Source organism: Anabrus simplex, chromosome 8, assembly GCF_040414725.1.
Source record: "Anabrus simplex isolate iqAnaSimp1 chromosome 8, ASM4041472v1, whole genome shotgun sequence".
Lineage (NCBI taxonomy): Eukaryota > Metazoa > Arthropoda > Insecta > Orthoptera > Tettigoniidae > Anabrus > Anabrus simplex.
In genome coordinates this window covers 199,249,997-199,394,175 of record NC_090272.1, presented here as the reverse complement: position 1 = coordinate 199,394,175, position 144,179 = coordinate 199,249,997, and the positions used below count along the sequence as shown (strand labels likewise).

The following is a 144,179-nucleotide window of genomic DNA, read 5'->3' as shown; positions in this document are numbered from 1 at the left end:
GGCAAAAATCTCACTCTGCCGTACTCATCAATGTAAATCGGGAACTTTTAAAACTGTGTGGATATAGATACGGTTTAAATTTCTTACATGTAAACATTCTCAGATACCACAGTATACTTGCGATGCTTCTCTCCAGTAAAAAAGAAAGCCCTAAAAGCATAAATACAGGAGAAATGCGTGATAAAAGAGGACGGTGTTCAGTTGCAGTTAAGTAACACAAAATCAATTTGCTGTTCTTATTAAGTCTTCTAACAACATACGTTTAGAAGGAGGGCACGCATATTTCGCTATCTTTTGTGTAAATGGCTAGGACTTTGCTATAATTCTGCCTAATGACCGAAAATGTCCTCTCTCGTACGAAGCGGATGAGAGAGTTTTTAGGACTAAAAGCGTTGGCGAGATTTTGTGGTAAAGTAGACAAAAAAATTGTCATTGCCGGTTTAGACGCTGGCTTTCTGAGCCCAAGTTGGCAGGTTCGAGCCTGACTCAGTACGGTTATACTTGAAGATGCTCAAATATGTGAGCCTCTTGTAGATACATTTACCGGCACATGAAAAATTCCCGTAGGAAAAAATTCCGACTCCTCAGCGTCTCTGAAAACCGCGTAAATAGTTAGTGGGACGTAAATCCATTATTATTATTATTATTATTATTATTATTATTATTATTATTATTATTATTATTATTATTATTATTATTATTATTATCGATGTTTTCTAAATGCGATTACAAATGTATGATTTGCTTTAAGATTTTAACTTGTAAAATGAGTTTTGTTAATGGAAAGGGAAAGTGGTAAATTATATGATTGAAAAGAACTGAAAAAAATACAATAATTTTTACTATTTGCTTTACATCGCACCGACACAGGTGGACCTTATGGCGACGGTGGGATAGGAAAGGAATAGGAGTGGGAAGGAAGCGCACATGGGCTTAAATAAGGTACATCCCCAGCATTTGCCTGGTGTGAAAATGGGAAACCACAGAAAACCATCTTCAGTGCTGCCGACAGCGGGGTTTTAACCCACTATTTCTCGAAAGCAAGCTTGCAGCTGCGTGGCCCTAGCCGCATTGCCAACTTGCTCGGTCAATCATTTACATATTATGGTTGTATATAGTCCTATATGCCATTTAAGGGAATAATATTCACGAAAGTAAAGGACTCAGATGTTAACACAGTGTTGCACATTTAGGCTCTAAATTTTAAAGTCTGGTAAGGTATGAATGGGGACTGCTACACGTACTATTCTAAGGGAAAGCAACAAACTGTATATACAGAAAATATATTCATTAGCTTTTAATACTATAAATACACACAGAACTAAAAAACGGAGCACACCTCCAGACTATCATGCACAAAGTTTCTTATTTTCTTTTTTGTACCAATTTGCTTTACGTCGCACCGACACATATAGGTCTTACGGCGACTATGGGACAGGAAAGGGCTAGCAGTGGGAAGGAAACGACTGTGGCCTTAATTAAGGTGTGAAAATTGGAAACCATCTTCAGGGCTGCCGACAGTAGGGTTCAAGCTGACAGCTACGTGACCTAAAGCCTACAGCCACTCGCTCGGTATCGTGTACATAATTTTTCTGCATATTCGCTTTCAAAGGCATGGCCATTCAGTGAAAGGAAAATGTCATCCCTCGTATTTCCTAAAACTTTAATTACAGTCTTCAAGGAAAGATCCAAAGAATCTCATTAACACCGACAGGGGAATCAGTCGCGAAGTCAGGCCAAGTAGGCCAATTCACATGACAATGAGTGTCAGGCAAAGTACTATTTTATACGCACGGAAATGAATTTCAATGAAACATACCTGTGAAATGATACGCCACTGCCCTTTATGAACCTCTCTATGCACCCATAAGCTGCACAGGAGACTGGCATTTTCCTTCAGAGAAGTATATACTTCAATTCATCGGGAAGCTCCAGTAGTGACAGTGCCAAACAATCTAGCTTTTGCCAAACAGCGCGCTCGTTCAACTTCGCACGCGACTGCAGCGCCCATGCTACCTCTAGTGTATAATATACTAACTCTATCAGGAAAACAACAGTGGGAAATCTGCCACCTGGGCGACTGCCCTAAATGCAGATCAGGATTGATTGATTGATTGATTGATTGATTGATTGATTGGTTGATTGATTGATTGATTGATTGATTGATTGATTGATTGATTGATTGATTGATTGATTGATTGATTGATTGATTGATTGATTGATTGATTGATTGATTGATTGATTGATTGATTGATACTGTAGGTACGTGGAATTTTACTCGAGAATGGTGCACGCAACCTGCCTACAAGTGTAGCTCATGCATTCCGCAGAGTAGCCGAAGAACTCAGATGAAATTTTCTTGAAGCTGACATGCTTGTATCGCAAACCAAGGAGATATTTCTTATAGCTCTATCACTCAGGGAACATTTTAAATCCCAACACCCGACAGTCCATTATCAACATAGCCTTCCACCACTCGGTGGTGAACATGGATCGGTGCCTGTATTTACTGCTGTGACAACTTTCAGCCATAGCACTGCCTTCGTAATGTCCAGGCCGTACTGTACCTCTGATGATGTCACGCTTTGGGAGGGACTTGAAGGCGATACGCATACGTTCCGCTTGAATTACACATTCGTTTAAATTACTTAAAGAACTGTTAACACCTTATAAAACCAAAACTTATCCTCAAATATTTGTTAATTCTGACATACGGTGCATATCCTTCTCCGTAACGTTCTATTTCTCGCGTATATACGTTCGTTTGCGTGAGTACAGCCTAACACTTTGAGACATATTCTTGCGATTTTATCCATTTTCCGATCAACTGGAACATTCACATCTTACGCACTGACAGAAAACATGCAGCGAATTACCATTACTATTTATTACAAATATAAATTATTTCCGCACCTCACTGCTTCCACTCCATGAACACTGCAGCTTTTCTGGACCTCTTACAGGAAGTTACACCAGTATGGAGTAGGTCTGCTCTCTTTGAAGCACTTTGTTGAATACACAAGTCGGTGTGAATTTTGGAAAAGTTATTTAAAAATATATTCACCCAAATATACTGTATATACACTGTCCGGCCAGGTCTTCCAATTTCTTCCCGCAGTCACAAATAACTAGGGAATCTGCCAACTGCATTGACTCCAAAGCCAAGGATTTTGTGACACACTTAGGATAGTCTGAATTTAGAAATACCATCTTATATGTATCTGACACTAACACACAAAATACTTTGTACACCTCAATTCCAAGTTCTATTGACATGTCTGATGGATACTTTAGGACCCTCGATTTAGGAAATTCAGATATCTTACTTCTGGAGGTAATTCATAAATAAGATCTGAATCTGTCAGAAGATAAGATTTACATACATCACACTGCTGTTTGATACTCATACTTTTTTTTTTTTTTTTTTGCTATTGGCTTTTCGTCTCACCGACACAGATAGGTCTTACGGCGACGATGGGACAGGAAAGATCTAGAATTGGGAAGGAAGCGGCCGTGGCCTTAATTAAGGTACATCCCCAGCATTTGCCTGACGTGAAAATGGGAAACCACGGAAAACCATCTTCAGGGCTGCCGACAGTGAGGTTCGAACCCACTGTCTCCCGAATACTGGATACTGGCCGCACTTAAGCGACTGCAGCTATCGAGCTCGGTGATACTCATAAATAAGACTTGCATTTTCAAATGCACCGAATTCAAATAAGCTGTAGGTCTGATAACATAAAAAATATAGGGCCTACCTAATGTGATCCATGTTTATGACATAATAAAAAATGTTAACTCACCATCTGGACGAAACACTCTTATTTCTCTCAGGATGTGATTTTCAGGAAAGTGCTTGATGCACACAACTGTGTTGTGATTAACTATTAAATTCCCCCTGGGAATAGCCTTCTTCCATAACTTAACTCGTTCTTCATCAGAAGGAAACACAAATACCGGAGTGTACTCTCCTTGTTTACAATTGGCTTTGCAGCCAGGCACCCAGCAACTCTTAGGCATGGTGATTTCCCTCAATGATCATCTTAATTCAAGTATATACAATTCGTGGTTAATAATAAAACACACAATGCACTAACTCAATTAATTTTACACTATAAATATAACTTTACACAAATAAACTACAAAATTAAAACACTGAAGAATGATCTTCTTAACCTATAGCTTCACATAAATACACGCTCACACTAAGTTTTCTTCACTAATTAACGACTTTCCACTTAATAATGCAGTCGATGACGACTCATTCTCACATATATCTGAGTGAACATGCGGCCATCGTTAAAAATTTCAATAAAACTGCGAAAATCTATGTTTATCTCTACTAACTCATGTGCTAAACTTCCCCCCTAACGATCAGCTGATTGTTTTCCCGCGCTCGTTACAGTACGGCCTGGACATCACGAAGGCAGTGGCCATAGTAACAGAATTCTCTCGACGAGTAAGACGCCGAAGTCATTGAGACTGCCCAAGAATTGCTTTCAGATATGCAAATGGAGGAAACACTAGCATACTTTAAGGAGAATTTCGGTTCCTTGTTATCAATTATTATATGTCCTCAGGTGTGAGGTGTGGCACTTGAAATAATGATCAATTTAGTCAGAACAGCAGCAGATAAGCAGAGCCTCAGTGGCTCAGACGGCAGCGCGTCGGCATCTCACCGCTGGATACCGTGGTTCAAATCCCAGTCACTCCATGTGAAATTTGGCTGGACAAAGCGGAGGCGGGACAGGTTTTTCTCCGGGTACTCCGGTTTTCCCTGTCATCTTTCATTCCAGCAACACTCTCCATTCTCATTTCATAGCATCTATCAGTCATTAATAAATCACTTTGGGATTGGTGACCCCATCGTACTAACAGCCTATATATGGTTCATTCGTTACATCCCTGACCCGGTCAATGACTGGAAAACAGGTTGTAGGTTTTCATTTTCAGCAGCAGACAAATTAAAATGCGTTCATGGCGATTCTTGTTTGTCAGTGCCAGACACTCTGACAAGAATTTGGGCTTTAATGTTTTGTGCACCATCTCTCGGGTGTTGGCGGGTGAAGAGGAACTTACATCCAGTGACTTAGTGCACTTCAAGTATGCTCCCATTGCATCTGTAAACGTTGTAATAAGCTTCTCAAAGTAAAAGAGCGTGCTGACCGACAACCGTCTTTCTTTTTCCTGGGAGAATCTGCGAATGGTCACCGTCACCTGCTGTTGTGCGGAATGAGGTAAGACTGTACATCACATTTTAAGCGCACATTTTTCACCTATGCTCTAATCCAATAATGCATACGATTATTGAATTGCAAAATAATCGTTGTTGTTGTGTTATTCAGATATTCCCGACTTAACGAACCACATAACAGAAAATAAATTCTTAAAAAGAGAAACTGAATTTGCAGTATTAATCAATGGGCTGAAATATTATTATAATTTTCTTTTTTTTTTTTTTTTGCTAGCGGCTTTACGTCGCACCGACACAGATAGGTCTTATGGCGACGATGGGTTAGGAAAGGCCTAGGAGTTGGAAGGAAGCGGCCGTGGCCTTAATTAAGGTACAGCCCCAGCATTTGCCTGGTGTGAAAATGGGAAACCACGGAAAACCATCTTCAGGGCTGCCGATAGTGGGATTCGAACCTACTATCTCCCGGATGCAAGCTCACAGCCACGCGCCTCTACGCGCACGGCAACTCGCCCGGTGGTGAAATATTAACCAGTATTAATGTTCACTTTCATCAGGTTATGAAATTGGATTAAAACCCCATGCCGCAACAGCCCCGATGTGCCTTGGCCTACCAAGCGACCGCTGCTCAGCCCGAAGACCTACAGATTGCGAGGTGCAGTGTGGTCAGCACGATAAATCCTCTCGGCCGTTATTCTTGGCTTTCTAGACCCGGGGCCGCCATCTCACCATTAGATAGCTCCTCAATTGTAATCACACAGGCTGAGTGGACCTCGAACCAGCCCTCAGATACAGGTAAAAATCCCTTACCTGACAGGGAATCGGACCCGGGGCCTCTGGGTAAGGGAAAGTCGCGCTACGCCTACACTGCGGGACCGGCATATGAAATTGGATTAGGTAGGCCATCCATTAAATTTATATTAGCATAAAATGAAGCAGTCTATTTGTATTTGTTTGTGCGTTAAAATTATGTCAACAACATAAATCACCATCGTCTCAATCCTATATAGAGATTGAGACGGTGGTGACATAAATATAGGCTATACCAACCCGATTAGTAAATTGATTTAATTTTTCATTAAAATATTAGTTTTGGATCATTTTACTGGATTTTTGTCGTCATTTTATAGATTCATTGTTGAACATTATTAGGTCATCAAAATTCTGGTCCTGATAATAACTTTGTGTGGCTATTGCTATCCTGACGTAGCCCTTGTAAGGCAGACCCTCCGACGAGGTTGCACGCCATCTTCCGTGCTACTGTGGTGTATGAAATGCAGGGATGTTGGGGAAAGCACAAATACCCACACTTCAAGCCAAAGGAATTAACCGCTGTATGATTAAAATCGCTGGAGTCGGCGGGAATCGAACACGTATTCCGGAGGACCGAAGGAAAGGCATTGACCACTTAGAGCCTGTACTACGAGTGTCAGATAAACAGCCAGTTACGTAGGTAGCAATTTTGCGAACCAGAAGTATTTTCTTGCGTACTACCAAAAGATTTTAACTACGGTATTGTTGTTATGCGGAAGATGATGTAATATTTTTATTGCGTTACTGGAAAAGTAGGGTGGATTGTGGGAGACGACTGGCAAAAATGAGTGCAATTGGACTAGACAAAAGAGTGACTGAATGGGTTCCTATATTTCTAGAAAATAGATCTCAGAGAAGTAGAGTAGGTGAAGCTTTATCTGACCCTGTAATAATTAAGAGGGGAATTCCTCAAGGCAGGATCAGGGACACATTTAATTTCTATCAAGATAATGATCCTAAGCATAAAGCGTGGAATGTCCGAATGTGGCTATTGTTCAACTGCCCAAAGGTGCTTGAAACTCCACCCCAGAGCCCGGATCTTAATCCCATTGAGAATTTATGGAGTGAACTTGACAAGAGAGCGAGGAAGTCAAAAATAACGTCAAAGAAGGAACTGCAAGGAAGACTGATACGAGAATGGGCTAATATTAACCCTAAGGACACGGAAAAGTTAGTTTGTTCTATGCCACAACGACTGAAAGCCGTCATAAAACAACGTGGCAATGCCACCAAGTACTAGATTGGTTTGAGTTCCATGTTATGCTACAGTTTCGGTCATTATGATCCTTGTGTCCGAATATTAAAGTGGTTTGGTTATGTGATAAGGTGACGACTGATTTTTTATCTACAAGTCATTTTTGTTCTGATACACTTGTATTATTATGTAATCATATTGGAAACATTGGTGTTTTGTATTGTCAAACTTTCCTTTCTGTATGCTCAAGAAAATACAAATATAATGTTCAGATTGTCACATGCCATCCGGTGTCCGAATATTAAGGTGATTCACTGTAGTAGTAAGTTGTTATGAATTCAAACAAATATAACATTAACGTCCTCATTTGACGGACGAATTACCATGAACAACATCGTATATCCTTACTCCATATGAGTGCCGTAGACAGTTTTGGAATAGAACCCAAGCATTTGGGACGCACTCTAGTGATTAGGAAATGTGTACTATCACCCAGCCGACTAACATGTAGAAGGTAAAATTTGTTTGGTTTAATGGGACTCGGACTGATAAATAACGGTATGGCAGCATCAAGAAATGACGTCGTAACGACTATGGCTATTGAGGAAAGTTGCCGTTGTGAAGCTTGCGTGCAATTCATATAGTTAGCGGCAACAACTTGCTAGCTAAGGAAGTTTTTAAAATTTGTGTGATAGTTGGACAAGAAGCGAGATATATTTCATAAATATATACATAGGTTACATTATAATAATTTATTTTTCGTATAGAATCATGCAGATGTAGATTCATCACAATGTGGGGAGCCATCTTGATTCTTACAGTAGCGTTCCCGACAGGAGCAAAGTTCCAGGTATGAGCATTATCTGCCACTCCAACTTCGGCATAGGTAAACTAGAGAATATTCTCCCAGACTGCACATAAAAAAAAGTCGTAGCACGCGTTTTCAACCGAACTTCCAGATAAATGTGAAAACTACGGCATAAATTTAAACCGCACTGTCATCTGGCTGTCGTAGTACAGGATCTTAGTCATAGAGAATTAAAATTTCACACGATATCCCGGCATGCCGGAGTAGTTCCTTGTTGCTTACAAGGTCTATCAGTGAGATCTTCACTCTGCCACACATCAACATTTCAAAGGCCTACACTTGGTTCACTGAAGAAGACTTTAGTGTCCATCCTTTGAGACTGTAAAGCAGCCCAAGTAACACACAACCTTTCACGACATACCGAGTTTGGAATCAGAATTCACGGTTGCACACACTTCTTCCATTGCTGAATCTGGTTTTGATATATACAACAGATCAGCTAGAGTCCTAGGTAGGGGAAGGATTAGAGGGTTGAGGACAAATTTACATTTTATTTTTTTAATTAGTCTCCTGCACTTTTTACGACCATTTCTTGCAGTCGGTTTCCTGTGGATAGACTGATAGACATTTTTAACAAAAGCTAACAATTAAATAAATAGACACACTGCATTATGTCTAAAACCACCCTTAATAAGGAAGGTGTGAGATACATATGTAAAATTAACAGAATTGCAGTAAGTAATAATAGAGAATTCATTAAAGAATTGAAATTGAAACTGCAAACATTAAAAAAATTGTGTGCACCAAATAATTTTTAAAAATTGTAACTAGGGGAACATCCGCCTCTGTGGTGTAGTGGTTAGTGTGATTAGCTGCCACCCCCGGAGGCCCGGATTCGATTCCCGGCTCAGCCACGAAATTTGAAAAGTGGTACGAGGGCCGGAACGGGATCCACTCAGCCTCGGGAGGTCAACTGAGTAGAGGTGGGTTCGATTCCAACCTCAGCCATCGTGGAAGTGGTTTTCCGTGGTTTCCCACTTCTCCTCCAGGCAAATGCCGGGATGGTACCTAACTTAAGGCCACGGCCGCTTCCTTCCCTCTTCCTTGTCTATCCCTTCCAATCTTCCCATCCCCACCAAGGTCCCTGTTCAGCATAGCAGGTGAGGCCGCGTGGGCGAGGTACTGGTCATCCTCCCCAGTTGTATCCACGACCCAATGTCTCACGCTCCAGGACACCGCCCTTGAGGCGGTAGAGGTTTGGATCCCTCGCTGAGTCCGAGGGAAAAACAAACCCTGGAGGCTAAACAGATTAAGAAAGAAAGAAAGAACTAGGAGAACGAGAAATACACTGACTGACAGTGACAATGCAACACCAAGGCGGAGTGGTTCGAAAGGGATGAAAGTTGGGGAAAAAACAGAGACGGCACGGACGAATAATTGATGTTTATTTCAAACCGATATGCAGGTTACACAATGCGCGCGGCATCGACTCAGTAGGATGTAGGACCACCGCGAGCGGCGATGCACGCAGAAACACGTCGAGGTACAGAGTCAATAAGAGTGCGGATGGTGTCCTGAGGGATGGTTCTCCATTCTCTGTCAACCATTTGCCACAGTTGGTCGTCCGTACGAGGCTGGGGCAGAGTTTGCAAACGGCGTCCAATGAGATCCCACACGTGTTCGATTGGTGAGAGATCCGGAGAGTACGCTGGCCACGGAAGCATCTGTACACCTCGTAGAGCCTGTTGGGAGATGCGAGCAGTGTGTGGGCAGGCATTATCCTGCTGAAACAGAGCATTGGGCAGCCTCTGAAGGTACGGGAGTGCCACCGGCCGCAGCACATGCTGCACGTAGCGGTGGGCATTTAACGTGCCTTGAATACGCATTAGAGGTGACGTGGAATCATACGCAATAGCGCCCCAAACCATGATGCCGCGTTGTCTAGCGGTAGGGCGCTCCACAGTTACTGCCGGATTTGACCTTTCTCCACGCCGACGCCACACTCGTCTGCGGTGACTATCACTGACAGAACAGAAGCGTGACTCATCGGAGAACACGACGTTCCGCCATTCCCTCATCCAAGTCGCTCTAGCCCGGCACCATGCCAGGCGTGCACGTCTATGCTGTGGAGTCAATGGTAGTCTTTTGAGCGGTCGCCGGGAGTGCAGGCCTCCTTCAACCAATCGACGGGAAATTGTTCTGGTCGATATTGGAACAGCCAGGGTGTCTTGCACATGCTGAAGAATGGCGGTTGACGTGGCGTGCGGGGCTGCCACCGCTTGGCGGCGGATGCGCCGATCCTCGCGTGCTGACGTCACTCGGGCTGCGCCTGGACCCCTCGCACGTGCCACATGTCCCTGCGCCAACCATCTTCGCCACAGGCGCTGCACCGTGGACACATCCCTATGGGTATCGGCTGCGATTTGACGAAGCGACCAACCTGCCCTTCTCAGCCCGATCACCATACTCTCGTAAAGTCGTCTGTCTGCTGGAAATGCCTCCGTTGACGGCGGCCTGGCATTCTTAGCTATACACGTGTCCTGTGGCACACGACAACACGTTCTACAATGACTGTCGGCTGAGAAATCACGGTACGAAGTGGGCCATTCGCCAACGCCGTGTCCCATTTATCGTTCGCTACGTGCGCAGCACAGCGGCGCATTTCACATCATGAGCATACCTCAGTGACGTCAGTCTACCCTGCAATTGGCATAAAGTTCTGACCACTCCTTCTTGGTGTTGCATTTGCTCTGTCAGTCATTGTACTTCTTCTAATAGGCACCTGAAATAGAAATCTACCACACAATATGTTGAAAATTCAACACTGAATATGAATTTCTTAAGAACAGTTACTCCAACAGTTATTGGCTTTTACAATTTCAGAAAATTTTCCTGTAATATAACTCATGTCTTCAATTTCAGAATACATGAATGTCCTCTAACCTGTGCAACGTATCAGAAATTTAAATTTGTACTAGTCATCGCTGTGGTTCACAACTACTTCTTATCCATAATAGTAAAAAAATGCTCTTCTTGCTTCAAAAGTCATGAGCACAAAGTCCGCAGTTACAGTGGTTTCAGGTGTGGGATCAAAGTCGCCAATACCTCTTCCCTGAAAGTAGTAGAATGTAATGAGTCTTCTGATGCCATATTAAAATCCTCACCGGAGCTGGATTTTTAATTTCCTGTTTAAAATATAACCGTATATTTTATCACCTTTTTTATTATTAAGATGTTTGAAATCCAGATTACTTTTCTTTGAATTATGAATTCTAAACTTCTGATGTAACTTTCATTTTGTACAGGAGTGTCCATCAAAATTCTAGAAGCTGTCTTTGTCGTAGTTAAAAAAGTAACTGTGATAGAAAGGAAAGTTGTAAAAATAGGTCTATTAGTCAGTACCATATGGTTGATAAGAGAGGCATGGGGAATTTTTAAAAAGCAATTATCATTAATAGAAAATGGTAAAAACATTTAAACAGCCTATGGGGTTCATTCAAAACATTTGTTGAGGAGTGTGAAAACAGGTATGTACCTTTAAAAGTGGTAAGGAATGGTAAGGACCCATTATATTATAACAAAGAAATAAAGAGATTAAGAAGGAGGTGCAGATTAGAAAAATAGAGTTAGGAATGGTTGCAGGAGTAAGGAGAGGTTGAAGGAGCTTACTAGGAAATTGAATTTAGCAAAACCGAGCTCGATAGCTGTAGTCGCTTAAGTGCGGCCAGTATCCAAAATTCGGGAGATAGTAGGTTCGAACCCCACTGTCGGCAGCCCTGAAAACGGTTTTCCGTGGTTTCCCATTTTCACACAGGCAAATGCTGTACATTAATTAAGGCCACGGCCGCTTCCTTCCCACTCCTAGCCCTTTCCTGTCCCATCGTCGCCATAATACGTATCTATGTCGGTGCGACGTAAAGCAACTAGCAAAAAAATATATATATATTTAGCAAAAAAGTCAGCTAAAGGTAACATGGTGGGAAACATAATTGGCAACATTATGAATTTTAGGGAGCAATGGAAGGATATGTAGGTACTTTAAGCTGAAACGGGTTCCAGGAAGGACATTGCAGGGATCATTATTGAACAAGGGGAGTGTATATGTGAGCACATACTGAAGGCAGAAGTATTCAGTTACTGTAGCAGTATGTAAAGGTACTTGGGTTTAAGGGTAATGTCCTTATAGAGGAGGTGACTAATAATGGCGAAATCGTGAAACTTACCTATGATAATAAAGGCATTTATAAATAGATACAAGAGTTTAAAGCTAGAAAAGCAGCTGGGATTGTTAAGATTTCTGGTAAAATTTAATTTCGTGTGGCTATTTCTAGCCGAATGCAGCCCTTGTAAGGCAGACCCTCCGATGAGGGTGGGCGGCATCTGCCATGTGTAGGTAACTGCGTGTTATTGTGGTGGAGGATAGTGTTATGTGTGGTGTGTGAGTTGCAGGGATGTTGGGGACAGCACAAACACCCAGCCCCCGGGCCATTGGAATTAACCAATGAAGGTTAAAATCCCCGACCCGGCCGGGAATCGAACCCGGGACCCTCTGAACCGAAGGCCAGTACGCTGACCATTCAGCCAACGAGTCGGACAAGATTTCTGGTGATATACCGATATTAAACGCTATGGGCTTGGATATAGTGCCATATCTGGAATACTTATTTCATTAGTTTTTGCATGAAGAAGCGATACCAGATGAATGGAAAGAAACCACAGTGTACAAATGAAAGTGTGATAGACATAAAGCTGATAATTACAGGCCAGTCAGCTTGTAAGCTCCGGGAAAGCACTCTTTATGATTATATTAGACATGTTTGCAAAATTACTAACTGGTTTGATACAAGGCAATAGATAGTTTATTCCAGTGAGGATCAACTTGTATGACTCCAGCAAGATATGGCAGATATTTTAGATTCAGGAGGTCAAATCGACTGCGTCGCTCTTGACCTTTCCAGGGCTTTTGACAGGATAGATCATGGGAGATTATTGGTGAAAATGAGGGCTAGTGGACTAGACAATAGAGTGGTTGAACGGGTGGCTAAATTTGTAAGAAACAGAACTCAGAGAATTAGAGTTGAAGTGTTATCCGATCCTGCAATGATTAAGAGGGGTCCCACAGGGCATTATTAAACGTCTATGTTTTCTTACATATATACATTCTATGAGTAAAGAACTGGAATCACAGATAAGGCTGGATGCAGATGATATTATAGAGTATAGACAATTTAATGAGTTGTCCGACTCGTTAGCTGAATGGTCAGCGTACTGGCCTTCGGTTCAGAGGGTCCCGGACTCGATTCCCAACTGGGTCGGGGATTTTAATCGCTTGTGATTCATTCTTCTGGGTCAGGGATTGGGTGATTTTGTCCGTCCCAACACTCTCCTCTTCATATTCACACAGCATACTACACTACCAACAACAGAAACACGCGATAGTGATTACATCCTCCATATAGGATTGGCGTCAGGAAGAGGATCTGGCCGTAAAACAGGGTCAAATCCACATGTGCAACACAGTTCGCACCCGCGACCCCACAGGTGTGGGAAAAGCGGTAGGAAAAGAATTAGTAGTAGAAGAAGGAGAAGAAGGAGAAGAAGAAGTTTAAATGAGTTGCAAGAGTGTGAATTCCTGAAGGAGGACCTAGACATCGTTGTGAGATGGTAAACGGGATGAATCAGGTTGTAAGTTTCACGAAGAGGAAAAGTCCTCTCAGTTTTAATTACTGTTTTTATGGGTTGATAGTACCTAGGTGTTAATATAATGAATGATCTTCATTGAGGTAATCATATTAACGATTTTGTTAAGAAAAGTTACAGATCTCTTCACAAAGTTATGAGGGTGTTTAGGGATTGTAGTAAGGATGTAAAAGAGAGGTCATGTAAGTCTCTGGTAAGACCCCAATTAAAGTCTAGTTCCAGTGCATGGGACCGACACCAGGACTACTTGATACGAGAACTGGGAAAGATCCAAAGGGAAGCAGCACGATTTTTTCTGGGCGAGTTCGAACAAAGGAGTAGTGTTACGAAAATGTTGCAAACATTGGGCTGAAAAGACTTGGGAGTATTAAAGGAGATGCAGTACTAAGTTTTGTCTTCTGAGCCGTCAGTGGAGTGATGGCATGGAATGACTTTTCTTACTTACTTACTTACTTATCCGGCGCTACAGTCCTTGAAGGACCTCGGCCTTGTCGATCACTTGTCTCCTCCAGTCGTCTCTCCATGCAGCCAGCCTTCTTCAGTTCCGTATTCCTAGTCTTCTCGAGTCCGCCTCTACATCGCCCAGCCATCGTAATCTTGGTCGTCTCACTGAGCGGCTTCCCTCAGGCTTGGTGACTAACACCTTCCTTGGCACTCGCTATTCCTCCATTCGCTGCACATGTCCCAACCACCGTAATCTGCTAATCTTCATATCTGCAGTTATTGACGGATTCTTATAGAGTTCATATAGCTCTTTGTTGGTCCAAATTCTCCAGCCACCTTTCTCGTATACTGCACCATATAATTACAGTATCTTCCTGAACACTTTTCGTTCCCACGCGGGAAAGTATTTCTGACTTGCTGTGTAATTGTCCATGTTTCCGATCCATACATAACTACAGGTTTTATAATTGTTCTATACACTGTCAGCTTCAGCTGCCTTGAGATGTTTGACGATCGCAACAAGTTATGGAAACTATAATAGCATCTGTTGCCTGCCGCTATTCTTGCCTTAATCTCTACTGGTACTACGTTGTCTTCTGTGACTATTCCTCCCAAATACTTGAACTGATTTACTCTTTCAAAACCTTCAAACTGCTCTGTCCCTCTCCACCTGGTTTTATTTCTGGTGTTGATCATATACTATTTTGTTTACTCCTTACTTATGACCAAGCCAAGTGTAGCTGCTTCTCTTTCCAAAACTGTGTAGTTCTTTAGCAGGTACTTTCTATTCCTCCCAAGCATGGCTATATCGTCTGCAAATGCCATACTCTAGAACGTTCTATTGAATATAGTGCCATATAATTTGCCTGGCAGTTTGCGCATGATATGGAATGACTTTAGTAGACGAATAAGCTTGAGTGGAGCTTTAAAAAGGAGGAATGGTAGTAATATGAAGATAAAGTTGGAATTCAAGACGACACGTTGAGACAAATATTCATTCATAGGGTGAAGAGTAAGAGATTGGAATAATTTATCAAAGGAAATGTTCGGTAAATTTCCAAGTTCTTTGAAAACCTTAAAATTATATGCATAAATTAAGAAATCCATAAAATAAAAACTTAAAACATTTACAGTGTTTCAAAACTGTAGAAGTGATTTTCTCGAAACAGTACTGTATTTTCAAACTTAATTTGTTAATGCACCCATAGCCTCAATCGTAATATAAATATGGAGAGGAAATAATAAAGGAACCACATTTTCGGATATTGATATTTAAACAACTAATTAAGTTTTAACACACATTTACAATACTTTGTAATAGCCTACGCTATTCTCACTGTCATATAGTGTAGTACAACAATTAATATTAAGGCACATGCAGGTTACAAATGTAGAATAGAGTAGTGGTTTATTGTCACCATACATTTACAGTATTTGCAGTGCTGAAAACATAACACACACTAAAAAATGAAAAACATACCCTTTTAACCCCGTATGCCTCTATTAGTTAATTAAATAATTATGACAAAAATCTCCCACTTTAACTTAACAGCCTCTACACATATCATTGCTGTCCTTTAACAGCATGCACTGTTAATCATTTTCTCAACAAGATGCATTGTTAACAAAATAAAACTACATAGTTGGCAACAAATATATTTTTCTACATATGGAACACACTATAATAACATATATTTGTCTTTCATCAAGTGGCATCCACCATTCAAGAGGTTTCCCAAGGTAGTTGATAGATTAATAAGAAGCAAGTTACTAGCCTATATTGTAAACAAAGTATTTTATTTCAGGATGATGCTCTTCCTGCTACAACCATCCCAGAGTTCTACGCTGGACAGGATGTGTTCGTGACAGGAGCCACTGGTTTTGTGGGTAAAATACTGGTGGAGAAGCTGCTATGGTCCTGTCCAGGGATAGGAAACATCTACATGTTAATGCGGCCTCGAAGGGGACTGAAGCCTCAGGAGCGTCTCAGAGAGTTCACACAGCATGTGGTAAGTCCTGTACTGGTCTTGGTTACCCTTTCACGCCGGGGAGATGTGTACCAGGAGATTCAAATACATACTCCGAAGTACAGAGGATGGTCTGTCTGGTCCTCTGTAGAAGCTTTCATTCTGAAGAACAAAATGGTTATCTGCAACAAGGTATGGTGCTCAGGGCACAAGGAGTGCAAAATCTGAAGAGCACTTACTCAGTCACTCTCACTCATTCACTGGAACAGGGAATCAGCTATTTTTGATAATTTGTTGTGATACAACATATAACAATATACAAGTGTACTGTGATTTACCATTCACTTTATTTTCCATACGATGGCACCTGTCAGCTGCAGGAACCAAATGTACCATGGACTATGATCCGTAGCACCCAATTACGAATTTGGCATTGCTTTCTCACTTATGAAGGACTCTACCAGATCATTTTCATTTCCAATCCTACTTGGTAAACTTGTTGTTTTCCATTCCCCTGACAAAAGGACTCTTGAGCTGAAGAATCAGCGTCCATCATCAAGTACCGCATCGCATAATTATAAGCTATACATTTCATTTTTGTTCCATATCGAAGTCCGAATAATAAATAAATTGACTTTTTCAATACAATATATCAAGTATATAATATTACATCAGTTCTGGGACTAGTTTCAGCAACTTAGTGGCCATCTTCAGCCAAAATAAAATTATCAGATTATGTTATAACTAAAACATATATATACAAGACAAAGACAAGGTTGTAGGAATAATTATTACATTAAAATACATATAAAACAAAAATTACGGTTGTGATCTTCTTGTCGTAATATGATCTCTTTAAGTTGAGTTAGGACCTCAGGCAATGAAGTAAACCTGGAAATGATAGCCAGAATTAGGAATTAATAAACAAACAAAAAATAAATTTAAAAGGAGAAAAATATTATTAATGAGACTCACCTCTATAGTGAAATGTACAGTACAGCTAATGGGTGATGTGGAACACACACACTGACATCCTGGATGAAGCAGGCAGGTCATGGAAACACGCACTGACCTGTTGTAGGAAGCAGGCACTTTTAAAAGGACTATCAGTTCAAACGAAGCTTTCACAATTTTTCTGACATGCTCTACTTTCATGAAAGATACACAACTATCGGCTTCTCAGTTCGGATCATTATTTAACCAGGATCTAAATCAAATTTGCACCCCAAAGAAAATTCAACAGGAAAACACCGGTGATCCCAAAATTTGATCTACACAAAATCAAAGACTCCAAAATAACAGAAGAATGGGAAGAACAACCTGCAGAGAATTAGGAGAAATTTCAAACTAAGATCATCAAAACGGCGAAATATTTCATCCCTCCCCACAAGAAACCAAAACATCCTTGGTGGAATCAAGAATGTGAGAGCACACTGGAAGAAAGGAAAACGGCATTTCAAAACTACAAATGCAACAAATCATAAGAAACACAGAATATATTTTTGAAATTCGCAAACAAACATCTAAACCCTAAGAAAAATAAATAGAAAAAGTCAACGATCAAATGAAGTCAATTGGAGACGATTTCAAAAATTACAACATACACGATTTTTACAAGACCTTCGCGAACCAATTAAAGGGTTTTCTCCACAGAAACTTTTCTTTGAGAAACAAGATGATAAAGTGGCCTTAACAAACAAATAAAATTGCCAGGAACTAGCCACATAGAGAGATTCCTGAAAATACAGCCAGAAATCACACTAGAAAAATCGTCAGCACCAACACAAGAAGAAATTTATTCACACGTCAAGAAACTTAAAACAAAGCTTCAGGGGAGGATGAAATTGTAGCAAAATTTCTGAAAAATTTAGATACAAATTCATTCAAAGAAATTACAATAATTCAACACATTTGGCAAACTGAAAAGCTCCCGCATGACTGGAAGAATGCTGTAATCCATCCACTACATAAAAAGTGACAAATCAGATGTAAATAATTATAGAGGTGTCTCTCAACTATCTGTCACCTACAAAATTTTATCAGCATGTCTCTTTCATAGAAAACAAAAGCAATTAGAACCCAAATGAGCTGTATATCAAGCAGGATTCAGACCAAATAGGTCAAGCCCATAACAAATTTTTAACCTCAAAACCATACTCAAAATGCGAGCTCTCACACAAGACCCCTCGTATGCACATTTTTAGATTTCAAAAAGGCCCTCACTGTTCCAATTCTAGTAGAGAGGGGATTAGATCCAAAAACTCAAGAACTCATAAAACAAACCCTGACTGGTACAAAATCTAAATTAAATTTATGGGGGATATCTGGGAATCCTTCGACATTGAAACATGGGGGGGACAAGGTGATGGATTCTCTCCTATTCTGTTCAGTGTCGTCTTAGAGAAGGTTATGAGAAGAGTGGGAGAAAGAACTCAAGACATGTGAGTTAAGGAAGCCAATCTGACTGGGCTTTCCCCATAGATAACTTCTACATACCATACCTCGCTTTTTCAGATGACCTGGCGATACTAACAGAGGATGAGGAGATGCTGCTGAGATGCTGTTAAGCAGCTCGAGATACTTAAAGAAAGTGCAGAAAAGGTGGGACTACATATATCGTTCGAGAAAACTAAATTCTTATGTCCAAAGACAGATCTCAAGAGCCTGAGAACGAAATATGATACAATTGACAGGGTTCCTTACTTTAAATACCTCAGATAATTTATCGAATCGACAGGCCTTGAAGAGATCTTACAACAAACTCGTCTCCCAAAAATTAAAAATGCGTTAGGGTTTGTTCAAAACATCTACAACAAAAAATCAATTTCAAGACATACAACAATTCGGCATTACAACACAGTCATAAAATCAAGAGTCCTTTACGCGAGTGAAACACTGGCACTCAACAGAAAAAAAGAACTTGAAGAAATCAAAAAAGAGGAGAGGAATACCATTAGGAAAACCTTAGGAGCAAGATACACCCAAGACAGTTACAAACAATCAAAACAGCAGAAAAGTTCTCAAACATCGAAATTGACATTAGGAAAAGACCAATGAAATTCTTTGGTCATCTCACTACATTATCGGAAAATCAATTGACAAAAAGGATAATAGATTATGTAACCTCACTTAAGAACTCAACACCCTGGCTTAACGAACTTCAAAGGGACCTCAAAAACGCAAACATAAGTTCAACAGACATTCTAGAAAGAGATATCTGTAGACACAAAGTAAACAATTGGGACGCTACATCAGTGCAACCACAACGAAAACAGTACAGATAAAAATGGTCAGAAGAACGTAAACAAGCCTTCTTGGAAAGAATGAAAGCCTATTGGAACAACAAGAAGAACCCACAGAAGAACTGACTGAGTTATTTGCTTAACGTCTTCCAATATTGGGAGAATTTGCTGCTACTACTACTACTACTACTAATAATAATAATTGAATAAGGAATAAAAAGCGAATGGGCTTCAGGTATGGTTGAGGAAGCTGCAAATGATAACTAAGTGCTCTGTTTTTCCTTTCTGTTGCTGATTAAATCCAGGTGTAAGTAAATGAATAGATAATGTAAGTTCATACAAATATACAATACAGTATGAGATAAATGCTTGACATGCCTCATTGTAGTTGTCAACTCTTTTGCCTATTCTCTTGTAACGTCTTGTTATCTTGTGTAGGGATAATTTGTTCACCTGTATCTATTGTTGTTATTCAGGTACTCTTTGTCCTTGGGCAACCTGCAGCTGTTGCGGGAAGAATGTACAATAAATAATAAATATTAATAAAGAGACTAATATAAAACCCTCCCCTGGAAGCCATCTGAACTTGCCGCAGTGGGGAGACTTGTGTGTCCCAATGAAGCAGATAGCTGAGCCATAGGTGCAATCATAATAGATGGGTATCTGTCAAGGGACCATACTAATGAGTGGTTCATCGATAGTTGGGTAGCAGCCTTCCGGAAGTTGCAAGGGCGGCAGTCTGGACGATTGACTGATATGACCTTGTAATAATACTCAACATGGCTTAGCTGCGCTGATACTGCTACACGGATGAAGGTAATGGGAAACTACAGCCGTAACTAATTCCTGACGACATGCAGCTCTCTCTGTATGAATGATGTACTGTTGATGGCCCTCTCCCAGGTAAAATAGTCCCCTGTTCAGATCTCTGTGAGGAGACTATACAAGATAGGACAATCATCAGGAAGATGGATACCGACATTCTGCAAGTTGGGGCATGGAATGTTAAAAATTTTAATCAGTGTGGTAGGTTAGAGAATCTGAAAATAGAGGTGGATAGACTAAAGTTAAATGCAGTTGGTATAAGTGAAGTACAATGGAAAGAAGAATAGGATTTTTGGTCAAGCGACTAAGAATTATCAACACAAAATCAAACTGGAAATGCAGGAGTTGGTTTAATAATGAATAAGAAAATAAGGCATCGGGTAAGCTACTACAACTAACATACTAAAAGGATTATTGTTGTCAAGACAGACACCAAACCAATGTCCACTACAATAGTGCAGGCCTATATGACTACTAGTTCAGCAGATGGTGAAGAAATCAAAATAATATATGAAGAGATAGAAGATTCAATACTAAATGTAAAAGGTGACGAGAATCTAATTGTGGTGGCAGGCTGGAATGCAGTAGTAGGCCAAGGAAGAGAAGGTAATACAGTAGGAGAATTTGGATTGGGACAAAGGAATGAAAGAGGAAGTAGTTGGCTGGTTGAATTCTGCACCGATCATAATTTAGTTTTTGCTAATACTTGGTTCAAACACCGCAAACGACAACTGTACACGGGGACGCGACCTGGAGATACTGGAAGGTATCAAATAGACTTCATTATGATTAGGCAGAGATTCAGAAACCAGGTGTTGGATTGCAGAACTTTCCCAGGAGCAGACGTGGACTCCGACTTCAACTTGTTGGTCATTAAATGCCATCTGAAGTTGAAGAAATTGAAAAAAGTAAGGGATGCAAGGAGATGGGATCTAGACGAGTTGAAAGAAAAGAGTGTGAAGGATTGTTTCAAGGAACATGTTGCTCAAAGAATTTGAAGAGGCTGAAGGAAACACAATACAGCAAGAATGGACAGTCATGAAGAATAAGGTCACCAGGGCTGCTGAAGAAGTCTTAGGAAGGAAGGAAAGATCAACTAAGAATCAATGGATAACTCAAGTGATACTAGATCTGACTGATGAAAATGACGAAAAGACAAAAATGCAAGAAATGAAAAGGGAAAAACAGATTACAGGGTGTTAAAAATAAATTGGAGAGAAAGTGCAGGTCAGCTAAGGAAGAATGGCTGAAGGAGAAGTGCAAGGATGTTGAAGGTTGTATGGTCCCAGGAAAGGTAGATGCTGCATACAATCAAATCAAGGAAACCTTTGGAGAAAGGAAAACTAGGTGTATGAATATTAAGTGCTCACATGGAAACCCACTTCTAGGGAAAAAGACAAAGCAGAAAGATGGCAGCAACGTATCCAACAGTTGTATCAAGGTGAAGTCGTAGATGATATGGTTCTGGAACAAGAAGAGGCTTTGATGCTGATGAAATGGGAGACCAAATTTTGAAGTCAGAATTCGACAGAGCTGTGAGACCTAAATAGGAAGAAGGCACCTGGAATGGATGACATCCCCTCTGAATTACTGATTGCTCCTCCTTCGGGAATAAATTAAATGTGCATTTTGGGCATCCCTTTAGCTTACTAACATAATGTTAGGAGTGGGATGGACACAGTAATAATGTGCAGCATGGTCTTCAGTTGGAGATGCGATACCATTGTTACTACAGCAGCATGCTAGCAACCCCCATGCTCACCTGTTGACTGGCAGCATGACTTGAAGTTTCCATTCACACTGGTATTTTATTTCATGATTTGTTTTATATCTTGATGTGAAAAGTAAATGTCAACAATTGATAGAGATGATATTACCAGGGAGTTGTTGGTAGAGAGCGACAACGAAGTGAACTATAAGTCATCTGTAGAATTAGAGGCATATGAATATTCTGGTACTGATAAGCCATATAGTAGTGACCAGGACAATAGTGAGACTTTGAGAGAATATCTTCTTCCTATAGAATCCGATCCCGATGCTTCCATTATTGTAAATATTCCTGGTCCTCGGTACAAAGCGATAGATAACATTACCTCATGGAATAAGGTGGATAAGATGAATTTGTTATACACTGTTGCCAGGATGAGCTACAGTTTGGTATTCCATATGTTTTCACTATGTTTGACATTGGTGGCATTAAAGCCCAAGTTAGGTGCAACGCTGTAGAACAAATGACCTGAAGGGAATTTCTGAAAAGTTTGGCAACGGAGTTTATGAACCCCCATATGATTTCAAGATTGATGCTGATTTATGGATCAGCATACAGAAGTGCCTTGGACTGGAAGAAGAATGAACAACTCTGCAGCCAGTTCAAACCAGAGACGGGGTGATTGGGTAAAAATGTTCTTTCTGACCTAAAAGATACAACTGCAAAACTACCTTTTAGTGTGAAAAATGTGAGGTGCCAAACTGCGATGAACACTATAATGCGTTCTCATTCCTGCCAAGAAAAATACTGAGAGTCAGGCTCCACGATGGTTACAGTCTTATTTCAGCCCTGTTTTGTAGAGGCAGGATAGAAAATGTGTGAAAACACATTCACTACCGTAGACCACGTAAGGTATTTAGCAAAACTTCTATGGGCCGTCGGTCCGTAAAGTGTTGGCGCGAACAAACTGCATTTATATTTAGTCCGTATATTTTGTAGAGCCTTCGCAAAGGTAGAAGACTAAAGACACGTGGTAAAGGGACATTTCTTGCGGGACAAAATTCTTGCATGCAGTGGCGGCTCGTGAAAAAATCAGCCTACGTGCTACAAGAAAGCGACTGAATAAGCTTTCTTTAAGTCTGCATATTGCCATGATGACCAACATACTTCAAACCTGTTAATAATAATAATAATAATAATAATAATAATAATAATAATAATAATAATAATAATAATAATAATAATAAAGCTTTTCTCACAATTTATAACTCAGAACAAACAAGAACAAAATTACATTGTAATGCAGGAAAACATTTAGGGCCAGTCAAATATTCTTTGACTCACCAACGAATTCCTTATTTTTGATTCCAAAAGGAATCTTAATAATAAGCATTGGTTGGTTTCCTTAATAACAACATTATCATTGCGATAGATTGCCTCCACTTACGCTTTACTTTCGAGACTGACGTTGCTTTCAATCCCAGGCGATACTAATCTCTAGTGGCAGAATCGCTAACCACTTACCACGTTCAACATCAGGGTAGCAGGAAACATCGTGCAGTTCTACCCCCCTTGCGGGAGAAAAAGTAACTATTGACGGGATCAGTGAAAGTTGAGCCCGGTTTATGGTATAGTCCACCGGCTACGGGGTGTGTTGCAAGCTTGGCTGCGCCTGCGTATTGCTTCCTTCAGGCTACAGGCCAGAGCTCATTTCAGATGAGCACGGACTAAGTTTCTCGGGAGAAGAGAGCTAGGTGTTCAACAGATCTTGTCCTGATTTTCACCAAACACAAATTCATACCATACTCAAAACAAAGAAAAGGCACAAGGATAATTGTACTGTACATAAATAATTCCGTACAGTTCCAAGCTACGTGCTGGAGCCCGGTAGCACGTATTGACCGGCCGCCACTGCTTGCATGTCGATTTGTTTAGGAAATCTTCTCCAGTACCACACCAGGAATACTATTGAACGCAACATAGTTTCTGTTAGGCACGTAAATGAGCGAATGATGTGGGTAGATTTGGCAGTTGAAGGAATTAGGACGAGAATTGTCTCAGTGTATTCACCGTTTGAGGGTGCAGATGAGGATGAAATTGACAAGTTTTATGAAGCATTAAGTGACATCATAGTCAGGGTCAACAGCAAGGAGAGGATAGTGTTAAAGGGCGATTTCGATGCGAGAATTGGAAATAGAACTGAAGGACATGAAAGGGTGATTGGTAAATGTGGGGAAGATATGGAAACTAATACGAGTTGGAAGTGTCTGCTGGACTTCTAAGCTAGTGTTGGTTTAGCAGTTACGAATACATTCTTCAAGCATAATGCTATTCACCGCTACAAATGAAAGATGCATAACAGACTATATCTTAACCGACTTCAAAATCAGGAAATCTGTTAGGAATGTACAGGTTTTTCGGGGGTTTTCGATGAAACAGAACACTGCCAGATTTGTAGTGAACTAAGTATCTCTAGGCCTAGGAAAGAGAAAGTGAAATCTGCCTGCAAAGGAATAAGGGTAGAAAATCTCCTGGACAAGAAAATTAGACAGAAGTGCATGGATATAATTAGTGAGAAGTTCCTAAGAGTCGGCAGTAAGCAGATTCAAGATATAGAAAGAGAATGGGTGGCATACAGGGATGCTCTAGTAGCAACAGCAAGGGAATGCCTAGGAACAACTGTGTGTAAAGATAGGAAAAAAGCGAAAATCGTGGTGGAACGATGAAGTGAGAACAACTTGTAAACGTAAAAAGAAGGTTTATCAGAAATGGTTCCAAACATGGGCTGATGCAGACAGGGAATTGTACGTAGATGAATGAAACAGAGCGAAGCAAATAGTTGTGGAATAAAAAAAAAATCATCGCAAGATTTTGGAAATAACCTGCAAAGGCTATTCAAGCAGCAGGGAAACCTTTCTGAAAACTAATAAAGAATATTAGGAAGGGAGGGAGAAAGGAAATGAACAGTGTTTTGGGTAATTCGGGTGAACACATAATAGATCCCAGGGAATCACTGGACAGGTGGAGGTAATATTTTGAAAATCTTCTCAACGTAAAAGGAAATCTTCGTGGTGGTGTCGCAAACAACGGAACTCATGCGGAAAATTATGTTGGTGAAATTACACTTGAGGATTTGGGAAGGATGGTGTGTAGATCGCAAGTTATACCTTTTGCGAGTAATCGATTTCCAGCAGAAGAAAGTGTTTTGTTCCATGTTGTTATGTAGTTTTCCTTGGTTGTAGTTTTGAAGATGGTGTTGAATTGTATTAATAAAATTGTGATTGTGTTAAAGTAAATGATTTGTTATTGTACAGAACATTTGTCGACCGTGACAGGACTACAGGCAATTTCAACATCAAGACAAATTGAACGACGAGTATTACGCGGCGTGTTGCCTACTCGTGAAGTACATAAGCTTGAAGAACTACTGAATCTTGCCGACTTTGACCACGTGGAAATTCGTGGCAGCTATGCTTCCCTTGTGGAAAGATACGAGAAGTTAAAACGTATTGATGATGAAGTCTACAATGAACTGCTGCAAGGAGAAAACCTAGAAGACATCGTGCTTGAAACGGACAGGTAACGTGTATCGAAGGAAACGTCTACCAAGGAACCTGACTGTTGGCTAACAGAACTGTTAGCCTTCTTAAAGACTGAGGTTGAAGGGGAGAAACGACTTAAGCTAAGTCAAGGTTCTTTTGAAGCTAATGAGAGGGTAGATCGTGTTAAGCAAGATGATAAAATAAAGATTAAGAAGAGGGAAGTGCCTTCAGCAGCTGCTTTACTTTCAGTAGAGGATGTTTCTGTTAGTAAGGGAAACAAGAACATTAGAGAACTAGCATGCGTGTTTTGTAGCAGAACCACAAATCCTTCTCAAGACTGTGCTGTAGCTATTGATTGTTCTCTAGGACAACGCCTAGGGACGTTAAAGGAAAAGGGAGGTTGTTTTAGGTGTCTACGAGAGGCACATATCAGTGCTAAGTGTAAGATGTTTGTGAAGTGTCCGTTTTGCAGAGGGAAACATTACGCTTTCATGCGTGTGAAGACAGCCTCAGAAGAATCTAAAGATGATTCAGTTCCAAATACGGTTAGCATGATACAGGTAGAAACGAAGGATCAGTGACCTATCTGCAGACTTCAGTTGCTAAGATAGTTGTTGTGGGATCCACACACAGAGTAAGAGTTTTTTGTGACAGTGGATCGCAGAAAAGCTACATTAAGAAATCTTGTGCCAAAAACTAGACTTGGAACGAACAGGAAACGTAACCCTAAGTCAAGAATTATTTGGAGGTAGGAAAACAGCATCTGTTTGCTTCGAGTTCTATCAAATAACACTGTTGGGTATGAACGAGGAAAGCAAATGTGAGGTTACTGTGTTAGTCTATGATTGTATTTGTGGTAATGCTCCCCTAGTTGATGCTGACTTATTTAATTTACTGAACGATAAAGAAGTTGAACTTACTGTTGTTGGACAGTATGATGATAACAGTGCTAGTGACATACAGGTATTGTTGTGAGCTGATGCCTGGGCCCAGATAATCGCGCCAGACTTTGTGCATGTATACAAAAATTTGGTGGCTGTGAGAACTTGTTTGGGGTCTTTCTGAGGCACAACCGAGAAATCCTAACTGCAAGGAGCGCACCCATCAGTTCGAGACGAGGTAGTGTTAGCTCTTTGAATGGTGCCACTCTAGATTTAGCCATCAGAAGGCTCAGTTTGATTTCGTTTTCATCTTCTGTCCTCAGAAATATACAACAACCAAGCGCCCTTTTGCTGGCGTCGACTAATACATGCAACGGGCTGTTGTCATTCAGGAAAATTCTTTTAGGTATCCAGCAGTCATGTAGGTATTGTAGCTGCTGGTTTCATCGATGGAATTCTTCACAAATATCTTCTGGTAAAACCTCATCCCATCCTATCTTCCACGCCCATAAGTCTGTGAAGATAGCTTTTGCTATTTGCTTTTCGTCACACCGACGTCTTCTGTAGAATGAGTTTGGGAGTATGGATTACTGGAGCCGAAAATCCAACCGGATAAAATATTTTCTGCACACAGGAGAGTACCACCCTTAGGGTTACAAACCTGTAGGTCAGCTGAAGTTGCATCCAAGTTCATCTACGTCAAAATATCATCGAAGTCCTAAGACATATTCAGTTGTGCCAACATTACAGTCTGAAGAATTCACTCGTCCCCTCAAATTGAAACCTGCAGAGGACATCACATCTTGTGCCTTTAAAATAAATGACCCAATCCCTTCTTTTGAAACAACTCCAGTAATACAGTTGTCCACATACAATGCATGTTTCAATTTACTAGCTACTTCCTTCAAATGAGTTGAGGCACCATCCAGAAGATGGTTCAGTACTGAAACCAATAAGAAGGGACTAGAACAGACACCAAAAATCACCCTGCAATGTCTAAAAGGGGCTACCTTCAACTTATCCCACCAAAAAGAAGCAAATCTCTAGGATCAATTATAATCTGCAGGAAGGTATTCTCTATATCAGCAATTAGACCTATAGGGTAGGATCGGAAATTGGTGAGTACGGGTGGAACAAGGTCAATGACGTTTGGTCCTGGTTCGAGGCGCTTATTTAAGGAATTGCCATTTCTGTCCTTGTTGGAAGCATAAAGCACTGGCCTAATCTTTGTAGTGCCACTGTCTTTCAGCACAGCTCGGTGAGGCAAATAATGCGTAGGTCCATCCGAAACCTCGTTTGCAACTCCTTCAGTGATCCCCTTATTTTCCTATTCTTGAAACACTTCATCATAATCCTGAAATTCCTGCATTCCTCATAATTTTCTTGAACGTGCTCAATAATCGTTTCTCAGTAACTTCACGATTTGATTCCAGAGAAGTATAACCGTCAGTTCAAGGTAGTTTAACCATGTAGTGTCCAGATGATTCTTCTCTCTTCACAGTCTAAGGTGGTTTTCCGTGGTTTCCCATTTTCACACCAGGCAAATGCTGGGGCTGTACCTTAATTAAGGCCAAGGCCGCTTCCTTCCCACTCCTAGGCCTTCCCTATCCCATCGTCGCCATAAGATTTTAAAGGATTTGCTACGCCGTAATTTGGACAAGACTTGTCTAAATTATGATGAAATGCGCACTCTTTTGTACGATGGTGAGAATCTGATGAACAAACGACCTTTAACTTATGTTTCTGAAGAAGATGAACTCAAGCCACTACACTAGAGGTTAATGATGTAACCGACTTGGATCAAGTTCAATCTTCCAGTTTGAACTGTTACCGAGGTAACGTTTTTTGCCTTCTCTATTTATGTTTTAGGACTGGCTATCACTGTGGAAATTAGTGTCACATCATGCTATCTTTCAAACTAGTTTTCTACTACTATTTCTAAGTTATTGGAGGCCATACTCCTAACTTATTATTTCTAATTGCCTAAAACACTCTGTTTTATTTTAATTCGGGAACTGTCTGTTTGTGTTTCCCATTATTCTGTGCCAAACAGCGCTGGACTGGTATCTGCCTTCTGCGCAGGTGAGCGCGACTGTTAGCCGTGCATTTGTCGCTGGCCAATCAGCGCTAGCGAGGATTGTTACGTAACGGACCTCTCTGTCTAACTTGTAGTAGCCGTTGTCTCTTGTAAGCTATCATGGCGAGCAGGAGCATGTTTCATTGTGTTTCTAGGCTAGCAATCAGTGTAACCATGGTTTACGGTTAATAAGAAGAATTGTGCAAGGATGTTGTTCATCCTCAAGAACTCCATTTCTATTTAATACTAGTTCCTTACTTCAAGTGGATAAAGTAGGATTGCGGTGGATAAAATTTTCTGAGTATATAACACGCGTGACTCCAACATGGGATCTACATCGGAACTGTAAGTTACCTACCTTCTCCTGCATCAATGTTTTCGATAATCAAAGTCTCTGTGACTTCATATAACCCTACTTCTCCGAAAGTTTTCTGAACTTTAAGTGGTCTTTTGAAAATCGTCTGATTCTTGAAATTAATGTAATTTTTTTTTAAAAGAAAAGAACATCCCGGTCTGTTGGTAATTCTCCTACTGAAACATGGGTTTCTCACTTGTAAATTTCAAAACACTGACTCCGAAATTTCGGTTTTTATGTTATTCTTCAATGTTTAAAGTAATGTTCTCGGGAGTAATATGGTGATACTGTTATGTGAGTGATGAAAAACATAAGAGTTTTGTGTAATGCCTGAATGAGTTCCGACAAGCGTTATTTTTTTTTTCGCTCCCTTATGGATTCTATTTTCTTGGAGGGGGTTATCCTTTCACTTAATTTTATCTTATTTATTGGTGATTCGTTATTCTTGATTCTCTTTTGTTTTTTCTCGTTTTCCATTATTTTAGGACTTCTGAGATTGGTGGCTTGTCAATTTTGCCTGCACCGTAAGCATGGCCATGTTTACTAATTTAATCATTGTTGATGATTGGTATGACTTGATTTTGAAGGTGGATTTTTCTTTTTTGGGCATGAATTATCTGTTTTCTGCGCTATTTTTAGGGTGTACTTGGTTTCTTTTCATACGTTTTAAAAACCCTTACCCTTAATCACTGTTTATTTCTCGTCCTACTTCGGATGTGGTTTTTTTGGCCTATTTCTAGCTCATGATTGAAACCTTTTAAATCTTTGACGCTTATGAAAACTCATGGCATTAAACTTGAACCTGCTCAAGTGTATCTAGAAACTTTGGTGGGTAATTGCAAATTTTGGTGGAAATTGGTTGAGAGGAGATAAGATACCAGAATATTTTTCTTCATTTTACTGAAATGACGACCGTCTTCTGAATATTTGAGTTAACTGTCACTTTTTCCTTTTTCCTGGTAATCTAAGTTTAATTAATTGATTTCATTACGTTGCAGCTCATCGAGCCTGATTTATTTGTATTGTTCTTTCCAAGTTGTTAAACCCGTTTCTAATATTTTAAAACTAAAACTTTTGAAACTCAATATCTGGTTGCTTTTTCTTTCAACTAGTCGTACCGGTTAATACTGTACTGGTTTAATTCTAAGTATCCACGGCAACTCCTGGTTTACTAAAGGTAAGTTTTCTTTGTTTTGGTAATTATGTTTGTGTGGGGTATGTGCCCAGTGGTTAGGTTTATCTTTATGTATTAATTTACCTTGTCTTGTACTCGTACCAGCTCAGAGGACGGTACTGGCTGGTCCAGAACGAAAGATGGCGTTATCTACAAACTGTTCGAGAGAGCCTTAGAAAGCGCTTCAAACAAGAATACTTGGGATTTCTTCAATCACAGCCAAAAGCAACGGCCATCCCTCCAAGTTGGAGACATCGTGTTGGTGGAGAGCGACGACAAGAAGTGAATCAACTGGTCCTTAGGAAGAGTGTTGGAGCTGTTACCTGGAAGAGACAATGTGTCTCGTCTGGGTAGGATTGAGACAGCAACTGGTGTCTTGTTTCATCCAGTACGAAGACTTTATCCTCTAAAGATAAACTGTCTTGAGAAGAAGGATTTTACCAATGCTTCACAACACCGAAGAGGAGAGGCAGTAATCAACGAAAATGTTCGTAGTAGTGACTCCGGAACTGAAAAGGGGAGTGACTTCAAGACTCGCTGCGGTAGAGCCGTTCGACCACTCAAGAAACTAGATTTATAGTGGCTCACATATATGAGTGCAGTGTTTGTCGATGTGTTGCAAAACTGCTTTTGCAAGGTAGAAGAATGTGGAGAACGCAAGTTACCCCTTTTGCGAGTAATCGATTTCTATCAGAAGAAAGACAGTGTTTTGTTCTATGTTGTTATGTAGTTTTCCTTGGTTGTAGTTTTGAAGATGGTGTTGAACTGTATTACTACAATTGTGATTGTGTTAAAAGTAAATGATTTATTATTGTATAGAACAGATGGTAAATAGACTCCATTGTCATAAAGCAGCAGGAATATATGAAATTAAACTTGAAATGGTAAAGTTCAGTGGGAAGTCAGGGATGAAATGGCTTCATAGAGTAGTAAGATTAGCATGGAGTGTTGGTAAGGTACTTTCTAATTGGACAAAAGCAGTAACTGCGCCTATGTATAAGCAAGGGATCGGGAAGGATTGCAACAATTATCAAGGTACCTTATTGAGCGGTATACTACGCATAGTGTTCACTGGCATCTTGGAAGGGAGGGTGCGAGCAGTGGTTGAGAGGAAGTTGGGTGAAAACCAGTGTGGTTTCAGACCACAGAGAGGCTGTCAGTATCAGATTTCCAGTATGCAACAGGTGACTGAAAAATGTATTAATTTACCTTTTCTTGTACTCGTACCAGCTCAAAGCTCAAAACAGAAGCATATGACAGGGTACCGAGAGAAAAGATGTTCAAAATACTGGGGTACTATGGGATCACTGGTAGATTATTAAAACCATTCAAAGGCATAAAGTTAAAAATTGGGCTGCAGTGAGAATTGGTGATAGAATGAGTTCTTGGTTCAAGGTACTTACAGGCGTTAGACAAGTCTGGAATCTTTCACCTTTATTGTACATAGTTTACATGGGTCATCTGCTGTAAGGTATAAGTGGCAGGGAGGGATTCAGTTAGGTGGAAATGTAATAAGCAGTCTAGCCTATGCTGACCACTTGGTCTTAATGGTAGATTGTGTCGAAAGCCTGCAGTCTACTACGTTGAAACTTGAAAATAGGTGCAATGAGTATGGTATAAAAATTAGCCGTTCAAAGATATATTGATCTCAGTAGGTAAGAAATTCAACAGAATCGAATGTCAGATTGGTGATACAAAGCTGGAACCGTTAGATTATTTCAGGTCATTAGGATGTGTGTTCACTCAGGATGGTAATATAGTAAGTGTGATTGAATCAAGGCGAAGTAAAGCTAATGCAGTGGGCTCGCAGTTGCGATCAACAGTATTCTGTAAGAAGGAAGTCAGCTCCCGGATGAAATTATCTTTACATCGGTCTGTTTTCAGACCAACTTTACTTTACGGGAGCGACAGTTTGGTGGACTCGGGATATCTTATTCATAAGTTAAAAGTAACGCACATGAGAGTACCAAGAATGGTTTCTGGTACAAACAGGCGGGAACAATGGCAGGAGAGTACTCGGTATGAGGAGATAAAGGCTAAGTTGGGAATGAACTCGATGGATGAAGCTGTACGCATAAACCGGCTTTGGTGGTGGTGTCATGTGAGGCAAATGAGGAGGATAGGTTACCTAGGAGAGTAGAGAGGGACCAAGAGACGACAAGGTTAGACTCAGTTTCTAACGATTTAAAGATAAGAGGTATAGAACTACATGAAGCCACAACAGTAGTTGCAAATAGAGGATTGTGGTGACATTTAGTAAAGTCATAGAGAGTTTCAGACTGTATGTTGAAGGACATGAGGGTCTATAATGATGATGTATGTATTTCGCCCATTCCACGTCCAGGAAAGATGATGTAAGATATCACGACTAGTCTCAGGGGTCATTACTTTTGTACATGCGTTAATATGCCTTTCTATCGTAATGATTTTACCTTTGAGTGCTCGTGGGATTCAAATAACGCTGATACGCTATGTAAATCTATAATCGGAATTGATGGACGTTTCCATCTGACGTATCATGAAATTGCAAGAAAATGGATAATTCTACAACTTAAATCTAAGTTGATCTTTGTTACAATGGAATCTTCAATAACACATCATATTAAACTTAATTAATGTCATTTATTCTAGAAAGTAAGAATTAAGTGGATGAGTAAGGTAAAATGTGAGAATTAATTTTAAAATTTGTTTAATATTCATTCTTCTCATATGTAATAATCATCTGCGCTCATATAATCGCATCAATTATGCTATTTGGCTTCTTGCCTCTCCTATCTTTCACTATTTTTAGAACATATCACAATTGAAGTGGGTTATTAATTATATCCAATAAAATATCCATTAAAACATATAAATTGCATCTTGACATGGAAAATGTTTGATTGTATCGATCTGAAGGATCATTCTGTACATTATCACATCGTTTGTTGTTCAAGAATCACCTAAATCGCAACATGTTTCCTTATATTACATTAGTTTTCATTAACTTTGCTTAGGAAAAGCTTTGTTAACATGGGATTGATATTTTATTTCGTAGCATTTCAATATAAGCTTCTGGAAAAAATAAGTTTCTCACTCAACAGCACAAATCTGCTTCTGTTCAAGTTAAAATTACTATGTTAACAAACATCATACTTTATGTCAATTGATTTTAACGGAAACAATTATTGGGTGTGTCTAACAGGATGATAAGATTCTCAAATGTGACCAAATATATTCATAAATGACCTAATGTGCGAGTTATTCTAAGTATCTTACCTAGGGAAATAATTTTTGAAGACCCTGTGTAGTATGTAATCTCAATTTTATTTTCACAGAATATGATAGTAATTATCCACGTTAATCTCCGTTATGCCATCATTATTAGGGAAACAATGTATTTTATAATAATAATAATAATAATACTAAGTTAAAATAGGCCCTGTCCAAGTGCATAGCCAATTATTCTCATAACAATTCATGTTTGATGATCTCGACCTACAATGACATTCCGTAAGTATATGTATATATAACTACGTCACCATTAATCTAGGATATGGATTCTCAGACAATATACTGCTACTGTATAATAAACATATATGATCCTGCTGTGCGTCAATATTACTTTCCTTACCCTTCAAATGAATAATTTGTATCTCATATCTCGTCATAGTATTACATATTCGTTCAACGAATTCTTAATTCCCAACATATAATATTGTTATGTTTTCATCATAACTCATTTTACCATACATCACTTCATATTCCTTCATATATTTCAACTATATATCTTATCTGACGCTCAGATGACCTTATTTCCATATACTCGCAATATCGAACCATTATCCTATCAAATAACGAGAACATGTTTTCAACCTGCCATTATCTCCAAATTTAATGCATGTCCTAATTTATTACCTAACATATGTCCTCTACACATCGTAATATCACTTGGCATTGCGTACCGAAAATCCTAAAATTATCCCTCTTGTTACCATTTCACATATGTACAGGATAACATGGCTAATTGGTATTCTTTGTTTTCATTAGAATGCTTCTAACACTTTATTACACTTCCTAACTTGGGTTTGTCTTATATTTGGTGAAGACTACCTATTCCCTTATATCATTGGCATAATAATAATCACTCGCGAAAATATAATGTAATTTAAGTCATTCTGAAGAATCTAAACACATATCTATCAATATAGGCTTTAACTACAGGTATCCTAAGCTTGTTACGAGTATTATTTATCTATACGCATGTTTAAATTATATTATGGGCTAACCTCTTTTAGAAAACTTATCTTTTTCCGTCGTTTTCCAGAATTATATTTGTCATTTGGTCATCCTCTACAGCTCGGGATTCTGGTCATTTTGCTTGGCCGGCATGGTTGGTGTCATCGTGGGCCAGGGTTCATCTCAGTCATATCGGTCCAGTTCAGAATAATCCATCCAGATAGCTGACTCTCAATCTTCTTATTAAGCTATGATTTCCTTCAAAAACTCAATACTTGCTTTAAAAATATCACACAGGCTGTTTATAATTTTACTTGCCATTTTCTACTGATCATAATTACTTTTCAAAATTTCATTCGGGCCTGGTTTATCAACCCTGTGCTACTGCTTAATAATCCTACCTTTACAACTTGATGTAGATTTGGACCAGTTTTATGGCCGGATGCCTTTCTTGACTCAACCCTATATGTAGGGACGTAATCACTATTGCGTGTTTCTGTGGTGGTTGGTAGTGTGGTATCGTGTGTAGTTTTATGTAGATAAAGAGAGGTACATTAAGACGAACATCTAATACCTGCACCAGAGGAATGAACCCTAAGTCATCTCTGTACAGTCCATGAAGACCCTTGGAAGGGCGAAAGTTAAAGTCTCCCACTATCCATAACCTCCGCACTTGCTAGGGTACACTGGTTAGCTTTATGCACAACTATCTGAGCATCCAGGAATTAACCAGGTACTCATTTTTCGTGTAGGCTGAGTGAACCTAACGGCCATGTGCACCTCCAGAAGAAGAAATCTTGTTTCCTAAATTGTTTGACTTCCTTACAGGGAATCAAATCCACGTCCTTCCGGTCAAACTAAGCACGTCTTTGCTGCCTCGGCCAAGTAATCCCTAGAGGAGTGAACCTTCAATCCACAAGTAAAATTCCCTGTCTGGAAGGGGATCAAACTCAGGATCCTCTGAACCGAAGGCTAGAATGCTGACCAATTAGCCAAAGATCCATACTACCACTTACTAGCCAGCGATGTTAGTATATAAGTAACATATGAACTTATTTCTCTTAGATATTTGAGCGCCTGAGGAAGAATCGTCCAAACGATCTGGAGAAACTAAAGATCATTGAAGGTGACCAGATGGAATTGGGTATGGGCATAAGCTTAGACGACCGCCAGCTACTGAAGATGCAGATAAGTGTTGTAATTCATGCAGCAGCTAGCGTTCGCTTTGATGATTTTCTGAGCAAGGCTATCCTCTGCAACACAAGAGGAACAAGAGAGATGCTGCACTTGGCTACGGAAATGGAGAAACTCAAGGTGAGTACCTCATAAACCAGTACCAGCAGTAACGTCACATGCATTTTTAACAGTTTGTGGCCCAAATGTGCTTTGGTGCCACAACTAGAAGCTCTTTAACTAATACATTCCTGTCTACTAAAAAAACAAGTCTTCTGTCTAAAATGACTGACTGTTTCAGGTGTTCGTTTATGTATCCACAGCCTACTCCAATGCCGAACGTATTTATATAGAAGAGAAGCTTTATGATCCACCAGCGAACTGGAGAACCATGATCTCGGCTGCAGAAAACCTCGATCCCTTCCAGCTTGAATTCCTGACTAAGAAGTAAGCATACTTTGCAATATCATTACGGAAGAAATTATTATGTTTAGCTTTTGCTTTGAAGGCCCAGATTATAAGAATTAGTAGTCTCACATATTTTGGGAGCCTGCTTTCAGGGAAATTACCAAGACATGCCTATCACTGGACGATTATATCCATAATACTAACAGTCCTAGTGAAGGTAGAGGTTCACAGCATAGCTGAGAATAGGTATAGTTTTTATGGCATTGCCACTGTCCAGTAGGGTTCAGATAATATTTCCTTTATTGTCCATACCATAGGAATGGATGGGAGTAAACACTATCCCGCTGAAGTAGGTACATGAAGGTAAGTCCATTGCCACATACTACTGAAAAATATATGATGTAACGTCTCTTCAATAAGAATAATATTTAGTGCTTGAGGGACAATACCTAGAGGTTTGTAAATGTATGTGAAATGTTCGCCACACGTACATTTTCATTAATAAAGTAAACTCGTGTCCTCATCCTATGGTGGTTTAGCTCATTTTAAGCACACTTCCAATGGAAATGAGCTGCATGCACCCCTTTAATCACATACAGTAGTAGCCTTTCTGCCATGCTATAATCTCTGGCAGAACCGGGTATCAAATCCGCGCCTCTTAAGATGGCAGCTAATAGTGCTAACCGTTACACTACAGTTATTTTGACAAATAAAGTGCATCTCTATGCTGTGTCTGTTAGGTTATCAGCCATTAGGCTGGTTGTTGGATGCACTACTTAGTGGTCGACTGTTCTTTTTATCTTAGCGATAAAGTGATTAATACTCATTCAAATTTAATGTTGTGTGTGATCCATTTAGTTCTATAAACATTGGTGTTTAGTGTTTATTTGTAGTAATTGAGATTGGTGATACTTATTTAAATTTTACATTGAGTAGTTCCATAGGCGATCGCTAGATTATGTGCTGTAGGTTAGGTTTCACTCAGTTTTGATTTTGGTTAGGGAGAAGGAAGAAATAATATTAACTATTTTATTTAACTACCAGTGGGTTTGTTGATAGAATACTTACAAAAACAGGATATTATAAAGAGTTGTACATTTTGCAGTGTTTGCTTTCGTACAGGCAATAGATACATTATCTCAAGAGTAATTTGCCGGTTCCACATATCATGAAGGTAATATTAAAAAAAAATACCCTTGTAAATTTTGTTTAAAGAAAGAAATTCAATTTAATAAACAGTATTTCACTGGTGAATTAACATGATGGCAAGCATAATTGGCAGTCGTTCTAATTTTAGTGAAAAATGGAAGGGTATGTATAGGCACTTTAAGGCAGAAACAGGTTCCAAGAAGGACATTTCAGGAATCATTAATGAACAAGGGGAGTGTGTATACGAGGATATTCAAAAGACAGAAGTATTCAGTCAGAAGTATGTAAAGACTGTTGGTTACAAGGATGATGTCCAGATAGAGGAGGTGACTAATACTAAAGAAGTATTAAAATATACCTATGATAACAACATTTACAATAAGATACAATAGTTGAAAACTACAATAGCAGCTGGAATTGATAAGATTTTTTTAAAATTTTACATAAGGCTCGCCAGGATAAATAAAATAGTAATCATGGCTGACGGTGGGCGAATGGACTCTGCCATTGGTTGAAGATTACGCCAAAATTCAAGACAGAACATCTCGCTGTTGTGAATTATCGGAGTGATGTGTCATAGAGTAAATCTTCAGCCAATGGCAGAATCTATTCGTACCACCACCACCTTTGATTTAACAATCTTGGAAAAACGCGACTTATCATGTAATATGATTAAGAAATAGAGGGCTAAAACCGCTTCGTGGCTTCTAACCTGGGGGCATACGCCCCCAGACCCCCTTTGCTTGATCACATAAAAATGCTTTTGCCACTAGCCGGACGTAACGAGTCCAGACCAATAATTTGGTCACTAGTCGAACATAACGTATCGAGATAATGGCTCTGTCACTAGCCGGACGTAACCTATCCAGACCAATCGCTTTGTCACTAGCCGGACCTAACGTATCGAGACCAATGTATCTAGACAGTAATAAATATAGAACTAAAGCCGCTTCGCAGCTTCTCTCCTGGGGGTTTACGCCCCCAGACCCCCTTTGCTTGATCATATACCAATGTTTTGGTCACTAGCTGGATCTAAAGAATCCAGACCAATGATTTTCTCACTAGCCGGACCTAACGTATCGAGACCAATGGTTCAGTCACTAGAAAATTTATTTCATACACACTCATAAAGAAAGATATAGAGAAAAGAATCATTTATACCGACATTGAACGTGCCTTAATTGCAATGTCCACAAACACTGACGTCCATTCTCAACAGTAACTTGTAGATTACCATAGCAGCGAAGCCATTGGTACGTCATACTAGAAACTAATCAATGACAAATGGACATTAAACAGAGGTTCTGCGCTGGTGAGCCTAGATAAAGTTGTACCAAGATTTCTGGGGATATGGTGCTAAAGACAAGGTTAAGGAAAAGAAACCCTGATGGAAAAGTAAAGCGGCACTGAACCGGAGCGGGCGGCTGTGAATGGAGTCCGTATTCCATGTCAGGGACGGCGTATTTTAAACTAATGTCAGGCTGTGGCATCAGGCTGATTGGTTAGTTTGTGTCGCATCAATGGATCAGAACTGAACGTGTTTCATCAACTAATGTGAATAAAGATAGGACGTTCTTCAGGGCAGGTTTTCATTTAGAATATGTTAGTTTAGGTTCATTTTAATTTGACTTTCACCGCAGAAGAACATTATTAGATAGGACTTTGTCTCGAAAGCAAATCTGAACAACAAAATTTTATGTAATTTCATAATTGCGATACACGCGGCAGAATGATCGTGAATATTGAGAAATCTACGTTGTATCACAGGAGAAATATACCCAAATTTATAAATTTCAACTAAGATGGTATATAGCATTGATAATGATTGGAAGGAGGAATAATCTAAATGTTAATTGTAAACCAGTGTTTGTATATTATGAAACAATCGAAACTTGGTGAGGAATGAAAATCGATTTCCACTGCATTACGTTGCGATAGACTTAAGTTAATAATTGATTTCAATTTTATCATTTTTTAAATAATATTTTGACCTAACATTAGTCTTTGATTTTGTCTGAATATAGCTTAGGGACTTTATTGAATAAACACGTTACCGGCTCAAACGATTAAAATACAGGACAAAATCGATGTCAAACACTACCCATTCCAAATCTATACAGATAGAAGCAAAAGTGAGGCTGTAGTTGGATCTGGAATAATTCTGTACAGTCACCATGAACTTCCTCAACAATACCAATTCAAATTACACAATACCTGTTCAAGTAATCAAGCAGAACAAAACTCAGTATTGAAGGCACTGGTAAAATTTCTAGACATCAACCATGAAAATAGAGCAGTAATTATTTACACTGATAGTAAAAAATCCCTGGACCCACTCAAAAACAATGGAAAAAGCAACAATCTCGTAGAAGAGATCAGAAGGAAGGTGAGAGACCTACAACTACAAAACTGGGAAATAGAGTTCTCATGGGTTAAGGCTCATGTCGGCACAGAAGGCAACGAAACTGCTGATCAATTGGCGAAACAAGCAGCCAGCAGGACAGACCTGGAAGTGACTTTCGATCAAATTTCTGATGGTCCAGTAAAAAAGGCTTTGCCTGAGAGAAGTTTACAATTGTGGGAAGAAGAGTGGAGAAAAACTTCCAATGGATCAATAATGAAGCATATTTTCCGAGAGTTAAAGCGAGACTTGACTCAAAAATTCTCTTAAGCTACAATATGACGGTTATGATAACAGGGCATGGAAAAATAGGGACCTATCTGCATAGATTTGAAATTCAAGAACATGCGACATGGTGTGGCGAGGAAACGCAAAGTGTGGACCACATCGTATATGAGTGTGAATGATTAAAACACGAAAGGATAAACCTAAAGACAATGGTAATCAACTCAGGAGGCCACTGGCCTACAAGCAAGAATGAACTTACAGGTAAATACTTAAAGTTCTTTAAGCTATTCGTGAAGTGTATCGATTTTGATAACCTGATGTAGAGCATAGTTATGTCAAGAAAGAGCACTTTCATTGAAAAAATGTAACATGATGTTTCTAGGCTAGACACACTAAAATCAAACATGTAGGTATAGGTAACATAATGAAAAGAAAATGTAATCACGACTACAAAATAATACTAATGCATGTAGTATTACTTAAATTGTAATGGAGCATGCAGTTAATGAATATGTTAATAAATAAAAAATTAAAAAAACATTACCATCCAGAATATCTCAGTTGTTGTTCAATGTAATATAGATATGTTCAACATCGGTGATTGCATACAATGATATTATGCTTATCAATATATAAATGTGTCATTAATATCGTGAGCCTAGACAATCTGGAAGTGATGATCGTAATCATACATATTAGTGTAGTATATCTAATGGTATAATATTAAATTTAAAATCAGTCATGGTGTATAAACTCATTGGAATGATCTGATAAACCAAATTATCAATCTGGAACGTTGGTCGCCCAATAGGATTCCTAGTGCAATTCGATTTCATCGTCATTTATAGATGTTGTCAAACCATTCGGTAATATATGCAACCGCATTTAACCGACATTGTGGCACCCTAGCTAGCTGTGGCGTTCAAGTATCTCAATTTCATCTCGCTAGTAAGAAGAACCTGTGAAAGACCCTGAGTGCGGAGCTCCATGACACCGACTGTACGGTTGCATACATCAACGAATTTCACCAAAGTTGTTATGCTGATGGTTATAATGTTATATACTTATATCAACTTACCTTCAGCCTGAACAATCCAGTTTTCAGCCTGATCTGAATCACTGCTTTCTGAGTGATCAACTTGATTGGTCGTCATTTTCGTCTGCAGCTACTCTCCTTAGGTCCTTTATATCTGGACCACACTCCACATCAGACATATATGATGTTATCAGCAACTGGTGGTCTATGAGACACGTTTACTATACTGTGTCAAGCTGACGAATGACAACACTACCGGAGACACGGCGGAAATAATGCTCATACAGTTCGTAATGAGTTCCATTGTTGTGTTTCTGAACATTACCGTTGTTGATAGGATAATTATATCTCAACAAGAGATATGTATTATAATACATTTTATTATGATAATTAATACAGTGGTCAAAATGACCGTTCCGGAAATAGAAGGTATACCCATTACTAACACTCCATCCATTGATGCAAAATCAATTATATTTAATATGGATTATCCTAAACATTAGTCAAGAAAAAGTATCCTACAATTAAACCTCTAGTCAAAATATAGTTTGGAAAATGTGTAGCGGTCATTTTGACCTGTCTCAGTTCTAGTGTTGAAGATACTGTATTCTGCCGCTGACAAGTAGTATTTGGTCTGAAATGCAATCCATTTCTGCTAGAAACAGTGTTAGATATATACTTGAAACACAGTACAGAGAGACAGCGTAAACGTTGAGAAACTCATCTTATGATGATAACTGTGTCGCCTCTCTCGGCAATGAGGAAGAATCATGTATGTTTATGGAAGAATCTACAGCATTACTGGTCAGAGTGTGATTTGATCTTCGTAACTGGGAGTACACATGTCTAACTTCTTATGCGAGTAATCTCTTCCTGAGGTAACTTCGGTATTAGGTCTTCGATGGAATAAAGCGAGAAAGGTTCTTTCTTGTGAACAAATTGACATATCGAAGATTGGTGAGAAGATTACTAGAAGAAATGTACTGGCAGCTACCCAGAGCATTTCTGACCTATAGGTTACACCTGTCCTGTCTCTCTAGTTCAAGTTGCTGTTGCAGGAAAGTTGGCAGAAGAAAATGAGCTGGGATGAAGAAATGGAGGATAAAATGAGGGAAAGGTTTGAAAATTGGCTTTGAGAACTGAACATATCGTCTGATATTAAATTTACTAGACCAATATCACATTGTGAAACACAGGAATCTTGGAGCCTTAATACATTTTGCAATGCGAGTGGTGTAGCATATGCCAAAGTTGTATTTCTTCGTTCACAAGATTGTCAAAACTCAAATAGAACACTCATACAGGCGAAGTCTCGTATATCACCTCTGACGAAGACTACTATTTTGTGGTTGGAACTCTTCGCTTGTTCAAATAGAGCTCGTCTTGCTTCCCCCATAAAGGCAAGTTTAGGAATAGGAGTTCTTTAGAGTTATTATTGGACAGATTCCACGACAGCATTCTGGCGGATAAAGAGATAGGAAGTCTGGGAGAATTTCGTGGCAAACCAGGTGAAGGAAATTAAACAGTTGTCTAACCCTGATAGTTGGAATCATGAGCGTGGAGCGAATAATTGGGCTGACCTACCCTCTATAGGCTGCTCTTCTACCAGACTCCTGATGTCGAAATAGTGGGAGGGCCCTCTATGGCTGAGATGCCCTAGTTCTGCGTGGCCTGTTAATATCATGCCTGATGAAGGAAATATAAATGAAGAGAAGAACACAGAAATTTCTACTGTTTTACTTCTCTCGGTATCAGAAGAAAAATGGTATTTTTGATATAGTTTGAAGTACACAAGAGTTGCCAGTATGACAGCCTCGATTGTGCGATTCACCTACAGAAGGGCAGGAAGAGAGAACGACTCACTTCAAAGGAACTTGAAGAATTGCAAATGGCTGAAAGGAGGCTAGATTGTGATTGTGACGCAAGAGATGCTTGGAGAAAACGAGCATTCGTCCCTCAAAACTCTCTGTGTTTGAATATGAAAGTGGGTTACTTCGAGTCGAGACAAGGTTAATAATGAGAAAGGATGAAGAATTATTCCTAACTCACATTCTAATACCTGCTAATCATAAGCTAGTTCACATTATGATCATGGAGAGACATCTGGAATTGTCTCATGCTTGAGTATAAGTTCTGCTCTCGTCCGACTCGTTGGCTGAACGGTCAGCGTACTGGCCTTCGGTTCAGAGGGTCCCGGGTTCGATTCCCGGCCGGGTCGGGGATTTTAAACTTAATTGGTTAATTCCATTGGCACGGGGGCTGGGTGTATGTGTTGTCCTCATCATCATTTCATCCTCATCATGACGCGCAGATCGCCTACGGGCGTCAAAGACCTGCTCCTGGCGAGCCGAACCCGTCCGTGGATATCCCGGCACTAAAAGCCATACGACATTTCATTTTCAGTTCTGCTCTCTGCTTTGCGAGAGCGGTTTTGGATCATCAATGGTAGAAGAACTATAAGCAAGGTGATTTCTGGCTGTGTCAAGTGTAGAAGATACCAAGTGGAAAGAATTACTACAGAGGTTGCACTTTTGTCAGAGGATCATATGTGAGACGCTCCTGTTTTTGAGATTGTAGGGGTAGATCTGGCTGGCCCATTACATCTTCGAGGGATTGAAAAGGCGTGGATAGTGATATTCACGTGTACTGTTTTCAGAGCTGTACACTTAGAGTTCGTCAGGACTCCAGGTTTCCTTCAAGCATTACTGAATGTTATTTACAGTGATAATGGAAGAAATTCTGTGTGAGCTGAAAGTACGTTCCTTGATACTGACTGGACAAAATTGAGTGTAGAGACTAGTTGTCTGAGAATTGCTTGGAAATTCAATTCTCCCACTGCTGCATGGTGGGGAGGTTTTACGAACATATTTTTCAGATGTTAAAGAACTTGTTGCAATGACTGCTAGGCCATTCCTCTTTAGATTACGAGAAGCTATTGACAATAATGGTGGATACTGAAGCAGTTAATACTTCCTGACCATTGACTTACTTATCTGAAGACAGTAATGATTTACTAGCGTTGACCCCAGCATTGTTTCTTCAGGATGGGAGTGCCGGATATTGATCACACTGATCAGATAAACCATGGAAAAATTCAGATACAGAAAAGATTCAGGACAGAGTACCTAGTGTAACTGAAACCGGGGAAAGGTAAGGCAAACTCACTTCGAGAGTTAAAGGTAGGGGAAGCCGTGATCCTTCGAAGTGACGGAGCACGTGAAATGAATGAACTGGCCTTTAGGAAGAATGGTTGCTGTATATCACGGGAAGGACAATGTTGTCAGGGTGGTCAAGGTGAAGACTGCTGTTAGTGAGTTGGACTGGCCTGACACTAGAAGTAACTGCCATTACTGAGTGGCAGTATGAAGAAGATGTTCTGGAGAAGAGCCCTGCTGTGCCTGTCCCTACCACAACTTTTCCAGGAGTGGTTACTTCACAATGTGGGAGGAAGATACGAATCCCATCTTGTGTCAGTTTGTAGATTTATTCTTTACTTTGTTTTGGTTGTAAGCTTAGTTGTTTAGTGGTTTTAATCATAATATGATGAAAAGGTAGGAGGATGTTACAAAACATTAAGTTTATTTGCTCCTGCCCTATAAATGGTAGACACTGGCTGGAGATCAATCTGTGATACTTGGACTCTGTGGCGGGTGAGCCTTGATGGAACAATGATGACGAATGATTGCTGTGTAGGCATGAGTACAAAGGGCACTAGGAAAGTTTTGCAGTGTGAGTGAACACTTTATACTTTTTCAAAATAATTTCCACCACACTCAATACACTTTTCCATACGTCGAAACCAGCCACTGAACCACCACTGCCACTTTTTTCGGTTACATTTTAACACTCTTGATTCCATGCTGCCAGATGCAAACCACCACCCTTTCAGCTTCAGCTTCACTTCTGGGAAGAGTGCGAAGTCACATGGGGAAAGATCAGGACTGTATGGAGGGTGATCAAGCACACTCAACCCTGATCCGGCAAGAAAATCCACCGTTACATTAGCACGATGTGCTGGATCATTGTCGTGATGCAAGAGCCAAGTGCTGAGCCGTGCCCTTGGACGGAGCTGCTTGAGAGCCTGGATGAGCTGAGGCAGACAAGTCTCACTATACCACTTCGCAGTAACTGTCCTTTGTGTTTCTAGCACAACCCGAGTCAGGATGCACCGTTCAATGAAAAATACTGCATCATCCTTTTCTTCACTAACATTGACTTTCGTACAGTCACAAGAGTACCCTCATCTTCAAACAGCCACACCTTTTTCTGGGGTTTTGTTGCGACATCGTAATAACAAAACCAAGTTTCGTCACCTGTAACGATGCTATTGACGTTACGCGAAGTCCCATTTTCAAACTGTTTTAGCAGTTTTCGGCACCATTTCACTCGATGTGCCCTTTATTCTTCTGAAAGTGAATGGGGCACCCAAAGGGAGCAAACCTTTCTAACATGGAGATGGTCGTGTAGAATTGAATGAATAGCTGGTGCAGGGATGTGGAGGGTCTCTTCTACCTGTCGATATATCAACCGCCTCTCTTGCTGCAATATTTTTCTCACAGCTTCAATGTTTTCCTCAGTCACTGATTCAGATGGTTTCCCAGAACGAGGATCGTCTTCAACCCCAAAATTTCCCCTCTGGAACTCTTTGTACCAGCGGAAAATTGTTGTCCGATGTGAACAGTCTTTCCCCAGCACATTCCTCCAGGCACTGGTCAACAGTTAATCCACGAGCAAAATTGTAGCGTATAATTGCGCGATATTCATCTTTAGTCCACACTGGCATTTTAACTTGCTTTCAGTCCCACTGCTTGGTAACAACTGGTGTGAAGGTCGCACCTTGCTTTCTTCTAGACCGGTTTTCACCTCTCGTTTCATCCCTCACCATAACAGAGGTGTCCATCCAACCGTTTTTGCGTATTGCAAAACTTTCCTAGTGCCTTTGGTATGTATGTTGTGCCGTTATATAATAAATAATAGTTCTGATCTTTGTGGTTAACACTAATTCGGTGAATTAGTCCTGAAAAAAATAGTGTTTTTTAATGTAGATATTTTATTTTAATGAGTCAGATTTATTTTTAGATGTTATGTGTTAAACGTTTAAGTATCTCCTTAGGAATTTTGACATGTTGTTATTGATGAAGAAGGGAATAAATCTATTTCTTGAAACATGTACAATGGTCGTATGAATTAAATAAGTAGTAAGCAGTATATATTAATTGTATAATCGTTTGTATTGACAGGTGAACCATTATTAGCCCTGTTTCTTACAGGTTGATGAATATGAATAATTAGTGGTGGTGGTGATTATTGCTTTAAGTGGGAAAGCAACTGGCAATAATCCTGTGTTTACACTAATCAGCGGAAAAATGGAAGAGGTCTGTTACTTTGAAGATTGAAGGTATGAGTAAGAGGTAGCGGATGGGTCACAGAGTGTGTGAAATAATACGTTTGTATGTACGTATGTGCTAGGGGCGCACGAAGAGATGGCCGGTCAAGCATTTGGGACATGCGGGAGCAGCAGGGTGTGCATGCTCACAACATTCAACATTTCTCCTAACAAGCAAACGTTCGACCCCGATTTTCTGTAGCTCTTGCGGGCTGGCATATGACTGGGAATGAATGTATTAATCAGTGTGTTGTAGGGAGTAATAGGCCAGTAGTATAATTGGATGGTTCTGCGGCCGCCGCCGCCGCCGCCGCCCGCCTCCTCCTCCTCCGCCGCCGCCTGCGGGAAATTTGAATTTTGGCGGGAAATTTGAATTTTGGCGCGAGATTTGAATTTGTAAACAAAGCCACGTGCTTTTTGACAGCTGTCATCGACAACAACGCATCGCTAACCTCACTGCTGCCATCTTGACGGGCCTAAACCTCACTAGTGCCAACTTAACCTAACTAGCGTGAGGTAAACAAAGCCACGTGTTTTTTGACAGCCACGTGCTTTTTGACAGACAACAACGCATCGCTAACCTCAGTACTGCCATCTTGACGGGCCTAAACCTCAGTAGTGCCAACTTAACCTAACTAGCATGAGGTAAACAAAGCCACGTGTTTTTTGACAGCCACGCGCTTTTTGACAGATTTGTAAACAAAGCCACGTGCTTTTTGACAGACAACAACGCATCGCTAACCTCAGTACTACCATCTTGACGGGCCTAAACCTCTGTAGTGCCAACTTAACCTAACTAGCGCGAGGTAAACAAAGCCACGTGTTTTTTTGACAGCCACGTGCTTTATTGACAGCTGTCATCCACCATCTTTAAACCACAAAGCACTGTGCTGCCCTCTATATCGCAGTAGCTGCAAAATTCGTCACCTGTCATCGGCAGTGCTGCCATCTTAACGGGTCTAAACCTTAGTGCTACCAACTTAACCTAACTAGCGCGAGGTAAACAAAGCCACGTGTTTTTTGACAGCTGTCATCCGCCATCTTTAATCTATAGAGCACAGTGCTGCCCTCTTTAGCTACTTACCTTTGAAATGTGGTGGCGGATAATTTGAAAAATGCTTTTTGACAGCAGCCATCTTGCATCGCAAACCTCAGTGCTGCCCTCTTTAGCTAGATACCTGTGGTGGCAGACAATTCCACGTGACAGCAGCCATCTTTAATCAAGAGAGCACCGTGCTGCCCTCTATGTGGTGGCGGCAAATTGAAAAATTCCACGTGCTCTTGTTTGGAAACAAACTCACGTGCTTTTTTTCTGACAGCTACCATCCGCCATCTTTAATCTATAGAGCACAGTGCTGCCCTCTTTAGTTTGAAATGTGGTGGCGGCAAATTCCACGTGCTCTTGTTTGGAAACAAAGCCACGTGCAGCTGTCATCCGCCATCTTTAATCAACAGAGCACCGTGCTGCTATCATGCGGGCAATTTCATCACCTGTCATCCGCCATCTTTAATCCACAGAACACCGTCCTGCCCTCTTTATGGCTACTACCTTAAGCACGTAGTAGCGGGCAATTTGAAAAGTTCTGCTAGCTATCATCCACCATCTTTAATCAAGAGAGCACCGTGCTGCCATCTTTAGCTAGATACCTTTGAAATGTGGTGGCGGCAAATCCCGCGTGCTCTTGTTTGGAAACAAACTCACATGCTTTTTTGACAGCTACCATCCGCCATCTTTAATCAACAGAGCATAGTGCTGCCCTCTTTAGTTTGAAATGTGGTGGTGGCAAATTCTACGTGCTCTTGTTTGGTAAACATAACCACGTGCTTTTTTGACAGCTGTCATCCACCATCTTTAATCCAGAGAGCACCGTGCTGCCCTCTTTATCGTAGTAGATCTAAATTCGTCACCTGTCATCCGCAGTGCTGCCATCTTTAGCTAGATACCTTTGAAATGTGGTGGTGGATAATTTAAAAAGAGAAATTCTACAGCGGCCCTCTCTCGACGCTAATTGCATAAGATGGCGGCTATACATGACTCCTTAAGGGTGCTTACGCAAGATGGCTGCTATACACAGGTTCTTATGAGACTCCCTTGGGATGCTTGCTCAAGATGGTAGTTATACATGGCTCCTTATGAGATGCCCTAGGGATGCTTGCTCAAGATGGCGGACACAAGATGGCGGCTATACACGTCTCCTTATGAGACGCCTTAAGGGTGCTTGCGCAAGATGGCTGCTGTTCTTAGCTTAGAGGCTAACGTGTCGTGCTAGTTCGATTCATTAAATTTGGGGCTTAAATGCATAATATTAAATATCTCGAAAACGGTGCATCGTAGAGCAAAACGGACAAAATTTTTCTACCCAATACCTCGGTTCGCAGTATGGGGAACAAGTAAAACATAGTCTAATGATGAGATCAACGGTTCGGTTCCTACTTAGGCCCTTTGGCATTCGCTCTGTTTTAGCTTGTATTGAAGCAAGTATTCGTAACATGATCAGGTTTAGCTATGGTAGAGAGTATAACGTGCCGTGCAGGTTCGATTCATTAAATTTGGGGCTTAAATGCAAAATGTTAAATATCTCGAAAACGGTGCATCGTAGAGCAAAACCTGATACCTAGGTTTGCAGTATCAGGAACAAGAAAAAAACATAGTCTAATGATGAGATCGACGGTTCGATCCCTACTTAGGCCCTTTGGCATTGGCAGCTATCTAATTCTACAAGATGTGGGCTATACATAGCTTCTTATGAGGCAGCTTAAGAGCGCTTGCACAAGATGGCTGCTGCTCTTATGAGACGCCCTAGGGGTGCTTGCGCAAAGTAGCAGCGACAAGACGGTGACTATACACAGCTCCTTATGATACGGTCTAGAGGTGCTCACACAAGATGGTGGCTGCTCTGATGAAGAAAGCTAGCTTTGCATCGTGCAGGTATCTTTACTTCACTAAACCTCATACCTTTGAAATGTAATTTGAAAAATTCTACGTGCTTTTTCATAAGCTGTTAAGGCCTCCTCTTATGTCAAGGCATAAACCTGCATCGGGATAGCTAGAGTAAGCACGTGCTGCAGTGATGACGTCATTATGCATGTTTAGACTTGCAAATCACTAAAGAAACATAACAAGACTAGAATCGAACACTGCACTCTATGCTGTTAACTTTATCATGTGATCGGAACATTGATTGAAGTGTTTAGAACACTAAATAAGTAGAACAGAACACTGTACTCAATACAACATGTCAGGGGATACCTTTGTTCTAAGAAGATTAGATTACCGCACATTCCTTGTAGGGCTAATAGGCTAAAGGGCTAATGGGCAAAAGGGCTAATGGGCTAAAGGGCTAAAGGGCTAATGGGCTAAAGGGCTAAAGGACTAGGGTGCCTCTCCTCTCTTTATCCGGGCTTGAGACCGGCTCTACAACTAGAGGCGGAGTTAACACCCTAAGGAAGGGAGAATGTTGGGAAATAATCTATACGAATATAGCTACTCGATCGACTATATACTACAGATGGATGACTTAGGTGAGGGTAAGCGCTTACTTAATAATACCAACACGACGTAATTCATGCTCTATTTCAAAAATATCTTCTTTGTACTGTGTGTAACCAGCATCATGATAGGCTCTTAGCAGTTGTAAACGTTTTACCAGTACGTTGGGGTCTTTAGAGTAGCTTATATCTACATAGGGTAACAGAGGCTTGTTGTGAACTTTGAGTCTATATGCAGACAGTTGATGTGCAGGGACTTGTTTTGATATAATACGTGCTTCAGCAGTAGCGTTTCTAGGTACAAACATAACTTGTTTCGATAGCGATGAAGCGTTGAAATTTCCTTCTTCTTTACCTTGCATCTCTTCTTGAGATGTTTGCACTTCGACAGAACGTGTAGTAGGCTTAGGAAATGAAGTAAAATCATCAAGCTGTAATGGCAATGAATTTTCTTCTTCTTCTACTTTCCCTTTACTACTGTTTTGATCAACATCATTATCCTTATTATCATAATCATGATCTTGCCTCTCTTTATCTTGAAGTTTGTGCTCAGTAACAAAACTTGCAGCAGGCCTAGACAACAAGGGAGAATTAAAAATCTCTCGCAGAGGTGTACGTTTTAAACATAAATCAGTGTTCGCTGGAATATGGTCGAGCTCTTTGTATTTTGTTCCCGATGAAGCTACATTACACGCGGCTTCATGACGTTGAGCGTTGTATGCGTTCTTGAACTCTCTTCTACAATGTTTGCATTGAAAAATCGTCCTGCATGATATCTCATGACGTCTCCTGTGATAGCTTCGGGAAAATGCTTTTCCACACTCTTCGCAAATATACCTAGAAATAGGTTTTTCCATGACGGACTTTTATCTTCTGCTAACAGATTCTTCTTTAAATCTACTCGACATTTGTTACTCTCAACTTCGATGATGCGAACAGCTTAGCGATTAACAGTAAACTAACACAAAAGCGTATAACCAAGGTAGCAACAGTAAGGTTTAAGCCCATCAAGATGGCAAGAGTGAGGTTAGCGACGTTCTGCTGTTGGATTTTAAATTCCGCGCTATAACATGCATAAGGTGGCAGCCTTGAGGTTTACTGCCGTAAAGATGGCAGCAGTGAGGTTAGCGACGCTCTATTGTCCTTCAAAGTGAGGTTAGGGTCCGTCAAGAAGACAGCTGTCAAAAAAGCACGTGGCTATGTTTACCAAACAAGAGCACGTGGTCGTGACGTCACGGTCACGTAGTATGCTGCTTCAGCATGCAAAGTTCAATGTCTACACCTACGTAGTTAACACTCTGCTATGTTCACTTACACATAACTATTTTTTATGCTGTAAGTTCGTGCACATAGGTTATGTTAAGATAGCAGCACAAGTGCAAGCGATGGTCGCACGCTCGCGTAGAGGTTGTTTAGTACGATAGTTGATGTATGCATTATCAAAAGGTGATATGTACACGCTTGTAAACCTTGCTATTCTTACTACTACTATGTTCGCAAGATTTTCAAACATCGCTATTCTTTATGCTTTAAGTTCGTTCGCTTAGGTCATGCTAAAGTAGCAGCGCAAACACATGTGAACGTTGTACATTCTAGCGGGATGTGTTAATATAGTTGATGCATGCAAAATCGAAAGATGTTGTGTGCACACTTTGAAACTTAACTATTCTTCGTGCTTTAAATCCGTGCACATAGGTTATGCTAAGATAGCAGCAAACTCTAGCGGGAGAAGTTTTGTACTCTAGCTGATGCATGTATAATCGATAGGCAATGCGTACACGCTTTTAAAACATTGCTATTCTTACTGCTGCTGCTATGTTCACAAGATTTTTATACATCAGTATTCTTTATGCTTTAAGTTCATTCGTATAAGTTATACTAAGTTAGCAGCATACTTATAAGGTTGTTGCACGCTCTAGTGGAAAAAAGTTTAGTAAGAAGGATGATGCATGCAAAATCGATAGGTGATGTGTACACGCTTTGAACTTGGGTATTCTTTGTGCTTTAACTTCGTGCACATAGGTTAAGTTAAGATTGCAGCACACACAAGCGATGATCGCACGCTGTTGTGGAAGAAGTTTAGTACAAGAGTTAATGCGTGCAAAATTGACAGGTGTTGTGTACACGCTATTCTTTGTGCTTTAAGTTCACGCACATAGGTAGCAGCGCACAATTGCGAACGTTGTACACTCTAGCGGTAGACGTTTAGTACGATAGTCGATGCATGCAAAATCGATAGGTGATGTGTACACGCTTTGGAGTATAGCTATTCTTTGTTGCATGCAAAATCGATAGGTGATGTGTACACGCTTTGGAGTATAGCTATTCTTTGTGCTTTAACTTTATACACATACGTTAGCAATACACATATGCGATCGTTGTACACTCTGGCGGTAAAAATAGTCGATGCATGCAAATCAATAGGTGATGTGTACACGCTGTTAAACATCGTTATTTTTTGTGCTTTAAGTTCGTGCGTATAGGCTATGCTAAGATAGGAGTACAATCTAGCGGAAGAAGTTCAGGGTGATATGTACACGCTTTGAAACATGGTTATTCTTTGTACTTTAAGTTCATGCACATAGGTTATGATAAGATAGCAGCACAATCTAGAGGAAGAAGTTTAGTACGAGAGTCGATGCTTGCAAAATCGATAAGTAATATGTACACGCTTTGAAACATGGCTATTCTTTGTACTTTAAGTTCATGGGTATAGGTTATGGTAAGATAGCAGCACAATCTGGCGGAAGAAGTTCAGGGTGATCTGTACACGCTTTGAAACATGGTTATTCTTTGTACTTTAAGTTCATGCACATAGGTTATGCTAAGATAGCAGCACAATCTAGAGGAAGAAGTTTAGTACGAGAGTCGATGCTTGCAAAATCGATAAGTAATATGTACACGCTTTGAAACATGGCTATTCTTTGTACTTTAAGTTCATGTGTATAAGTTATGCTAAGATACCAGCACAATCTACCTGAAGAAGTTCAGTACGAGATTCGATACATGCAAAATCGATAGTTGATGCGTACACGCTTTGAAACATGACTATTCATTATTCTTTAAGGTCATGCGTATAGGTTATGCTAAGATAGCAGCACGATCTAGCGGAAGATGTTTAGTACGAGAGTCGATGCATGTAAAATCGATAGGTGATGTCTACACGCTTTAAAACATGGCTATTCATACTGCTGCTCTGTTCCTAAGATTTTTAAACATAGCTAATCCTAATGCTGCTCTTAACGACGTAGAGCAAAGGATTGATTACGTGACCGTGACGTCATGACCACGTGCTCTTGTTTGGTAAACATAGCCACGTGCTTTTTTGACAGCTGTCTTCTTGACGGACCCTAACCTCACTTTGAAGGACAATAGAGCGTCGCTAACCTCACTGCTGCCATCTTTACGGCAGTAAACCTCAAGGCTGCCACCTTATGCATGTTATAGCGCGGAATTTAAAATCCAACAGCAGAACGTCGCTAACCTCACTCTTGCCATCTTGATGGGCTTAAACCTTACTGTTGCTACCTTGGTTATACGCTTTTGTGTTAGTTTACTGTTAATCGCTAAGCTGTTCGCATCATCGAAGTTGAGAGTAACAAATGTCGAGTAGATTTAAAGAAGAATCTGTTAGCAGAAGATAAAAGTCCGTCATGGAAAAACCTATTTCTAGGTATATTTGCGAAGAGTGTGGAAAAGCATTTTCCCGAAGCTATCACAGGAGACGTCATGAGATATCATGCAGGACGATTTTTCAATGCAAACATTGTAGAAGAGAGTTCAAGAACGCATACAACGCTCAACGTCATGAAGCCGCGTGTAATGTAGCTTCATCGGGAACAAAATACAAAGAGCTCGACCATATTCCAGCGAACACTGATTTATGTTTAAAACGTACACCTCTGCGAGAGATTTTTAATTCTCCCTTGTTGTCTAGGCCTGCTGCAAGTTTTGTTACTGAGCACAAACTTCAAGATAAAGAGAGGCAAGATCATGATTATGATAATAAGGATAATGATGTTGATCAAAACAGTAGTAAAGGGAAAGTAGAAGAAGAAGAAAATTCATTGCCATTACAGCTTGATGATTTTACTTCATTTCCTAAGCCTACTACACGTTCTGTCGAAGTGCAAACATCTCAAGAAGAGATGCAAGGTAAAGAAGAAGGAAATTTCAACGCTTCATCGCTATCGAAACAAGTTATGTTTGTACCTAGAAACGCTACTGCTGAAGCACGTATTATATCAAAACAAGTCCCTGCACATCAACTGTCTGCATATAGACTCAAAGTTCACAACAAGCCTCTGTTACCCTATGTAGATATAAGCTACTCTAAAGACCCCAACGTACTGGTAAAACGTTTACAACTGCTAAGAGCCTATCATGATGCTGGTTACACACAGTACAAAGAAGATATTTTTGAAATAGAGCATGAATTACGTCGTGTTGGTATTATTAAGTAAGCGCTTACCCTCACCTAAGTCATCCATCTGTAGTATATAGTCGATCGAGTAGCTATATTCGTATAGATTATTTCCCAACATTCTCCCTTCCTTAGGGTGTTAACTCCGCCTCTAGTTGTAGAGCCGGTCTCAAGCCCGGATAAAGAGAGGAGAGGCACCCTAGTCCTTTAGCCCTTTAGCCCATTAGCCCTTTAGCCCTTTAGCCCATTAGCCCTTTTGCCCATTAGCCCTTTAGCCTATTAGCCCTACAAGGAATGTGCGGTAATCTAATCTTCTTAGAACAAAGGTATCCCCTGACATGTTGTATTGAGTACAGTGTTCTGTTCTACTTATTTAGTGTTCTAAACACTTCAATCAATGTTCCGATCACATGATAAAGTTAACAGCATAGAGTGCAGTGTTCGATTCTAGTCTTGTTATGTTTCTTTAGTGATTTGCAAGTCTAAACATGCATAATGACGTCATCACTGCAGCACGTGCTTACTCTAGCTATCCCGATGCAGGTTTATGCCTTGACATAAGAGGAGGCCTTAACAGCTTATGAAAAAGCACGTAGAATTTTTCAAATTACATTTCAAAGGTATGAGGTTTAGTGAAGTAAAGATACCTGCACGATGCAAAGCTAGCTTTCTTCATCAGAGCAGCCACCATCTTGTGTGAGCACCTCTAGACCGTATCATAAGGAGCTGTGTATAGTCACCGTCTTGTCGCTGCTACTTTGCGCAAGCACCCCTAGGGCGTCTCATAAGAGCAGCAGCCATCTTGTGCAAGCGCTCTTAAGCTGCCTCATAAGAAGCTATGTATAGCCCCCATCTTGTAGAATTAGATAGCTGCCAATGCCAAAGGGCCTAAGTAGGGATCGAACCGTCGATAGACTATGTTTTTTTCTTGTTCCTGATACTGCAAACCTAGGTATCAGGTTTTGCTCTACGATGCACCGTTTTCGAGATATTTAACATTTTGCATTTAAGCCCCAAATTTAATGAATCGAACCTGCACGGCACGTTATACTCTCTACCATAGCTAAACCTGATCATGTTACGAATACTTGCTTCAATACAAGCTAAAACAGAGCGAATGCCAAAGGGCCTAAGTAGGAACCGAACCGTTGATCTCATCATTAGACTATGTTTTACTTGTTCCCCATACTGCGAACCGAGGTATTGGGTAGAAAAATTTTGTCCGTTTTGCTCTACGATGCACCGTTTTCGAGATATTTAACATTATGCATTTAAGCCCCAAATTTAATGAATCGAACTAGCACGACACGTTAGCCTCTAAGCTAAGAACAGCAGCCATCTTGCGCAAGCACCCTTAAGGCGTCTCATAAGGAGACGTGTATAGCCGCCGTCTTGTGTCCGCCATCTTGCGCAAGCATCCTTAGGGCGTCTCAAGCCATCTTGTGCAAGGACACTTAAGCCGTCCCATAAGAGCAGTCGCTATCTTGAGCAAGCATCCCTAGGGCATCTCATAAGGAGCCATGTATAACTACCATCTTGAGCAAGCATCCCAAGGGAGTCTCATAAGAACCTGTGTATAGCAGCCATCTTGCGTAAGCACCCTTAAGGAGTCATGTATAGCCGCCATCTTATGCAATTAGCGTCGAGAGAGGGCCGCTGTAGAATTTCTCTTTTTAAATTATCCACCACCACATTTCAAAGGTATCTAGCTAAAGATGGCAGCACTGCGGATGACAGGTGACGAATTTAGATCTACTACGATAAAGAGGGCAGCACGGTGCTCTCTGGATTAAAGATGGTGGATGACAGCTGTCAAAAAAGCACGTGGTTATGTTTACCAAACAAGAGCACGTAGAATTTGCCACCACCACATTTCAAACTAAAAAGGGCAGCACTATGCTCTGTTGATTAAAGATGGCGGATGGTAGCTGTCAAAAAAGCATGTGAGTTTGTTTCCAAACAAGAGCACGCGGGATTTGCCGCCACCACATTTCAAAGGTATCTAGCTAAAGATGGCAGCACGGTGCTCTCTTGATTAAAGATGGTGGATGATAGCTAGCAGAACTTTTCAAATTGCCCGCTACTACGTGCTTAAGGTAGTAGCCGTAAAGAGGGCAGTACGGTGTTCTGTGGATTAAAGATGGCGGATGACAGGTGATGAAATTGCCCGCATGATAGCAGCACGGTGCTCTGTTGATTAAAGATGGCGGATGACAGCTGCACGTGGCTTTGTTTCCAAACAAGAGCACGTGGAATTTGCCGCCACCACATTTCAAACTAAAGAGGGCAGCACTGTGCTCTATAGATTAAAGATGGCGGATGGTAGCTGTCAGAAAAAGAGCACGTGAGTTTGTTTCCAAACAAGAGCACGTGGAATTTTTCAATTTGCCCCCACCACATAGAGGGCAGCACGGTGCTCTCTTGATTAAAGATGGCTGCTGTCACGTGGAATTGTCTGCCACCACAGGTATCTAGCTAAAGAGGGCAGCACTGAGGTTTGCGATGCAAGATGGCTGCTGTCAAAAAGCATTTTTCAAATTATCCGCCACCACATTTCAAAGGTAAGTAGCTAAAGAGGGCAGCACTGTGCTCTATAGATTAAAGATGGCGGATGACAGCTGTCAAAAACACGTGGCTTTGTTTACCTCGCGCTAGTTAGGTTAAGTTGGTAGCACTAAGGTTTAGACCCGTTAAGATGGCAGCACTGCCGATGACAGGTGACGAATTTTGCAGCTACTGCGATATAGAGGGCAGCACAGTGCTTTGTGGTTTAAAGATGGTGGATGACAGCTGTCAAAAAAGCACGTGGCTGTCAAAAAACACGAGGCTTTGTTTACCTCGCGCTAGTTAGGTTAAGTTAGCACTACAGAGGTTTAGGCCCGTCAAGATGGTAGTACTGAGGTTAGCGATGCGTTGTTGTCTGTCAAAAAGCACGTGGCTTTGTTTACAAATCTGTCAAAAAGCACGTGGCTGTCAAAAAACACGTGGCTTTGTTTACCTCATGCTAGTTAGGTTAAGTTGGCACTACTGAGGTTTAGGCCCGTCAAGATGGCAGTACTGAGGTTAGCGATGCGTTGTTGTCTGTCAAAAAGCACGTGGCTGTCAAAAAACACGTGGCTTTGTTTACCTCACGCTAGTTAGGTTAAGTTGGCACTAGTGAGGTTTAGGCCCGTCAAGATGGCAGCAGTGAGGTTAGCGATGCGTTGTTGTCGATGACAGCTGTCAAAAAGCACGTGGCTTTGTTTACAAATTCAAATCTCGCGCCAAAATTCAAATTTCCCGCCAAAATTCAAATTTCCCGCGGGCGGCGGCGGCGGCGGAGGAGGAGGAGGCGGGCGGCGACGGCGGCGGCCGCAGAACCATCCAATTATACTACTTAGGCCGTCATTTTTGGTGCTTTTTATATCATTTATAGTTTCTACTTGTTATTATAAGCCATAGCGGACTAGGTCTAATATACCCGTAATATGGCGGCAAAGAGACTGAGGAGTAAACCAAATCACAATGAGGCAAAATACTGAACTAAAGGAATCATACAATTATATGATGATGAATGTCAGAATAAACGTCTCTCTGTGCCTATAACTAACTCTACACTTAGGGCTGCGAAGTACTGTAATATTTCGGAGCGAACTATACGGTGTTTAAAAAATGAACCTAGTAATAGTGATGAATGTGGTATCTTGTTCAGGTCGGGCAAGAAACGGCCACGACCCGAGTCCTTAAAAGCAGAAATAGACGACTTTGATCGTCGGGTGATAAAATATACAACTGAAAACTTTTATTTGCGCTAGAAGGTAAGTGGATCAATGCTGTTAGTACTGATTAATATTGTACTGGCGGGAGCTCCTCCCTCCCTACCTGAGTGCTCACCCGGCCATCTCACCACGCGCCCATAGTGTTTATGTTTGTTTGTTCAGTACTTAGCCCAAAACTTGGTTGGGTCCTCAACAGTTCCATCATCAGCTGTCGTAGATTGCGTAGGCATCACTGAACAGCAATACAAGGGATATGCGAAGTGAGGTAGTTTCATGTTGTTTTCCTCACCAAGCCAGGATTGCTATTGCGTATCAGTCTGCCAAGCCCCCTAAACTGCGTGCATCAATTGACCCCATGAGCAACATTTTCACACCATTCATAACAGAGACTAGCTACTTAAGCTCGTAAACCTAGTACCATCAGGTCAAAAGAAAACTGTAGTTGTCCAAGGAAGGTCAGATAGGAAATCTGAAAAAGAGGAACCTAGTACAAATAAGTAGAAGCAATTCCTGGCTCAGCTAGAGGCCCTGTGGTCAGCAACCTACACTCCCAAGTAGAGAGTCCCTTAGGTCCCATCCTAGTTGCCTGTTATGATAGACAATTTTTTTACAAGTTGCTTTACGTCGCACCGACTCAGATAGGTCTTATGGCGACGATGGGACAGGAAGGGGCTAGGAGTAGGAAGGAAGTGGCCGTGGCCTTAATTAACGTACAGCCTCAGCATTTGCCTGGTGTGAAAATGGGAAACCACGGAAAACCATATTCAAGGCTGTCGACAGTGGGGTTCGAACCCACTATCTCCCGAATACTGGATACTGGCCGCACTTACGCGACTGCATCTATCGAGCTCGGTGTTATGATAGACGGAGGACACTATGGATGTATTTTACTGCCCCCATCCACCGGAGGTGTTGAAAAATTCTCTAAAAGTTCCCTTAGGCATCTTCAAAACAAGTAGGAATTTCCGATTGCCCTGTGCAGATTTCTACTAAATTCTTGAATTTGGTAAAAATCACATTCTTACATTAGTTCAAGATACAGTTGTATGTTTGCATCACTGCTGGTTAAATTTAAATCTCTCAACACATGGCAAAAGTCTGCTGCTCTTGCTGATAAGATAAACAATGCATGGCCTTGTTCCTAGTTCAAATGCTCTCACTGTCCGATGTAAAATGTTATAAACATTGCTCTTTTTTGCCTTTTTATACAGGTTGATCGGGAGGAAGCCCAACTCATACGTCTTCAGCAAAGCACTGGCCGAGGCTGTGGTCAACAATTACAAGGACCACATTCCAGCAATAATCGTTCGTCCTTCAATTGGTAAGTACTTGGGAATATGTCAAAACTGTACTAGGGTTTGAATATTGGATTGTCGCCCCCCCCCCCCCCCCCAACATTCTGCTTGATATAGGCTTTCAGCTTATTAGACCGTCCCAAGTACATAAACTGTATGCCGAAGAGATGTTAAGTACAGAACAATAATGTCCAAGTGGACACAATTGGGGAACAAATGCCCTCCACGTCTGATTGGTTGTGGACAAAACACCTCCTGTTTACGAATCCTGGTAGAGCTTAGTCTGTGAGGTGCAGTTGTGTGAAGTGTTTGCTTGTGAAACATTTCCCGCCGATGAGTAGGAGCAGGATAGCTACAATTAATCGTCACTGGATGTGAGGGCCTGCATGAGAGTGGGTAATCTGTGTGGGTTATAACTACACTTGTTGGCTGAAATACACCTATGATACTACACGTACAACTGCAATGAACAACTTGACTGAAAACAGTGCAGGACGATTGCTGCATCATTTGGATATCCCAGACAGATCCCTCCGATCAACAGCAGACGATATTCAATCTACTGTGCAATGAACTGCACATAATGCAATATACAAATTATAATAATTTGCGAGCGGCTGGCTTACGATTCCATGTCCTTGCAGCAAGTGTGCCACTGACTACACAAAAAAATCAATTTCCAAAGCTCTCCTGTGACCTGGTTTGGGAAGGGTCACGCTGGACAGAAAAAAATGACATAATGTTGTCTTCATTAATGAATCACGCTTATTTCTTGGTCATAATGAACGTTACAGTCGTGTTTGACAGCATAACGGAGAGAGGGCGCCCGCTGATCTTATTTTCTAGAGTGCAACTTTACTACTACATGACTAAGAACTATTTATATAAAATTTGCTGGGGTGCACACACAAATTATCCCCTTTCCCCTTTCCCCCTTACTATAAAATAAACTTACTAGAGAAAATAAAAACCTAAAACTGAAATTGGAATGAAAGTTCATAATGGAGATTGCTGTAAGTGCCAAGGTGTTAGTACAAGGAAAGATCTTTTCTGCGATAATCACATAAACAGAATTGTAAAGAAAGGTTACAGATATCTTCACATAGTTTTGATGTTTTTCGGGGTTGTAGTAAGAATGTAAAGGAGAGGTCTATTAAGTCTCTGGTATGGTTCAAGTTTATGGGACCCTCACCAGCTATAGCTTCGTGCGCGCTCATCTTTACTGACTGAATAATCGCGACAACAGCTATTCAGCTATCTTCAAATGCAGCGGTTATTCACCGAAAGATAATGTAAGTACAGGGATACGATACTTCCTTGTAATATAAAGAAGCATTTTAATGCCATCTGTTAAATTAATAATCAATTATTTCACTGTTTCGGCGATAAAACAGGGCACTGCATTGCCTCGTCGATTCGGCGGTTAAGTAAGCCAAGGGGTTAATTTGAGAAGTGGAAAAAATATAATATATTATATTGCTTTTCAGTACGAAATAAAATAAAATTTATTAACTATGAAGTGGAAAGCCGGGCTGAGTGGCTCAGACGGTTAAGGCGCTGGCCTTCTAACCCCAACTTGGCAGGTTCGATCCTGGCTCAGTCCAGTGGTATTTGAAGGTGCTCAAATACGACAGCCTCGTGTCGGTAGATTTACTGGCACGTAAAAGAACTCCTGCGGGACTAAATTCCGGCACCTCGGCGTCTCCGAAGACCGTAAAAGTAGTTAGTGGGACGTAAAGCAAATAGCATTATTATTAGTCCGCCTCTGTGGTGTAGTGGTTAGCGTGATTAGCTGCCACCCCCGGAGGCCCGGGTTCGATTCCCGGCTCTGCCACGAAATTTGAAAAGTGGTACGAGGGCTGGAACGGGGTCCACTCAGCCTCGGGAGGTCAACTGAGTAGAGGTGGGTTCGATTCCCACCTCAGCCATCCTGGAAGTGGTTTTCCGTGGTTTCCCACTTCTCCTCCAGGCGAATGCCGGGATGGTACCTAACTTAAGGCCACGGCCGCTTCCTTCCCTCTTCCTTGCCTATCCCTTCCAATCTTCCCATCCCTCCACAAGGCCCCTGTTCAGCATAGCAGGTGAGGCCGCCTGGGCGAGGTACTGGTCATACTCCCCAGTTGTATCCCCCGACCAAGAGTCTGAAACTCCAGGACACTGCCCATGAGGCGGTAGAGGTGTGATCCCTCGCTAAGTCCGAGGGACAAACCGAACCTGGAGGGTAAACAGATGATGATGATGATGATGATGATGAAGTGGAAAAAATCCAGAGAAAAGCAGCTCGATTTGTTCTGCGCGATTTCTGACAAGAGAGTAGCGTTACAAAAACGTTGCAAATTTTGGACTGGGAAGACTTGGGAGAAAGGAGACGAACTGCTCGATTAAGCGGTATGTTCCATAATAAAATAATAATGCTATTTGCTTTACGTCCCACTAACTACTTTTACGGTCTTCGGAGACGCCGAGGTGCCGGAATTTAGTCCCGCAGGAGTTCTTTTACGTGCCAGTAAATCTACCGACACGAGGCTGTCGTATTTGAGCACCTTCAAATACCACTGGACTGAGCCAGGATCGAACCTGCCAAGTTGGGGTTAGAAGGCCAGCGCCTTAACCGTCTGAGCCACTCAGCCCGGCACCCGCGGTATGTTCCGAGCTGTCAGAGGAGAGGTAGCGTGGAATGACATTAGTAGATGAATAAGTTTGGTGATGTTTTTAAAGAAGGAATAGAATTAAAAAGGAAAAATTGGGTTGTAGGAAGAGGAATTAGGGATTGGGATAATTTATCAAGCGAGCTGTTTGATAAATTTCCAAATTCTTTTCAGTTATTAAGAAAAGACTAGGTGAACAGCAGATAGGGAATCTCCCACCTGAGGGACTGCCCTAAATGCAGATCAGTGGTGATTGATAATGATGATGATGATGATGATGACTGGGCACCACTGTAATATAATAGCAAAAATGAATAAACGAATAATCAAATTTTATAGCATGATTGATCCTTTTTATGTGCTGACAAGAATCCAAATTTGCTTCCTAATGTTACCTGACACCTATTAACTCATGAAATTAAATCTAGGTAGCATACCACAAGAAAATACTACTATTAACATAAATACCAATTTCATACCAATGAATACTCACATTAATTTACAAATTCTCCCCTGTTAAGGCCGGTCTCCACTTATTAACGTTTAACAACAACACATTAAAAGTGTTAAATGTTAACTGGTGACACCATCAACATGTTAAATGGTGAATACTGTTTCATTTAACATTGTGTCCACACTTAATAAACATGTTAAACTTGAATTTCTTTGTTTATACTGTATATGGGTAGTTCATCATACCAATTTGTGGTACCGTAACACATTTAGGTGGTGTCAGGTATTTGCAAACAAGGACAATGGACACAGATGAAGAGGATTTGGCCTTTGTTATTGCCATTGTTGCTTCTTGTTACGATTTAGAAATGCAGTTCCATTAGACACATTTCCTCCCCTCATCGTGCTCATTGCTTCAAAAGCAAACCACTTTGAAGTATAAATTTTGTCCGCTCCCGCCCCCGACTTTTCTGATTTTTTTTTTTTTTGCAATACTCGACTGTACTGGGAGCGGAGGGACGCTAGGGTTTTTCTTCGATGCACTCGCGGGAACAATTTTAGATAATTTAGAGTTCCTGGAAAATGTCGGCTTTCTTCGCTTTATCCCTGCATTCTTTTGATGAGACATTCCATAAACAAGGCCTTTCTATTATATCATTAATTAAGTCCAAAGTAATCTTGCTTCACTCCATTTCTGACTATAAATTTTAGTATAGTGCAGAGAGAACGACACACGTGCGCGTATCGGTACCAGTACTGTATTTGTAGCTTATAACAAAGAGAATGAGTGTTGCGGAGTGTTGTAACTATAATCCTACTTTACGAGAAGCACGTCGTTTGCATTGTTTGGCTATCTGTTGACATGGAAACGGAAAGGAAGTTTCCGAAGCTGTGCCAACATCTCACGAACAACGAATTGACTTGACTTTTCCACTTGGAGCGGAAAACACGCCAACATGTTAAAAGTGTTAACCTCAACATTCCGAGTTAACATGCAAAGTCAATTGGAAGACACAATCACATACATGTCAATTGTAACATGTTAAACTTAACATGTTGGTGTTAAATGTTAATCAGTGGAGACCGGCCTTAACACACACATTACAACATTTTTTTTCCCTCATATCTTCCATCAGTATCCCACGAATGAAAATAATCATCCCATAAAACAAACACAAGGTACCTACAAATACAATCACTTAAGTTCTGATTGATACATTTACAGTACATACCTCTAATATCACTCTTTAGACCGCCTGGTGACCATGATCGTTAATGCGTTGAAGTCTAAACGGTCTGACACCGTAGTCAGCTGGTTCGAGTAGTGTTGGATGAAAAATTTTACCATCGGAATGTTGGCCGGCAGGGTAGGAGAGGTGGTGGTATACAATTTATAATCACTAGAATGCGTGCCAAAAGCCTAGATTAAATTCCAGCCCTCTCCGCGGGGATCATATGGAGTGAGGGCATGTAACTCTGTTGATGGTCCGTCATATGGAGACGTTAAGCCTTAAGCCTGCTATTCGGCAGGAGTACGATATGTGCCGGCACCACTTTTCACCCTCTCCCTTCCTATTATCATTCATTTCATCTCATTAACTCCACTGATGAGGTTGACATCAGGAAGGGCATCCGGTCATAAAATCAACACGTCAGATTTCATCTCAACCCATCTCACCTCATATCCGACCCCGTAGAGAAACGGGACAAGGGTTGGACAAACAGCAACAGCATCTAATTACATTCCTTATGGCACTCACACATCACACATATTAATAAACTTGAAATCCAACTTGTGAGGACGAGGTACCACCACCTGTCTCAATGTCTGATCACACCAATATACTTATTGTTAGTGTGATCTCTAACCTAAAAATGTATGCTTCCCTCTCACATCCAGAATCCCGTAGCTCACTACCAACATCTGTTGGATTTGATCAATTGATTCCTCCCAGCTCCCAGATGTCATATAACAGGATTTGCACTTTACTGAGCTGTACTAAACCATGTGGTCACAGAGCACAACCGAAGATGTAGCTTTCAGTCTTACAATCTGCCCATCAAAATATCAGAACAAACATCTGGGAATAGTAATCTTGGAATAACCCCTTCCGATTAAGTTCACGTAAGAACCGTCTCACAATCAGCTTCAGATAACAACAGTATCTGAATCACCTCGCTGCAGAACAGTCTTGGAAATTACATCACGTATTCCTATCTACGAAATGTCACTGTAAATTTTGTCACAAATGGAACATAATAATTGCTTTTACTTAAATGAAGTGAAAAATCTGCGGTAAATTGAGAAATACCGTCGTTATTGGAGAAATATGAGTACATACTTAAGGCCTGTATACAGGGCACCTTTATGTCGTATTTCTCTGCTTGTGCCGTCTTTTGTTAATTTCTTGAGGTCCAGGGTTAGCACCGAGAAATGAGAGTGCTATGTCTGTGGACTCTCGTTAGAGGCGGCAAACTATCGATAGTAATCGCCATCGATATTTTCCGATATTATGAGCTCTACTATCGATAGTTTTCAAAAAGTGGAACGAATCATAACATTATGCCTGAAAATAGAACCAAGACCAACTAAAATATCTCAGACCTTAAACGACCTATCGAAACTGTCCATAATGGCGGCAGCTGGAGTGCTAGCATGCGTTTGTTTTGATTTGTGTAAGCCGTGTTGTTACCAAATATTTACGGAAATTTGAATATTATTAATCGTATATTATATTTATTTATAGTCTTAAGAAGGTTACAGATCCTCTTTCAGTGCCGTAAGAAGCTATTTGTTCTCAAAGAGCTTATTTATTCCAACAATATCGGTGGTGATAAGGTTAATGTTGATTCTCGTGTTCTTCTCTGAACGTTTTTTCTTCATTTTTAGTTACCTATGCAATATGTGTATAGTTTAATGTGCTGTGTGCCTGGATGTAAGTAAGAGCTTAAGTGTTCCCGTTTCCAAAAGTCCTAGTATTAAAACAAAATTGGGTTAAGAGCATTCGTAAGGAAAACTTCGAACCGAATCATAGGACTAACAATGTTGTGTGGATTAATCATTTTATCATTTTTGAAATCAAATGTATTATTAGGGAAGACGTTATATACCCATAGAAGATGGTGATCTAATTCGAGTGCCGCGCAAACTTCCGAAGTTTAAACTAATGATGCCTATCCTAGCATTTGCCTTATCAGCCAACGTACCTTACTACAAAGAACATTAAATCAGTCCCAGAAATCATGACTAAAATTTATGATTTAGAGACTAAATTAATCTTAAACGGTGGCGCAAGAATGATGTAATAAATTTTCAACGTTTTACAATGAACATGCGTAAACTAAACCTAACCCCATTTACCGTGGAGTGAACATGAGGATTGTGTTCTTTTATGTAAAATACAATTATGCCATCAATTCTGGTGAGTTTTAAGCTGACGAGTGCTTTAGATGGTCAAGTGTATCATACAAATATCGCTTGTACCTACTCAACAATACAGGTGGATTTTGGAGGGTTGAAATTTTGTTGGAGAAATTTGTTTGCGTGTTTTACATATTGGGCTGTGGTTAATGGTGGTGTGACATCTATATATCGTATTTGCTGACTGGAGATTCATATGTGAAATATTTTTATACTCTCTGTCTGTTTCAACCTGACGTTGATACAATAATTCTCCCTTCGTTATTTTCCCCTCTGAAATGTCATTTAGACTTACAGTACGCTATAACGCTACTTTAGGTGTTTAATTATTCATATTTTGAGTTAGTGAGTTGCATTTCATGAGGTTCGACTTGTGATATTTTCTTTAGGTGACTCGAAATAAACATGCATAACCTTTCCCTCAACCTCTCATATCGCACGCCAATGTCCGCCATGTTTATTCTGGATTACGGTCTGATGTAATTGTAGTTGGTCTTGATAGAACATTAACCGAACACAATCCACAAAAAATCAGTAGAAAGCACAACTATTTAATGCTATGTAATTTCTGAAATTCAAATCTGAATCACTCATAAATCTCTTCAGTGGCACCTCCGAGACATTCTCGTTCAACTGCATTGTTCATTTTGCGATCGCCCGACATTTTTCTCGGTAATTTTGTAAGATCTTTGGAAAAATGTTTTACAGAATTATCAGCTGATGGCAGGAGAGTTTTCAGTTGCTTTCATGAAGTCTTTGACTTAAAATGTGCCTTATCGTCTCTCGCCTACATACAGTCTCTGACAATATATAGACTTAAATCTCATTTTTTGTCCCGTATTGGCATCAACTCAGCTAAGGTTAGGTAGAATGGAGAATCCCACCTTCCAAAATGTTAAATAGTCTTTCTGCCGGCACTGAAGTTGCAGGTACGCAGAGATACTTAAATGCACACCTGTGAATTGGAACAAACTCCTCACCAGTTAACTGCGAAGAGTGCAAACAGCTATATATACAATTTTTATTAGCGCGAAAATTAAGCCAATGAGGGGAGGGGGGACTATCGTTGACTATCGATAATAGACAGCTGACTATCGATGTACGACGATAGTGGTCGCTATCGATAGCACTATCGATAGTTTTCCGCCTCTAACTCTCATTATCTTTGTCCATATGACTAGAGCGGCCAGTTGAAACAGCAAAATGGAGGTCAATAGCATTCACGATAAGAAAAATAGCATGATCCCTGGACCAATAAATATTTTTTTTGTTCGAACGAAAATAGCATGATCCCTGGACCAATAAATCACTAGTCCACAGAATTCTTTTTATGTACATGGGCCATAGCTTTTTGTCGCCTATTAAATCTTGCATATCGCGATACAATTCAGGAAATGATGTCATTGACACCTGAAGCAATAAAACGAAATCAAAGAAATTCAGTGAACACAGACATCACACACGAAATTGTTGAAAGTGTAAGACAAACAAAAGACATACGTGTGTTACTGTGAGCGTAGCACCAAAAGTACTTGTAAAGTAGGTAAATAGGTATACATAATATTCACCAAAAATAAAATATTTCTTAATTTACCGCAGATTTCAGACTTCAACTGCGTAAGAACAATTATTATGTTCCATTTGTGACAAATTTTACAGTGACATTTCGTAGATAGGAATGCGCGACGTTTCGCAAAATAACATTCTTAAAATAAGTATCGTAGAATAAGAAGAATATAAGAATAATTTCAGTGTAAGATCTTTGAATAAGCACGCATTCAGAATAAGTTCTCACATAGGAACAGGCTCAGAATAAGTGATAGAAGTCAAAAGTAAGAATAAAAAAAGTGATCATTTCTTGGTCGTGCAAGCTTGTATATACTCGATAACCACATGGGGGTGGCAATGTCTTGTTTTACATTTATAGGATATAATCTTTAACTTATAATCCAGACTGCCACCCTATTTTCAAACTACGTGAGGCAACATTTCCAGGTGATTACGTTAATGATGTTGATCCACGAAATATCACTGTAATCAGGGGCGTATATAAGGGGGGGCCCAGGGGGCCTGCCCCCCCCCGAAAAAATGTATAAGCCTTGAAGAACAGGACCAAAATGATGGGAATTTTTGATCGTTGTTGAGATACCGAGCCAACAGTGGAGATAATATTCTTAAAGACCAATTAACGACCAGTGGTGGGAAATTTAAGATATTACTAAAATTTATTAGGATCAACCTATTCAATACAATTTTTTTTACATAATTAGAACTTACATCCTATTAAATTAAAATTTGAAGGGACATGTTTCGCCCTTTAAAAGGGCATCATCAGCCTTTTTACACTCATACTTAAAGATAAAAATCAGGATCCTGATTATGATGGTAAAAAATATAAAATGAGAATATAAGATTAGAGTGAAATTACGGTATACAATGTGAGAAATTGTTATGAGTTCTTAAATAATAATTTACAATTAAAACTTCAGTGGTGGGAAGACGATGTACACAAGTTCTTTCATTGAAAACGAACTTATGAACACATTCGGTCACTTCACCCTCTACTGCATACTGTTGCCTTTAGGCAACAAATAACTTTTCACCTGTATAAATGGATAAATATTGTAGACAGAGGTAGTTTTACGGCACACCTTCAACTGTACAATCAATTAAACACTTATCCCAGTGATGCCTTGTTTTTTTTTTTGGTTTTTTTTTTTTTTTTACATAACATAAGACAAAATAGCCCTACAACCAAAGGTACTCCTTCCACCCCGTCAACATCCACGCGAACCAACCACCTCCCCATCTTATTACCACAGGCTTCAGGAGTACCTCTGGCTCAACCTCAAAGACATTACCGACCTACGGTTCTGCAAGCTGTACTTGCGCCTTGCAGTACGTACCCATGGCCAGTAGGTAGTAATGTTCGGTCTTTGAATGTTAAAAGCTTAGCGTAAAATCGTGAAAAATCGTATATATATTCAACTATGGGAATCCACATCACATATGAGTATTAAGCTATTAGCCCCAGTTAAGAATTGCTGGTACATCTAATACACTAAACGTATGTTGAACATTAAATCTTGAAATTTTCTTCACCAAACGAAAACGAAAAATAATTCGTGCAGTAGAGGGTTAATGGCAATCAAAAATTGTAGAAAATGTCAGAAAGTCAGTTTTTATTCGATTTTAGGAGATGAAACCACTGACATCAGCCAAATCAAACAGTTTTCTCTCCGTGTACGTTATGTAGAGGAACAAACTTTCAAAATCAGAGAAGATTTTTTGACATTCGTCCCCGTTTATGACGTCACTGGAGCAGGTTTGGCCAGCACAATATTGGAGACCTTGTCAACATTAGGGCTTGACCTAAACAAAATGAGAGACCAAGGGTACGATGGTGCTGCTACGATGAGCGGGCAATTCGGAGGAGTACAAGCTTCCATCAGAGAAAAGCTACCGTTGGCCCTGTATACACATTGTTCTTCACACACTCTAAATTTTTGTCAGATGCGAAAAAAGTACCCTCTATAAGAAACTGTATGGGTGTCATAATAGAAGTCTGTGGATTCTTTCATATATCACCCAAAAGAAACGAAATATTGAAATCAATGATTTCTGAATGTTGTTCAGAACAAAAGAAACAGAAACTTATTTCATTGTGCGAAACCCAATGGGTAGAAAGGCACGACTCAGTAATTTTATTTAAAGACTTTTCGGAGCCTTTCTCTCCCTTTGCAATATAGAAAAGGAATTAAGTGATTCAGCATCTAAGGCTCACACTCTAAGTAGTGCTATTAGTCAATTTGCATTTCTTATTAATCTTTTTGTTTTGAGCTGGATGCTCTCAACCATGCATAACTTATCTGAGCAGTTTCAAAACAACAATATAGATCTTCCACAGGCCTTGACTAACGTCATGAGTGTCTTCCACCTTCTATCGAAGGAGAGGGCAAATGCTGATGACTCATTTAAAGCCTTGTATAATCAAGCAAAGTCATTCGCTGCTAAACTTGACATTAAAGAAGAGATTCCAAGAATTTGCTGCCTTCAAACAGCACGTAGCAACGTCCCTTACACCACAGAAGAAGCATACTATTGAGTAGCTGTTTATGTGCCGTACCCGGACGATTTTTGTAACTCACTAAAAGAACGCTTTGAATCTCACAAGAAAATAGTTGCATCCTTACAAAACATCCTACCACAATTGTGTAACGTAACAGATTTCGGTTCACTGGAGGCTGATTTTAGTTTCTACGAAGAAGATCTGTCACATAAAGAGATTGTGCAAAGTGAGTTTATGTTGTGGAAAGAAAAGTGGAGTCAGGAAAATCCTTCAAATCTTCCCAAAATGGCTGTAAGTTCTGTATAAAAATGTGACAAGACTTTCTTCCCCAACATTTATACCCTTCTCAAATTACTCGCAGTTCTTCCTGTTTCTGTCGCAACCGTAGAAAGACTGAAGACTTACTTAAGGAACAGCACATCTGAAAGTAGGCTTAACGGGCTTGCTTTACTCTCTATCCACAGAGACATTATAGTTAGTGACGAAGAAGTTCTTGATAAGTTTGCAAGTGTACCAAGAAACATGGACTTCGTTTTGTAACCATTGGTGTACTGTACTGTACTGTACTGTACTGTACTGTATGTATGTATGTATGTATGTATATATGTATGTATGTATGTATGTATGTATGTATGTATGTATGTATGTATGTATGTATGTATGTATGTATGTATGTAAGTATGTATCAGCCCAAATCAATGTTTCCTTTTTCCTTTCTAAAGTGTTTGAAATCGTCTGACCTCTTAAAATTACTTAACCTAACCTTACATCAATCTTGGCCCGTCCCCCCCCCAAAATATATTCTATATTCGCCACTGACTGTAATATTTGTCACAAATGGAAGATAGTAATTGCTTTTACTCAAATAAAGTCTTAAATCGATGGTCGATTAAGAAATAATACGAAATATTTTATTTTAGAAAATACAAACTTTACTGCTTTACAACTAGCATCGTCCTCTTCTATGGCTGCGCTTATACACCGTCCCAATACAGCGATATGGGCCTGGTTCCCATTTTTACCGCCGAGCGCTGCTTCGCTGGCATTGAAACAAGATTGTTCATTACAGCACACGTTAAGTGTTTTGTAAATTTCTGTTTAAATAGATAGCCAATCACTCAATAAACATATTTGAATCACACCTTACATCTTAATAAACAAATTCAGTGAAGAACGTATCCCTCCGCAGCGGAAAAACCGTACAAAATAATGTTAACGGTAGGTAGTAAATACTGTAGAAAATAAATAATTTCACACACTTTTCTGTTTAAGTGTTTTACGTTCTCATATTTCGGTCTTTCAGAGATCTCTGTTATTTATGTGGCTATGTTATTTAAGAATGGAGGAATAGCACACTCGCAAATAACTTCACTCAATAACTGCGAATGTCCGATTTTAGGACAACTGAAGCGAGGAAAATCACGCAACACAGACATTAAATAGTCACTCATAGACGCAACAGGATTTCTATGCACAAATGTTTGTGCTTTCAATAAAAAAATCATGAATAACTTTCAAAATCCACAGTGGCAAATCAGATGGGTACTGCAGCCTGCTGTTTTAATCTCTTTTATAAATCAGGTCCATTAACACTGTTGCATACCTTGGTCTTCTTCGGCTGCAATGTTGCTGCATTTGTGCTACTGACATGTATGTCGAATCAGTTTTTAATGATAACATGTATTTGACAGTGTTACCTGCATTAAAAAGTCGTGTATATCTGTGTACGAATGGTCTTTTAAATATTCTAGGGCTGTTATTACTTCAGTCGCGAAAATATATTTCGCGCGCCGCACGTTCATTTTATTAAACTTAGACGGCTCGATGTTTTTGCGTGTAAGAAAAATGAACCGGTTTCACAGTTTCATTTGATTGCATCTCATGCAGTTTCTTGATGAAATCACCATTTATATCCTGGGAACCATCAAACATAGATTTTTTGAGTAAGGAATTTTTTACTTTTTCAGAATGTGCGATTGGTCAAAAGCAAGAAGAGGCATTCCACTATCAACAGGATGACAGATCTTCGGTTTAATGTGTTTTGAAGAAGGCATTCTTCTTATCGTGCTAACATTAGTCTTCTGATTGTCACTCACAATGCGTAACAAGAAATAAAACGCAAGCTTCGACTTCCTTTACTTTTGAGAGTGTTAAAGTATGTAGCTCTGTACCTAAAAGCCTCTTAAAGAAGGAAAAACCTGTTGGTAACCTTTATTTTGTAATCAGAGCAGAAATTATAAAACAGAGAAATTTATTGACCAGGGTAATTCGATTTCTACTTTCGCTCGCATGGCAGTCATCTTGTGTAGTTTTTATTCGCTCAGCATGGAACGAAGCGTCTTTCTGTTCCAAGAAGGTGTCGAGTTTCTTGTCATATAACACCTGCTGTTCGATGTACTACCAACAAACACAATCTCTCTGCTTCATTTAGGCTCTGACTTTCTGCTAAGAGGCGCTCCTTTACTAAGAGTGTTATTCCAGTCTCGCAGTTAATATCTCCTACGTAGCGTGAAAGTGTGGATTTATTCGGTGTGGCAAACATATAGTTTCGATGACCTCGAATTAAAATTAAGAGAGAAATTCTTTCTTGAAACAACATTTAGCCATTTATGACGTTGTTACTAGTTGAAAGGAAATTCATGAAACGAAATCCCACTTCCCGATCTGTTTTTCATCTTACATTAAGGCACACAGCAGTAAACAATATTATGTACATAAGCATTAAAACGGTTCACGGCGAAAGAAACAGGCCAAATAAGGCAAAGAGTCTCAAATTACACCAGCACTCTTAGCAATGATCACTCAGCGTATCTCTTCAAGCAGACTAATGCCACCTTCTCAGCGCTCCAAGCGCCTGAACTGGTAACTATGACGTGTTCGCTCGTTTACATGTGTGACCGGACGAATGAGAGGGCGTATTAGCGCAGTCATAGTAGAGGGCGATGCAACTACTATGTCTGCTACGTCGCAGCGCTTCCGTAAGTGTTTTGTTTATCTATCACTGTTGTGTGTGATGTCTTTGCTCACTGAAGTTCTTTGGTGTCATTTTATTGATTTTTCTCATTCGATGTAATTTGATGGGCTGTCACTTCATGTGCACTAACTGATTCATTAAACGATTTATTGGTCCTGGGATCGTGCTATTTTCCTTTTAAAAATATTTATTAATGTATTGGTCCAGGGATCATGCTATTTTCCTTTCAACAAAATACCCGCACTCCCATTCATCGGTGCCAGCCAGGGAATAAACCAGCCCTGGACCTCAAGATAAAACAAACGACAGCGCGAGCAGCGGAATGCAAGACATATGGACAAAGATAATAAAAATTCACAGACATAGTACTCTCATTCATCCGTGCCAACCCTGGACCTCATGAAGAAACAAAAGACGGCGCAACATAATGGAGTCCTATTGAAAGCTAGTAAATACGTATATTATCCGCACACTTTATCTTGGTGCATTTACACCCTAGTGCTGAATCGGTCGACCTCGGCGATCTTCGAGATTCGTACTGGCAACCTTTGAAACACAAACTATGAATCGGTTAAGCATCGTTGTGCGACATCTGGCGAACACTTTACGAATTAGTACTGTTGTTGTTTACACAACAAAGCCAAAGTATAGAATTCTTGCTAGGAATAAGATTCGCATCGAGAAATGTTTTATAACGTTATATAATGTGTATGTGACATAGTTGTTGGCTTAAGATGATAACGGTTTAGAAATTTCATATCGATCGATCATATTCTCGATTCAATTCAGATTTCATTTTCATTCAGTTGGCAGCACCAGGCAGCACTATCGATACCGGGACAGCTCCCTCCTTACTCCTCACCCCCGTACACAAATGCACCAAGATAAAGTGTGCGGATAATACCTATTTCTTGCTAGTTACGACAGTATTTCTTAATCAGCCTCCGATCTGAGACTTTATTTGAGTAAAATCAATTATTATCTTCCACTTGTGACAAATATTACAGTGATATTCGTGGATCAACATCATTTACATAACCTTTCCAGGTATTTCCATATGTCTTCAACGTTGCTTACGATAGCGTAAGCAACGGTCTTCAACCATAGTTTGTGGTTTAACCACTGCCTTCCCAAATTACACTGACCCGACACGCAGGCAAAACCCGAAACACCACGTTAAGGTCAGCAAAGTTTTAACAATCAAATGAGGTAAAGCACAAAGAGTCAAGAAAGGTCAGGAAGCGCGCTCACGTACCTACCAAACAGTAGTAAGAAAATAGTTGTAACTCACCTCAAGAAGCAACGGTATAACACCTCAAACAGATGAAAATTAAACCGGGTATCAGATGTTATTTTACTAAAGGAAGGACACCAGAGTTTTTGTTAAAGTAAGATAGTATTTATTAGTTAAAAGAAAAAACAGCAAATAGAAATTGGAAAACGCCCACGACGTAAGATTGAAAATATAACATTTAAGATGAAATTTAATAAATAGTAAGAAAAATAAACTAATCGTATGCTAAGGTAATTAAGGGGGCCCCACGAACTAGAACTAATGAAAATATTATTAGTATAAAATGAACAAACATCAGTTAAAACGCCAAGTCACTTGAACTACCCAGTTCAATCAATGGGCAGTCCTCACAGGGAGACCAGTAGTTAATCCACTAAAAACACAACACGTAGGGAGAAGTAAAATTAACAAAAGAAACAGAATAACATATTACACGGATGCAAGAGAAAGAGGACCGGCAAAACATACAATAAATTAAAGGAAACACAAGAAATCCAGTCCAGAAGGACGAACCAGGAAGGAAAGTTATCCACCGTCAGGACTGTTTATTTTCAACAATCAACACCAACATCCGTTGCCATGCCGACGGACCCACGCCAAAACATCGCAAAATCAAATCCCACCGGAATCAAAGGCAGAAATAAAAATCAAATTTAGGTCAAAGGACCAAAGGGAAGAAAAAAAAAGTAGGAAGCCCGGAAAACAATCAAATAAGTTCACTGCCCCTTGATTAGAGCTAAGTAGTTCAAAATCAGTCACATTACCATGAAATTAACAGCGTCGTTAAAACTAGTTTAGTATCGTATTCAATTCTCTTATAAATCAATTTAGATTGAAATTTACTAGTCCTTCACCAAAACATTACAAGGATCCAGTGCCAATAATAGTATTTGATAAATCCAATCCGCACTGCAATATATTTCGTACCAAGTTTTTTTTAAATTATTTTTTTAAGAGAGTGATCGCTTCTACGCAGACAATTTCTAGACACATCACCACTTCCGTGCGATTTATTTCCTTTTTACTTCGGTTCACCAATATCGAAAGATCAGAAGTTTGAAAGGACGCCGGTCACCATTTTATCTTCATGTTTTCCAAAAAAGGTTTAATAAACAAAGATACATACAGTTTGTGGACGTTCCCCAGGCGAAATAAAAGGTAGCAAATTCCGAGGGCTGATAGGTGAGCCCTCTCACCCGTAACTCTTCAGCCGTAGTCCATCACGTTTTTTGGAAGATACCGGTACTTAAGTACCAAGTAGCCACTCGACACACGATACATCTTCTCCCAGTCACTATAGACAAAATGGCCCACTTCTTAATGCACCAAAGGCCTCGCTGAGGCAGTAAACTCCTATTGGCCAGTGGGCGGAGCGACGTAGTACCAAGTTTCCGACTAGATGTCACCTTGTATAAGGAACAGATACTCACGCCATCTCGGAGTCAAAGAGAGAATTAGAACTAGAAGTAGTTAGGGAGATCGACGACAGGAATTCAAGGTAAATAAAGGCGGAAAAATACCAATTTCTATGAGCATAGCACCAGGACCAAAAACGTTAGGAAGGAGAAGGTGAAAGCAAATGACACCTCGGTGACAACACGATCTTGATCAATATTAACTACCATTCCACACATATGGACTTCCACTGAAGTTAACGAATTATGCTAAATAACATAATAGTCTATAAATTCTCCCTCATTTCTTTATCATAAAACCTGCTTACAATATTATATTATTAATATTAACTTAATTCGTAAGATTTTTCATTAATTTACGTAACAAATTAATTTATGAAATTTTATAAATGAACAAACCTGGGATTCATACTCTTGTACGGTCACAAGTGAACACGTGATAAAACCCAGGCTTTCATGCGTAACAGTTATTAGTGATTGTTTAGGGTATAATGACTACTTGACAGTATGCGTATAGGTTTTAATTTCATGATTTTCCTTCTGATGGTGACCGTTTCAGATGGGAAGTTTTAACAGGACAATATCTGCCCTCACACTGCAGACGTCTCCTGACATCCTATCCTTTTACAGGATAGGACGGGTAGATATCTGTAGAACTCCCTTCAACTATAAAGCGAACTTTGGAGTTACTAAACCTCGCAGTGTAGCAAACACAGGCCTATTCCGTAGGATGTGATCCAGGGCCTTACTGATTTAATAACCTGCAGGATTCACCAATGTACATACAGCAGCTCGGTGTGGACACAACCTGTACTGACTACAGAAACACCCGAGCATGTTATCACCATATCATGTAGGCACACCCCATCATGGTGGTGCACTTTCCAGTTTACCTAGTGTAGCTTATATCATGAAACCACATCATACACTGATTAATGCCACTAAAAATGATTTATTTTCAGTTCCACAGGCCTAGAAATAGAGATTGAGGCAGATTACTTTGTTTGCTTTCCAGTGGTGGCCGCACATGAAGAACCCATTCCCGGCTACAATGACAACTTCAATGGGCCTGTAGGTCTAATGACGGCATATTTAACAGGTATAGCCTTGGTAGGCTTGGTGGATCCTGAAGTGGCCGAAGACGTGATCCCAGCTGATGTCACTACAAAAGGAATCATTATCGCTGCCTGGAAACGAACTCAGATGCCGTAAGTATGAAACTTCTTCCCTTTTCTGTTCAGTATTTCAAACAAAGTAACCTTTATATCATCATCATCATCATCATCATCATCATCATCTCCTTCCTTCCTTCACTACTGCAAGTTGACTCCTCTGTGGCCCGCCGCTGTTTTTCGACAGTTCTGTACTATTTTCAGTAACTGCTCTAACGTGAAGTGTGTTGTTCTGCCTTCGTCAATCAAGTATTTAGGGTATCTTCCCTTCGAGCTTCCCCAAAAGAATAATCTTTTCAAGGTTGTCACCTGATCTTTATTTTCAATAACTGCTCGAACGTCAAGTGTGTTGTTTCTTTGCCTTGGTCAATTAAGTGTTTAGGGTATCTTCCCTTCGAGCTTCCCCAAAAGAATAATCTTTTCAGGGTTGTCACCTGATCTTTTCATTATGTGTCCAAAGAACAGTAGAACTGTAGAACCTTAAAATAGCAGATTCTCACCTTTATTTCATGGAAAACTGATGTATTTGTCCATTTTTTCGTCCAAGAGATGTGTAACATTCTTCGATATGCTGACAGTTTGAAAGCATCAATCCTCATCGTTATCGTCATTATTATTTATTACTCTGTGCGCCCGCCTCTGTAGCGCAACGATTAGTGTCATTATCCCACGTCCTCGGGGGCCCGGGTTCGATTCCAGTACTGCCAGAAATTTAAGAATGGCAGGAGGGCTGGTATGTGGTTGAAATGGTACATGCAGCTCACCTCCAATGGGGGTGTGCCTGAAAAGAGCTGCATCACCTCGGGATGAGGACACGAGTTTACTTTGTTACTCTGTGCAGGACATTACCACCCATGGCAGAAGAAAGAAATTAGAGTTAATTATAGTCACAAGTCGGAAAGCAAAACAGACACAATCGCATGTATTGTTCACAGATTTTAGACCATCCTTCACTGCAGCTGAGGGCTTCACCCATTTCAACATCGCAGTAACTCATTTCCTTTACCTGGTACTTGGATGTCCTCTTGGTCTCAGAAGATTGGCAATTGAGAAATTGGTTTGGGAGAATTCTCTCTGCCCTCCAGATATCCCTTAATTACTATATTTCCTCGCTTCCTCTCATCTTGCTGATGTTGAATTTTTGAAGCATTGGTAAAGCTTTAATGTCCGTCTTCTTTCCCATCTTCCAGCCTCTTTGTTGTATGTCAAACCATAAATCTTCCTCAGTACTTTCCTCTCCAATGAATCAATTTGCTCTTCAAACACTTTTAAAGTTGCCCGTGTATCAGTATTGGCCGTACTAGAGTCAAATAAAGATGGCTCTGAGATACCAAGCCCGATGAGAACAAGTAATTTGAGCTATAACAGATATGAATAGCGTTCACTATCCTTTGCCATCCTCCTTTTCAACCCTGACAATCCTTATTCTAAAGAGCAGATATATGGGGACTAGAATACAGAATTGTAGTGTTGGACGTAATCGTAAATAAATTGGTCAAAATATTATTGTCACAGTTTTTACGGAAACATCATGATTGGAATATATCATTTATTAATAATGAAATGACAGAAACATGCTCTCTCTCATTCGCCTCAACCTGATGGTTGGTGGGTAGCATGACTATCCTCGTCCAACGACCTTCTATCCTGAGCCAGCTGCTTGATTAGTTGATATGGACGTCGCCCTTTAATACCATCGAGGAACCCTGCTCTAGGTCGTCCTCTTCTAGTCTTTCCTTCTAGTTTCCCTTCAAGCAGTGTGGTGCACCATGATGAATGCCGGAGTAAATGACCTGTCCAACTACATCTTCTTTTCGCGATCATTTTCTCTAGACTGATGGTTTCTTCAGCTCTCTTGAGAACTTCTTCATTTGTTAGCCTGTGAGTCCAGGGAATTTGTAACATTCGACGCCAGCACCACATTTCAAATGCATTTATTCTTTTCTTATCAGCCTGTAATAGAGTCCAGGTTTCAGAGCCATAGGTCGCAATGCTCCAAATGAAGCTCTTAATGAAATGCTTTCTTACTGGTAGTGATATTGCCTTGGAGGTCAATAGGCTTCTTTTTTTATTGAAAGCTTCTTTAGCCTGGGCTATTCGAGAACGGACGTCCTTTTCACACCTCCCATCAGATGTAATGATGCTTCCCAAATAACTGAACTGATTTACTTGAGTCAATTTTTCTCCTTCCAACCAAACATTAACATCTTGTTTACCACCCGGAGTACATTTCATTATCTTGGTTTTTGTTTTGTTAACTTTCATATTACAAAATTTGGTTGTAATACTTTACTATCTAAATCAGTATAGGCAAAGGCGATACATACACAGCAGAAGTGATTAGAATTTTGATGAATCAGCATTTGTTTCTGTGGGGTCAATGACCTCTGATATCATTATGTGATAACCGAACGTATCCTAACATAAATACCCTACCATAGCCTAATCTCATAGGCCACATGGAGGAGCCATCGGTCATGTTAGTGACAGGTTTTAGGGGTGAGCCAGGCTAACCTCTCCTTGTGGCCCAGTGACGCTGCACTGGTCCACCAAAAACTGAAAAACCGCTGGCCCAGTGAGCATTCACCGCTAACCTCAGTGTTGCCATCTTTACGGCGCTAAACCTCAAGGCTGCCACCGTATGCATGTTGTAGCGCGGATTTTAAAATCCAACAACAAAACATCGCTAACCTCACTGTTGTCATCTCTACAGCGCTAAACCTCAAGGCTGCCACCTTATGCATGTCGTAGCGTAGAATTTAAAATCCAACAACAGGAGATCGCTAACCTCACTGCTGCCTTCTTGAAAAGTTCAGTATTCCAAACACTAAAAGCTATCGAGCAGATACTGATTTCTGTTAGAAAAACGCAACTAATTGCACCTCGGGGATTTTATTAGGTAATTCTGATAAGACGTGACCCCTAAGTTCCATTCCTTGTTCTGAACATATAACCATTTACCAATAAAGATTAATTTTCTACACTTAACTAAGTAGAACCGTTCTTGCTGATAGCGATCGATGAGGGTATTGCTGCTGTTAAAAGTGTACCTACTTCAGATAGCTCCTTCTAAGAGGAGGGCGTGGTAAGTTAGTAGAGGAGCCCTTTTGCCCTTTAGCCCGTTAGCCCTTTAGTCCATTAGCCCTTCAGCCCTTAAGCACATTAGCCCTTTAGCCCATTAGCCCCAGGAGGAGGAGGATGAGGTAGAGAAAGAGTCCTTTTGCTCTTATGATAAGACGTAACCCCTGGGTTCCATTCCCTATCACGAATATTTTTTCGGTTCAGCATTTTGCATAGTAGTCCTCTCCTACACAAGCTACATGCTTGTAACCCATGCCAACAGATTGAAACAATAATATGTTTCCGAACCGATATTTTATGTTACATGTTTATGCGATAACTTGTTCAACTGCTAGGGACTTAAATGTAAGCGGTGTATTTCTTATAGCACTAAGCGTTCTGTTTAATGTTACTTTCCGCATGAGCTACATGCTTGTAACCCATGCTAACAGATTGACTGATATTTTATGTTTATGCGATAACTTGTTCGACTGATTTTCGCACAAGACGAATGATGGAAGTTAAATCATTTGAAGTTGTACTTTTGCTCTATCGTTTACCGAGCGAGTTGGCTACGCAGTACGTGCACAGTCTTTTTTAATTTTTACACCAGGCAAATCATTGAAGTTGTAGTTTTGCAATGTCGTTTACTGAGCGAGTTAGCTACGCGATATATGCACAGTGTGTTTCCATAGTTTTTGATTTTACACTAAGCAAATCATTGAAATTGTACTTTTGCTCTGAACACATCAAACAGTGTTCTGATCATATGTTGAAGTTAACAACATCGATTACAGTGTTCGATTCTAGTCTTGTTATGTTTCAATCTGATCTTCTTAGAACAAAGGTACCCTTAACATGTTCTAAACACTTGTATCAAGTACAGTGTTCAATTCTAGTCTTGATCACTTATTTTGTGTTCTGAACACATCAATCAATGTTCTGATCACATGTTGAAGTAAACGACATCGAGTACAGTGTTCGATTCTAGTCTTGTTATATTTCAATCACTTCTTTTGTAATCTGATCTTCAGGTATCCCCTGGCATGTTCTAAACACATGTTGTATCGAGTACAGTGTTCTATTCCAGTCTTGATCACTTATTTAGTACCAAGCTCGATAGCTGCAGTCGCTTAAGTGCGGCCAGTATCCAGTATTCGGGAGATAGTAGGTTCGAACCCCACTGTCGACAGCCCTGAAAATGGTTTTCCGTGCTTTCCCATTTTCACGCCAGGCAAATGCTGAGGCTGTTCCTTAATTAAGGCCACGGCCGCTTCCTTCCCACTCCTAGGCTTTTCCTGTCCCATCGTCGCCACAAGACCTATCTGTGTCGGTGCGACGTAAAGCAACTAGCAAAAAAAATTATTTAGTGTTCTGAACACATCAAGCAATGTTCTAAACACATGTTGTATCGAGTACAGCGTTTGATTCTAGTCTTGTTATGCTTCGCAAGTCTAAACATGCACAACAATGTTATCGCTGCACACTCTTGCCTTCGCGATGCAGGTTTAAACTTGTTCGATAGAGCAATGCTTTGACATAGGAAAAGGCCATAACAGCTTATGTATAACCGCTATTGTTAAAGATGACCGCTGATAGCTGTCAAAAAAGCACGAAGAATTTTTTAATTACCCGCCACCACATTTCAGAAGTATGATATTTAGTGCTAAAAAGATAGCAGCACGATGCTCGTATTCGATTATTGTTTGGTTGAAGGAGCTATGCCAAATGAAGGGAGAGTTGCTATAGTAGCCCCTGTATATAAAGGAAAAGGTGATAAACATAAAGCTGAAAATTACAGGCCAGTCAGTTTGACATGCATTGTGTGTAAGCTTTGGGAAAGCCTTCTTTCTGATTATATTAAACATGTTTGCGAAATGAATAACTGGTTTGACAAAAGGCAGTTTGGATTTAGGAAAGGTTATTCGACTGAAGGTCAGCTTGTAGGATTTCAGCAAGATATAGCAGATATCCTGGATTCAGAAGGCCAAATGGACTGTATTGCGATTGACCTATCTAAGGCATTTGATAGGGTAGATCATGGAAGACTACTGGCAAAAATGAGTGCAATTGGACTAGAAAAAAGTGTGACTGAATGGGTGGCTATAATTCTAGAAAATAGAACTCAGAGAATTAGGGTAGGCGAAGCTTTATCTGACCCTGTAATAATTAAGAGGGGAATTCCTCAAGGCAGTATTTTTGGACCTTTATGTTTTCTAATATATCTATATCAATGATATGTGTAAAGAAGTGGAATCAGAGATAAGGCTGTTTGCAGATTATGTTATTCTGTACAGAGTAATAAATAAGTTACAAGATTGTGAGTGGCTGCAGGGTGACCTCGATAGTGTTGTGAGATGGACGGTGGGCAATGGTATGATGATAAACGGGGTTAAAAGTCAGGTTGTGAGTTTCACAAATAGGAAAAGTCCTCTGCGTTTTAATTACTGCGTTGATGGGGTGAAAGTTCCTTTTGGGGATCATTGTAAGTACCTAGGTGTTAATATAAGAAAAGAGCTTCATTGGGGTAATCACATAAATATGATTGTTACTAAAGGGTACAGATCTCTGCACATGGTTATGAGGTAATTTAGGGGTTTAGTAAGGATGTAAAGGAGGGGGCATATAACTCTCTGGTAAGACCCCAACTAGAGTATGGTTCCAGTGTATGGGAACCTCACCAGGATTACTTGATTCAAGAACTGGAATAATCCAAATAAAAGCAGCTCGATTTGTTCTGGGTGATTTCCGACAAAAGAGTAGCGTTACAAAAATGTTGCGAAGTTTGGGCTGGGAAGATTTGGGAGAAAGGAGACGAGCTGCTCGATTAAGTGGTATGTTCCGAGTTGTCAGTGGCGAGGTGGCGTGGGAGGACATCAGTAGACGAATAAGTTTGAGTGGTGTCTTTAAAAGTAGGAAAGATCACGACATGAAGATATAGTTGGAATTCAAGATGACAAATTGGTGCAAATATTCGTTTACAGGAGGGGGAGTTAGGGATTTGATAACTTACCAAGGGAAATGTTTAATAATTTTCCAATTTCTTTGCGATCATTTAAGAAAAGGTTAGGCTAACAACAGATAGGGAATCTGCCACCTGGGCGACTACCCTAAATGCAGATCAGCAGTGATTGATTGATTGATTGATTGATTGATTTATTTATTGATTGATTGATTGATTGATTGATTGAGATCATCTAGGGTGTATTGTGGATAATTTTTGAACATCTACAATCTGGATACCAGGTCTAGGGAAATTTTCGATAACAGAGCATGGATATTGTCCCCTTCTTACCGGGCTAGACTCAGCCGGAGAACGAGAGTCCCAAAGGTGGACCTTTCGTTGTCTGGCTTTGCTTATTATTTTGAAAGCAGGAAAAGAGAACAGGACTAGCGACAATGACACAAAATATAAAACAACAGGTTCTTGACATTTATTGCAAACTAGCACACTCAGCAGTAACAAATTTAAATTAACAAATCTTGGTAAGTAAATTATATTATCTTCTCTGCCAGTTTTTTTAATACGGTGATCAACTTCTCCAGTATACTGGACGACATTATCTCTGTAAATATACAGACTAGCATTAGCCTTACCCCTGGCTTAACGAAACAACAACAAAAATAAAAATTATGTTTTTCATAATATCATACTATTTACAAGTTTTAAAAAAAGTGAAATTATCTGATTCAAATTTATCCTGGACGTTAAAGAAGAGAATCATTTAGCTTTGAATCTGCTATCTCAAAATAAACTTTCCTTCTTTAACACTCTGAATTGGACGTTACCTCAATTAGTTAAGAAAAATAGTGAAACCAAATTTTTATCGCAATATCACTCAGAGATGTCTCCATTGTACTTAATATTACACAATTGTGTTTATACAGTAATTGTAACTCCAAAACGTTCACTAATATTTCATCAGACAAACGTAATGTCAGTCTTTAGAATCTGACAACTTTAAGGAAATTCTAAGGTCGTAGGCTTTACAAAAATAAATTGTGAAGCTTGTCCACTGAAATAATTATTTCTTATTAATTATTATAGGGTACTCTGGACCTTTCTTTACTTAAATTCAAAATAAAATTCACTAAAGATTTAAGACTTCAAAAGTTATAGCAACACAAACAACGGTGCTGATAGCCAGGACTCACGTAAGGAACACGTGGCCGGGTCAAAACCATAGTCAAAGGAAATATCACAATTCAATGAAATAATTATCAGTCACACACACAGCATTCACAGTAAGGCACATGAGAATTATTTACAATATTTACAACGAATTCCAGCCTTTGACTATTAAATTTTATCTTTAATCCTAAATATTGGAAATTTCTCGATGACGGTATCGGGCAAAGAAAAATAATTTACGTCCCTCAGATGCGTGATTAAGTCTGGATAATCACTTATTTAAAGATGTAATTTACAACATTGATCCTGATATAAACGGCGGTAGATATCTGAAGAAATTGTCATCAACAAAACGCACATAGAATAGGTCAAATATGAGTATTCGCTTTTATTGGAGAGTTCGGCCGCCACTTCCACCTCCGGCTCCCAGGGGCCCGCTCCACCTCCTCCTCCCGAGCGGCCTTCCCAGGGGCCCGCTCCACCTCCTCCTCCCGAGGGGCCTTCCCAGGGGCCCGCACCACCTCCTCCTCGCGGGAGGCCTTCCCAGGTGCCCGCTCCTCCTCCCGCGGGAAATTTGAATTGGTAAACAAAGCCACGTGCTTTTTGACAGCTGTCATAGACAACAACGCATCGCTAACCTCACTGCTGATATCTTGACGGGCCTAAACCTCAATGCTGCCAACTTAACCTCACTAGCGCGAGATTTGAATCGGTAAACATATCCACGTGCTTTTTGACAGACTACCACGTATCGCTAACCTCAGTGCTGCTATCTTGACGGGCCTAAACCTCAGTGCTACCAACTTAACCTTACTAGCGCGAGATTTGAATCGGTAAACAAATCCACGTGCTTTTTTGACAGCTGTCATCCGCCATCTTTAATCAAGAGAGCACAGTACTGCACTCTTTGGCTACATACCTTTGAAATGTGGTGGCGGATAATTTGAAAAATGCTTTTTGACAACAGCCGTCTTTAATCGACAGAGCACCGTGCTGCACTCTTTAGTTGAAATGTGGTGGCAGGCAATTCCACGTGACAGCAGGCATCTTTAATCAAGAGAGCACCGTGCTGCACTCTTTAGTTGAAATGTGGTGGCGGCAATTTGAAAACTTCTAAGTGCTCTTGTTTGGAAACAAACCACGTGCTTTTTTGACAGCTACCATCCACCATCTTTAATCAAGAGAGCACCGTGCTGCCCTCTTTAGTTGAAATGTGGTGGCGGATAATTTGAAAAGCAGCCATCTTTAATCAACAGAGCATCGTGCTGCTATCTTTATTGAAGTAGGGGTAATTTCTACGTCACAGCTGTCGTCCGCCATCTTGCATCGCAAACCTCAGTGCTACACTCTTTAGCTGCTTACTTTTGAAATATGGTGGCAGATAATTTAAAAAATTCTACAGCAGCTATCCCTCAACGCTAATTGCACAAGATGGCGGCTATACATGACTCCTTAAGGGTGCTTACGCAAGATGGCTGCTATACATAGGTTCTTATGAGACTCCCTTGGGATGTTTGCGCAAGATGGCGGTTATACATGGCTCCTTATGAGACGCCCTAGGGATGCTTGCGCAAGATGGCAGCTGCTCTTATGAGACTGCTTAAGGGTCCTTGCACAAGATGGTTTGAGACTCCTTAAGGATGCTTGCGCAAGATAGCGGACACAAGATGGCGGCTATACACGACTCCTTATGAGACGCCTTAAGGGTGCTTGCGCAAGATGGCTGCTGCTCTTATCAAGAAAGCTAGCTTAGAGGCTAACGTGCCGTGCTAGTTCGATTCATTCAATTTGGGGCTTAAATGCAAAATGTTAAATATCTCGAAAACGGTGCATCGTAGAGCAAAACGGACAAAATTTTCCCGCCTTCTACCGGGGTTCGCAGTATGAGGAACATGATAACATAAGAAAAACACAGTCTAATGATGAGATCAACGGTTCGGTTCCTACTTAGGCCCTTTGGCATTTGCTCTGTTTTAGCTTGTATTGAAGCAAGTTTTTGTAACATGATCAGGTCTAGCTATGGTAGAGAGTATAACGTGCTGTTCTGGTTTGATTCATTAAATTTGGGGCTTAAATGCAAAATGTTAAATATCTTGAAAACGGTACGTCGTAGAGCAAAACGGACAAAATTTTTCTGCCAAATACCCAGGTTCGCAGTATCAGGAATATGATAGCATTAGAAAAACATAGTTTAATGATGAGATCAACGGTTCGGTTCCTACTTAGGCCCTTTGGCATTAACGGCTATCTAATTCTACAAGATGGCGGCTGCTCTTATGAGACAGCTTAAGGGTGCTCGCACAAGATGTCTTGAGACTCCCTAGGGATGCTTGCGCAAGGTGACGGACACAAGATGGTGGCTATACATAGCTCCTTAGGAGACGGCTTAAGAGCGCTTGTACAAGATGGCTGCTGCTCTTATGAGACGCCCTAGGGGTGCTTGCGCAAGATAGCAGCGACAAGATGGTGACTATACATAGCTCCTTATGAGACAGCCTAGGGGTGCTCGCACAAGATGGTGGCTACTCTTATGAAGAAAGCTAGCTTGGAGGCTACTGCGCAAGATGGCGGCTGCTGTTATGCATGCGGTGGAGGGCAATTTGAAATTCCATGTGTTTGCGGCCATCTTTAATCAACATAGCACCGTGCTGCTATCTTTAGCTACTACCTTTGAAATGTGGTGGCGGCAATTGCTACGTAACAGCTGCTATTTTGAATTAACAGAGCACCATGCTGCCATCTTTAGCTACTACCTTAGGTACGTGGTAGCGGGTAATTTGAAAAATTCTACGTGCTTTTTTGACAGCGGCCATCTTTAATCAATACAGCATCATGCTGCTATCTTTAGCTACTACCTTTGAAATGTGCTAGCAGGCAATTTGTGACAGCTCTCATCTTCGTATTTCAGATATGGTACTATATCCCAACCCATTGCCTTTAGTATATCCCCAGAAATCGTATCAATTCCAGCTGCTTTTCTAGTTTTCAACTTTTGTATCTTTCTGTAAATGTCATTGTTATCATAGGTAAATGTTAATACTTCTTTAGTATTACTCACATCCCCTATCCGGACATTATCCTTGTAACCAAGAATCTGCTGACTGAATACTTCTGCGTTTTGAAGATCCTCGCATACAGACTCCCCTTGTTCATTAATGGTTCCTCGAATGTCCTTCTTTGAACCTGTTTCTGCCTTACCTATACATTAGTGTCGTGCATTGTTCGAACTTGAGACGGGTAACCAAGACAGAACATCTTGTGCCTAGCTGCATATGCAACCAGTATCACGCATGAGTGGAGCGTGTAAGCTAAAATGACCGAGTTTGCTCCAATTCGTTCGACAGGTCATGTTCGGAGCGAAGCTTGCTGACTAGGAAGGATGGCCTTGCTTGCCTTACTGACGTTGCAAGCAATGTAGTTTTCTCCAGATATGGGGAATCCCTTGTTTACATACAGCAAAGCCCGGGAATTCGGAGCTATGAAAGGGCGAAGGAATGGTTGACTTACCATTTTGTTTTGAGCTGAAGTTCACTATGGCACGTGAATCGACGGACTGCGTTATGACTAAAATTCAAAGCAGTGAATATAAACTAATCAAGAGAGATGGGCCCAGTTCTGATGTTTGGAAGAAGTTCCTGCTTGTGGTCACTACAGATAGTCAGCAGACATGGTATGTTTCCCGTGAAATGTGCAATGCACTGTTAACATATAAACCCGGTACAGCTCATTTAAAAAGAAACACGTTTGCAAATTTAATGCTGGCTTTTCTCTCCAAGTATTGCCCGGCATTACAATGCAAACCTTAACTAGCGGGTGTGATTTCATGTGTGCCAAAGATTTCCGACCGTTTAACACTGTTGCCGGAGATTGCATTAAAGAATTAAGGCAAGAACTGATTAATATGGGTGCTAATTTTGGAAAAGTAGATATTGTTGATGTGTTACCGCATCCTTCCACCATCAGTAGATACGTCCAAGCAAAGGCAGATAAAATACGAAGCGAAATAATGCCGCTGATTAATTCTGCTATACACGACAAATGTTGCTCGGCTACTGTTGATATGTGGACTGACCAATACAACCAAACCCATTATCTGACGCTGACCACGCAATATATGGACAGGGAGTATAAGCTGATCAGTAATGTGGTTTTTACTACAAAATTTCCAAGTACAAAGAAAACAAGTGCAAGTATAATTGAGGAAGTTCAAGAAAGAATGTCCGAGTTAAACATTCCTCAGTGTGGTTATGAAGACATGATTTTTTTTTGTAACAGATCAGGGTTCAAACATAAAGACAGCTTTCGAATAACATAGACGTGTGCCTTGTGATGCTCACTGTATAAATACAGCACTTGCGCACGTATTTGATGACACGAGATTTCTTATGAAAGATGCTCCAGTATCTGCTAACACAATAAACGCCACAAAGGTCCCTGAAAAAAGGGGTCTTGCTGCATGTTAACCATTTCTCCGACAGGAGCGATAATTACTACATTATTTTCCAGTAGGCCTATTGCTTACCTATATATATACACGAGGCCGCCTGAGTTCAGTATATTGTAGAATCACAGTCTAAAAATACGAGTTTAATTATTGACAGTTACATGCTCAGTCATAAGTCCACCATTGAGGCAAAAGCGAATGTTTCCATAGATACAGGTGCGCGAGACAAACAACAGAGTACGGCTAAACGAGAACGAGGGGAAGCGAGCACGTCCACCTGTGCCTCAGACAGCGCGTGAAGGAGCGAGTATGAAGGGGCAAGTTCGAACGAACATAGCTCGCCTCGCCTGTGAGAAGCGAGGCTCGGTCATAGCCATACTCGCCAAATATGAACCGAGCATTGAGCGTGTTTTGCACGACACTACTATACATACGCTTCCACTTTTCACCAAAAAATGTATGACCACCAATTATGCTTGCCATCATGTTATCCTTAGCTGACTTCTTTGCCAGATTCAATTTCCTAGTAAATTCCTTGAATTTCTCCTTACTTCCATAACCATTTCTAACTCTATTTCGTACCATCCTGCACCTCCTTTTTAGACTCTTTACTTCTCTGTTATAAAATAGTGGATCCTTACCATTCCTTACCACCTTTAAAGGAATAAACCTATTTTCACATTCCTCAAAACTTGCTTTAAACCCATCCCAGAGTCCGTTTAAATGTTTATTTACCCTTTTCCAGCGATCATAGTTACTTTTTAAGAACTTCCTCATGCCTGTTTTATCAGCCATATGGTACTGCCTAATAGTCCTAATTTTAATACCTTCCTTTCTTTCACATTTATTTTTAACTACGACAAAAACAGCTTCGTAATCACTAATACCATCTATTACTTCGGTTTCTCTATAGAACTCATCAGGTTTTATCAGCACCACATCCAAAATATTCTTCCCTCTACTTGGTTCCATCACTTTCTGAAACAGCTGCCCTTCCCATATTAACTTATTTGTCATTTGTTGGTCATGCTTCATGTCGTTCGCATTACCTTCCCAATTGACATTTGGTAAATTGAGATCACCTGCTACTATCACATTCCTTTCCATATCATTTCCAACTTAGCTTATCAAATAGTTCTGAATCAGCGTCAGCGCTAACCTTTCCCGGTCTGTACACTCGAAAGACATCAAGTTGCCTATTATCTTTGGAGAAGAGCCTTACACCCAGAATTTCATGTTTTTCATCCTTAACTTTTTCGTAGCATACAAATTCTTCTTTCACGAGAATGAATATTCCCCCTCCTACCATTCCTATCCTATCTCTACGATACACACTCCAGTTCCGTGAGAATATTTCTGCATCCATTATATCATTTCTCAGCCACGATTCAACTCCTATTACAATATCTGGTAAGAGTATATCTATGAAATTACTTATTACGATTCCTTTGTTTACAATGCTTCTACTATTGAGCACTAACATTTTTATGTCATCCCTACTTGATTTCCAGATCTCTGTACCCTGATCACCGATCCCTAGGCCACCCCGTTTCCCTGAATGTACCTGCCTATAACCCTTCTAAAGAAGTTCCCTAAATTATATGTACCACTGCGGTTTAAGTGAAGGCCATCTGGGCGCAGATCCCTATCTCCTACCCACCCATTAGGATCTAGAAATCTCACTCCCAGTTTCCCACATACCCACTCCAAAGTCTCATATAAATCCCCAATCACCCTCCAGTCATTATCCCTCCTACACAGTATTCCAGTCATGACAATCTCCGCTTCCTTAAACTTAATCCTTGCTGCATTTACCAGATCCCACACATCCCCAACTATGTTGGTACTTATACCTGCTTGCCTTACGTTGTTAGTACCAACGTGAAACACTACCATTTGGTCCTTTCCCGCTTCCTTCTCTTCTACTTTCCTTAACATCTGCCTCAACCTAATTCCTTGATAACACTCTACCGTGGTTCCCTTTCCTCCACACACTTTCCCCACATGTCTAACGATGGAAACCCCCATGACCAGAGCCTCAACCCTACCCACCTCATTTGATCCCCTCCCCTCCTGGTCAGCCCTATCTACTCTCACTGCTGCAGAAGCAACTTCCTCCTCCCTTTTTTCCCTCCCATGACTCTGTTATACCTGTCTTTACCTTTCCACTACATTACATTTTCCTTTCCTACCTTTTCCCTTCCTCCTACTTCCACACATCTCAGCAACAGTTCCCTGTTCCTCATCTTCCCTCAGTTGTTCTACCTGCAGTGACTCGTACCGATTTCTAACAGACACCTGTCCTGAATTCTGATCCTGAACTGAGCCCTTAACCTGCAATCTCCTTCCCCTTAAAACATTAGACCACCTGTCCTCTACAGTCCCCCCATTTCCTTCCCATCCCTCGTTTACACCTACTGTATCCTGTACATTATTTGAGGGAGGCCTACTTTCCTTCCTGTCCTCTGAGAGAATCCTAATTATCTCCCTCATACTCTCCAACTCCTCCATTATACTCCTTAATGCCTGGCCACACCCATAGTTCCTACAATTCCACTGCTTATCCATTATTTACGGAATAATGGGAAGAAAAGGAAAAATAAAATAACTTATTTTGTGCAAATAAAAATGAAAGGAAAGAAATATTGTCTATGAAAATGAAGGGAAAGAAATATTTTCTAGGATAGTTCACAAAGATCACACAACAACAAGGTAATTAATATAAGCTACTACTGCACTACAATACTACTTAGTTGTACGATTTTTTCTACAACACCCTAACAAAATGGAAATGGCTATTAATTACTGCAAACCAAAAATAATACACAAGAATTAGGTGTACACAATTCTAAACTGCAGTTAAGTCTGCCCTAATGACTGTAACAGAATTCTAGTAAGAGAGTTAATACAGATACCACAGATACTATAGATACTACAGATACAATACTGCACAAATATCTCACAGTAATAGAATAAACACACTAATTTATAATAAGATAGCTACTATAATACACTACAATGATTTTAAACTACGTTCAGACGTATCCTAATTATAATACAACAGGTTATTACTAAGCACAAACTGAAAAGGAAATTACGATTAAAGTTGAAAATTCGCAAGACTACGGTACTCAAAATAATAGAATAAGCACTCTAAATCCTACTAAGTCACTACAATACACTAAAACAGTTTCAAACTACGTTCAGACGTATCCTAATTACAATAGGTTATTATTAAGCACAAACAGAAATGAAAATTGCAATTAGGCCTAAAGTTTGAAATTTGCAAGAACTACCGTACTCAAGGATTACCAACAAAGTTAAACAGGTAGACAGATTATTTCTTTTTGTATAACTTTATACTACTATGCTCTAATAGAGATGAAACCTTGCATTTGGTTAAATGCTTAAGTATCGAAAGGATTGCCGTCTCTCTTGATATGGTTCGCTAATAATAACGATGTCTGCTTTCATCTCATAAATCATCTGTGTCAGAAGGGTGTTAGATATTTGACTCCTGTGCATGTTTGCTTGAAAGATTCGCGTATTTCACTGTGATTTTTGGCATTTTCAAGAGTGTGCATGCACCCGATCCAGGAACATGATTTCGTGAAGCTTCATTGACACTCTTGTCTGTACAAATCATGCATCGCGGATTATGCTTTTTGCAGTCTACTGCCTTACGACCAGCTTCTCCACACTTAAAACAGAGCTTACTTCTGTCAGGGCCTGTACAGATTCCTGCCAGGTGTCCATATGATAGGCATCGAAAGCAGCGATGTAATATGGTTCTAGGGCGTACTCTGCAGTATAGCCATCCTATCTTAATTCTTCCTGCTTCATGTAGTTTCTGAGCATCCTCATCTTTAGTTTTGTGGATGGCAAATTTCTGTCTCAAGCTGTTTGGTTTTGTGACCAATGAGGATTAACAGAATCTCGTCTTATAGCTTGCTCCGCATCTGCAGCGGTAGTGACGCTGTCCATGTCTCGAGTCTCCAGTGTAGTTCGGGGGATTAAAGCATTTACATCGCCATGTTGTCGAGGGCATCTCTCAGAGATTTGCTGAATATCTCCCTGTTTTCAATCTGTTTTGCTTTATTTAACTCAAGAAAAACAGCCCCGGCTCTTATTTTGTGGATAGATCGGATGCCTGCTGCACTGGCTTCCGGCTTCACCTTGTTCCTGTTATCCTTCAAAATATCACACCACAATAATAATAATAATAATAATAATAATAATAATAATAATAATAATAATAATAATAATAATAATAATAATAATAATAATAATAATAATAATAATAATAATAATAATAATAATCGTGTGGCTATTTCTAGCCGAGTGCAGCCCTTGCAAGGCAGACCCTCCGATGAGGGTGGGCGGCATCTGCCATGTGTTGGTAACTGCGTGTTATTGTGGTGGAGGATAGTGTTATGTGTGGTGTGTGAGTTTCAGGGATGTTGGAGACAGCACAAATACCCAGCCCCCGAGCCATTGGAATTAACCAATGATGGTTAAAATCCCCAACCCGGCCAATAATAATAATAATAATAATAATAATAATAATAATAATAATATAGCTTTATTGCTATTAGGCAACATACGGTTGCAATGGACTAAGTCAAATATAGTTCGTAAATTACAGTATAAACATATAAATGTATCTATATGACATTAAACAGAGTATCATATAAAAAGTATTATAGGCCTATATACTAAATGTACGGTAAAAGAAAATCTAATTGTGATTCTTTGAGCTATTTGGCTATTGAATGTTTACTGTGGAGATGATCATAACTACCAGTATACTACCTGTTAGGAAGGAGCTTACTTCCATTAATGATTTTCTTTAATATAAAGTAGAGAATGAAACATGTATAAAGATTTTCATGATTGCAAGTTCTTGAAATATGGGACTGCATGGTTCACTACTGGCCTTACCTTTTTTGCATCTTATTGCCTTCTTTAGCCACGCACACCTTGTGCTCCTAGTGAATATCCCCATAATATGGTATCCTATGATGGAAGTCAATGAAAGAAGGCATAATATGCACTACTAACAGACTCCTTCAGTCTGCGGGGTGAAAACATCACGCTAAACAGTCTTTTACGTAACTTTTGTATGTGAGTATACCAGATCAACTTAGGACCCAAATGTAATCCCAGTCATCAAAAGCAGAAACCCATGGTATAAGAAAATATGGGAGTGAAATGCGTTGAGAAATTGCTGAATGGTATGGATAGAGTCTTGGGGAAGGAGTGCAAGATGAAAATAAATAAGTCCAAAAGAAAAGTAGGCCTAATGGAGTGCAGTCGAACAAAGTAAGGTAATGCAGGAAATATTAGATCAGGAAATGAAGTCTTAAAGGAAGTAGATGAATATTGTTACTTGGGTTGTAAAGTAACTAACGATGGTAAAAAGTAAGGAGGACATACAGTAAAAGGCGACTAGCATAAGCAAGGAAGGACTTTGTTAAAAAAAACAAATTTGCTCACTTCGAACATTGATATAGGAATTAGAAAGATGTTTCTGAAGAATTTTCGTCTGGAGCGTGGCATTGTGAAGAAGTGAAACATGGCCATAAGCAGATCAGAAAGAAATATATTAGAAGCTTTTGAAATGTGGTGTTACAGAGGAATGTCGAAGGAGAGGTGAGTAGATCAAATCACAAATGAAGAGATACCAAATCGAATTGGTTAGAGGAGAACGATTTGAAGAAATTTGGCGAAAAGAAGAGATAGAATGATAGGACACATCTTTAGACCCGCAGAACTTGTACGGTTGGTTTTGAGGGAAGTGCAGGCAGTAAGAATGGTAGAGGTAGACCAAGATGAATATGACAAGCAGATTAGTGCAAGTGTAGGATGTAGTAGTTATGTAGAAATGATAAGGTTAGTACAGGATGGGTTGGTATGGAGGGCTGCATCAAACTATTCTATGGACTGATGTTCAAACAACACCAACAATGGGTTGAGCTGTAGAGGGTAAGAGAAACAGAAGTAGCCCTGGGAGTCAATGGTCATACACAGTATTTTAAGGTATCAATCACTCAATCAATCAATCAATACTGATCTGCATTTAGGGCAGTCGCCCAGGTGGCAGATTCCCTATCTGTTGTTTTCCTAGCCTTTTCCTAAATGATTTCAAAGAAACTGGAAATTTATTGAACGTCTCCCTTGGTAAGTTATTCCAATCCCTAACTCCCCTTCCTATAAATGAATATTTGCCCCAGTTTGTCCTCTTGAATTCCAACTTTATCTTCATATTGTGATCTTTCCTGCTTTTAAAGACACCACTCAAACTTATTCGTCTACTGATGTCCTCCCACGCCACCTCTCCACTGACAACTCGGAACATACCACTTAATCGAACAGCTCGTCTCCTTTCTCCCAAATCTTCCCAGCCCAAACTTTGCAAAATTTTTGTAACGCTACTCTTTTGTCGGAAATCACCCAGAACAAATCGAGCTGCTTTTCTTTAGATTTTTTCCACTTCTTGAATCAGGTAATCCTGGTGAGGGTCCCATACACTGGAACCATACTCTAGTTGGGGTCTTACCAGAGACTTATATGCCCTCTCCTTTACATCCTTACTACAACCCCTAAACACCCTCATAACCATGTGCAGAGATCTGTACCCTTTATTTACAATCCCATTTATGTGATTATCCCAATTAAGTTCTTTCCTTATATTAACACCTAGATACTTACAATGATCCCTAACAGGAACTTTCACCCCATCAACGCAGTAAATAAAACTGAGAGGACTTTTTCTATTTGTGAAACTCACAACCTGACTTTTAACCCCGTTTATCAACATACCATTGCCTGCTGTCCATCTCACAACATTATCGAGGTCACGTTGCAGTTGCTCACAATCTTGTAAATTATTTATTACTCTATACAGAATAACATCATCCGCAAAAAGCCTTACCTCCGATTCCACTCCTTTACTCATATCATTTATATATATAAGAAAGCATAAAGGTCCGATAATACTGCCTTGAGGAATTCCCCTCTTAATTATTACAGGGTCAGAAAAGCTTCAACTACTCTAATTCTCTGAGATCTATTTTCTAGAAATATAGCAACCCATTCAGTCACTCTTTTGTCTAGTCCAATTGCACTCATTTTTGCCCGTAGTCTCCCATGATCCACCCTATCAAATGCTTTAGACAGGTCAATCGCGATACAGTCCATTTGACCTCCAGAATCCAAGATATCTGCTATATCTTGGTGGAATCCTACAAGTTGAGCTTCAGTGGAATAACCTTTCCTAAAACCGAACTGCCTTCTATCGAACCAGTTATTAATTTCACAAACATGTCTAATATAATCAGAAAGAATGCCTTCCCGAAGCTTACATACAACGCGTGTCCAACTGACTGGCCTGTAATTTTCAGCTTTATGTCTATCACCCTTTCCTTTATACACAGGGGCTACAATAGCAACTCTCCATTCATCTGGTATAGCTCCTCCGACCAAACAATAATCAAATAAGTACCTCAGATATGGTACTATATCCCAACCTATTGTCTTTAGTATATCCCCAGAAATCTGATCAATTTCAGCCGCTTTTCTAGTTTTCAACTTTTATATCTTATTGTAAATGTAATTGTTATCATATGTAAATTTTAATACTTCATTGGCCTTAGTCTCCTCCTCTATATCAACATTTTCCTTGTAACCAACAATCTTTACATACTGCTGACTGAATACTTCTGCCTTTTGAAGATCCTCACATACACACTCTCCTTGTTCATTAATTATTCCTGGAATGTCCTTCTTGGAACCTGTTTCTGCCTTAAAATACCTATACTTACCCTTCCATTTTTCACTAAAATTTTTATGACTGCCAATTATGCTTGCCATCATGTTATCCTTAGCTGCCTTCTTTGCTACAATCAATTTTCTAGTAAGTTCTTTCAATTTCTCCTTACTTCCACAGCCATTTCTAACTCTATTTCTTTCCAGTCTGCACCTCCTTCTTATTGGAGAGATATGAAAGATATGTGTCCTTGTCCTGAGGTTGTGCAGCTTTTCTCTGGCACACCCGCAATGGAGGTGAACTGCACATACCGTACCTTTCTAACCACATACCAGTCCTCCTGCCAGTCTTAAATCTCTGGCAGTAGTGAGGACGGCAGCTAATAGCACAAACCTTTACACTAAGAAGGTTGGCACAAGAAAGATGGAGAGGCCACTTTGTGTTAGCTGGGAGTAGAAGTTATGTAGGGACATAATTCATTTATAGAGGATTACAAACTGAAGTTGAAAGACATGAAATTCTATAATGAAGACATATGTACTGAGTGCTTATTTATTTACTTATCAGCTAACATACAGTATTTTATCAGTCAGTGAAACATTTTTTTCTTACTTAATTTTAAAACAAATCTATTTTCAGGTCTCATCAGCTGCCCATATACAACTTCTGTGCTCAAAATTGTCTGCCAAGGTTAACCTATCAAGATTCAGTGGATATGATGAAATCAGTGGCAAGAGAATTTCCAGTCTCGGCAATATATCATCCATTGATGATTCTGACAAAGAATATATTCTTGTTTTTCTTTGTGTTTTACTTCGTTCACCTGCCATATGCTGCTCTGCTTGATATAATTATTCATCTCTCAGGAAGATGTACAAGGCAAGTGGGGAATTAATTAATTTATTGATTAATTACTAATTAATTATTTTAATAATCAGTCCCAGACAATGTAAAATGTAAGAAATTTTAGTGATTGAAGAAGTTCTTTAGTGGAAAATGGAAGTGTAAATATCTGTATTAAAATCAGTGACTAGTACTGACTGTGCGTTAGAAACGACTCTCCGCAGTGAGCAGTGCCAGCTTATTTGAGTGCAATTACATTTTATATCACTTTCATTTTATTAAGTGTCGATTTTGAACGCGGCTACACTGAATCACCTTTTAAATATCAAGTTACATGAATTCTGTGACCAACTATAGTCTCATTTTAGAACTCAAATCCACAAGACTGTTACTCCAAGTGTTAAATGTTTGAACTTATTAAATGTGTGTATACGTGTATTTGTTTGTGTACTTTGTAATTTTAATTTGTGGGATTCAACTCCATGTGATTTTAATGATATTGTGTCCTAATAATTTATGGTGAATAGCTGAAGATGGCTGCAATGAACAGCCGAAACTAGTAATATTCGATGATATAAACTATGTATTGATTAGGTGGAAGAGTAAATTAAAATTTGTAAAAAGTAAGTCCATATCCATCAATACGGGTCTAGCAATGCAATTTATTGCATACGCAGCTAAGGCCAATGCGGAATCTCATTTCCAATGCACTGTATAATAAATACTTACAAGTGTAAACAAAAAGTACTTTACCGTATTCAAATAGCCTCCCAAAAATATTTATTCTCTCAAAAATGGCAAGGTGATCATTGCCATTTTATCTGAAATTTAGAGAAATTATCCTTGTTTTGCAAATACTTTCTTGTAGCTTTTAAGTAATTACAGAAGTAGCTCTTATTGTTTACGTGGAAATTGTATCCAAGATTTTAAAACATGGGAAATGTAATGTGGCAGTGGCACAGCCATTTTTTAAAACACATTTCCGTTGCAGGAACGCATTCGTAGTATATATTTGATACATGTGATATCATTTTGGATTCAGGAAAGCTTACTCTATTCAAAGAAGTGAGAAACAAGAATGTGAATTTTCTATTACTTCCTAAGTCTGGTACCCTTAAAGTAACAATCACCACAGGCAGTCAAAAGAGATATCCCTGTTACTTTCCTCCATTATTCTTTGGCGCATTATTCAATCCCAACACACTTTTTGGCGATAGTTCCATATGGACCTAGTACAAACTTTCTAACCAGGAAGCAGATCATTTATCTTCAAAACATCATTATCAATAGGCTTTGTATATGCACCAAAAATAATGACAGAAAATAACTTAAAAACAAGGGAATAAAAACAAAATACACAAATACCAGGACAACTAAAGTTAATATGAACAGACGTATAACAGGATGTGGAAGGTGCTGGACAACCCTGCCGAGAAACATAAACTGGTGACACACAAACTCATGAACTCAGGCAATCATATTTCTTACAATATCGCCTATTATACATAAAATGTCTCCCCTTTGACGTGGGAAATCTGGCCTACCATTAAAATACACAAATTCATGAAATGCAAAACTTTGAAATGAACTGTTTCACTATGCGAGAGGACACTGGCACTTTGGTTCGCGGTTCTACCATCAGAATCCGGCTGATGTTCTTTGCACTAAAACAGTCAGGTTTGAAAGTGATGTCAAAGGAAGTGGAAATTTAAAAACAAAGGTTAAGCAGTAGCAACTTAGGAAACTCGAGTAAGCTAACTGACATGCGGGGGATTCTAAAGACATGATCGTGCAATTACTTTCATGTAATGGGCATGTGCCGTGAACCAGCATCATACACAATTGCAAACCTATTTTGGAATTGAAGATGCCCGCATGCTGTGGGCTAGTCCCATCCTATAAGAAACAGGCAAACAAAATAAAATTACAGTGTGCATTTTAAGCTATATAGTAAGGTTGTCTGTTCCAAGACAAATGACATTACAAAACTGAAAAGCACTATTTTGATTAAACTAAAAATTGAGGATGCGAAACTGCCCCGTAGAATTCCTGCAAAAGATACATAAGACATAATAACAAAAATTAAATTTACTTAACCACAACAGCCCGGACTCCCCTGTGGAGTGAGAGCTTGAACGAAAGACTTCTGCTCTGGCAGAGAACCAAGATACTTACTTCATGCCTTGGGATATAAACACCCCAGTTTGCACGCTTCACCCTTCTAGAACAAGGGAACCAAACGAACAATCACGTGCAAACTTTCAACCAGGCCAGCGTTGGCATCTTCTTAGATGAGGGTGGAACATTCTCACACCCTCTGACATTGGTCAGAACGCTCAATACAAGGGTTCTTTCTGGCATTATTCTCACATTCTCTGATATTCTATAGAGCACCAGAAATAAGGGTTCCTACCTCCAGGGTGCCCTAACAGTTCCCTTCTCCATTCCATTGTTCAGAACAAAGACTCATTCCCTTTCACAAAAATAAACCCATACACTATATAAACTGGTACAGTATAAATCCAGTACCATACATGACTGTTGTTCTCTTTTCTTTCAGGTTCATTAAAATACAACGGAAATTCTTCATTGCCATTCTCACACTCAAGTTCTTCACGCACACCGAATGCATTTTCTCAACACCAGCTTTCAACCAATTGGAGAAGAGTTTACATCCACCAGATAAGGAACATTTTGAGTTTAATTTGGTCCAGGCAGATGTTTATTCCTTTATGCGTAATAAAGTAAAGGGAATACGAACCTTCCTACTGAAGGAAACTACCACCCTGGAGCAGAATGCAAAGCTTCTGAAAATGTGAGTACCGAGTGTTTTACCTGTCTATTTGATATTATTTACTGATACTGATAAAATGATAATGGTTGCTATGCACTTCTCCTTCTTCTTCTTCTACATGCCTTGCGCAGTCTCCCGGACGTTGGCGATCAGTATGGACAGTGTTCTTCTACACGGTAGAGTTGTGTGACGGTTCGTATTCTAGTCCAGTCTTGAATGTTCTTGAGGCATGACGTTCTTTTTCTGACTACCCCTCACTGTCCTTCGATTTTGTCTCTTAAAATGAGGTGTAATACCGCATACCTTTCACCACGTAACACACGCCCCAAGTACGCAATTTTCCTGCATTTGATGTTGATCAGTAGTTCTCTTTTAGAGTTTGCTCTCTGTAAAATTTGTTCGTTCGGGGCGTGTTCTATCCAGGAGACTCTTTGCATTCATCTATGAAACCACATTTCTAGAGCTTCCGGCCTTTTTTATGGTGATCGTTTTTAAGGTCCAAACTTCAACTCCATAAAGCAAAATTGACCAAATATAACATTTAACCATGCGCTATCTCAGTTTTAAGATTAAGGCGTCATCACACAGTAAAGACATTTTCTTGAATGCTGACCTTGCCATTTCCACACGGGTCTTAATTTCTAGATCTGGGTTTAAATCATCTGATATCCAACAAACAACGTATTTTAATGTGTCAACTTGTTGGATTTGTTGGCCTAGAAGTTTCGGAATAGATTTAACTCTTCCTCGACTGAAATTCATTAGTTTAGTTTTCTTAGTGTTGATTGTGAGACCCATTTCTTCTCTAATTGTATTAAACTTGTCTACGTACAGTTGTAGGCTTTCAATACTATTGGCAAGGAGTACTGTAAGTCATCTGAATATCTGAATGTGCGTATTAGTTCTCCGCTGACCTTGATTCCCACATCTGTACCTGTTACTGCCTTAAATATAGCTCCCGAGTAGATGCTTAATAATAACGAGGACAGAACACAGCCTTGTCGAACCTCTCGCCTAATTTCCATATAGTCTCCATCACTATCAATCTTCACCACAGCTTTTTGATTCCAGTAGAGGTTTTCGATTATTCTTATATCTTTACTGTCAATTCCAGTTTGTTGGAGCCCATCGTGTTTTACTCTATCAAATGCTTTTTTATAATCTATAAAGTCGCAAATACATCTTCCTGCTGGTCCCATCATTCTTGGAGAAGAATTTTGTTAATCCAAATAGAGCTTCACGAATTCCATAACCATTTCTAAATCCAAACTTGGTATCTTCGATCCTGGTCTTCACGTGTCTTTCTTATTTGGGCATGTACATTTCTCAGGAAGGATTTCAATGAATGGCTCATTAAGCTTATAAGATGACATTCGTTGCATTTTTTAGTTGATTCTTTTGGCAGAGGAATGAAAGTTGATAATAGCAAATCCTTTGGTATTTCTCCAGAGTTATATATGTTACTAAAGAGGTCCACTATCTTATTAAATTGTCCATCATAGATAAGCTTGATAACTTCAGACTGAATCTCATCAGGGCCCAAAGCTTTTCCGTCTTTTAATTGATTTATGACATGAGTTACTGACAAAATATTATTCTTGATCCAGACTGAAATACTGTGTGCACTTATGATTACTCTTACAAAAACGAACTCCTGGGAAATAAAAACTGAAGAAATATAAGGCATGTGGAGAAGATCAGACTTTTGTAGAAAGGCGGATATATGCAAGTAATACGGTGTGGATTTTCTTACACGTGGCTTTAAAAACAATTTGTATCACAGAGAAACTTCCTGACCACTTGGTGACAGCTATAATATACCCTATTCAGAAAAGAAAATTATAAGTGATCCTGATAATTAGAGAGGCCTTTCTCTCTCCTAGACAGCACATATAAGATTTTTTCCACATTTCATATGAAAAAATTAAAGAAGAAGAACCAGGAGAATACCAGGGAGGTTTTAGTTTGAGACCATGGAGAAGTTGTGCTGAGCAGATCATTACTCTCAAATTAGTTATAGCATAGTCCGGCTCCATGGATAAATGGTTAGCGTGCTGGCCTTTGGTCACAGGGGTCCTGGGTTCGATTCCAGGCAGGGTCGGGAATTGTAACCATCGTTGGTTAATTTCGCTGGCACGGAGGCTGGGTGTATGTGTTGTCTTCATCATCATTTCATCCTCATCACGACGCGCAGGTCGCCTTCGGGAGTCAAATCGAAAGACCTGCACCTGGCGAGCCGAGCATGTCTTCGAACACACCCGGCACTAACAGCCATACACCATTTCATTAGTTATGGCATATTACACGAAATGAAATAAGCCTCTTTCAGTAACATTTGTAGATTTTAAGAAGGCATATGATTGCATACATAGGCCTTCAATATTAAAAGCTTTATGGGATTTTGGACCCCATCTGAAACTAATTAATTAAACTTATAAAACTTACTTTAACTGATGCTAAATCAAAAGTTAAGTTCAGAGAGGAAATTTCTGATCCATTCAAGATTGAAACTGGTTTAAGACAAGGTGACTGTCACCACTGCTATTTAAATTTGCATTAGAATATGTAATGAGAGAAAGGTTCAAAGAGAATCCTAAAACATAAAAATTGGAAGTTCTAACCAAAAAATTAGTTTAAACTGCTTGGGATTTGCTGACGACCTTGGTGTATTATCAAACAATACTCAGCAAAATGAGCATCAAATAAGATCTCGGCAGGGTATAGCACAGAAAGTAGGTCTTAGAATTTCTTTTGAATAAACTGAAATCATGTTAAGGGGAGATTGTACGTTGTATATTGTACCAGGAAAAGTCAAAGGAAAAGGGGCATGAGACTTAAGTAAGAGGTGTTCAGTTCTTAGAAGCAGGTACAGAGAATGGTATTTGCAGTGCGAAATAATAGATGTTATTTTAAAATTTTAAGTTTATTCAATTTGTAGATAGCATGAATAATGCCTCTATTATTTCGAATTTGAAAATAGAAAATCAAATTTAAATATCTTCTGGTGAATTTAATGTTGCCCAACTCCAGCAATATCAAAAATTTTCAAAATGTTCGTAATAAATGAGCTCGGTTGTTCGCGACACCACCAGGAAGATTTCCTTTTACGTTGAAGAGGTTTTCAAAATATTCCCTCCACCTGTCCAGTGGTTCTCTGGGATCTATTATGAGTTCTCCTGAATTACCCAAAACATTGTTATTTTCCTTTTTCACTCCCTTCCTAAGATTCTTTATTACTGTTCAGTAAGTTTTCCCTGCTGCTTGACCTAGCCTTCCCAGGATATTACCAGAATCTTCCCACGACTTATTTTTAGATTCAACAATTATTTGTTTCGCTCTGTTTCTTTAATCTGTGTGCAGTCCGGCTCCATGGCCAAATGGTTAGTGTGTTGGCCTTTGGTAACAGGGGCCCCGGGTTTGATTCCAGGCAGGGTCATAAATTTGAACCATCATTGGTTAATTTCGCTGGCACGGGACTGGGTGTATGTGTCGTCTTCATCACTATTGCATCCTCATCAAGGTGTGCAGGTCGCCTACGGGTGTCAAATCAAAAGACCTGCACCTGGCAAGCCGAACCTGTCCTTGGACACTCCCGGCACTAAAAGCCATACGCCATTTCATTTCATCTCCGTACAATTTCCTGTCTGCATCAGCCCTTGTTTGTGGCCATTTCTGATAAGCCTTCTGTTTACGTTTACAAGCTGCTATCACTTCATCATTCCACCAAGAAATTCGCTTTTTCCCATTTTTACACACGGTTGTTCCTAGGCATTCCCTCACTGTTTCTCGTACAACATCCCTGTATGTCACCTAGTGTCTTTCTATATTCTGATCCTGCTTACTGTCCACTGTTCACAAAATCTCACTAATCATATCCATGTACTTCTGTCTAATTTCCTCATCCTGGATGATTTTCTAGCCTTACTCGTTTCCAGACAGATTTCACTTTCTCTACCCTAGGCCTAGAGATACTTAGTTCGCTACAGATCAGATAGTGGTCTGTATCATCGAAAAAGCCCCGGAAAACCCGCACATTCCTAATAGATTTCCTGATTTTAAAGTCTGTTAAGATATAGTTTATTATGGATTGGGTTCCCCTACCCTCCCATGTGTAGCGATGAATAGCCTTATGCTCGAAGAATGTATTCGTAACAGCTAAACCCATACTAGCACAGAAGTCCAGCAAACGCTTCCCATTCCTATTAGCTTCCATATCTTCCCCGCATTGACCAATCACCTTTGTAATCCTTCAGTTCTGCTTCCAACTCTCGCATTGAAATCGCCCATTAGCACTATCCTATCCTTGCTGTTGACCCTGACTACGATGTCACTCAATGCTTCATAAAACTTATCAACTTCATTTTTATCTGCGCCCTCACGTGGTGAATACACTGAGACAATTTTCGTCCTAATTCCTCCAACTGCCTAATCTAACCACACCATTCGCTCATTTACGTGCTAAACAGAAACTATGTTGCGTGCAATAGTATTCCTGATGAAAAGCCCTACCCCATACTCTGCCCTTCTCTTTTTAACACCCGTCAAATACACTTAATAATCTTTCGTCTCTTCCTCATTATCTCCCCTTACCCAAATATCACTTACTCCTAGCACATCCAGATATATCCTCTTCGCTGACTCAGCCAGTTCTACTTTCTATCTTCCATAAGCCCCATTAATATTAATAGCTCCCCATCGAATTCCATTTCGTTCGCCAAGTTGTTTCCAAGGAGTCCCTCACCTGTAAAATGGGAGTGGGACTCCGTTACTCCGAGCTCGGTAAATTCATGAAGCAGGATGTTACCCTACTTACACATAGTCCAAGTGAGGATCTCTCCTCTAACGGGTTATGGGCCACTAGTGGATTGTATACTGTAGTCCTAGCCGCCTCAGCACAAGGAGCGCCATGACTCAGAATATGTCCGAGATGCCCACTCCCAATTCCGCAGCAACTAGTATCCCGACCCACAGGACCACTTACTAGGCCACTCAGCCGTTGCCCATGGTTCACAAGACGTGACTACAGTAATCCACACCATGAACTTGTAATTTAAACAAAAAAAAACAACCTGGCAAAATAGAATAAATAAATTAAACAAAGCAAATTATGTCATCAAAGCCACATTATAATTAAAAAGTAGCCTATCGATTGCAGCAAAATTAAGACATTATAAAACAATTATACAACCGGAGAGAGAGATAACTTAGGCAAGTGAAATTTTTTAAAAACTATTAATACAGCTGAAATTGATAAAATACTTAAGACAGGAATAATAATAATAATAATTAGAATGTGTATAAACAAACAATATTAAGTTAATGACCATTGGAGAATAGCTTCAAATAACACAGTTTATAAGGAAATCGAACAAGTATTGAGAACAATTAGAAAGAAGCGCATCTCAGTTTTTGGATATCTTATTAGAACACCAGAAATTAACAGAAAAATGATGGAATAGCAATAACAGGATTAAATGGATCACAGATGTTAAAAATTATATTAATGAATTCCAAATGACTAAATGATCTCAAGAACAAAATAGACTAACTTAAGATTCTCAACGACTCGACATGTGAGACTACAAACCAAAATTACAGTAATAAAAGGTCAAAAGATAGAGTGTTCTCAACTGAAGGAACGATGCCATCATCTGAGAGGATGGAGAAATATTGGAAGGGTAGGAAAGCTCAATTTTCTTTGTATAATTGACTGGAGCGGCCCTATGTCAGCCATAAAATATAAAATAAATAAATACAATAAATTATTTTTACTTATCATTTAGGGCCATTAGAGACCACGTTACGTTACTTAACTATAAGGCATTTCTGGAAGGTTTCTTTATTTTGGCAGCCCCAAAACATTGCATTCTTCCTCTTGTTGGCCGCCTGTCTTCTCTCTTCTCTCCAGCCGCTCTTCTGCTTTGGCTCAATGTGGAAGCCCTTAAAGTTATTGATCACTGATCTGTTATTTTGATCAGCCAGGCTGAGTGGCTCAGACGGTTGAGGCGCTGTTCTTCTGACCCCACCCAGGCAGGTTCGATCATGGCTCAGTCCGATAGTATTCAAAGGTGCTCAACTACGTCGGCATTGTGTCGGTAGATTTACTGGCATGTAAAAGAACTCCCGTGGGACTAAATTCCGGCACCTCGGTGTCTCCGAAAACCTTTAAAAAGTAGTTAGTGGTACATGAAGCAAATAAGATTATTATTATTATTATTATTATTATTATTATTATTATTATTATTATTATTATTATTATTATTATTATTATTATTATTATTATCGGTTAGAGTTGTTCTCCTGATTGAGGTCCATGCTCCTGAGGTCCTTCCTTACTCCCTTGAACCACTTATCCAAGACATTAGATGAGTTGTCCAACACATTAAAAATCTGCTTCGTTACTCAGGTTGCATCCATCCTGAACAGATGTCGATAGAACTTCAGTCGTCGTTTCCTTATTGACTCCATCAGCGGTTCATCATCCCTGTACAGCTCTTCTCTTATTCGGAGTCTATACTGTCCATCTGTTATCTTAGGACCCATTATTTTTCGAAGAATCTTGCACTCATACTTCTCTCAGTCCAGCCTTTTCTGTCGTTCTGAAGCATTAATTTGCGTACAGACACTCGAGTTTGATCACTTTGTTATAGTGCCTGAGTTTAGCTTTCCTTGAGATTGCCTTTCGCTTGTATGTCTCTTTGGCATACACTCATAGACAGCTCCCAGCCATGTGATTGTTCACAGGATGTAACGTAGTTTGACGGCTCACAGCCGTGGAGCCGATCATGAATAGCTTTGAGCACATATTACAGACGTTTGTCAAGAGATGACACTGATATATGAATATTATATACCGTCGGAAAGAGGAAGAGTACCTCTTTCTTGCAATGGTGATTGCTTTTGATTATAACTGACCTTGAAAAGTTATTCCCCATCCTGTCTGTCTTCATCCAAGGTGAACAGATGAGTAGCATAGCGCGTAGAAGCGCCAGCTGTTACGTAGCTGTTACATCCAGAGACTAAATGGAATGCACCCACCAGATTTTGTACTATTTGGTTTTGAGAACAGTTTTTGTTTTTGTACGAGAAATAACGATGAAAATAAGTTGTAAGTTTGTGGAAAATAATAAAAGTCATCACCTGTGTAACTATCTGACGAATTCCGTTATATCGGGTAGATTTTCGGGTTCGACGTAACATTAGTGGCGACCGTGACTGGACGTGAACAAAGCAGTAATTTGAAATGGATAAGTTGACTAAATCGCGAAAACCAATACGTGCGATGTTCACGAAAACATACGATGCGGTGATGGCGGAAACAAACCCCAACAAGGTAAGATTGCATTTTACTAAACTAGAACGACTAGAAAATGAACTCAAGGATGCCGATGAGAAAATACTAGAAGTGCTTCTCGACGACAGTGACGAAGAACGATACACAAATGAATACGACAAAGTGAATGAATATCGTGATAAAGTAGATGAAGCTCGTCAGAGAATGGAGTGTGTTGTATTAACACAATGTACAAATGAAGGAAATCAAATATCGAGTGATGGTTTCGTAGGTTTCTCACAGAAAAAGATCAAACTGCCGAAAATCGAACTTCGAAAATTTTCCGGAGAGGTTAGGGACTGGTTAGGGTTTTGGAGTCAGTTTCGTCGAATTCATGACGACTCAGACATAGAAAAGGAAGATAAATTTCAATATTTGATCCAATGTACTGTTGAAGGAAGTAGAGCTAGGGAGGTGGTAACTAGTTTCCCTCCAACAGCTAAAAGTTATGATAGTGCAGTTCAGTGCCTTAAAAGTAGATTTGGAAAAGAAGAATTACTCGTAGGATTTTATGTTCGTGAACTACTTGGACTTGTGATTCAAAATGTTTCTTCAACACAAAGACTAACTCTCCTAAAGCTATATGATCGCTTAGAATCCCACCTTCGATCCCTTGAATCTCTGGGCATGACTGCTGACAAGTACGCAGCATTCTTGTTTCCGTTAGTTGAGTCATCTCTACCAGAAGACATGCTGAGAATATGGCTTAGAAATTCTGTCCCTCACCCTGTTAGTGACTCTACCGAGGATTTATACTGTGACAAACTCTCGCAACTGATTGTACTCCTCAAGAATGAAGTGGAAGGTGAACAGAGGGTAGCACTTGCCCAAGGAGGATTTAATACAGCAAATCAGAAGCCTACAAAGCAGAAACCTAGGTTAAACGAAGTGGAAAACATGGCCACTGCTAGTAGTCTGTTCACAGGAGACATTAAAGATCTTGGAAATGTATGTGTATTCTGCAGAAAATCTCATGAGAGCAGAGAGTGCTTCAGGGCACAGAAGATGACTCTAGTGGAAAGAAAGAATATTTTGATGAAAGCAGGGTATTGTTTTCAGTGCTTGAAACCTGGTCATGTTGCCAAGATCTGTAAGGGTAATGTACTGTGTCACTTCTGTGGAAAGAAACATGTTATTCTAATGTGCCCAACATTACCTTCAAATATTTCCAAGGAAAATGTGGAAGAAACACAAGACGAAAAGGAAGGTGCCAGTGCTACCTTGGGTAACCAAAACTGTAGTCAGGATGTTCTTCTGCAGACCTTGTTGGTGAAGATCACAGGAAGAAAAGGGGATCGGGTAGTAAGAGCACTCATAGATAGTGGATCACAACGATCATCCATATTAAAGAAACTGGTAGATACCATCGGACTGGAACCGTCGGGATCTGAAAACATGATTCATGCTCTGTTTGGAGGAACTGAATCAAAAGAGTATCTACATTTTAATTATCAAATACAGTTGAGCAGTTTAGATGGCAGGTACACATGTAAGATTCTCACAACAAGAAATACTAAGGTAGAGCGTATAGCACGACCAGGGATTGTACCAAGAAAACAAAAATAATAGGTACCATATCACTTACCGTGCAATCCCAATAGAAGGTCGTCGCAATTTGTAGAAGCAACAGGGCCAAGAGGCCAGGCGAATCAATAAAACAAATTAAATTAGCTAAAGGCTGGAATAATAACTACTGAATAAATTTGAAAGAAAAGAAAACTTTAATTAACAAAATCTTCAAAAGAAAAATAACCGACCTCTCAAACTACAATTGATTTAAAATTTAAATGTTGCAACTGGATCAATTAAAAGGGAAAATTAACTGAAAATTAAACCATCAAGGTCGATGCATTAATTAAAGAGAATCAAATGACAATTAAAATCTATAAATTCACAGTTACACTCTTGAAGATGAAAACCTCTCCAATGACAATCTCGGTCATACCCTACCAACCCATATTACTTCAGTAATCTTCAAGAAATAATCCAAATGAAGGCACATGATCCACAAGAAGGATTAACTAAGAGAACATTACATCAGAGACCGAAACTTAAATCACTTGAATATCACCAAACAGCAACCGGTCCACCACTAGGCGGCAAAATCAAGACCATTACAGCACTCGGTTCTAGCCGTCAATAATCAACTCAGATCCTCGGCTGTCACATCCAACAGGACAACGCCCACCCACGGGTGCATTCTATTACATCGTACAGAAACAAAACAGAGTCACCGTAATTCAAAATGGCTACACCAGTACCGAGTAACCACAGAAAAGTTTTCATCTTAACAATATTCCAACATTACCTAACACCCTCGAATAGGTTTGAAAAATTTAGGAATCAGAAAATTATTATTATTATTAAAAGGGAAATAAGAAAAATGAATTAGGTTGCACCGATACTACATACATATTTACCTAGTGAGGAGCTCCCCAAATATAAAATCTTGCTTCATGCGCATGAAACCTTAAGTAACAGAACCCAAAGTTAAAATTAATATCATAGTTACCATCGAACCTTGAAACCCCAAACCTAGATTGAATTTTACAAGCTCATAACAAGACCAGTAGGAAAAGTCCTTCACTTTAAATGCTCAAAACAAATGTCCGAAACATCAAATATTCCATTTCTCAGATATCATAGCCATAAATTTTCTCCATGTCTTCAAACGTCATTATTAGTAGTTTCTTCGGCGAAATCAACCCAGTTCAGAAGTACATATGAATCTACTTACGAGGTCGGATAGTTAGAAGTGAATAATCTTTTCAAAAGGAACAAACCAAACTTCGAGCCTAACGCTCAGGTGGAAATCCATTAACCCGGATCGAAATTCACCATCATCTTCCTTTCTTGAATAATTAACTTGTCGTTAAACCACAACCAAGAGCTTAGCTTCAGAGCGTCTCTTCAATTCAGTCCCAAGAATTAAAAAAACAAAAACGCTCAGACATCATTGTCGAGCACGGTGCCTCGCCAGGTAAACTTCACGTTTCGCAGACAGATCGCAGCACACACTAGCCACCTCGTGTTTCTATAACCAAGTCCACCGCAAGATGGCTCCCCATGCGCAAATCCGAGAAGGGACCATGGTATCTCGAACTCTTAATTCGTGGACACGCACACCATAATATTAAACTATATAAATGGAATCCAATATATGTACTTCTAAGGTAATGGAGTAATACAACTCCATTACAGCCTCCCCCTCGAAAAGATCTACAAGGGGTGGGGCATGACGAGCAGGCCCGATGAAACTTACAATTATATATAAGAAAATTTGATTTCCTCCAACAACCAACACTGACATGTCACGAAGCGAGTAGAGGCACATGAACACACATTGCCAAACCAAGTGCTACAGCTCGCCCACAGTTCGTTAAGATTCCTTTAAGTTCTTTTTTTTCCACATTACAATCTTCCTTGAAATGTTCACTTAATTCCGAAGCGATTGACCTAACACGATTAGTACATGAGTACTCAAGTTCGTTGTAACACAATTAAACCTCAGGAACACACTACGCTGAGAAGACTGGTCTTACAATAATTTTAAGAGTAGCATTTAAAAAAATCTCTGGAACTTGCTTTGGGGGTTTCTCTTACGTAGGAAAAAGGCATGACTTTCTGAATGGTAAGGTATTAACATATTAATTAATAAGATTAAATACAATGAGAAGAAAAGAAAAGATAAAATAAGATAACCAGGAAACACAAACATCTTCAAGAGATAAGTCAGTGCACCGAATTCTACATAATCCTTAAGTGACGTTTCCACACTAATCTCCTTATCATCAGTTTCCATTATTATAGAGGCATGAACTCCAGATCAAGGAATATTACATAAATAACTAGACAACACACAATCAATAATCATGCCAACAGCAAGAATAAGGAGGAAATAACATTACAATACAGTTAAATTTAACACACATATACATCCCGTGAAATCAAGGCCCAGGAAACAAGTAGAATTACATAGTCCCCCACCAAAATTTCTTTTGAAATCATTTCTAGTTCAGAAATCAACAATTACTCAACACTTACTCAGGATCAACTTCCATACCCCAGTACACATAATCTCATTCCAAAGAGAAGGTGAATGACTAGAACAAGAATAAATAGAAGGACACGGAACCAACATGCTTAGTATAGAGAAATAAACTAGAGTAGAAGATATCAATGTTCAGAGCCATGGTAAAAGGTTAATTACAGTTGGAGACATATGCACAATTCAGATGTAGGGTACGCGTAAGGTGGGTCATCAACAACCGAACTAGCAGCGATTACCAGGCAATTAACATACAATATGAACACCTACACCGGGACAGAAAATGACCAGGAGAAAGACGGGAGACAACACAATTCTGAAATCACATACTCCTTCTACAAGCCCCCATATGGAGGTAGAGGATCGATGACTGCAGTACCGACTGCACGAACCGAATAATCTCATACTCATTCTTCTTCATAACAGAACGATAACTTACCATACCAACGACATCATTCAGATGAGACTCCCATTATAAAATGCCCTAGACAGGCAGGATAATTGAAATGAACTTAGAGATCCTAGAATTAATAGGAAGACTTCAGATGAACGGGTTATGGCAGAGAATATGAGAAGTTGAATCAAGAGCAAGACCACAATTATCAAAATTAACATATTAGTTAAGAATTAAAAAAAAAAGAGTTGTAGATACATAAAATGAGTTTTCACCAAATCCACCTTGACACCAAGAGAACATAAAAGGCAATGTACAACCTCCCCCAGGTGTCCACACTTCAACAACCGATATACTAGTAACTCCAATAACAACAATTCAATACCACTCAAATGATCACCAGTGCCGATGTGTCAGCCACGAAGGTAAAGGACATACAAATCCTCGACAGCATCTCACAAATCACAGAGTGCCCACCCAATATCATCACAACCACAATAACCACCATCATGACTTCAGAGGAACACAGTCACCTCTCAACGAAACCATAATGCCACCCCAACATTATTCTCAAAATCAACCCCCATAATACCAAAACCCACATCCAAAATAAGGATCAGAAACCATACCCTACAGGTCAAAAGGAGATACACTCCTTAGGTCATGAATCCTTCATCATCCCAATACTACCTTACCATAACGGACGGAAGAAGGAAAACTCTGAGTACATAACATGAACCTACAACTCAAATTAAACAATATACAGTAAAACAAGTAGTAATTTCCCTCCAGACACCTTAGAAAATGATGATAACAGCAATGAATAGGCAGGATACCAGAGCACCTTACAACGTGAAGTCCACACGAATATTCAATACTTCCACAGGATGAAATCACTTAACACAACTTCCCTTATACTTCCGTTTTTCAAGATGGCATAAACACCTAATCAGTAGACTATACCACAACTTCAAAACACTAGAACATAATTGACGGACCAGAACATAAAATAATTTTTTTTTTACTAACACAGGTTCAACTTTCCTCCACAAATACATCACCCAGTAGAATAAGAAGAAGGACAAGCAATCAATCCACAATTAATAATTATGTTTCAAGTAACCTAGAACAAGATATCAAACAAGTAAAATCCAAGATAGAAATTTGAAACAATTCATAGCGAGGAAAAATAGGCACGATCAGTCGGAGACCACTAGTACTAATAGATGAAGAGAGCTCAAAAGATGTCTTCACAACAGATCAACAATTAACGCCAAGCTATGAGACATCAGATGAAGCAGGATAGAAACAGGGATAGCAGAAACTCAGGAGGGAACACAATCTGGAATCAGGTAACTAGCCTACTCCACCGAAACACAGATACAATTCATCCCACCATGGAACATCCAACCAATTTTAAAAAGGGCAAATTAAATCCTTCGATTAGAAGAACCAACAGGGAAATAACGAGCAAGGACCCAAACTACATATACCACAGTTGTCCTTAGCAGAACCTCGGCATTACCCGGTCTATAAATAGGTGATGTCAAGATCACACTGTCGCTCCCCAGCAAAACAGGTACCTCCCCCAATATTCCCCCAGGGGACGAGGTAAATAAAATATAAGTAGTGGAATTGAAGTCAAGTCGATGGAAATGCCCAAGAGTCCTTGAAGAAGACAGTTACACCGCAAATGGCCCCCATAAACCATCATTAGTAGGATTCCAGTACCGGCTAAAGAATTTGTTATTTAGTCCCATACCCAAATATCAAATCCAATAACACGGCAAGATGACAACAAGCATGTCAAGAGACATTATAAGAACCACTGAGAGAAAATGCCATTGAGTGGCAAGTAAAGATAAGATGGGCTTTACAGAAAAAGATTAAACACTAGAGGACGTCGGATCAACAGGCAATGCATGAAGAGAGGAAGGAAGGAACCAGATCACATGAATCAGGTACATAATTACCACGTGGGCGCACAATAACAACAATGCAAGTGACAGTCAGGCATGAGAAACATCAAACACCAAATAAGGTTTACCCCAGGATGAAATCAAAACAGAAATTAATAAAATGCCAGCTAAATTAATCAATACACAACAAAACAAATTATGATTAGAGAAACTTGAAGTGGCCCAGACACCTGATGAATACCTCACAACCAATCGACACCTTGCAATAAGTAAGTGGCTTCGACACATCAGAAATAGCAGAACACATGCAAGCAATAATTAAGACAGGGAAAACCAGTAAAAACACTAAGGTTTAGGTACGAGACCAACAAGTCATCCCAATCAAATACTGATCCACATGGCTCAACCATGATGGTAACTGCCCAATAAACAGTTGACACAAGGAGTAAACCAAAACATTAACCAGGTCAGTAACGATAGAGTCATACAAGGTAAATGGTATTCATATCCAATTCCACACGAGGGCGAAAACATATCACTAATTGATTGTGACATAACCCAGACCTAATCACCCATGAGCGGATGCATATAACGGCACACATCAAGCTCACTACACATTAGAAGTAGGTAAATCAAACCAAATTTAAGAAATTACAATTATAAGTCAGATAAGGTTAATAAATTTCAAAATAAGAACACACCAAAGCGCACAGCAACATCACAGAGTAAATAAATTTTCAAGAAACATGATGTGCACACCCGATCATCAGATATCAAAAATCAAGGTACAGTTACCGACATGAAAATAACAGTGGTTAGTAAAAGGTAATAAGGCCAAATAAATATATACCATCATCAATGTCAAGGTAACAGACCTCAGCTAATAATAATGAAAGAGCCCAACACATCACAGCACACCATTCCACACCTAACGTTTTACACAAGTAAATAGAGATAGAAGGCCATGCTCTGAGGTTAGGTTGAATATATTCTCGGGTGCTCCTTAGATCCATAAGCATACCCCTTATTGGATGAAGAAGAGATGACACGATGAGTAGTATAATTATTAGCCCTACACGAAACAGAGGGAGGAGGATACTTGGAGTGCCTAGACTCATCTCCATGTTTTACATCCTCGGCAAATGTACAGGCTTCCTCAAGTTCTCCAAAATTACTAGGGCACTTAGTCAAAGATAAAAAGGACCGATATTGAGGAGTAATGCCTTTGATTATACAAGCTACCATCTCTTCTTCCTGTACCATGATTTTAAAAACCTCGCAATAAAATTTCAAATCCAAGACATAGGCCAATAGATTTTCATGCAAGTACTGCGTCCTATAACAATGCTTTGGAACTAGACTTTGTAACGCAAGGGACGGAATAAACCTTGCCAAGATTAACTCGTGAAATTCATTTACACTTAAATTGCTGCTAATAGCCTTAGAAATTTCTTTTTAAGGACACCTTGACAGTTAGGAAATAACACTCTAAAAATCCCCAGAGCATCCATGCTATACACATTAGCCGACTCAGATAATTCTACCAGAAACCGCAGGAATCTGATTGTTTCGTCAATGGAATCTACAGAAAAGACCTTTACATCCTTAAAGAGATCTTTAATAGAGTTTGGGGCCGAACATGACCTAACCAACAAATTCTCTAGCACAGGAGTTAGCCCACAGCAATGAGATGAGCACGGATTAGTTACGTTTTGGGGAGAAATATTCTCATTAGCTTGACCAAAGCAATTACTTTCATTATTCTCAATTTCATCACTCAACGACAATTGACCAACCTTTTTGGTACTAATCATTAAATCAAGTTCAACTGAAATGTTGATGACAGAAGTCAACAAGGAAGTACACTGGGATATCAACTCTCCTTCAGGCCCAAGGGAAATTAAATCCTGAACCCTGTTGATAAGGTGATTAGTTCGAGCCTTTAGCCTTCTCAACTGATAGTCAGATGGATTGCATTCTTTAAGCTGATTTAAAAAGACTAACAATTTACTAACTGAAACTGAAAGGTAATTCACTGACTCACCCACTTGGATGTTCATGTCACCTGGTTTCACAGCAGAATCAAGGGAAGCCAGAAGCAAGGCAACGTCACCCTCCATGGAACCGGTTGATACCAAGCCGCGGACTTGCAGTTCGTACTGCAGCTCCCCTTTTCGTAACATTCGCGGCAACAACACAGCACGTGCAGGCATAATGATATGAAACAGAAAACACAGAAGTTACCACCCAACGTAAGTCTGCCTTTCCCTTCACAACCTTGAATTTTTGTCTCAATCTCCTTATTATTCCAGCCAATAGACCATTGTGACTTGGCTAAATTAGCCAATAATTCATAAGAAATATGAAAAGAAAAGGTGATACACCAGGTATCAATTAGTAGTTCAGTAAATTACACGTGCTCAGATACTAAGCACAAATAACGAGAATAACAGAACGTAGTTGCTATGGCAACCACGCTATCTGCTACCAAATACACTCTCACAACAAGAAATACTAAGGTAGAGCGTATAGCACGACCAGGGATTGTACCAAGAAAACAAAAATAATAGGTACCATATCACTTACCGTGCAATCCCAATAGAAGGTCGTCGCAATTTGTAGAAGCAACAGGGCCAAGAGGCCAGGCGAATCAATAAAACAAATTAAATTAGCTAAAGGCTGGAATAATAACTACTGAATAAATTTGAAAGAAAAGAAAACTTTAATTAACAAAATCTTCAAAAGAAAAATAACCGACCTCTCAAACTACAATTGATTTAAAATTTAAATGTTGCAACTGGATCAATTAAAAGGGAAAATTAACTGAAAATTAAACCATCAAGGTCGATGCATTAATTAAAGAGAATCAAATGACAATTAAAATCTATAAATTCACAGTTACACTCTTGAAGATGAAAACTTCTCCAATGACAATCTCGGTCATACCCTACCAACCCATATTACTTCAGTAATCTTCAAGAAATAATCCAAATGAAGGCACATGATCCACAAGAAGGATTAACTAAGAGAACATTACATCAGAGACCGAAACTTAAATCACTTGAATATCACCAAACAGCAACCGGTCCACCACTAGGCGGCAAAATCAAGACCATTACAGCACACGGTTCTAGCCGTCAATAATCAACTCAGATCCTCGGCTGTCACATCCAACAGGACAACGCCCACCCACGTGTGCATTCTATTACATCGTACAGAAACAAAACAGAGTCACCGTAATTCAAAATGGCTACACCAGTACCGAGTAACCACAGAAAAGTTTTCATCTTAACAATATTCCAACATTACCTAACACCCTCGAATAGGTTTGAAAAATTTAGGAATCAGAAAATTATTATTATTATTAAAAGGGAAATAAGAAAAATGAATTAGGTTGCACCGATACTACATACATATTTACCTAGTGAGGAGCTCCCCAAATATAAAATCTTGCTTCATGCGCATGAAACCTTAAGTAACAGAACCCAAAGTTAAAATTAATATCATAGTTACCATCGAACCTTGAAACCCCAAACCTAGATTGAATTTTACAAGCTCATAACAAGACCAGTAGGAAAAGTCCTTCACTTTAAATGCTCAAAACAAATGTCCGAAACATCAAATATTCCATTTCTCAGATATCATAGCCATAAATTTTCTCCATGTCTTCAAACGTCATTATTAGTAGTTTCTTCGGCGAAATCAACCCAGTTCAGAAGTACATATGAATCTACTTACGAGGTCGGATAGTTAGAAGTGAATAATCTTTTCAAAAGGAACAAACCAAACTTCGAGCCTAACGCTCAGGTGGAAATCCATTAACCCGGATCGAAATTCACCATCATCTTCCTTTCTTGAATAATTAACTTGTCGTTAAACCACAACCAAGAGCTTAGCTTCAGAGCGTCTCTTCAATTCAGTCCCAAGAATTAAAAAAACAAAAACGCTCAGACATCATTGTCGAGCACGGTGCCTCGCCAGGTAAACTTCACGTTTCGCAGACAGATCGCAGCACACACTAGCCACCTCGTGTTTCTATAACCAAGTCCACCGCAAGATGGCTCCCCATGCGCAAATCCGAGAAGGGACCATGGTATCTCGAACTCTTAATTCGTGGACACGCACACCATAATATTAAACTATATAAATGGAATCCAATATATGTACTTCTAAGGTAATGGAGTAATACAACTCCATTACAAAGATCCCTGTATTGGATCAACCGATTATTTGTGGTACTGTGCCTAGAATCCAAAGTGGTCCTTGGATGAAAGAACTCGAAAAAAATAGAATCTTTCTCTCTGATTCTGGAGAAGGGACGCCTGAAATTGAACTTCTTTTAGGAGCGGACACCTACGGAACACTTCTCACTGGAAGAATAAAAACATGGAATGTGGACCAGTGGCTGTTGAGACTCGACTTGGGTGGGTTGTTATGGGGAGGCTATCTCTGAACAGTCTCTCAGACTCATCCAGTATGGTAGTATCGTCGATGTTGACTTTGAACACTGCAATCACTGATTTATGGAAGTTGGACACCCTGGGAATTAGGGATCCTGCTGAGAAGACATCGAAGAAAGAAATAGAAATGGCTACCTTGGATCATTTTAAGAAGACTGTCTCAATCGACGAGGAAGGCCGTTACGAAGTCCATCTAAAATGGAATGAGGTATCTGAGGAGCTCCGCGACAATTTGGAAATTGCTGAGAAGAAGTGCAGGACGACAACTAACAAACTGTTGAGTAGCAACAAGTATCAGGAATACAATGTTGTGTTTCAGGATTGGCTTCAAGAAGGGGTTTTTGAAGAGGTACCCTTTCAAGACCTTGAGAATAAATGTCACTATTTACCTCACAGTGGTGTATTCAAAGAAAATTCAACCACACCGTTAAGACCCGTATTTGATGCTTCTTGCAGGGGGAAGGAAAGTCCATCTCTGAACGAGTGCCTGGAGAAAGGACCAAATCTGCTGGAAAAAATTCCACCTATTCTGATCAGGTTTCGCCGTCGTGAAATTGGAGTAATTTCGGACATAAAAGGGCCTTTCTGCAAATTTCTATTGCTCTTTCAGACAGAGATTTCTTGAGATTCCTATGGTGGGAGGATTCCTCCATGAAGAAATTCAAGATATTCCGACATCGACGAGCTGTATTTGGGCTCAAGTGTAGTCCATTCTTGTTGGGTGCTGTTCTTGATCTCCATTTAGAAAACAGCCCTCCTGAACTGCAAGAAACAGCACAACTATTAAAAAGCTCATTCTATGCCGACAACTGCGTAACATCCCTTCATTCAGAGGAGGATACGACCCAATTTGTTGAGAAATCTATGAAACTACTTTCAGGAGCCAGATTTGAACTACGTGGCTGGGAATACACCTCAAGGGGAAAAGAGAATACGTTTGAGAAGATTTCTCCTGTTCTTGGATTATTATGGGACAAGGAAGAAGATGTATTGTACTGTGATGTGAGGCCTCAAAATGAGACTGGATGTGTTACACGAAGAAAAATCTTGTCATCTGCTCAGAGGATTTTTGATCCCATTGGTTTTTCATGTCCTCTGACCTTATTCCCTAAACTTCTCATTCAGGATAGCTGGAATTCAAAGATGGGGTGGGATGATCCATTGCCAGAGGATGTACAGAAGAAGTTTAGAAAATGGAAGCTGAAGTTTGGCGACTTTCTGAAGTGAAAATACCGAGACATTTCGTAGTAAGCAGGTCTGAACAAACCTGGAGTTTACATACATTTTGTGATGCCAGTCGGAGTGCTTATGCTGCAGCTGTCTTCATACGAAGCTGTGCCGGTACTGAAGGGATTGTTTCTGTTCAGCTGGTCATGGCAAAGACAAGAGTTTCACCACTGAAGGAAATTTCAATGCCGCGATTGGAGCTCCTGGCATGCTGTATTGGTAGTCGACTAGCAAACTTGCTCAGAGGAAGTCTGAACTTGAACATCTCCGAGTTTTATTGGACGGACTCTTCAGCGGCATTGTATTGGATCAAGAGAGATGAGTCGTGGGGAGTATTTGTGAACAATCGAGTGAAGGAGATTAGATCTCAGACGAGACAAGAAGACTGGAGGCATGTTCCTGGGGAGCAGAATCCAGCTGACCTTCCATCTCGAGGCTGTTCCGTAGAAGTCCTGATAGACTCCAAATGGTGGGAGGGGCCCCACTGGTTGAAGTTGGCAGAAGGGGAATGGCCGACATCAGAAGTCAACGTGGATGATGACATCATCAAACAAGAGAGAAGAAAAATATCTCCATCACTGATCAATTCCTCAGCGGAGAATGGAGATGCCTGGTACTTAAGAAGATTTTCCAAGTTTTTTCAAATTGTCAGGCTCATAGGATGGATACTGCGATTTGTTGGAAAATCATTGAAACGTAGCAGTTGTGAAAGCGGGGGTGATCTCTCTGCTTCAGAACTAGCACAGGCGGAGAGAAGGCTCCTGGGTCTTGTCCAGACAGGGGTTCTGGAAGAAACTGAAAGACGACGACTGAACTCCCTTTGCACCTTTGTGGACCAAGATGGTCTTCTGAGACTGAAGACTAAAATTGTTCAAAGAGAAGATGAGGAAAATTTTAGATATCCCATTCTTCTGCCTTCCAGTCACAAACTTGTAGAGATTCTAATCAGAGACTACCACATACAATATTCTCATGCAGGTGTTGGGGTGTTACTTAGAATATTAAGGGAAGAATACTGGATCTTAAGAGGTCGGAAGACAGTACGAAGGGTGATCACAAAATGTGTCAAATGTCGACGATTTGAGTCAAAGAAAATTGATGTAGTACCTGCCCCATTGCCAGAAGATAGAGTGAAAGATTCGTCCGTCTTCGAGGTCAGTGGGGTTGATCTTGCTGGGCCGCTGATTTTAAGGGGTGGAGAGAAAGCTTGGATTTTGTTGTTTACTTGTGCTGTGTATCGAGCTGTACATATTGATCTGGTGTTAAACCTTTCCACAGAAGCATTTCTTCAAGGACTTAGACGATTTATTGCAAGGCAGGGACGACCCAGAATTATATACAGTGACAATGGCACCAACTTCACAGGAGCTGTGAATTCCTTTGACTCTTTGGACTGGCATAAGATAGAAGAGGAAACATCTTCAAGGAAGATCCAGTGGAAATTCATTCCACCCACGGCTGCTTGGTGGGGTGGATGGTGGGAGAGGATCATTCAAATGGTCAAGAAGTTGTTGAAGAGGACATTGGGAAGAGCCTCTCTCACCTACGAAGAGGCTTTGACTGTCTTATGCGATGTGGAGTATGTGGTAAATTCTAGGCCTTTGACGTACCTGTCTGAGGATCCAAGCGACTTAGTGCCACTGACTCCTGCAATGTTCCTGCAGGACAACCGGTCGATTGGAGTCCCTGATCTGGATTGCCTTGACAAGACTGATCTCAGAAGACGGGCCAAGTACCTGTTACGGGAGGAATTGAGGAAAAGGTTCCGTGATGATTACCTGAGCCTTTTAGTACATCCGCAAGTTAAAGGAAAGTGTCGAAGGATGCTAAAGATTGGTGACATTGTGTTAGTAGGCTCTGATCAAAGGAAAAGACTCGATTGGCCTTTGGGTAAAGTGATTGAGACGTTTCCTGGTAAAGATGGTAACACAATAGTGGTTCGAGTGCAGACTACTGGACGGGACATCATCATGCCCATTCAACGTTTGTACCCACTGGAGATTACTTCATCGGAGGATACCTTACACGTCGAAGATGATGGAGATAATGAGCAAGAAAGTGTTATTTCTGCTGTAAAAGATGAAGTGAAAACGAAAAGTGGACGTTTGGTGAAACTCCCTGCACGATATAGGACTTAAGTTTTGTGATAAGTTCTTGTCTTGTTAAACTGTGAAGGTGAAATGACTGTTAGATTATTTTTTTTTTGGTTCATTTTGGTTTTCTGTTAACAGGGGAATAAAGAAAACCAAAAGGTGGGAGGAATGTTACATCCAGAGACTAAATGGAATGCACCCACCAGATTTTGCACTCTTTGGTTTTGAGAACAGTTTTTGTTTTTGTACGAGAAATAACGATGAAAATAAAGTTTTAAGTTTGTGGAAAATAATAAAAGTCATCACCTGTGTAACTATCTGACGAATTCCGTTATATCGGGTAGATTTTCGGGTTCGACGTAACACTTAGCGGTGATATTTTGGATATTCTGAACAGAAGTGATAATGAAAGTGAGTCAGAAACTTCATGTTGTGAAGAATTATTTAGTGTCAGTGATGACAGTAGCAGTGGTGGATGCAAGAAAAGTGACAGTGAATAAGAAAATTCTGATAGTAATAGGGATGACTGTAATGTTGCAGTGCCGAGTGCTAGTAGTACTAAAAGCATGAACAACTAACATTGGAAAGGGGGAGAAAAGGACAGAAAAACACAAAGAAATCCATTTTTCATGACTACTCGTAATATACAGAATTGCCTCACAAATATAACAACATACCGTACTGGAAGAGGTTGCGAGCGAAACAAGCAGGTATGCCACTCTGTATTACAATAGCAATTCAAATGCCAAAACCACTTCACGTGAAATTCAGGGGTATTTTGCTCTCTGTATTCTGCTGAGGCAAGTGAGAAAATCTACCCTTCAGTCTTACTGGTCGGTTCACAAATCAGTTTCCACTCGTTTATTTTCTGATGTTATGCCATTCAGCAGATTTTTGCTCCTTTCAAAATTCCTGCACTTTACAGACAATGAAAAATGTGATCCTGATAACAGATTATCTAAACTCCAGCCAGTCATCAGGATCACATATTATCCTCAGGAGGATATAGCAACAGATGAAAGCCTTGTGAAATTCCGAGGTCGTCCTAGTTATATTCAGTTCAACCGTCTACAAAAAGCTTGTTTCGGTAACAAGATTTACAAAATCTTTTAATCTGCTGGTGGGTACTGCTTAAGATTCAATGTCTATACTGGAAAGAAATCACACGAAACATTATATGAAACACCAACAAGCGAGGCTGTGGTTATGGACCTCATGTAACCTTACCTAGGCAACGGACATACTGTTTTTGTAGATAATTCATATACCTCGCCACCTCTTTCTATGATGCTAGTGGAAAATAAAACGAATGCTGTAGATACAGTTAGGATTACTCGAAAAAACATACCAGATGATTTTTTAAACCAAAACAAAATAAAGAAAGCGAACCTCTTCTTACGTATTCACATAATCCAATGGCTCTTCAGTGGATGGGTACGAAAGCTGTAACCATGTTATCAACTTACCATGAGTATGTAGAAATGACTCAAACAGGCCAAATAAACAGGAAAACTAAATCAGTTGCTATCAAACCTAAGACAGTAATTGACTACAGCTGCTCCATTAATGGAATAGACAGACAAGACCGACAACTTTCATATTTTCCAATCATGAGGAGGTATGCCAGGGGGTACAGGAAACTTGTTTTAATCTTGTACATACAACAGTTATGTCCTCCAAAAGGAAATCACTGGCAGAAAACTACATTTCACTGATTTCAGAATGTAACTGGCTCAACAAATGTGTTTGTCCAACCCTTGTCCCGTTTCCCTACGGGGTCGGGTATGAGGTGAGGTGAATCTGTCTTGGCGGATTTTTATTACCGGATGCCCTTCCTGACGTCAACCTCATCAGAGGAGTTAATGAGATGAGATGAAATGAATGACGTGATATATGAAACCCGGTGCCGGCACATAGCCTACACCTCTCGAATAGCACCAAGGGGTCTGCTCAAGGCTTAACGTCTCCATCCGACGGACGAATCACCATCAACAGCGTCATATGCCCTCACTCCATATGAGCACTGCGGAGAGGTTTGGAATTTAATCCAGGCATTTGGCACGCAATCTAGTGATTAGCAATTGTATACCACCACCTCCCCTACCCTGCCGGCCAACATTCTGATGGTGAAAATTTTTCGACCAACGGGACTCGAACCGGCTAAACTCGGTGTCAGACCGTTTAGACGTCAGCGTCTTAACGATCATGGCCACCAGGCGGGCTAACTGGCTCAACAAATATGTAATAGAAACTGAAGCTTTACCTGAATACCCTGCATAAGGTAGACTACAGGGGGGCATTTCCCCAATGAGATCGCAGGTTGCAAATTGGGCCTATTTTGTTACATTTATTCCACACAAACCCATAAAGAAGAACGCATCCAGATAGTGCATTGTGTGTAAAGCACAGAAGAAAAGAAGCGACAATAGTTATACAATACAATCAAGATGAGACTGCAGAGGAAGGTAACTTCATGTTCCAGATTCAAGGTTTTTGCTTTCTTACTTTGATGGCGATTTCACTAAAGTGGTCCCACTTGAGCAACTGATCAGCCTGAACTGCATTGCGCATCTTAAATAACAAGCTACCGTTGAGTATTTTCTTTCAAGTTTTCAAGTCTGCCGTAGATACTTTCAATGTGTTTATTGAAAAGGACAGACCTCACTATTGGTTCTGGTAGCAACCAGGAACCTGGGGAAGCAAGAAATGTCAGCATCATGCCAATAAGACGACCTTAACATCCGTTCACTGGATTCCTTACACATCGTTTTTATGCTACTGGATTTAACATTATGCACCACGTTATCAAACTTCCACCGACACAACAGAACATTGCATGTCAACACAGCACCTTCAAAAGAAGAATTTTAACGCCAAGTTTTACTGAATCATCCCACATGGACAATTTTAATTTTAAGGTCAACAATATATTTTTAAGTGTTGTGCTCTGAACAATCCTGAACACTCTTCACCATTTTAATTGACGTATTCGGCTACCCGATTTATTTTAGTGTGTTGCTTTGTCCTTGTCCTTGTTGCTTCTTAAAGACTTTTGCGGCTGATGATGTCTACAAGTTAGAGGAAATATGTCCTGTCATATTTTTAAAAATGATATGTAAATAATTAGATAATAAAGAATCTTGGTATTGTAAAGGTGGAACATTTGACTCAACCTTCAAAGTATAGAGAGTCTCGTTCACCGCGGCCATCCCTTCAAACGCAAACCACGTTCGTCGCCGCTCCCTAAAATGTCATAAATCTTCAAGTATGAGCTCGCCTCTGGTCAGGCGGAGAATCTCGTCTTAAACAAACTCTCACATGAAGCATATTCTGAAGAACAATTTTGCGGCTATTATTCCATTCGATTGCACCATTATATCATTCTCAGTGCTCAAATTAAGTATTGCGTTCTCTGCACACTTTAATCATATTATCACATCGCGCCGTCTCATTTCATTACATCACAAAGGGCTCGGGTTCATACACGGCTCATAGCATAGAAGATTTCTCTACGGTTTTACCCACACTCGAAAAACATTACTCAAAATTCAAAGATATTCAGACGTAAGGTAATGAGACTTTAATAAAATAAAGCATTTAAACTCAACTAGTTATAAGAAAGGGACCCTATCTACATGGGGTGGATGGTACTTCGAGTCCAGGCACAGTGCCTTTTCACACAAAGATGTACAGCCATTACTATCTCCATTCATGCGAACTAAACTACAAAGAAATTTAAATTTACAGACAGAGTGCATTGCTATTCCCGCAATTGCTACATTACAACAAATAATTGTGAGGACTCTTTCATCATGCTATCATAAAATATAAGTGAATATTTGAACATGAAGAAAATCTACTTCGTTGGGTTACCAAAAACATTAACATTTCCCCTCTATCTAAAGCACTCTCAAAGATCATTGAAAATGTAACCCCATGCGCATGCACTAATACAAATTAAGTTAAGGTGCTTGACATTATATCTGCTTCTCTAGTCTCCATTTCCCAACTAAGCTAACCTAATTTAAATAATATCCTATTGACCACCTCAACATTATCTACATATGTACAGAAAGGAAAATATTCCACATTCACAAATATTTCAAATTAGTGTACTTATCGTGATGGTGGGTTGTCCATCGTCCGAACCTCGAGAGGCTCCCGAGCATTGTTTACTCCATGACGATGTTGCTGAGGACCGTTGTTTCACATCGTCTTGCGCCCATTCTGGATGTCTTCATAATCCTTGGTTCGTAAGCATTGGAAACAGACTAAACAATATCACGTTCAATGTTAATCGGTCTTTTTTCGTCAAACTTAATTGCGCGTCACTCCTAACAATTAAAAAAAAACTGCAATGTCCGTTTCAAAGATTACGGATTGCTCCTTCAGTGAATTTGGAATAGCTGTAAAGAACAAATTTTTAATGACCTGTGATGTGCGTTGTAATAATTCATTTCAAACATAACATTTATTCTCACATGCCCAAGTCATACTGATATTTTGTCCTGTTTTGTTTCAGACTTTACTACGTCCACATCTTCCTCTGCCTGGCAGGAGGTTGGTTGCTGTATTGGTTCTGCAGCTCCTACTCGATACCACAAAGGTTGATGTCTCTAGTATTCTTTGTTTGTCGGAAAATCTTCTTCATATAGAAACTTTAATCATACATCGGTTGATCTTCTCCATTTCTGGGCTCAGTCTATCATCATCAAATTGATGGGCCTGGAGCCTTCTTTGGAAGAAATTGGCAGCTCGTCAGGTTTTAAGAAAATTCATGTTCATGTTAGAATATAATGACAGCTGTGAGGTCTCTTTTAGTGTTGCTTTTGGAACTAAGTGTAAACATTTGAAACTCTAAAGCCTTTCAGTTATTTTTATTCCTCCTCCTCCTCCTCCTCCTTTGCATTTTCCCATCAAGATGCGGAGTCCACCATAATTCAACACCTGGCCTTCCACTTCACCTGGTCACTGGTATCAGCAGGTCATAGCCCACATACCGCATATCCTCACGTACATAGTCCATCCCGCATTATCTTGGTCTTCCTCTTGGTCTCCGTCCATTAAGGTTAAGTGCGAGAGCTTGCTGCACAATGGATGTTGTATCAGTTATGTCCACGTGCTCATACCAGGAAAACCTTATCTCTCGCGTCTTGTTCTATACTGGGGCGACTCTGAAAGAGACCTAGATGGCTCCATTCTTGACGTGATCAAGCTATATGACTCCCAGCGACCATCTATCTTCATTTCCATGGTATAAAGCATCTGTTCGTGCCTGGTAGTCGAAGGCCAACACTCTGTCTCATAGAGAGCTACTGGGTAGAAAGTTGTGCGGTATATCTTTGACTTCAGATGTAGAAATATCTTCCTGCCATAGAGAATACCTGTAACCTTCCAGCATTTATGCCATGCAGCGTTTACTAGACCTGGAGCGTATCACCATCAGTTGACAGGCGAGAACAGAGGTATCTGAACTCACAGGACTTTGCAAGAGGAATTTCACTGGCCAGAATATTGCCATCTGTCTGGGTATACAGACTTAGAGAGATTAAGCCATAGTCTGAATACGATCAGCCTTCCTTTTCACTGGTATTCAAGTTGTTCAAGTCTGTTCCGAGAGCCACTAGCTAGCATAACATCATCAGTGTAAAGCAGAGACCACGGCAGAGGGTTCTGTATAGCAGCAGTCCATGCAGGGAATAAACAGCAATGGTGACGGACACCCCCTCGAATGCTAAACGGCTGAGTGACACCGGCAGCGCAACACACAGAACAGAACCATGGGAACGAAGCGAGTACCATAACAGTTTCGTGTGGGATACGATCGAATGATTTTTCCAAGTCCAGAAACACCATGTGGACAGTTCTTCTTTTTTCCAAATATCTCTCCATCATCAGATGAACAGCATTGATGTCCGACTCGTTGGATGAATGGTCAGCATACTGGCCTTCGGTTCAGAGGGTCCAGGGTTCGATTCCCGGCCAGGTTGGGGACTTTAACCGTCATTGGTTAATTCCAATGGCTCGGGGGCTGGGTGTTTGTGTTGTCCCTACATCCCTGCGACTCATACGCCAGTCATAACACTATCCTCCATCACAATAACACGCAGTTACCTACACATGACAGATGCCGCGTGCCCTCGTCGGACGGTCTGCCTTACAAGGGCTGCACTCGACTAGAAATAGCCACACAAAATTATTATTATTAACAGCATTGATGGTGTCAATCATTGTTCAGCCCTTCACAAAGCCCCACTCGTTTGGTGAGATGGTAAGAATGCTACAAAATCAGGCATCAGTCGCATGCTCTAGGATTTTCATGGTGTGACATAGGGGAAGAATAGGGCAGTAATTGGTACAAACAGTGACATCTCCTGTACCTTTCCGGATGTGTACTATAATGCTGGCCCGCCAGGTGGTAGGGACCTCATTTCTTTCAAGGCATTCATTAAAGAACCCTGCTTGGAATACTGCTCCTTGATGCCCCAACTTCTTTCAAATATATGTTGGGATGTCATTTGGTCCAGTTGCCTTGCCATTTTTCATGCTGTGGATATCAACCATAATCTTAGCTGCTGCAATGGGAAGTACGGCTCCTTCTACAGGATTCGCAGTTTGAATTGATGGATGCTGGAACTCCTCATTACAGATTGTTTCAAAGTAAATTCACCAGCGATTTAGAATGTTTGCATGTTTTCGCAGAAGACGTCCGTGTTCATCTTTAATGTGCATGACGTGGACAACATCCTGTGTACCCTGATGACAAAACTTTGCTAACTTGTATATATAATTTGTGCTCTCAGCTCTGTCGAGACATTCATAAAGATCATGGAGGTGTTCAAACTTAGCTGCTGCGACAGCACGTTCGCCAGCCGATTTAAGAAGGCGATATCTAGTCCTGGAGTGGAGCCAGCTTCTTCTTGAATTTTATGGCATGCATGTTCATTCCACCACCAAATCTGCTTGTCCACAAAACGCCTTCCTAGATTCGTTACACCCAAAATGGCAAAGCCAAAGGTGAACATCAAGGACTAGGAGCATATGCTAAGAAACAACATTAGCTGAAGAGATAACTTGGGAGTCCTTCACCAGATGCATGTCATTTCTTCGTACCAACTAGTAGTTGATTTGTGTCTCATGGCCTCAAGTACTGAACGGTGACCAGGTGTGATGACCGTTCCTTAAAGAAAAATCTTTCAGTGTAGGTGTTAAATTAGTGATGAAAATGTTATAATTAAATTTTGATTTTGTTCAAGTATGTTTCCAGAATGGTGTACTTAGAAAACTCATTCCAAACTTATGTATAAACAAAACAAATCAAGATTTTTATTTTAAATGGTTTATTTACAAAGGAACTTACTAAGAGAAGCCACAACTATGGAGTCACCGATTGTTTAAACCTTGGCATGTTGATGTATGTAAAAAAATAAACAGATTTATGTTTGAAATTGTTTGTCGCATTCACCATTATTTAAATAGAAAATTTGCCTTTAAATTTAGTACCCTGCATTCCTGTTGGTAATTTGCACATGCGTATTGGTAGCAATATAATAATCCCTGACTTACACGTTGGGATCGTAGGTCTGAGGCACATGAGTGCTTCATTATTCATTTTTCATCCATTTTTTCTTTGTTTATGCAAACTAGGAAATTTACAGATACCACATGTTTTGGTAATGCATAACAGTAAGAGCTATATTAGGAACTCATTTTCTATCGTTCCATCTTATTATTTGTGGCCTGAGGTCTTTCACTTTCTTATTATTCCTGGCCTTTTTTCCAAATTTATTGGAGTCTGCACTTGATGTGAATTTGGTCCAGTTTAACAACCGGATGTCCTTACTAAGGGATGTACCGTATTTGCTCACATATAACTCACCACCGCATATATCTCGCACCCCATTTTTAACATTTGAAATTGCAGGAAAAATCCCCGCACATAACTCGCATTCATTTCTGACGTCATAAAGACAAATGGAATATACACGAAATAAAGTTTAGGTATTCCGTGGATGTGCCTTTATTAAATACTAGCTGATGTACCCGTGCTTCGCTACGGAATTCTACATTGTATATAGAATTCTAGGTTAGGTAGTGTACACCTAGTGAGCAAGATTGTATTATATTGTATAGCTCTTAACGTTACCCTAGAAACGCGACGGGGAAGTTACCAAACGTCTTTTCTCATATGAAGACTGGGTTAGGGAAGTTTCATTGTAATGGTAGGCCCGCTTGCCTACCATCAGTCACAATCAGGTTAGGGAGTTTTCATTATAATGACAAACACTCACTCTCCACCTGCTTTTTTACATCCTCAGAAAGACTGTCTTCGTGGTTTTCTCAAGTAAAATGAACATAGGTCATTACAATGACGTCAGTAGGAATGGCGCGATTAAAAGCAATATGAAATACTCGATCAAATGAAAAACCACGCATTTTCTCACTTAACGAACAGTACTACGCTGCCGATATAACAGTCCAAAGTTCCAGAGCTGGAATGACCAAGCCGCAGACAGCCGTGATCCGTGAACACTCTTAGTCTTTTTTCGGGGGGGGGGGAGAATTGTGGAGAATCCCAGGGAAAATCTATGCCCTTTTACTAATGTTTCCTAGGAGTACCCAATGAGTCGGAAAATCAAGACAGTTGACAGTATGGAGTACAGTTGGGAGGACATTTTGGGCGCCATTAAACCACCAAAGCCAATTAATAACCGTGGATATTTTTCAGTTCCCGAGCTGCTACACATTTGGACATAGCAAAGTTTCGTTTTGTAGTGTGTTTCGATTTTGTGTTGGTGAATAGTGAGATAAAAAACTGAAACGTGTTCAGAAACAATTTTTTAATGTTTGAATTCCACATTTCTATTTGTCTAATCACTGTAATAAAAATATTTTATAATGCTGACATACTAATATGGTGTAAAGTAACATTTAAATGTGCTAACTATGCTCCATTGTCATGTCCTGCCTCATTTTCCATGTTATTCATTAAGTGGTGCAAAGTATCCTCCCCCTATGAGGATACATTGCACCACTTTTTAATTATCCACAGTGCTGAAAATTGTAAGTCTACAACTTCTGTAAATCAAGTAACTGGAATAACAGGCTTTCATACATGTGTGTACAAAAAATTACCTTAATATCTCTAATACATTAAGTTATATACCGTTAAACCTTACGGTACATTAATTTTATTCAAAATTAGCAGCGAAGATGTGGTTTCTTCTTTGGCTTGGAGGAAAAATTGCCTCCGTGTCAGATAGTTCTTTCCCCCGCCAGTGTAGTGAATTGAGATTTTCCAACTCATCGGGTACTCCCAGGAAACATAAGTAAACGGGCATATTTTTTGCCCTGGGACTATCCACTATTTGAAACCCCCTCCCCCCCCCCCCCCGCCGAAAAAGGACGAAGATTGTTCACGGATCACGGATGTCTGCGTTTTGGTCATTCCAGCTCTGTAGCTTTGGACTGTTAGTTCGGCAGCATAGTACTGTTCGTTAAAAGTGAGAAAATGTGTGGTTTTTCATTTGATCGAGTATTTCATATGAAGGCATTGCTTTTAATCGCGCCATTCCTACTGACGTCATTGTAATGACCCATGTTCATTTCAGTTGGGAAAACCACTAAGAGAGTCTTTCTGAGAATCTATAAAGGCAGGCGGAGAGTGAGTATCTGCAATTATAATGAAAACTCCCCAACCTGATTGTGACTGACGGTAGGCAAGCTGGCCTACCATTACAATGAAAATTCTCTAACCCAGTCTTCATATGAGAAAAGACGTTGGTGACTTGCCCGTCGTGCTTCCAGGGCAACTTTAAGAGCTATGCAACTTAATACAATCTTGCTCACAACGTTTACACTACCTAACCTAGAATTCTGTATACAATTTAGAATTCCGTAGCGAAGCACGGGTACATCAGCTAGTAATATCAATATTTGAGAATTCAATTTCAAGCCTTCCCCTAAACTATCATTTCTTTTAGCGTGAATAAAATGATTTGTAGCCTAGATCATAGTGACTCATTATCCGACTTCGTACACAAGTTTTCAATGAGATAGGACCACTAATAACTTAAATATTTAAGAATTATATTTTAGGCCCTTCCGTAAACTACCATTTCACTCAGCGTGAATAAAATTATTTATAGACTAGATTGTAGCGACTTATTTCCCGATTTCGCATACCAATTTTTATTAAGATAGGACCACTAATAACATAAATATTTGAACATTAAATGTTGGCCTTCCCCTAAACTACCATTTCTATCAACGTGAATAAAATTATTTATGGCTTAGATTGTAGCGACTTATTCCCCGACTTCACATACCGATTTTCATTAAATTCTCTTTAGCCGTTTTCTAGTGATGCGTGTACAGACAGACAGACAGACAGACAGACAGACAGACAGACAGACAGACAGACAGACAGACAGACAGACAGACAGACAGACAGACAGACATTACGGAAAAGAAAAAAGTGAATTTTCTTGTTACCGTGGACATGATCCATACAGAAATACCATTATTTTTAAATTATGAGCAATGTACAGACAAAACTCTTATTTTATATATATAGATAAACATTTTAGGAGAAGAACTGTGAGGAATTATGTTGTGTTTAAGCGAAGAAAAGAATAACCTAAACGTGATTTTAATTGAATAATTGGTCATAATGATGAGCATCTCTGAATTATTTGATACTTTTCAACAGAAGTAATGTATATAACCAGGATTTATTTTTGTTTGATATCAAAGATCTTTAAATATTTTCATTTAGATATTAATTAGATTAGTTAGGTGGAGAAATAGTCATATTTTCAACGAAATATCCAATTTCAACTCTATTTCTAGATCTTTTAACTTAATAAATGGATTTTAAAGTAATTTATTCATTTTTAATGATGTTTTAGGTTAAATAATTACTTATAAGTATCTGTAGGTTAAGTATGATAGATATTTATGAAGCGATATGAATTAATTCGCGAGATGGAGACGTCCAACGAGCGGATATTATGCGAATTTGACCGTTTATCTCACCGATGACTCTACTCTTGGAACCTACGACCCGAAATCAATACTTGATTGATAGATGATGATAAATTGAGTTAGTCAGGATTTCTTTGTGACTCGACCTGGACGCGGGAACGGCGCAATATATAGATTTTCTAAACTTACGATAATCGAAAGAACCTGTTACGTAAATCCACGTAATTTAAATTTCCATAATCTGCTGATATTTTGAAAGAGATTGAAAATAATATAGGAGCAATGACGATTTCGGATTTGAAAGCGCAGTTGAAGAATAAGGGCGGAAATTACCTCGAAAAAAGCATGGGCTGATTGAAAGATTAATACTAAATTTAGCAACCTTATCTTTTAATGTTTTTGTTAAGATTGAATTCTTTAGGTGCAAGTAGCCTTTTGAAAACATGCGTGATATATATTGTTTACGTTAGAGGCGTACATAAAGCGCGATATTGGTACGACTGCAGTACCAGTGGCTACATCCAGTACTACTGAATTAAATTTCCCTTCAGCGTACGAGGTTCAAGAACTTGTTCCATGTCATAAGATGGATATAAATATTTCAAATTTGGAATTGATGAAATATTTGTAGCGGTGGTTGAACGCACTACCACACTAATGTTAAAAGAAAGAAACCTCGATCATTAAAAATAATTTTGAATCGTTAAAACCGTATCAAAAATCAAAATTAAGCAAGGTAAAAATACACTGCAACTAACGGCAGGAATTGGACAGCGGAAGGAATCCTACGAGACACTGGGTCGTAGGACTTTTGTTGCCGAAACTGCCACCAAGGGATAATTTAGTTAATAAATATTTATTATTAAAACACGAAAAGGAAAGAAAATAAAGAACACTAGTAAAAAACGATATAAATACGAACACTGATGTAATTATTCGCAGTCTTACAATCTTGCCGGTACTAGCCTTGAAGGAAAATACCTTTTGAAGTTTAGATGTGAAAGCGAATGGGACCACTACGCAGAGTGAGTAGATATTCAAAGAAGATTACAACTTGAAAATGTTAAGCGACTACCTTTACCAAAAAATGCAGGTCATAGGAAAACAGTTTAAAATAAAACAGATTTACTGAGGTCAAGATTAGAGAGAAATTTAGTTTTAAAGTACAAAAAACTGTTAGAAGAACTAGCCTCGTGCGAAAGTGAGGATGGGTGTAAAGCCTCTTTACACCATCGTAAATTACAATCGATTCCTAATAGGAAGATCGACGGGTAAATTCCTGTGACAAATTAAGATATAAAATGAAGTTAAATTTTACAATTGTACGCTTCGACGAAGAGGATACCGTGATGGTCATCTTCTGTGCACTCGGGAGAATAGCAAGATGAATGTCAAACAGACGTTTGCATGAAGTAGTGATATGATAACTCATCACGTAACACATAGTGGAAGGAGGATATCCACCTGCAATGTATGTCAAGAGAATTTCAACGGAGGATAAGGTCAGGAAATTACAAGAAACGTCTACAACATTCGGAGAAGGAGCTATGCAAGAACAAAGAGTGCAAGTTTACGCTTTCCCCTAGAATAAACCTGAACCCTCCCTGGGATAAAAGTGTACACGTGTCATTAATGCAACAGTGCGTTTTCGCGAATTGTTGTTCCAGAAAAACACCATTGCATTCACTCGGAGGTGAGACTACACAAGTGTACAATATGCGGTAATACGTTATCATGAAAAACTACAGATTAACCAATATAATAATGCTCTTCAGGACCTGCTCACCTGATGAGCTAAACTGAGCACTGTCCCTGCATTGCAGGAGGCCATAGCCCTTAGGGGATTCATACGGCTAATTTATTTATTTATTTATTTTACATTAGGAAATTTAAGACTGCTTACCCCAAGTTAACCAGAGCTCTGCATGGAGCACACAGCTCCCAGACAACATGTCCGCTCTACATTATACAGAATACAGAATGAAGCTACTCTGCGACGCACTCCCTAAAGGTAGCTCCCCGCTGGGTGGCGCAAGAGGAAAAAGCATAGCAAAATTAATGACCAATGACCGCACAGGAGTTATCTTCCGATTAAAAACCCGAATTCAAATGTTTAACTAGATGCGGATAATGTTGTCCTTGGAAACTTCTCGAAGCTTGTTTAAGTCCCAGAAAAATCATCACGTACAGTACTGAGTGTCCCACAAATGCAGATGATTATATTAAATACATTTCTTTAATGTTCCAGAATTTACTTGAAGTGTGATAAATATATAGGCACTCCCGCAGCACACGTCACACTTATTTATTAGGGCTCGGATGTTTAAGACCTAAACATAGCCCAAATAAGCAAGCAAATATGACCTCAAAAGTGACGATATATGACGTAAAATGCACAAAATATGACCCGAAAATGATTAATCTGAATATGGCCATTTTAAAATAAGTTATAAATCGAAATGGTAATTCCTTTGATACATATATGACCGGGCGAGTTGGCCGTGCGGTTAGAGGCGCGCGGCTGTGAGCTTGCATCCGGGAGATAGTGGGTTCGAATCCCACTGTCGGCAGCCCTGAGGATGGTTTTCCGTGGTTTCCAATTTTCACACCAGGCAAATGCTGGGGCAGTACCTTAATTAAGGCCACGGCCGCTTCCTTCCAACTCCTAGACCTTTCCTATCCCATCGTCGTCATAAGACCTATCTGTGTCGGTGCGACGTAACACCACTAGCAAAAAAAGATACATATATGTTAACTAAATCCTTTATTCTTACCTTCATATTCATTTTCTGAATATACATGTTTAGCAGTTATTCACAGTATATTGTCCTCGATTCACTTATCAAACATTTATGAATACAAACCTATCAAGTACTATATTCGCTAAGATTATCAGATCACACAACATTTTAAAAGTCAAAACATGTTTGTACCCTTCATTGGTGGTTTGAAATACAAAAAAAACTAGAAATCTATCAATTAAAAAAAATATTTTGGAACGTGAAGCCCATATTACATTAATATTTCTTAAACGCGTTAAATTTTAAATTGAGAACCACGAAACGAATTACGTAGATGTCTTTCGATACATTATGGTAGGGCGGCTCGGCATATAGTGCAAACTCGCACGTTTTTATTCTTCTCCGCGGGTGGTATTAAAGTGAATGACAAGATTCATCTTCAAAGCATCAGGCGCAAAAGACCTCCGATTATTAATTAACACATTCTTGTAAGAAGAGAAGCCCATTTGTACGTCACAAGACGTTATTGGTGCATATTTAAATAATATTTAATCACTGCTGTCCAATATGCACTCATCTTGAAATGTTCTGGTACCTTCTCCTCTAAGAACATCATTTATCTTGCACACACACACAGCGAAAACTGTCACTTCCATTAAGCACATTTTAAAGTTTCCATTTTACACTGATGGCCACTATTCCACGTGATTGTTGTGCTGAAATTTCAACACTTCTCATAATTTCAATACTTGCATGAATGTCTAAGCTAGCAGCTTCTAAACGAATAATTGCACTCGATATAATTGTAAAGTTCGACTTAATATAATGCCAGACTTTCTGACAAACTGTAGGAAAACAGTTCCTGCGCAATCTTGATAGAAGAGGCAGAGTATTTCATTTGTATTAACTACAGATGTGGTAGGGGAAACGCAGTTTTGTAAATACTAGTTCTCATTTGGAAAGTTGACGATGATTTTGCACAGCTACAGCTGTCGTCAAACCGCCGAAATATGACCAAAATATGACGTTTCTACTAAAATAGCTCAAAATATGACCTTATGACAAAAATAGCCAAAATATGCACTTATATGACAAATAAAAATCACTTAATTGTGACTATTGTCCCGTGAGGTAGATCATACACAACACTCTACGTTCACGGCAGTAAATAAACAAGAAAGAAAGGAAACATTAACTGGAACACAATAAGTGAATAAAGGGAACAAGCTGGAAGCGAACCCAGAGTAAAATCATCAACACGAAACAAACAAGAACAAGATACTTACCATAAATACGGCCAAGAAAACCCACCCGGAACAAGGAGAAAGAAAATCGTACCTGGTACCAACTAGTTAATTTAAGAAGAACAACACTTTCATAGAGGAATTTAAAACAAATGATTTATTTAGTGAGTTAAACTTTAGAAGGTTAGAGAAAGAAAATACTCAACGCAGGAGAAATTATAAAGGTATAAATTAATTTGAATTAAGATATCAAATTAAAACTTTTAAAACATAGGATGATCAATCCCCAAAAACAAAGGAAAACACAAAATTATTAAATAAGTGAGGCCTCATCATACCAGCAAAGTTAATTTGACACTAGTATCAATACACATTGGATACATTTTAAAGTCTTCCAGATCCACCGAGCTCTCACCAAGGGAATAAATCAAGAAGAGGAGAAAATTTAGCATGACGCATAGTACCCCGAAGAAACAGAAGGAAACCGAAATTAAAAAAAATAAATCACTTAAATCCGAGCACAAGGTCACCCAAGAGAAGGGAAATCAATCAGAATAAAACATAATCACATCAATACCAAAACCGTTGGCATGGTAACCAACAAACGCCATGAAACAAGCATGGTAACGGGTAACCACGGATACAAGGATAATCAGAAAAAGGGGACGAAAGGAAGAACGAGGAACAAGAAACACGAACAAAATCTAACTCAAACACAGCATAATTAAATAATTACTGTCCACTTGGTTAGAACTCAACTGGATAAATAGACTCGCTTAGCATGCTTTGATAAGGTAGTTAAATTGATACTTTACAAGTTTTACCACATGAGCGTAAGGTACTCGAACTCCGAAACTTCTTAAATTATTTTACATATTTCACCCGAATAAAGGTTTCAATGATATCTTTCAAAATGATAATAACAATATCCAAATTTCTTTTAAAAGGCCGAGATCTTCCATTCAATTAAGAGTCCATCATTACCACACGACGGATACTGAAATTGATTGAAGCTGAAGAGAATTAGTTTTGTAGAATTGCCGAAAATCTTCACTGAATTAGGAAGGCGTCAAGACGCCATTTTTAAAAAACTTACATTCTGGATGATGAAGCGATGCAACGATTAAATTAAAAATACCAACTAGAGCAGTTCCCGCGTTGATTAAAGATGCAAGATCATAAGGAGGGCCAAGGGAGAGCCCCTTTTCACATTTTTCTTCAAGTCACATCCATGACGAGAGGCAGAATGCGCTCCCACCAGACAGGCAAGAACCGTGCGTCCATCTCAGTTCACAACTCACGCCAGACTCCACCTCAATAATCGGAGATTAGCTTTTCTTCTAGAAGCGAGCTCTCATTGGTTAGTGGTCGGAGCATCATAGGACGAAAGCTCAGGTAGAGAGCGCCACATACAAGGTTCATTTCTTCCCGCAGTTTCAAGGAATCACCGCGAGAGCGCAGATCAATGCATATATTTAGTAAATAAATTCTCAAGCAGTACCAAACCGAAAAGAAAGTAAATGCACCAAATAGAGATAATTTGTTACCAATTTCCACAACCGAAAGGCCAGTTCAAAACTGTTTCTTTGGGAAAGGGATTTTTAAGTTATTAATACCGTTTCACTATAATCACCTGATTTGCACCAAAATCAAATCAGACAAAAACATCCGAGCCCTAATAATTATTATGCTGATGTTTTGAAAGAGATGATAAATAATATAGGTGCAACGACGAGTGGGGATTTGAAAGCGGAAATGAAGGTTAGCTAAGGAAGGAAATTATCCTGAAAGACGCAAGAGCTGAATGAAGGGTGAGGACCAAATGTAGCAAAATTTTATTTTAATATTTTTGATAAGATTGAATTCTTTAAGTGCAAATAGCCTATTGAAAACATACATAGTATATATTTTAAGTTAGAACCGTACATAAAGCACGATATTAGCACGACTGCAGTACAATTGGCTACATCCAGTACGGTACTACTGAATTTAATTTCCCTTCAGCGCACGCGTTTCAAGACCTTGTTTCAAGTCATAATATAGATAAAAATATTTCAAATTTGGAACTGATTAATTATTTCGTGTTCAGGAAGTCTGATATTGATGGTGCTACAGTGTCAAATTATAAGTCACTCTGTGGTCCAGGGTACACAACCTCACACAGTGTTTTAGCTTTTTTCCTACTTCCAAATACTCTTACTCTCGGATTATTTCCAAGATCCCGGGTGCCATTCCATGAACATATTGAAGATGCAATGTTCTCCTTTCCGGCCCCGCGGTGTTGGGGTATGTGTCTGCCTCTTTCTTGGAGGCCTCGTGTTCGATTCCCTGGTAGGTCAGGAACTGTATAGAAAAATAAAGAATAGCGGCTGACAACATGACACATCACACCTCATAATCTGCAGATCTTCAGGCTGAGCAGCGGTCGTTTGGTAAGCCATGGGGTTTGGTTTAGTGTTCTCCTCCGTCTGTCACATGATATTATAGAAATAGGACATATTAACTACTCAGAACGTCACCAACTTAATTAGCTTATTTACCCTTTTCAGTAATGACAAATTCTTCAACTGCAAAATGCTTCGAGCAGACCTTGATAAAAAACCGTGTCACACATTTATTACTTTCTTTTACAATTTCCTTTACGCCGCACCGACACAGATAGCTGTTATGGCGACGATGGGACAGGAAAGGGCTAGGAATGGGAAGGAAGCGGCCGTGGCCTTAATTAAGATACAGCCCCAGCATTTGCTTGGTGTGAAAACGGGAAACAACAGAAAACCATCTTCAGGGCTGCCGACAGTGGAGTTCGAACCCACTATCTCCCGGATGCAAGCTCACAGCTGCGCGCCCCTAACTGCACGGCCAACTCGTCCGGTCATTTATTTCTTAGGTCCTGCCCACGAAACGCATGCAACCCCTTTTTACGGGAGGGATTCTGATTAGAAAACTGATGGTGTTAATGCGATTGACCTTGATGTATGTTACAGTCAATTATTATTCTAATGTTCAAATAGGGAGTAACCAGAGGGGGTTACTGGGGGTTAAAAACCGCCATGGACTTTTTAAGAACGAAAGTATAAACATACTGTATTATAAACAAGTGAAAGTCGACTCATATGTTGGTTCTTTTGGACATTCACAGAGACATAATTGTAAAACCAACAGATCTATTGAATCTGTTTTTCTAAGAAGTCTCGAAGGTTGTATTTTAGATTCTAATCGGAAGATACCATTCCCTGTGAAACTGTTGAACTTGACCATATCGCTCTTGTTCTGTATTTTAGTGGAATATTTTATAGCGTACCGGTACTGCAATCTGATTATTAACATAATTTACTTGTATCAGCGTCGTTAAATGACACTCATGCATGCAGAAGCACCTTAATTATGTTCTATCATCATTTTGTAACTATAAACCCCCCTCTGTCGATCTTGGCTATGCTACTGGTTCAAAAAACTCCATCAAGTTGTGCTAACTTCGTAGTCCGAAACAATTGTATTATACATTTAAATAGGTTAAAATTTGCAATAGGCATTCAAATGAAATTGAATAATGAATGTTGATTTAAGACGTACAATGAATCTTCACTTCCAATGCTAATAACTAATGACACAAAGAAATTGCCCATCACCTTTAATAATCACGGTACATTTGCTAAATCGAAGTTTTCCAGAAGCACATGTTACACTTACACAATTACACAAAATTAATGAAACACATATTAAACACGAGGTCTGTGAAAAGCGTCTTAATGACGCAATGAACAACGGCCATTACTGAAAAAATTCAATTAACTCTAATTAGGGGATTCTCAGATCTTGGAATCAAAAGGGATACAGGCAATCTTATTTTCTATTCTGCATAACGTTTTCGCTTGATAGTTACCACGACGACCAGCAGAGTCCAATTTTGCTCAAATAAAAAGTCAGAAATTGAACTCAAATTCACTTGAGAGTTACTACCATTTAAAAGGAGAAATGTTATTTGTCTGAATATCCAAAATTCAGTTAGTAGTATGCTGTTAATTTTTGCTTTGGACATATTGTTCCAAGACCATACCTAAAGTAGCCGACAGAATGAATTGTTCTGCGATGGCATCGGGACTCTCGCGATTCTACAGTAGCGTATATGCAATGTTGTAAGGTATTGGTGCACGCAGCACACACTGCAGACTCCCCCCACCATTGACTTATCTCGATCTAAAACTGAAGCCCAACAGTCATTGTATGTACATTATTTATACTTCTTCTTCTTCCTCTTCTGCTTCAGATTTCCTTCAAAAATTTCAAAACTACAAAAAATTGCAAAATGTAATAATAGAATTCAAGTTCCAAAGAGTCTATCCAAATAGCGTTCAAGATCCGATGACGCAATAGTGGGTGGCGCGCTCATCGACCATTTCATACTGAAATCGGTGCACGATGCGTGCGGCAATGTCAGTAAAACTAGGGATCGCGACACAATAGCATGTACTGAGAGTTGTCATTCGTTTTGTCTATGCGATATCTGAAGATGTCTGTTACAAAACTTGCAAAAAACGGGACTAGAAATTGACTTAAGAAATCAGATAGGGCCTAATCCAAATCAAAATAATGAACACCAGCGTACAATTTATCATATAAAACATATAAAGTGTGTAAAAATGACATAGTTCAAAAATGTAATTACGAATTAAAACTGTACGTATTCATTTATCATACATTTTCTACCAATATGTTCAACCAATCAATCAGCCATTAGTGATCTGGATTTAGGGTTGTCGTCCGGGTGGCAGATTCCCTATCAAGTGTTTACTTAGCTTTCTCTTAAACATTTTCAAAGAACTTGGAAATTTTATCGAACATTTCACTTGATAAATTATTTCAGTCCCTCACTCCTCGTCCTATAAATGAATATTGGCCCTAATTTGTCCTCTTGAATTCAAACATTATCTCCACTCAAGCTTAATCGTCTACTTAAGTCAATCCACGCCAACTCTTCATTGACAGCTCGCAACATACCACACACTCGAACATCTCTTCTCCTTACTGAGGTTTTGCCAGCTTAAAGTTTGCAACATTCTTGGAAATGACCCTGGAAAACCTATGTTGTTTTTCTTTAGATTGCTTACAATTCTCGAATCAAATAATTCTCGCGAGAGTGCCATATACTGGAGCCATGCTCTAATTGCGGTCTTACCACAGACTCATACGCCCTCTCTTTTACATCCTTACTACAACCCCTCAACACTCTCAGAACCATGTGAAGAGATCTGTAACCTTTCTAACAACCTCGTTAATATGATTACCCAAATTAAGATCACTCCTTATATTAACAAGGAGTTACTTACAGTGTTCCCCATGAGGTATTATCACCCTTCTAACGCAATAATTGCCGGCCCCGTGGTGTAAGGGTAGCGTGCCTGCCTCTTACCCGAGGGCCCCGGGGTCGATTCTTGGCCAGGTCAGCAATTTTTACATGGACCTGAGGGTTGGTTCAAGGTCCACTCAGCCTACGTGATTATAATTGAGGAGCTATCTGACGGTGAGATAGCTGCCCCGGTCTAGAAAGCCAAGAATAACGGCCGAGAGGATTCGTTGTGCTGACCACACGGCACCTCGTAATCTGCAGGCCTTCGGGTTGAGCAGCGGTCGCTTGGTAGGCCAAAGCCCTTCAAGGGCTGTAGTGCCATGGGTTTTTTTGTTAACGCAATAATTAAAACTGAGAGGACGTTTCCTCTTGGTGAAACTTTCAACAATACTTTTCATCCCACTTACATTTATATCATTATCTGCTGTCCACCTCACAGCATTGCTTAATTCCCCCTGCAGTCGCTCATAGTCCTGCGACTCGTTTACTACCGGTACTCTATACACTATAACCATCAGCAGAAAATAACCTTATCTGTGATTCCAGTTATGTACTCATATAACGTATAGGCTTATATGTAATAAAACATAAAGGTCAAATAATACTGCCCAGCAGGACCGACCTACCTCCCCCCCCCCCCCCCCCCCGGTCCCGCTTAATCACTACGGGATCAGGTAACGCTTCACCTACTCTAATTCTCTGCGTTCTATTTTTCTAGAAATGAAGCCAAACATTCAACCACTCTATTGCCAAGTCAAGTAGCCCTTATTTTCGTCGGTAATTCTCCATGATTTACACTATTAAAAGCCTTAGATAGGTCAATAGCGATACAGTCCATTTGACCTCCTGAATTTAACATGACTGCTATATCTTGCTGGAATTCTACAAGCTGAGTTTCACTGGAATAACCTTTCCTAAACCCGAACAGCCGTCTATCAAACCAGTTAGTAAATTTACAAACATGTCTAATATAATCAGAAAGATTGCTTTTCCAGAGCTCACAAACAACACGTGTCAATGTGACTGGCCTGCCTTTGCCCGCTTTATGTTTTTTCACACTTTTCCGTGTACACTGGGGCTCAATTGCAACTCTTCATTCATCTGGTATCGCTCATTCATGCAAACAGTAGCCATATAAGTATTTCACATACGGCACTATATCCCAAACCATACCTTTTAATATATCCCCAGAAATCTTATCGCGCGCAGCTGTGAGCTTGCATCCGAGAAATAGTGGGTTCGAATCCCACTGTCGGCAGCCCTGAATATGGCTTTCCGTGGTTTCCCATTTTCACACCAGACCTTAATTAAGGCCACGGCCGTTTCATTCCCGTTCCTAGGCCTTTCCTATTCCATCGTCGCCATAAGACCTATCTGTGTCGGTGCAACGGAAAGCAAAATAGCAAAAATAAATCTTATCTAACTCAGCTGCTTTTCTAGCTTTCATATTTTTTATCATTTTATAATGTCTTTATTATCATAGGTAAATTTCAGTATTTCGCCAGAATTAGTCGTCACCTCTATCAGAACATTATCTTTACATCCAACTACCTTTAGATATTGCTGACTGAATATTTTAGCCTTCTATAATTCCTCGAATATACTGTACACCCTCTTTGTTCATTAATGATCCCTGGAATATCATTCCCGGAACCTGTTCCTGCCTTAAACTCTCTATACATACCTTTCCATTGCTCCCTAAAAATTCATATGGCTGCCAATTTTGTTTGCCATCGTGTTATCGTTAGCTTATATTTCATTGAATTTAATTTCCTAGAGAGCTCCTTCAATCTCTCCTTACTCACGCAACCATTCCTAAACCATCGATTTATTTCCCTGTTATAATATAATTGGTCCTTAGTATTGCTTACCATTTTAAAAGTCACAATCTGTTTTTTTTTTCACTCCTCAACAATTGCTTTAAAACTATCATATAGGTTGTTTTTACCATTTTCCATTGATCATAATTACTTTTTACACTTTTCCTCATTCCCCTCTTATCAGGCATATGGTATTGACTAACAGTCCAAATTTTACGACATTCCTTCCTAACATATTTATATTTAACTCGGACAAAGACAGCTTCATGATTACTGGTACCATCTATCACTTCAGTTTACCTATAGAGTTCATCTGGTTTTATCAACTCCACGTCTAGAATAATTTCCCCTATATTTGGCTGCATCACTTTCTGATTCGGCTCTTTCATTCCCATAATAACTTATTCACCATTTGTTGGCCATGTTTTCTGTTGTTCGCATTCCCTTCCCAGTTAACATTTGATAGGTTCAGATCGCCCTCTACAATAACCTTCCTTTCTGTGTAATTCCCCTGATAGCTGATTATCTTATCTAATAATTCTGCATCAGCGTCAGAGCAAGGCTTACCAGTTCTGTACACATCCAAAACTTCGAGTTGCCTATTGCCTTTGGAGATGAGTCTTACACCTACACTCTCAAAATCAGATTTGTTCCATGTAAATAAGTGCACATGGTTTCCGTGGTTTTCAACATATGAATAATCAGTACCGGTATTTAAGAAATCTTCAGCACGCATACAGTTTGAACAAACTCAAACAGACATTCTCATTTGCATTTTACCTCCTTTTTCAAAACATAGTGTCTTTAATAATGATATTTTTTGTATGATGAGCTTTGTGCAAATGTGGACATTCCAAATATGTTAAAATTTTATTTGAAAATTTCCCGTCGAACGTTCGTAAATATAAGTACACGATCCTTTTTCATAAATTAGACACCTTATTCAGTACTGAAAATACCGGAAATTCTTCTACATAGAAAGGTTTACAAAGAGCGCGGAACATTTCTCCTAAAATACAGATTTTACCCTTAAAATATATGACATCTGGTGAAAATTCTGAATTTAAACTATCGAGAATTTTTGTGAAATCTCAGAAATATCCCAGTATCTTGTAATTTGATGAAGGTCGAAGCCCACCACAAATGAAAAGAAGAAGAGAAGATGTGCCCAAAATGTTGAAGGCTGAGTGT

The 144,179-nt window shown here is 39.7% G+C and overlaps 1 protein-coding gene across 1 annotated transcript; it reads left to right on the top strand.

Annotated features, from left to right (window-relative positions):
* The first annotated feature begins 26,236 nt into the window (after nucleotides 1–26,236).
* On the top strand, nucleotides 26,237–125,646 carry LOC136879363 (putative fatty acyl-CoA reductase CG5065). The gene is made up of 7 exons (XM_068229093.1): nucleotides 26,237–26,398; nucleotides 35,206–35,454; nucleotides 35,615–35,760; nucleotides 58,803–58,912; nucleotides 76,176–76,368; nucleotides 99,140–99,394; nucleotides 125,370–125,646. Exons 1-7 carry the CDS (start codon nucleotides 26,237–26,239, stop codon nucleotides 125,500–125,502), a joined length of 1,248 nt encoding a protein of 415 aa, XP_068085194.1. The 3' UTR covers nucleotides 125,503–125,646.
* Nucleotides 125,647–144,179: the final 18,533 nt, after the last annotated feature.

Bases quoted from the DNA above. Each gene is read 5' to 3' on its own strand.
- LOC136879363 (XM_068229093.1), top strand. From the start codon at position 26,237: ATGAACGAGGAAAGCAAATGTGAGGTTACTGTGTTAGTCTATGATTGT. The intron at 76,369-99,139 runs GTAAGTATGAAA...CTTTTCTTTCAG, and splicing joins TGGAAACGAACTCAGATGCC to GTTCATTAAAATACAACGGA. The intron at 99,395-125,369 runs GTGAGTACCGAG...GTTTTGTTTCAG, and splicing joins AATGCAAAGCTTCTGAAAAT to ACTTTACTACGTCCACATCT.